At 43.3% G+C, this 144,179-nt stretch overlaps 2 protein-coding genes across 6 annotated transcripts; one reads left to right on the top strand and one right to left on the bottom strand.

Annotated features, from left to right (window-relative positions):
- Positions 1-73,070: 73,070 nt before the first annotated feature.
- Positions 73,071-103,251, top strand: LOC138964010 (striatin-interacting protein 1 homolog). Of its 5 annotated transcripts, none has more exons than XM_070335885.1 (21): positions 73,071-73,228; positions 73,957-74,028; positions 74,334-74,408; positions 75,246-75,377; positions 76,606-76,726; positions 77,289-77,357; positions 77,906-78,012; positions 79,601-79,728; positions 80,038-80,226; positions 81,601-81,624; positions 85,826-85,983; positions 86,357-86,486; positions 87,409-87,480; positions 87,870-87,944; positions 89,493-89,590; positions 89,925-90,051; positions 90,981-91,081; positions 91,504-91,570; positions 92,353-92,457; positions 100,231-100,435; positions 101,715-103,251. In XM_070335885.1, the coding sequence occupies exons 2-21, from the start codon at positions 73,962-73,964 to the stop codon at positions 101,966-101,968; spliced, it is 2,304 nt and encodes a 767-aa protein (XP_070191986.1). In that variant the 5' UTR covers positions 73,071-73,228; positions 73,957-73,961; the 3' UTR covers positions 101,969-103,251. The 5 variants fall into 5 exon arrangements, with proteins under 5 accessions (XP_070191986.1, XP_070191984.1, XP_070191988.1 ...); XM_070335883.1 differs by having other exon boundaries at positions 85,811-85,983; XM_070335884.1 differs by having other exon boundaries at positions 73,081-73,228; positions 73,960-74,028; positions 85,811-85,983.
- A 3,739-nt stretch (positions 103,252-106,990) lies between these two features.
- On the bottom strand, positions 106,991-140,348 carry LOC138964515 (uncharacterized). Its single transcript, XM_070336493.1, has 21 exons — positions 140,344-140,348; positions 138,896-139,006; positions 137,719-138,048; positions 137,136-137,172; positions 136,701-136,874; positions 127,411-135,966; positions 126,697-126,822; positions 126,375-126,454; positions 123,456-123,540; positions 122,795-122,851; positions 122,068-122,187; positions 121,071-121,117; positions 120,613-120,748; positions 119,097-119,170; positions 117,968-118,037; positions 116,661-116,837; positions 113,775-115,614; positions 113,133-113,420; positions 109,320-110,345; positions 107,787-107,930; positions 106,991-107,115 (listed from the first exon to the last, which is right to left on the bottom strand). The coding sequence occupies exons 1-21, from the start codon at positions 140,346-140,348 to the stop codon at positions 106,991-106,993; spliced, it is 13,608 nt and encodes a 4,535-aa protein (XP_070192594.1).
- Positions 140,349-144,179: the final 3,831 nt, after the last annotated feature.

Here is a 144,179-nt window from a genome sequence, read left to right as displayed (position 1 = left end):
ACTAAGGGATTTATAGAGCAAATCGAGAAAATTCATTATTGAACGAAGCGCATAGCGCTGAGTTCAATAATTATTTTCGAGATTTGCTCTATAAATCCCTTAGTGCACTGGGATTGTTTCAATAACGATATTGTCAGTACCGCCATGGAAAAAAGAAGATTCCAAACGCACATTTTGCAATGCGCATTTGAATAGGCATAACCGTGTGTGGTCAGGTCGTGCACAGTAAAGATCTACTTTTGTGTGGGGTGTCTCAAGTGTGTCGTGCTTTCGGCACACGCATTTTAATTTCTGTTGGTAAATTCCAGTGTAGCGTTAATCTGAACAGTGATGATCTTTCAGAGAGACCTCATTTGAACTCGGAGAAAGGCTCTTCATTATTTGCGATTCGAAACCTCCAGTCGAGCTTCGACGGATTGACTATGCGGAGTGACTCCCCTTGAATTGACTCAAAGCGGGACTCGACGGTTCGCACATTTTCAAAACAAATGTGGCATATTTCTCGTGTTCTATCTTGAATCTTCACTCATCGGGGAGTCTGATACTAAATATGAACGGTAAGAATGCTCTGAACCCTACACGTATTATATCCCCATCGTTTTTTCGTTCACATTTGCCCAACATGTTAATTTGCTGAGCGGGGTTAATGTCGTCTGCTAGGCTACCTGCCAACCTGGGCAATGGAACGACTGCAGTCTGCACTGAGTCTGTACGCATGAGGCAGGCTGCTAATAAATCTTATATATGGTAAGAACGTTCTGAACCTTACACGTTTTCGATTACGATTGTTCTTGCTTTGAAATAATAATTCTGAAACCATTCATTTACTGAACTGATGTAGTCGTATTTCTGTGTTGTCTGCTACAGAGTCGATCGAGTCAGTCTTCCAAACTGGTCTAGCTGGTACGTTATCGGAATAACACTTGTGTTTTCTGTTAGCCGCTGGGAATTGTATACTAACTCATCATTTGGTAATGTGGATGATAAGCTACATGCCACTAACACGGCATATGAGAAGAATCTATGCAAGTCGGCGAAAATTAGATGAGTCGCTTCTATTTTTTTTAGATCACTGGCACTGGCACTGGCACTGGCACAGGCACATGCAATCTGTCAGAAAAAAAACCACTTCTGCTTTAATTGAGAAGCAGGGAATTTATGGTCATTTGGTATTGTGGAGAATATAAGCTACATGTCATTAATTAATTCTGAGGATGAGAGCACAGTCTTGCTTAGGCAAAGGGCGCAAGAATACGCTCTGTGGAAAAGTTAGCGCACTCCAAGAGTGCGCTAACAGTTTTAGCGCATCGCCATTAGCCAATCGACTGGTTCACATCAGTCATGTGACACCAGTACTTACTGACAATTATTATTATTATTATTATTATATAGGGTTGCGGAAAGGGGTAAGAAAATACAGTGGGATGTTTAAACGTAGTTTTGTTCAATCATATATATATTAGTACGAAACATAATTGACAATAAGGAATCAACAAGAATTGAAGCTACAAGCCCATAGTGGTAGTGAGAAGTGTAAATGGTGCACAGGAGACCCTCTGACTAATCTAACCATGCCAAACACACATCTCAATTATATTTTTTCTGATCCCTTTCCCAAAGTATTCATGCAAATATCTGACTAAAGAATCCGCGCTGGCTCACTTGCAAAAGGGGCTGTTATTTCGCAGCAGACAAGAAAGTCTGAGTCATTTTCATCGTGGCATATGTGTAGGTGTTATGTACGGTTCAGTAATATCCGCAAGGCCGTCTCAGCTGAAATATTCATAATAGAGTAAAATGGTTTTTCTCCCGTTATACGGTCTAAAAAGGCCGAGGGTGAAACTGTAAATTCAAACAGATGTCAGCTATTGACGGAACTGAGATTAATTGCGTGTTAGTTTTCATCGTTTTCACCAAGTTTTCGCGCGTCCAACGGATATTTTACAGCTGACTTTTTATGTGAAAATATCCGAAGAGAAATCGCAAATGGCCAGCCTTGCCATGCAGTTTTGATGCCTTTTGACTATAAACACTCTTGCTAAATTATGTCCGTTAGTTTGATGCTGCGATTAAGCTATATGGTTTTGTGAATGATAAACTCTTCTTGATTTTGAGGTTATAAAAGTTTGCAAAATACTGAGTTCGATCACTGTATGGCAGTCTCGTGTTTGTTCATATGAAGACACTCGGATTGAATCGATTTTTGTACTTGTGTCTATATCGAAAAAATCGATTTCCCTTCCCTCACATTTTGTATGCCCCAATGCAGACTACCTTGTTTGTGCAACAGTGTCCATTAAAAAGAGCAAGATATTCAGCATCATCGTGTAGTAAATACTCTTGGTTTTATTCAATCATCTATTTGTACGGTACATAATGAACATTAAAGAATCAACAACAAAAATATCCTCCGCTGACCAGTGGATGTCGTGGACAGGTCGGCATAGTATACTGTTCCCACTAATGGAATGTTTGCTGAAATGATTGATTTTCCCCTGCGACATTTGTCCCCTGTCGTCATTTGTTAGTCATGTCCATTTTCAAGGCCCCTGTACAAATACACGTGGCCATGTTTGCAGCGCACACAATTGCTTTCCATATTGTCACGCCATGCAGTGGTGGACACTGAACTCGTGTAATGGGAAGTGAAAGCCTGGGGAGTTTCGGTATATATTTCTGGGTGAAGAAAAAGGTTGGGGTAGGAGAGAAACATATATTTGAAAAAAGACGATTGATATGGTCCAGTCAAGGCCGAAAAATCCCCCGAAACAAAAACGATTGTTTTATGGATAAGATAAACTTGCCAACGATCCAAAATCAAAGATAAATAAAGCGAGATAGATTCATGAATAAAGCGTTTAATCGACTTACTTTACTTCGAAATGTTTCCACTCTGCTGGAACATTGTGCAACAATACGAGACTGGTATATAAAACTATACGTATATAATGATTTATTACCAATTCAGTGCCCCATATGGCTTTTTGACCAATCAGGACGGATTCTAGGTGACCCTCTAAATGTTATAACGTTCAGGCAGGGACCCTTTTTGTTTATCACGCTAAAAATTAACAAGACAAAGTAAAAATGTAATTCAACAATATCAGCGTGATTTATTCTAAAGAATGACACTTCAAATGCTGTCAGGTAATACTCTCTTTATCTAAAAAAAATACCGAAAAGCGAGTTTTGTCGGTGGGCGCGTAACGGAACAGCAAGGCACCGCCCATCGTCTGAGTGTGCATGCCGACCGCTCACTTGAAATTTAAATGATCAAAGTTCGGAAAAATCAAGTGAAATTGCGCCATTCGCTTTACATCAAATGTATCTTTACGTCATTTCCCATCCGTCTGGAGTCGGTTCTAAATCTGTCGCTCTCTGTTCAACGAGAAAAAGCGAAGCAACCGAAACACATGTTCAACATGGTTTGTCTTGTGAGATTGTTGTGTGTCAAAGGCATTTGACCTGTGAATATTCATCACGTCAGGTGTGTTACTCTGATTGGCTGACTCAGGTCACGAGAATTCTTTGACTGACAGGCATAATCAGGTAGAAGCGCTCAAGTTCCCATTGCGGCTGTTCTGTCTAATTCGCGGGGTTGCTTCGAAATTTCTTTTGGTCGAATTAAACGGTAATATAACCGTTATTTCTAATAATTATTCTGGCTGTTAGCAAATGATAACAGACATGTCTCACAAACGATATCAGCATTCGCCTAAAAACCTCATGCTTGATATCTTTTTTCTCGACATGTCTTGTTATCATTTGCTGACAGTCAGCATATTAGAAATAACTCATAATATCTGCGGTCGTCAACATGTTATTGAAAATCAATCTCTCTCTCTCTCTCTCTCTCTCTCTCTCTCTCTCTCTCTCTCTCTCTCTCTCTCTCTCTCTCTCTCTCTCTCTCTCTCTCTCTCTCTCTCTCTCTCTCTCTCATTGCCACTCCCCCCCCTCACCCTCACCCACCCACCGCACCTCTCCGAAATCCAAACCATCTTCCCTTCCTCCTCAACTTTTCTCCGTTTTCTTTCCTTTTCTTTCCTCTGTAAATATGACCCATGTTCGACCTTGGAGCCGCCGACGTGGAACTATACTATAGGGGTCTGATTTGAGTTTGTTCGGCTCGCTAAACTCTCGCTGGGAATTCATTTGTATCTTCCTCCCAAATCTGCTTACACCCAATTAGGCCGAGACACAGCTCACCGGGCCGCAGCCTGATGGCTTGGGCATGTTCTTCGGGGGAACCTTTGCCCAAGCAAAATCGGTCTAAACCCGAGAAGTGTTCTGGGAACATCAGTTTACAAAACTGTGCTGGGGAGGGGCGACTTTCGGAGAAGACTTGATGAAGGAGTGGGAGAGAGAAAGACTGAAAGGGAGCGTGTGTATAGGGTATGAGGGTAGGGTGACTGCGAAAAGTTTGGAGAGAAATCTGAGAATCGCGGGTGGGTGAACTGATGGGAGTGAGGTGTGCGGGAAAGGGTGTCAACACCAACACTAAAATCTCAGACGAAGTTTTGGGGTTTTGAAGTTCTCACTGAGTTTCATGAAATATTAATCGCATGTTTTTTTGTTGGCTCATTCCAGTTTCACAACATTTGAATCAACTCCGCTCATGTTTAGTTTTGCCGCGTGTGTCTTTGCAGTGACTCTGAAGGATGATAGGTCAGAACAAAAACACAGTGTTGAAAACGATCCACAGTTCGATTTGGTAAAAAAATCACATTAAAAAACCTGTGTGTGTGTGTCCATTAGTGCGTGCGTGCGTGCGTGCGTGCGATCGTGCGAGCGTGCGTGTGTTTTGTTTTGTTTTTCCTCTTTTTTGCTGCTGTTTGTTATTGCTTTTCTGGATTGGTGCATGGGTTGCGGAAGGACGGGGGGCAGCAAGGTCTTGTGAGGAGTTGTTGTTACTGAAACAGCAGTTTGAGTAAAGAAGAAGGATCTCCGTTTCCAGAGACTCAAACCGAAGAAAACAGCAACCGAGGAAGCCCACTATAAATGTATATGATCCTTGCACTGCATGAGATCACCGTGTTCATAGTACTTTCTTCTACGTCTTAGAACGATAGCTACAGTTCATTGGTCGATAAACTCAACATTTTCCACAGCTTGATTGACTCAGTGGGTGGTTCAGAAAAAGTGTGAGATACAAATATTCACCATCATCCCCCCACCCCCCCCCCCACCCCACCCCAAAAAAGAGGAAAAACAAAGCTTGAAAGAAATGATGTAGGCTACACTTAGCTTAGAATGATGTAGGCTACACTTAGCTTAGAATGATGTAGGCTACACTCAGCTTAGAATGATGTAGGCTACACTCAGCTTAGAATGATGTAGGCTACACTCAGCTTAGAATGATGTAGGCTACACTCAGCTTAGAATGATGTAGGCTACACTCAGCTTAGAATGATGTAGGCTACACTCAGCTTAGAATGATGTAGGCTACACTCAGCTTAGAATGATGTAGGCTACACTCAGCTTAGAATGATGTAGGCTACACTTAGCTTAGAATGATGTAGGCTACACTCAGCTTAGAATGATGTAGGCTACACTCAGCTTAGAATGATGTAGGCTACACTCAGCTTAGAATGATGTAGGCTACACTCAGCTTAGAATGATGTAGGCTACACTCAGCTTAGAATGATGTAGGCTACACTCAGCTTAGAATGATGTAGGCTACACTTAGCTTAGAATGATGTAGGCTACACTCAGCTTAGAATGATTGTCTGGTGGCTTCCTTCTGTGCGGTGTGATCGGTTTCGCCAGGATGTGCATGATGGCACGTATGTTCTGATCTAGCTAAGAATCATGACTGACGTCCCGGGGAGACGTGTTTTCAAAAAGAGATAGTGTGTTTAATGTTGTTGTGTTGTGTTGTTTGTTTGTATTTTATCATCTTGGCCTCACAGAGGTATCTCTGTGCCTGGACTTTGCCTGTGCTATTTTATCATCTTGGCCTCACAGAGATATCTCTGTGCCTGGACTTTGCCTGTGCTATTTGATCATCTTGGCCTCACAGAGATATCTCTGTGCCTGGACTTTGCCTGTGCTATTTGATCATCTTGGCCTCACAGAGATATCTCTGTGCCTGGACTTTGCCTGTGCTATTTGATCATCTTGGCCTCACAGAGATATCTCTGTGCCTGGACTTTGCCTGTGCTGTTAAACAAGTCGTGTGAAGCGATATCAAAACATAAGTCAATCTGTCGGCTTTGAAAATAAAAGGTAGACACAGAAAACCAAGGATCCTTCATCGCTGAGATTAATGTAATAGTAAGGCTTGGCTAGCCGACACCAGAAGACCGAGACATTTCACGCTGGTCTCGGCGAAGCATGCGAACATACGACCCAATTTAAATTTTAAACTGGTTTTCTTTCATTTTGAGAAGCTCTTTAGAGTAAACATGACATATCTACAGATAGTTTGGGGGATTTAGGAAATGATGAAAAAATACGATGCACTGATTTTTTAAATCTGTTATTACAATTCAAAATATTAGATTTGAATAAACAAAATCGTTGATTAGTTTTTAGCTTCCAAGCTAGCTGAAATGATATCCTTTAGTCCTGACTGAGTCAAGGATTGTTTGACCGAAACTTTAATCGTTTGATTGAAAAATGAGGTCACAACAGAGCAGCCTCAACTCTCACAAAAAGGTGGATATGACGTCATCAAGGATATCAATAGAAAAAAAAACGTGTCTTGGCATTATCTGGAATAATCTGGAAGTCCTACACACACACACACACACACACACACACACACACACACACACACACCTATTTTCCATTCCGACCAGTCTATCTAAAAACAATTAGTAAAAACTGACTAAATGTAAAAATAAAAATTATTTTTAAAAATGCGGGGGGGGGGGGGGGGGATTGAGACACAAAGAGTGAGAGAGACAGAAAGAGAGTCTGAAAGATAGATATATGGTAAAGCACAGAGAGAGAGAGGGGGGGGGGGGGGGGGCGGGAGAATGGTATATATGTGTGTGAGTGGTATGAGTGTGTTCACCCATTCTTTTCGGAAAGGAGGAGCTTGGCTCAAATAGCACCTGTATCCAAATTTAACTTTCTTTTCCTGTTGTGTACATGTGCGTTTCATTTTACCAAACCGAGTGTAGAAATTGTATGTAAGACTATCTTCTCCAGCACCAACAAAATGTCAATAGGGCTATAGGTTCAATTGGTACGAACAATAACGCGACAACAATCGCAAAACTTCCAGAAATCCCACACATTCTCATAGACACCCCTCAAGTAAAGCAAGCCACGCAAAAAAAAAGCATCGCAGCAACGATATTCGAGACAACTGCAACAAAACTCTCGGGCATACTCGTCGCTCAGTCGCCGTGAAATCGACAAGCAAAGCTAAAAGAAACTGACATCGACAGCAGGATTGAAACTGACCAGGCCGAACCGAGAGACACGAGCGAGTCTCGGCTAATAAAATGGAGGGGGCGTGGTTCCCTGAGGCAATGCGGAGAAAAACGAAAGGAGGGGGCGGGAAGCGATGGACGGGGGAGAGGAGGGGGTACAATGGAGGGTTGAACCGGAAAATAGGAGGGAGGAGGATGCTAAAGAGGTATCATTGAGCCCGCGTGTCGGGACTATAGGGTCCCTCCCAGTTTGTGGGAGGGACTGTCATCAACTCTCTAATACTTTATTGCGACATGGCTGTGAGAGTGGTGTTTAACAGGTGCGGCGTATTCAGGAAAAGTTGCTTTGAAGTTTTGGTGCATGATAACAGATAAATGGGGGTGTATTTTTGTTCTTATCTCAGTAAAAACCCTATTGAGTAGGATGCGCACACACACACAGACACACACACACCACACACCACACACACACACAGACACACACACAGACACACAGAGACACACACACACCACACATACACACACATAACACACACACAGACACACACATACCACACATACACACACAACACACACACACAGACACACACACAACACACACACACCACACACACACACATACCACACATACACCCACCACACACACACACACACACATACACACACACACACACATTGCCACCGTTTGAGAGGTTCTGCCTGTCTGTCTGGCTGCCTGGCTGTCTGTCATGAACGGGTCGGAGTTTTTAAAGGTGATATCAGTTAAGCAGCAGCATCTGTAATACTATGCATTTTGTCTGATAAAACCGTGAATTTAGCATACATGTAATATGTGAAATCATATACACGTTTAGCCATCTCGGATCTTAGAAAAGCATTGCTGATGAGTATCAGTATCAATATTGGGTGATTGATTTTGACAATTTAAAGGCATCTTTTTGGCCCAAAAACTGTCTGAAATCACAATAAGAGGTGCACAGATCGGTTCGGAGTTTGGGTCAGAGACACATAATACACCATAATCACCTTTTAAATGAGTGTTTTAACGTTTACTTTCTCAGATTTTAAATTCTGTCTTCAGATGTGGTCGTCATATAAACTTGGATTTGCATGGCACATCCTGTTTTTCTCTTGTAGCGCCCTCCCTTCGCGTTCCAGTCAGCAGTGAACATTGATCGCATTTGCTATAGATTCCCGACTCGATTTAACAAACAAAAAAGACAGCGGGTTTTGTCCGCCAACACTGTCTTAAAACTAATGACGATAAACTGCATCGCGACTTCGCCGCTGAAGTGTAGGTATAGAGGTACCCCAATTCACATACAGGTATAATAGACCCTATCGGTATTCCAGGCATATATATAGCAAAGCATGCGCATGGTACGGCTTAGTCTCGCGAGAGCTGCGAAGGCCGATGATCGAAGTTCTCGCGAGAGTTGTTCAACTTCCCAAAAGGTCTATTGATTTGCGTGGTTACGCGGTATTTTCGAGTGCGCCTCTGTTACACAACAGCAATATTACTAATGTCCCTTAGTCTATATATTTTTAGATTGTATTCACAAGAAAACCTGAAAATGGCTTCGAAGTGAATGTGTATTTTAGGTGTGCATTCTCTGTTTAGGCTTCAGAAGTCTCTGCATGCATGATGGCTTGATGAAAAGTGAAGGAAAGGTTGTGGTGTTCTAGCGTTACAAATAATATGTCGGCTACATGTACCTTTATAACATTCATGCTATCCTCTACAAAATGAATAACCTGACTACGTATAACAACCTCTAAAACGCGAATAGCGCTAGATTCGTGACATCCTCTGCACACGTACAGCAGTGGCATTGTTACATTTTCTAAAAACACGTTGGTCCGGTGTCAGAATAATGTGACTGGGTGAGACATGAAGCCTGTGCTGCGACTTCTGTCTTGTGTGTGGCGCACGTTAAATGTCAAAACAGCACCGCCCTGATATCACCCTTCGTGGTGGACTGGGCGTTAAGCAAACAAACAAACAAACGGGTATAATTCTTATGGAAAAGGTACTAATTGAACTGGTTTCAATCTAATAAGGCTGCTTTTGTACGCGGGATTGAAATTTCCGGATTCTTACATTACTCTTCTGTATACGCACATATGTATAAACAAATGTACAAAATACGGGTACTGATACAATTAATTATGCAAAAAAATATGTACCGATCGACTTTTTTCGACCTTGCCGATAAAGTGCCCCCCCCCCCCCCCCCCCCCACCTCTAACACACACTTACATTGACTGACTACTGAGCTGACATTCGAAGATTGGTAAGGCGTCAAGCCACTAACCACACCAACATACGAACGAATGCAGTCGGAGCAGAATGTCACTACATTTTAATATTCCTTCTTTCGACTGAATTCCAACCAAAAGCGCAAATGACAATTGCACTCCACGTTAAGAAACTTTGAGTATGTCACCACTACCTAAGAAAGTGTCAAAAATGTCATCTGCAATAGAACTTTTCATCTCAACAAAGCCTTACCCCAAAGAAATGTGTCATTTTTTTTCTGGACTATTATGCTAGCAATATTTCTCATGCCAGGTAGCGTATGGGCGAAGGCTACCCGCTTCATCCATTCAACGTCTTTTAGTTTTCTAGTGTCTTGACACGACCAACTTGAGATGGAGCTTTCACTATATAATTGGCAACTGTAACTGAGGGGAATTAGAGGAACATTTTTTCCGTCCAAAAACTTGGTATTGCAGCTGTCGCGGTGTCAGTCATTTACGGTCCTAACGTTCAGAGGGAGAGAAAAAATCAAATACATGTACTTTTTCGATAGGCATTCAAACAAAGACAGTGACCTTGGTCGTAGCCGTGTTAATGTACACTTTTGGCATATCGTATTTATCTGTCTTGGTGCTTCAGTTTTGGACGGACGGACCAGGGACGGAGAGTACACACACACACACCTAAAGTGTGGATGGTTACCTAAGAGGCGGCACTGGGTGTAGTGCCTTTCTAGTGCACTTGCACTACAACAGCACTGGGTGCAGTACTCGCTCCGGCATCGAAGAATTTTGCACTAAAAAATGCACAAAATTTGACCTATTTCGTCGCCTATAGAGGACGGAAAGAATGTCATTTTGAACATTGTTATGACATTCTTTCCGTGAAAAAGGTAAATTAAACGGTGTCAATTTAACCATAAGGCAACCATCCACACGTGTGGACGGAAAGAATGTCATTTTGAACATTGTTATGACATTCTTTCCGTCAAAAAAGTCAATTTAACGGTGTTAAATGAAGCGACCATCCACACAATTAGGTTGCCATCCAGAGTTTAGGTTGCCATCCACGTGTGGATGGTTGCCTTATGGTGATTTAGGCAACCAAACCTGTGGAAATATGGGTACACACACACACACACACACACACACACACACACACACACACACACACACACACACACACACCCACACACAATTTTCAAACGTTTTCGACAATGCGATCTTTGGCATCACATTTCGCCCACGGTGCACAATTTCGGTAATTCTGCAGAACTGATGAAAGCGTGTTGTTTTATGATTTGAAATAAGTTTTAGCGTTTTGTCGACAGAAGAAAGAAGAAGTCGACAGACGACGCCAAACGACATTTCTGCAACTACTATACAAAGCTTTGGCATCTCACCCTTTCTCACTCACTCCCCTGAATACAATACTCAGTTCACAACTTTTTTTAAACTTTTCTCGACAAAGCTCGCGCATGGCAAAATCAGCTCTAAAAGTCTCGGCCCCTTCAGCTGCCGTTACGTCTGTCTGGCATTATTGTGACTTCCTGTGCCGGCATGGCATGTGCGGTTGTGTGGCAGATGCGCGCGTAAGACTCAATGCCTCTGCTCCCCAGAGCTGCCATAGTGACAAAACTACCAAAACTCTCTCTGTCAACTTCGACATGGAGTCGCGAACCTCTTCCGACACCCCCGTGTCTAAGTCTATCAGCAATGGCCACACGTGGGTTTAGGGTGGACAATGGGGTTTTAACGAGCGCGCGCGGGGGTGACGGCGGACAAAGGGACCGAGCTAAGTACTGGACAGTGTCCGCGACAACAGGTGTCAGCCGCACATGACACAATCAAGCACATTGCTGGACTTGGGTTCTTACACGAGTAATAATGCTGCTCTATGTGTTACTGCTGAGGGTGGGAAGTGTTCGTGTGAGGGGCACAGAGGCCGGGTGGGGGGGGGGGGGGGATAGGGGGACAGAGAGAGAGATTGAGGGCAGATAATTATCATGTCAGACAGACAGACAGACTATAATTGTCTAGAACTGCTTTCACTGCATCGACGATAACTGAACTTTGATGGTGTTATTGGTGCAGCATGTTATTTTTTCTTTCTTTTTTTCATTTCTTTTTTTCTTTCTTTTGTTGTGTTTGTTGAGGGGTTGGAAGGGAAGACAGCAGCAGTACGTACTTGAACAAGAATTCTGCATCACGACAAATGTCATTGAGAACAAAGACAAAACCACCTAACCATCTTTTTTTTTTCTCAGGATTTCAGTGACTCATTTCAATTTTATTTATATCTTCCACGCCAAACTCTGAAACCTATCCTCTGAACAGCAGAACTGCGCAACAGCCTCTGTCTGTCGGTTTGTCGGTGTCCCTCTGAGTCGTTAATGCTGTTATTATTGTCATTCTCGTTCACCTAAATTTGTATTTTCTTAGTTTGACGATCGTTGGAACCGTGGTAAGCACATCCAGTATACAAGACGAGGTCGGTTTTCAGGATATCACAGGGCCGGACTAGGCGAAGAGGAGGGGGGGGTTGCCAGTGGTGGCCCAGGGGGATGTTCCCCCTGGCGGCAGGGGCGGATCAGTTCATTTTATGACTGGTTTTTGTCAAAAGTATATTGTGAAGATATGGGTGTGAAGGCGCGAAGCGCCGAGCCGACGGCGCGAAGCGCCTAGCTTATTAGGGGGGTCCGGGGGCATGCCCCCCCGGAAAATTTTGAAAAAAAGGATGCAAAATGGTGCAATCTGGTGCATTCTGAGGATGATCATTACCAGTTTCAGGCAGCAGATTTTGTCACTGATTAATACCCCAAAAATTGAAACTCAATGTAAAATAAAGAAATGCATACCTCATTCAATATTTTTTGGGGGGGCTGGGCGGGGGGTCCGGAAACCCTAGAACCCCCCCCCCCCCCTCGTTGTGGGGGTCAGGGGGCGAAGCCCCCTGAAGCTGACGGGTAGGTCATATTCTGAGATAGGAAAATGGTCGCTCCTTGCATGAGACGGCATAAAATAAGCAATAATAAAAAAAAAATTAAATAAGTAAGGTACATGTTTAGGCTAGGGGGGGGGGGTTGCGCAACCCCCATAACCCCCCCGGTAGTCCGGCCCTGTATCAAGGGTGTGTGTCGCTTTAGGGCCACCCGTGCAGAGTTGAACAAGCTACAGTCATTTATTGATTTTTTTTTGGTTAACAAGGAATGCTAAACACTGGAGGCACAACAGTGTCACAGAAAGCCTGACTATACCCTGTTCCGCGGACACCTTAAGTCGGACACTGGTCAACAGACGATAGACATGTCCAGCAGTGGACAGCGCGACAGCTGAGTGACAACCCTCGCCGATTTGGATCACTGACCACTACCCCACCCTGTGACTAAACCCTTCTTCTAATTCTCGTACTGACTGAGACGGCTTAAACCTACCCCACCCACCACCCCTCTTTCCTCCCGCTTCTCCTCCCCATCTTCGTCCAACCCCGACTGACCTCCGTACTCTCTCTCTCTCTCTCTCTCTCTCTCTCTCTCTCTCTCTCTCTCTCTCTCTCTCTCTCTCTCTCTCTTTCTCTCTCTCTCTCTCTCTGTCTCTCTGTCTCTCTCTCTTTTTTATATTTTTTTTTACTCTGTCTATGTCTCTCCCTCTCTCTCTTTCTCTTTCTCTCTCTCTCTCTCTCTCTCTCTCTCTCTCTCTCTCTCTCTCTCTCATTTGACCAACACACACTACAACCTATAAGACCCTCTTTGCTACAACCAGCATGATAAGTCTACACTCTCCACGACTGTCTCATTGCAACAACCCAAAACATCGTCCAGCATTCCAGAAGAGTAGGTCCAGTGTCCCTGATCAGTTGCTAGCCAGAGGCCAGTATTACTGACGCCATGGTCACTCCACTCGCTTGGTCACTTCCCTGGAACAACCTGTCTCTCTCACTCCATCACGTTCTTCTGGCTTTCAAGTGCCACAATCCTTGCCGCTGCCGTTGTTGATGTTGTCGGTGGTGGCGGTAGTGCTAGTGTTGATGGTGGTTGGTTTTTTATTCTGGTTCCTGAATTAGTCATCGGGGGGGGGGGGGGGGTCGATGCTTTACCACGTGCACCGGGAATGGGCTTTTTGGACGTAACGTGCATGGGAATGGGGAAATTCTCGTAGCGTGCACCGTGCACAGAGGTCCGGCGTGCACCGTGCATGGAGCTTTTTCGTAACGTGCACCGTGGATCACCGTGCATGGCACTTTTAGCCTCAACGTGCACGTGCACAGACACCCCACCCCCACCCCCCCCCACCCCCCCCCCCCCCATGGTGACCCTCCTTGAAATGGATATTTCTTTGTTCACATTTGCTTGTCCTGTCTAGAAACAGAATCACTTTATTCCGATAGACCTAAATGTAAGTAAACACGTGTTGTTCGAAACACGGAGACCACCGTGAAAAAGGGAACAGCATGGAATCGGTCCCGATTAGCCAAGCAGGTTGATGACTCAGTCTGGACGTGAAAAACCAACAACTATCCCACTACAAACAAAACCGTCACTGATCTGGACTGCGTCAAGGGTACTCTTCACAATACTCTAAGAATGTCTCGAGACTGGACCACCAGTCGACGAAGGCACCCTGGCGTAGAAAAGCGATTAAAATGTCCGCTTCGATGGACTCCTTGTCAACAGGGGAAGCCGGGGCAAATTTCAGGGTACGCACCTCGGCGAGTGCTTGTCCCCACCCACCTCTTTATGGTCACCTTGCCCCCACAAAGGAGCTACCCCCCCCCCCCCACACACACACACACACACCCCACAACAAAAAAACATACCCCGCCCCCCACTAAAAACAACAACTGACCTTTTATATCTTTTCTTCAAGGTGAGAACATCTTTTTGTTTTTTTGTACTCATTTTTCTTTCAAAGTCTGGAGGGTTTTTTTTTTAAACAAGATTGTCTTTTTAGTCTTTTGTTGCCTTAACTTTTAACTCTCTGTATTTTTGTATTTAATAACACAGATTTTTTTGATTTTTGCCCAAGTGGTGCAGCGCGAGAACAGTTCCACTTGAGTTACGAAAAGGGTCACTTTGATACATTGGTTGGAATTAAAACTGAAACATGTCGGGTCTGCTACGATTGTTCTATATGTCCCTCTGTCTCAGTGTCTGTCTGTGTCTGTCTCTGTCTCTGTCTGTCTCTCTCTCTCGGAGTCTCGCGAGTGGTCGCTGTGGCAAGACACGAACACATTTGCTGTGACAAAAGTTCAACATTTTCAGCAACAACAGCCACTAAGATGTCAGTTTTAGGCCTACCTAAAACTGTGGAGTCTATTCTGACCACCATTACCGCGGACCACGCTCTTATCTCCTGGAAGGTGACGGGCGAAGGCGACAAACCTGTCGTCGTGCTTCGCTTCAACTCCGCAGATCACAGGCGGAAGGTATCGTCCACTGGACTACTACTATCACAGAAAGACTACAAGGTAGCTACGTCACTCACCTTCGAGTCTTCTGTGTTCTTGGAGTCGCTTCCTGGGGAAAAATATTGTTCAAGACGGTTTGCCTCTTCCTACAGTCTGTGTAAGGTCAAATAAATACAGTTGAATGATTGTTTGAACTGTATGTACCTTTAATTTTCAGCTTCCGTCCCTTGCAGGTTGTTATTAACCATCATTTGGACGAATCTTCGTTTGCGAGCCGCTAACTTCCACTTGGCGTCAAACTCATGCATCCCCACCGAATATGCATACCAGCGCTCATTGGTCTAAAACATATGTAAATATTGTGCAGCAAAGGGAAGCTACCCACGGGAAAATAATCATCGAATATCCTGTTATTAACCAATGAGCGCTGGTATGCATATTCGGTGCGGATGCATGAGTTTGACGCCAAGTGGAAGTTAGCGGCTCGCAAACGAAGATTCGTCCAAATGATGGTTAATAACAACCTGCAAGGGACGGAAGCTGAAAATTAAAGGTACATACAGTTCAAACAATCATTCAACTGTATTTATTTGACCTTACACAGACTGTAGGAAGAGGCAAACCGTCTTGAACAATATTTTTTCCCAGGAAGCGACTCCAAGAACACAGAAGACTCGAAGGTGAGTGACGTACCTTGTAGTCTTTCTGTGATAATAGTAGTCCAGTGGACGATACCTTCCGCCTGTGCACAGATACGCCGCGACAAGAAAAGGGCAGAAGACAGGCGTCCTACTTCACGGACTGACGAAACAAGAACAGAAAACATGACGGTGACACAGTGCTCCACAGAAACAAACAAAAGACAAGAACAAGAAAATAAGGCAAGTGATAACGGCATTGTTGACAGTAGGCATACTTCGCCATGCGGTCTATTTTTAGCCACCCCTGAATTCATGCCTTCGTCACAACATGACAGTACACATTTCTGTGTTGACACGCCACGCTCTGCACGTGAGACAGACCCACCGCCTGCCACTAACACAAGGCGCAGTGGAGAGGAACATGTAAACAACAGAGACGACACCATGTGTTTGGGCGCAAGTGGTTGGCAGACCAAAGACTAGTACTGTTCGCATGACAGTGCGGTAAATCAGAAAGACGACAACAGCGAGAGCCTGGCACACATGGAAAAGATAACGTCTGAAAGAGGTAATGACATCAGACACATCAAGCTGCTGGCTAGTGAACTGAGAGACCGCCGTAAACAAAGACTTCTCCGCGATAGAAGAAATTAATGAATCTTTTGATACTGCTGTACTTGAAAAACATATTGGCACTCAGAGTTCGTACTGCAAAAGTCATGTATGATTTCAACACAGATCGTAAACGCTGGTTCTTCGATCAGTCAGACAGCATGACCAAGGAGGATAAGGGATAAGAGGATAAGATTTTATATAGTCCATGAGGGTAACCTCACAGAAATTCGGGCTGCTTTCTCCCTGGGGAAAGCGAGCTGCCATACAGTATACGGCGCTACCCATTTTTTTTATTTTTTCCTGCATGCGTGTATTCATGTTTCCAAGCCCTGAGACTTAATGCCGTGTGAGATGGAATTTTTTTTTTTTTTACACTTTATTTCAAGTCACAAGCTTCAGAAACATGCCATGTCGTGTCTCCGGACACTGCCCCCGATCAGCAAAGATCGGTACGCTGAGTTGTACAAAGAAGAACTGGAAGAAGATCTGAGAATAGTGTTTCGAGTAGTCCGCTTTTACTTAGGATGAACAGTTTCAAACACCGTGGGGTTTTTTTTTTCATTCTTGGACTGTCTAATGCTGAAAAGGGCCGTCACGCACGTTTTATTGACTTACAATATCTGTCACCACACGGAAGAAAACAACAGACTGAAGGACTGATCAAATCATGATGTTATGATGCATGGTATTGGTGTGCAGTGTGAGTCAAGGTATCCCTGACTGACAAATGCAGTGGACTCTCTATCGGACTTCCAGTACGGCGAGAAATTTGGGCGATCGTGCATGCTTCGGTATATAGAAAGCTTTGTACTTCGACATCCCAACCCCATAACACCCTTTCACTATAAACATGTGTTTTCGTGAATAAATGATCGAGAGAGAGAGAGAGAGAGAGAGAGAGAGAGAGAGAGAGAGAGAGAGAGAGAGAGAGGAGTGTGTGTGTGGATGTGTTTGCAGAGATGGTTATGTTTATTTCTTCTGTAAATTATATCCCTTTGTCTAAGCTGAGGACAATAAACTCCCAAAGCGTCTCTCTCTCTCTCTCTCTCTCTCTCTCTCTCTCTCTCTCTCTCTCTCTCTCTCTCTCATATTCTCTCTCTCTCACACACACACACACACACACACACACACACACACCACACGCACGAACACACACATACACACACATACATACACACACACACATACAAACACACACACACATACACACACACACACACACACACACACACACACACACAAGCACTTTAAGAGTTCATTTAAGCATGTAAAACCTGACGACTCAATTTTCGGGCGATTGCATGCAAGCGACATTTAACCCCTAATAAGCAGAAAAGAACACATCAAACATGTTCTAACATCCTGGTGCTTAGCAATACACACAGACCGCATGAGAAAAACTAATGCCGGTGAGTTCCACAGAAAAGTTCCTAAAAAAAAGAAGAGGGAAAGAAAGAAAAAAAAACTGTAAAGAAGGGATTAACCCCAGCAAAGGAGGGGTGACTCACATAGCTTCGTATTTGACGAGGCAAACAAATACTTAGAGTAAACATCTGGGTGGTAAGGCCGTTCAACAAAACATTGAACTTTCTAGGGGTTCGATTCCCATCAGGACTTCGGGAAATCCCCAGCAAATGTTAACAATACAACAGAAAGAGAACTAAGGCTGTTGACATTGTTTTCCCGTCGCGATATAACCTTCGTGGTTGAAAACGACGTTAAACACCAAATAAAGAAAGAAAGAAAGACATTGTTTTCGAAAAAAGAATGTGCAGGTGGTTTCAGACCTGTGAATATATATATACCACCGGGGAAGGTGGTATGCGTCCCAGCCCCACCACACAAACACACACCTTTGGTTTAAGCGTGTTTATTCAAATTCTCATACACACGTTTCAAACAATAACAACATTGAGAACGTTAACAAGCAGATTGCTTATGGACACGTTCTTGAACTTATAATCAATACACATTCAGATAGCAAAACATGGCGAACAAGTGATAGCTTCAACACTTATCTTGATAATCTTTAATTATATTTTATACAAATAGGGTAAAGAGAGAGAGAGAGAGAGAGAGAGAGAGGGAGAGGGAGAGAGAGAGAGGGAGGGAGAGAATGCCTGGCTACATCAATTGCACAGTTAATATAATATCAGCCGAAGCGATTAGTTAACATAACATAGTCTTGTACAACAGAGAATATTTTCGTGTTCAAAGATATAGTTAAATCAGTATTTCCAAACAAGAGTGTTTTGCAGTCCAGAACGTGTGTTGGCAGACTATTGAATAAAATGGTTCTATGTTCTTTAAATTTTGGACAGTGTAATAAGAAATGTTCAGAATCTTCCGGGCATGCTCCACACGTACATTCTAAATTATCAGAGAGGTGTCGGTTCACTAAGTCTTGTTGCAAATCGCTCATGTTTAATCTCAACCTGCTGTGAAGTACCTGTCCCTGGCGGTTGCCTAAATAATAATACGGTGGAACAACAACATCTCCATCGGTCAAACACACCTTTGAGGATGGCGGCCGGGTGTCAAAAGAAACTAGACATTTGATTGTTGATACCTCCCCCGAAAACGGAGTATGGTTGCCTAAATGACGGGAGAGGGGGGGGGGGTCGGTCATTCACGTAAAACCCCATTCGTGGAGAACACGAGTGTATGTCGGAGTTACAGCCCATAAACGCAGAAAAAAAGAAACATAACATGAGTACGACATTGCAATTTGATTGGTTGGTGGGTTGGTGGGTCTTAATCAGGCACATGTCTAAGAAACAGGTGGTAATACAAAGCTTCAACTATGTATGAGAAGTTGTGCAAGCCAAAGTGATAACATTCCCGTCAAAAAGAGCCAAACTGACACAAGGACATCATAGTGTAGTGAATTTGAACAAGTGACTGCGAGGCCATTCCGCCCTTCTTGTCACCGCTTCACAGAACACTTCGCGAACAACGACCTTTAAATATCCGTTACATTTCTAAACTGTTCTGTGACGAAAGGGCGTTATGAGCACATTCCCCCTCCACTTTAAGTCAATTATTCACATAAAGCTGCAGCGAGTACCAATCAAAGGGCATTCATCAAAAACTGCGACAGAAACCGCGCGTGAGTATGTATCCGCTAGCACTGAATTTCAGCCACGAACAACAAAACCCTGCACATGTATTATTACTAATACCGTTGTTAGCCGACTCCTGTAACCGTTAGTATTGAGGGTGGTGGTGGTGGTGCTGGTGCTGGGTTTTTCCCCCATAGGGAGGGGGCTGATGGAGAGGGAAATATATAATATCTTACTTTTAGCGTTGATCGCTGACTCCAGCAACCGTTAGCATGGGGGGGGGGGCTTTCCCCAGAGGGTGGAAGGGGAAATCTAATGCCACAGCCTCTGGACACCCGTATTGATTGCAAGAAACGGCGCATTACCCAAGGCTTGTTCTGGGTCTGCTGATGCCAGAAAATGGTCTGCAATCAATGGTCCGGCGTAGGGCAGCAAAATGACCACTGCTAGATAATGCATCAGCTCGCGACAAAAGCGCCGCGCTCACGTAACCCCTTCTCTGCATTTCGGGCGTCCTCAGAGACCTGAGAGAGTCAGTAGAGAGAGAGCGGGGGAGAGCATGGGGTAGATGTATAAGCTGGAAGAACTGGTAAGACGGCGAGACAGAGGGACAGAAAGAGAGAGAGAGGTTTTGCTTTTGTCCGGAGACTGATTTTTGTCATTGTTTTTTTGTTGCGGTTTTACTTATGTATTTTGTTGTTTGTTTATCAATTGCCCAAATTGTACTTTGAAAAACACATTTATGCCCGTATCTTACCACCCTGCAAACCAATTCCTACCCCCCCCCCCCCTCCCCAACCCCATAGCCGATGAGTATCAAGCATGTCATCTCTATGTCCCCTTCCCCACTTAACAAATACATGTCTTGCTTAGCAGCTTTTGCTTTATCCTCGTTGCGTTCCTGTGCAAATAAAATTATACATAGGTACTGACAGACAGACAGACAGATAAACAAAAACGTACTCCCGCGCTCCGACCTCTCTCTCTCTCTCTCTCTCTCTCTCTCTCTCTCTCTCTCTCTCTCTCACACACACACACACACAAACACACACACACTGACACACACACACACACATTTAACACTGTACCCTTATATAGCTGTTCTTTTTATGTCTCTCAACAGTGGAGAAGGAAGGTTGTGTAGGTGAGGTTAAGCCGGCAGCTTACTGCCAGTGTCAATATTGGTTCAAGTGCTGTTTTGCCCACATGTGTCCACACACCGTTTGGCCCTCCAGCCTGACCAACTACCAGGTAGTGCATGTCACTGGAGTGGTCACTTGGCTCCCCCACAAAAACAGAGGGAAAGGGAGGGAGGGTTGTCAGGGGTATGTTTGAGCTGGAAGGAGGGTGGTTTCACTCAGTCAGTTTTTAGAGGGGATGGGAAGATTGGGGAGTGAGTGAGAGGTCCACAAATAGATTAAAACATGTTTGTCTTGCATGGCATTGATATTAGGATGTAGGGTAAAACTAATTGGTCGTTGTAGAACTGACAAGTCGACGTTCAACTAAAAATCATGAGATGCGTTTGGGTTAATCAAGACTTTATTCATTTTTTTTATCATGACATAAACAATCTATGGCTTTTAGGATTTCTAACTCAAGCATAATGCTCATTCTAAGCAATCCTAGTAAATACATAACAGTGGTAAGCATGAGATGAGATGCGATTGGGGGAAGGGGATGGGGAGTGGCATTTTGAGGGGGGGGGGGGGGGGGGGGACTGAATTAAGTAGCTTATGTTCTTCCGAGTAAGTCCAGGGTGTATACCAAAAAAGATAATAAAATACTGTTTCACGTCGTTGACGGCTGTTTTCTTCAAAAACTCAAACCTGTAAATAATCACTTGCGCACATTTCGATCTGTTTTGGTATCCCCATACCAGTCTAAAATAAGTTTGTTGTAATTTAAGTATTGTTCGACCCTAGAGATTTTGTGTTTAGTTGCCAGCTCACATACATTATCGCACGACACATACATCATCGCATAACACGTATATTATCGCATGACACATACATGAACGCACTGATGACACATACATCATCGCATAACACGTGTATGATCGCATGACACATACATTATCGCATGACACATGACTCGGTGGCCGAGTGGTAACGCACTTGCGCTCGGAAGCGAGAGGTTGCGAGTTCGACCCTGGGTCAGGGCGTTAACAATTTTCTCCCCCCTTTCCTAACCTAGGTGGTGGGTTCAAGTGCTAGTCTTTCGGATGAGACGAAAAACCGAGGTCCCTTCGTGTACACTACTTTGGGGTGTGCACGTTAAAGATCCCACGGTTGACAAAAGGGTCTTTCCTGGCAAAATTGAATAGGCATAGATAAAAAAATGTCCACCAAAATACCCGTGTGACTTGGAATAATAGGCCGTGAAAAGTAGGATATGCGCCGAAATGGCTGCGATCTGTTGGTCGATGTGAATGCGTGATGTATTGTGTAAAAAAATCCATCTCACACGGCATAAATAGATCCCTGCGCCTTGAGTCCGAGTCTGGAGATACGCGCGCGATATAAGACTTCATATAACATTATCGCAAGACACATACATTATCGCATGACACATACAGTATCGCATGAAACATACATTAACGCATGGCACATACATTATCGCATGACACATACATTATCGCAAGACACATACATTATCGCATGGCACATACATTATTGTTTGAATGCACATACATTAACGCAAAGCACATACATTTGATGGAACATATATTATCGCATGACACATACATTAACGCATGAATCCTTAGAACGCAATAAGTGGAAACTGTGGACACGGAGGTCATTATGTGAATTGATTTGACCTTTGACTTTGACCTTGATGCCAAGGACCACTTCAAAATGTCCAGTATATTTAGTACAGTACAGAACAGTAAGATGATAGCACTTGTGTGAACTTCCGTCGGCTAAACAGCATAGAGACGTGTACTTGTTGTTCGGTGCAGTGTTGTAAGCTATAGTATATTATACAGAAATTTGTTGGTGGATTTTCGTTGAACTCTACAGCAGTCTTGCTTTTAAACAATAGGCTCTGAATATTTATATCGAACTTTCGTTGGTTGAACCGGACAGAACCTTCAACTGGTTGCTTTGCAATTGTAAATTAGCACATGAATGTATAGGTGGACTTTGACCAAAATATTGTAGTTTTTTAACAACAGATTTCAAACGTCGACAAATTAGGCTATACCGTCACTAAAACAACATTCACAGAAATGGCCACAGCTAAAAGAATCTCAACCTGATCTTGAATATAAAGTACACTACAATAAAATCAACATCAATCTAATTATAACATTCTAAAGATATTCTAACAGTAAAAACATCCCCACACCAGATGATCCTCGTCACTAAGATAACGCACGCACAAGGTTCGACATTTAGCCGTATAAACTTCAAGGCCGCGGCCAATGGGGTCACAAATTTGGAGCAAACGGTGTCCTCCCCGTTATCAGTGTCCACTCGAGTGTCCATTTAGCGTCTGACCAGCGCCAGGTATGCACTGTCATTCAGCGAGATCGTGAACAAACATAACCTTGACTGATAAAGTCGCTGATTGTCAAATTTTGTCCACAGAGGGCAAAATGTTTAAATGAGCAGTGGATGGATTGAGTCGTTTATGCATGTATCAGCACGAGCGTGTTTAAAACGGTCGTGAAAAGGTCAAATGTCCGGTGCGGTGTTTTTTTTCGTGGGTTTTTTTTTCAGAGCGAGGACGGTTTTGTGTCTTGGCCGTGTCGTAATGTTTATAATAACGTGTATTCATTTTCTTCCCTGGGTTGTTTCTTCGTCTTCTTCATATCTTTTCCATGTCGGGTCAGAGAGGTCCGACATTGTCTTTGTTCATACTTTATATATATCATACCAATTTTATCGCTCAGTGTTAGTTTTGATTTAATGACTTGTATTTTTGCACGTTCTCTCGTTCCTGTGTTTGTGTGTAGCCTATCATAGTGTAGCTTGGTTTGGTTGGTTTTGCTTGCTTCATGTTTTAACATGTTTTCTTGCAAAAGATAAAGGCGAAAACATCAAGACAAGAGATCGAGTGACACACTAGTCCTGTCATTTAATATATATATTAACTATATCCCATGACCTCCCTTCTTTGTCTCTGTTACTTCAGTATGGGTATATATGTTGTATTTTTATAGCTCAATAAATACATCATGGACTCAAAAAAATATATGATAGTGCAGATTCCGATTTGGGCGAAGAACTACTTTGCTCCCGACCTTTGACCTCGCGCCGAACAATGTGACACATTTGTATGAAGTTCCAAAATCGTATTGCACGGCTCAGAAAACCATATCAGTTGCACGCAAAAATGAATCTCAGAACTGATCTGATGTATGAGATGCAATAAGCAAACGTTTCTTTCATTATGAAAGCAATGCAGGTGGGAAAAAACGAACATTCAACTTACAAGATAACCAGATGCTAGCGAACAAAAACACGAGTACCCTCCCCTTGCTTCGTTAGCAGACGACTTTTGAGAATCTGTCAGACCGTCCTTACCTGGCACGGTTGGGCTTCGCTATCATCAGCTGTTTCACGTGTTTTGCGAGCAAGTCTACTCTTTTGCCTGGCTCTGCAGTAAGTCCACATTGGCGATGAAGGTATCTAAGAACTTAACATGTGTGTATTTTTCCGTAATCCAGTCATATTCTTTCAAAATGCAATCAAGCGGCGGTGACAGACTTGGGTCCTGTTTTCATCGCATCAATACCAGTTTAGGTTCATGCAAACACACTCGCAAAACAGTTTATCATGTAGATACATTTCAAATAGGGAGCAAATGGTTAAATCTACATATGTGTTCCCTAAAATTTGCTTCTCTGTCAATAAGACTAATTGTATAATAATGCGTTCGAAAAAAACAACGTGGAATCGATTCTGAATCGAGTCGAGTAAGCCAAATGGGGGCCAAACCGGTTTCCCCGTTCCGCCGACCTGAAACGCAAAAGAATTGTGCGCTTCAACTAAATGGATTTCTATACGACTTCATTACTTTCTTGCAACTTATGAACCTTTACTTAACGCTTTTAAACGGTCTGAAAGTAGTGTTACCGCGTACTTATAGATGCACTCATTCGTTTTATTTTTTCAGCGACGGTCACTTAGTTTAAGGTTGCAAAAAGGCCATGTCTCGCTGAAAACACTGTTTCACACTCCACAGATCGCAAAAGTGCCGCTAGTAGTCTACACTTTGTGTTTGATGGTAGAATGGGATATACAGATTACAACACTCGTGGTTTTTTATATGGCTTGTATTTCAGTCAAGACCCAGCGGGAATATCAATCGAGAGCCACTCGCCAAAGGCTCGTGTCTCCCGATGATATTCATCCGCTGGGTCTTGACTGAAATACAAGCCATATAAAAAACCACTCGTGTTGTAACCTATACATATATCATGACGGGTATATATTATAAAAATAGATAAATATTATGTATAAATGTATATATTTACATGGAACTGTTGTGCTGGTCAAACAAACCTCCCACACACACTGCTGTACGCCATCTGTTCTCTGACCATTAAAATGGCCAAGGTGCGACTCGCCTACCGGAAGTGGGGAATCCATCCATGCACACAATACCCGCCATGACACATTGAGGATGGCCAACAGAGAATCGGACATTTCGCTCTTCCTGTTCTCACCCTTGCTGTACGATGAAATTGTGGTTTCTGTATTGTACTTCTTCGGGTTTAAATGTTTCTGGAGGTCTGAACCGCGGTCGATTCAGTTATGTTTCAAAACGATTGCGGCACTGTTTCAGACGTTTCGAATATCTAAACAAAAAGTAATAGCAAAACATTTTTTTGTTTGTACATTGAGGTTTGTGCATATACCTCCAAAGTGTGATAAACGAAGCATGTTCTATCAACAGACGGCAGGCTAACAAGACGATGTTTGGAAGGAAGCGGTTTTGACGAGAATAGCCGTGCTGTTTTTAAAGCATCGTTCTTGCAACAAAACGTCGTACCATAGCAGGAAATCGAGTGGCCGGATGCCGGAAATCCAGATATAGGGAGTCGTACAAACTATATCAAACTAAAATCGAAGTCACAGCCAGGCGTCTGATTTTAGTTTGACATTGTAAAATAATGCGTGTATGCTGACCTGATTCCATATATTGGGATGTCCGGTGTTGTACATGATTGCGGGGGGTACAACGTGTAGGTGTACACAAGTACGTTATTTCAAAAATGGCTTTCAGTTCTACTTTCGTCAAAACCGCTTCCTTCCAAACATCGCAACTTGCGTTTAACAATAGTCTTGTTTGCCTGTTAGTTGAAAATTCTTCGTCTATGACACTTTGGGGCTATATGCGGAAACCTCAATGTACAAACAAAAAAATTTTTGCGTTTACTTTTTGCTTTGATCGTGCAGACAGACGGCGCATCACGACAAATTGTTGAACTGATTGCGATGCAGCTCTCCATTTAAGCTCAATGATCGGGAAAACGTTCTGATTTGTGGACAGTAGTTTCCCCCTCCGTCTGTTTGCTGTCCCGACAGCGAACTACTCTGATACCAGAGCCCATTCGAAAAAGGTCAAAACTTCCGTGACAAAATGTGAATCCAAAACTATTTCCGCTTGTTTGTCCCTCGATCAAAGCCTTGATGCAGCCATACGAATCGGTCACAACGACAAATTAGATTAATCTCTCCTCTATTTTAAAATGCACTGAACTAAAATAAAATATTCACGTCCTTTTCGTCATCGGTGAAATGAGACGGCAGCATGGTGTCACCTGTGCAGCAGTGGGAACTTGAATGCTTTAGGTCTACAAAAAACAAACATTATTCTGATACTTCACAGAATGTACCGCCGTTTGAACAGTTGAGTTAACTTGAAAATATTACGATCGTTTACAAAATTCGTTTCATCCGGTCAGCAATGATATCGTGGTACAAACACAGCGCGTGGCACGCTGGAAGAAATGATCACCTCATCTAAACTCAGGGAAGTCGAAAGTACGGCCATCTTTTTGTGACAACGTATCGTGTGCTCGTGACAATGCCACAGGAGTTCCGACAGACGCACCGCGCCGAGCACTGGACACACGTTCTACCCCATTAAACATCGTCATCTCCAAACTGCCCCCAGTGGTGTTCAGGAGAAGAGGACCGTCTGTTTCCAAAAGAAAAGGTTTCAATGCTTTTGTCCTACCTATTCCCACAACCCCCTTCTCCTCTCAACACTCCTTCCTACCGTTAAAAAATGACACCCTTTTGGAATATTTGTTCGAGCACACGCATGCAACTTGCACCTCACTAAAGCGCAGTGCATGGTCGCGAACGTACGAATCGCTGATGCGCAACGAAATATTCTGTTCATCCGTAAAAACACAACAGTTGCCAAAGCACTGATACTCTGCGTCCAGTACAACAAATTGACACGCCAGGCAAAAGTCACCGCCTCTTCAGAACTCATCCAACCTGAAAATATGGCCACCATTTCGATAAATATGTGTATATAATCGACAGCCTTGCTTAGCCACGACAGAGCTGATGCAGTAGACCAAACACAAAACATTTCCTACTGACTAATGGTGTCCGAGTGACAATAAAAAACAACAACACGCGAACACCCCATAATGGACATTATCCGCCTCCTCAAACTTTGACGGACCAGGATCAGCAGCTTGCTCAGTGGTGCATTTTTCCACAAAAAGGGGTCATCTGCTCAACTACGACAACGTCTATACAGTCGTCCCAACAGAAGGACAGTTGAAGTCCATTGTGGGCCAATCCCTACCTCTTTAAAACGCCATGAACTGGGCAGTAGCAGTATCATTGGGCAGTATCAGTATCATTCTGACAAAGTCGTCTGCTCGCCGTTCGGAGCTTTGATGTAGTTATCTTCCCTAACTGCAGTCAAAGGCAAACAACAGGTGTCGGAAGCATGGTAGCCAGTCCATACAAACTTCCATACAGTCCGTCACCGTCCTGTCATGCGTGGTCATTTGATACACATACACGCCGCACGTGGGGTGGATACTTTTCATTCACAAAACGTCCGGACATTTTTTTTGGAGACCACGCCACAAGCAGAAGGGAACTTGAGTCACTACTGAATCGGCGCCAAATATTGGCATTAGTGACTCAGTGAGAAACAAAGGGAAGTAAACATTCGCCTCATTTGTTTAGGATGTGTGATATTAGTTGCGGTGACAACGGCAGAGATATACATTTTCGAAGTAAGTTTTGGAGAAAATTGGGCTTATTTTCATCCAATTTTAACTCAACTGCCATGATTGGACAACGTTTGAATTTTTCCGTTCATCACTGAAAAGCATTGAAACTCAAAAGTACATTGTGACATTTTTGAAGGCAAAATAAAAATTGGAAAAAAGAAAGGAAAGCTAATAAGCTTAAACCAGACAGCCTGAAAAGAGACAAGAAGAAAGGAATAAAGAACTTGATATGTTAAATAAAATAATACAGAAAATCCCATGGTGCTTACCTTTCTGGTCGATCGCCCGAAAAGGTTGCTATACCTGCAGTCGCGTGATTCCGGGATGGGCTCTGTTGCACACAGCCACTGCAAAACTAAAGAATAGGAAACTAAAAACAATGACATAAATACACCATTTATTCGCAGACACGAAAATTAAACCGCAATTCCATAATGGGTGTGGATAGTGTAGATTTCAATGAGGATTTGTCCTGTCTTGGCCCGGCGAGTTACAAACATCCAGTTGTATTCAGCTGGAACAAAGATTCGTGTCAAATCCGACATTCTATACAGAGACATTGTCCAAGTTTTTGTCACCGTGCCTCACTGGCACCCCATCCCCGGCCCATCCACGCATTGCCCTTCCAAACAGTCTCGACTCAACACACACACACACACACACACACACATAGACAGGCATACAGATACACACGCATTCACACACACACACACACACACTTACACACACACACACACACAGACAGGCAGACATAGACACACACACACACACACACACACACACACACACACATAGACAGGCAGAGACACACACTCACACACACACACACACACACACACACACACACACACACACACACACACGCACGCACGCACCTGAACCATTTCAAACGGTAGCAATTTGAAGGTTCTCGTTAGTAAAGCAACCCAAGTTAAGTCTACTCCCGGGGCCTGCTGTGGCAGTTTCAGCGTCCCAAAATTGATTTTTTTCACGGTTAGACCATGGGCATACGCAAAGTGAACACCAGGGCCAAACCCTGCAGCCGGTGAAATTTGGTGGATACATAGTCCTTTGGTCAAGCTGACCCTTGTAAAGTGACCTGACCCTTTCTCGTTGCAAGTGGAAAGTACTCGGGCCTCTCTGTATGTTTGGCCACTACCTTTTCCTTTCCATTTCGCTCTTTCACGTTTTATCGACAGTCTCTCTCTCTCTCTCTCTCTCTCTCTCTCTCTCTCTCTCTCTCTCTCTCTCTCTCTCTCTCTCTCTCTCTCTCTCTCTCTCTGTTTATCAGTCACCGACTTTATTTTCTCTCTCAGTAGTCATTTCAACACACACACACACACACACACTTACACAGCGTACCTAGACTGACCGATGCCCATCCATTGTCGGACAGTGGCTTTTTTCTTTATTTAGTGTTTAACGTCGTTTTCAACCACGAAGGTTATATCGCGACGGGGAAAGGGGGGAGATGGGATAGAGCCACTTGTCAATTGTTTCTTGTTCACAAAAGCACTAATCAAAAATTTGCTCCAGGGGCTTGCAACGTAGTACTTTACTGGGAGAATGCAAGTTTCCAGTACAAAGGACTTAACATTTCTTACATACTGCTTGACTAAAATCTTTACAAAAATTGACTATATTCTATACAAGAAACACTTAACAAGGGTAAAAGCTAGGAGAAACAGAATCCGTTAGTCGCCTCTTACGACATGCTGGGGAGCATCGGGTAAATTCTTTCTCGTCCCAACCAATATGGGACTCCCCCTAACCCGCGGGGGGTCGGACAGTGGCAAGGAGTGGTCAGCTGGAGTCAACTACAGTGTGCTTGCCCTAACGCCCCCTTACTTCCTTCTTATCCTTATCAGAGTCATAACGCACAGGAATCAACGCCCAGTTTGTGTGTGTGTGTGTGTGTGTGTGTGTGTGTGTGTGTGTGTGTGTGTGTGTGCGCATGTGTGTGCGTGTGTGCCGTGTGCTCGAACAAACCAACACGCTCTTAATGTTGTTATTGTTTGATGAAACGTGTATCAAAGAAAAATGAATAAAACACGCTTAAACCAAACAGACCTACATAGACCATAAAAGGTGGCCGAGTGGTAACGCACTTGCGCTCGGAAGCGAGAGGTTGTGAGTTCGACCCTGGGTCAGGGCGTTAACAATTTTCTCCCCCCTTTCCTAACCTAGGTGGTGGGTTCAAGTGCTAATCTTTCGGATGAGACTGACGAAAAACCGAGGTCCCTTCGTGTACACTACATGGGGGTGTGCACGTTAAAGATCCCACGATTGACAAAAAGGTCTTTCCTGGCAAAATTGTATAGGCATAGATAAAAATGTCCACCAAAATACCCGTGTGACTTGGAATAATAGGCCGTGAAAAGTAGGATATGCGCCGACATGGCTGCGATCTGCTGGCCGAATAAAAAAGGAAAAGTCTAAAAACAAATAAAACAAAACAAAAAAGGAATAACAATTTTAAATGAAAAAAGTTCCAAGGTGTTTTTTTTCTCTGAAAGATTGGTAAACGCGTTAAAGAGCCAAAGAAAAAAACTAAGATATACCAATTAAGGCACATGCGCACCTGGCGTTGAAATACGTGCGCTGTTAATATACGTAAAGCAACGTCAATGAAGAACTGATGAGAACTGAATACTATTAAGTAATAATTACATTTACTTCGTGAAATAAAATCTGCTCTTGGATTCTTTTTATACAACGAAAAGCGCTGGCATGCTGTTTTAACTCTTTGAAAACTCCGCAAAGCATGGTGTATTCCCGTTGTTAATGAAGAAGCAAATTAAAATGGTAAAAGGAAAAAATTAATATGAATAAGTTTATTAAAGGGATGGATAATAAACTAAAAAATGTAAAGGCACCAATCAGCGGCAATTACAATAAGCAGTAAAAAGAGGAAACAGTTATATGAAGACGAATAAGAACAATTATAAGGGCAATATGATGACACAATAACGATGGTTCATGCATAATAATGATTATGATGATGCTGATGATGTAGGGAGGAGGAGGGCGACGATGACGAGGTCGAACAGGAAGAAGAACAAGCAAAACATATCAGCATTAGAAGACTACTGCGGAAGGATGGTTGGTAATTGGTTTTTTTTAACGTTCCTTCGACCGATACAGCTGTCCGGGACTGCACTACCAGCAAGGAATCAACAATCGAAGTCAAGGACGATTCGTAAAACACTTCGGATGCATGTAGAGTACGGGAAAAGTATACCAGCGCTCAAAACTATCTGGATGCTTGTCTCAGTGACGAGTTATACGGGTAGCCACAGTAGCAGACAAACATCCAATCGTAAACGCTGACTGACAAACAGACAAACTGAATAGTGTCAGTGCCCTGACGTTGCAATCCCTTGTATCTACGGGGAAAAACCCACCACAAGTAATTGTAATTGTAGGGACTGGGTGGCCGAGTGGTAACGCACTTGCGCTCGGAATCGAGAGGTTGCGTGTTCGACCCTGGGTCAGGCCGCTATTTTCTCCCCCCCTTTCCTAACCTAGGTGGTGGGTTCAAGTGCTAGTCTTTCGGATGAGACGAAAAACCGAGGTCCCTTCGTGTACACTACATTGGGGTGTGCACGTTAAAGATCCCACGATTGACAAAAGGGTCTTTCCTGGCAAAATTGTATAGGCGTAGATAAAAATGTCCACCAAAATACCCGTGTGACCTGGAATAATAGGCCGTGAAAGGTGGATGCAGCGCCTAAAGGCAGTCGATCTACTGGCCGATGTGAATGCGTGATATATTGTGTAAAAAATTCCATCTCACACGGCATCAATAGGTAACATGCGCCTTGAGTCGCCTTGTGTGGTGAGATACGTGCGCGATATAAATCCTCGTAAATAAATAAAATAAAGTATATGCGGGGACATTTAGTCAATCCGTCGCTCAACACTTGACCAAATGTCAAATTGAACAAAGGAGAGAAAGAAAAGAATGTTCTATATGTTGATTGTTTTTTTCTTTTGTACATCTTGGGAATGGCAGCTCAGTTTTGTATACGATGAAACGTTCAAGTAACTATCCTTTATTCATTTATTATTCATAAACTATTTATTAATTTATCTATTTATTCATTTATAAATTATTATTATTTATTCAATTATAATTTATAACTGTTGTTTTCAGTTGTGTTTGTGGTAAACCGTGGCACAACAGAGAGCAACCGCTAGAGAGGACCAATAATTATATATTCTGGCACTTTTCGCCGTGAGAAAAACTGTGTCACTACTGCAGGGATGAAACAAATGACGTCGCAATGCGAGAGACCGTCACAGTGTAGTAGTAATGTCCCGAAATTACCAAGCCTCTCCAGAAGCGTTTCATTCATCCTTCGGCAGGTCACAGTCCCCGCTCATGTAATAGGTTGATTCACACAACAACTGTTTATACCACTATATACTGTACAGTGCTCTACTCTCATTCTTACGAGCCGCCCTCAGTCTTGCGTGACTGTGACATAACACGAAGTGTACACGTAACACGGCGGGCACACGTACGCCGCTTTACACATGTATGCACGTGTGTAATAAGAGGCCGATTACATGGCGAGGTCCAGGCGTTGAGATAAGTCGCGAACCCCATTTTGTGTTCCCTCTTGTGCAATCGCCTTGCATACGGCGACGTAACACCCCCGGTAGTCCGGGACCGGAGGCGAGAAATAAAGTAATGTGGTATACATGTAACTTAAATCGCCATTTCACCGGACGAACCCTGTCCGAGTGGTCAGTGTGTCGCGCTCCTGCATGAGAAAGGGAAATGATACTGGACATTAACATTTTGGATGTTTTATCGGCCTGCACGAGCGGTCAGTTTTTCACTCTAAAGTGTGTCGCGCTTAAAAAAACAAAACAAAGTGAGTGATACTGGACATCGAATTTTGGATGTTTTCACTGACTAGCCCTGACCGAGCGGTCACTGAGTTTTTCACTCTATATAGTGTGTCGCGTTTGTGAGAAAAGGACCTAATACTGGACATAAACATTGTGGATGTTTTGTAAACCAGAACGTCACTTTCCATTCCATGCAGTGTCGCGGTTTTGGAAATAATCTGAGAAGAGATGATACTGAACATCGAATTTTGGACTTGCCCCGTCGAGCGGTCAGTTTTTTAAATTTTTTTTATCCCGGTGTATAGCGCTGCCAAAAGGAAAAGATACGAGAGGCTCAAAAACAAAAGTGTTCTGTTTACAGCCTTTCCATGACACATTTGGGATGTAACTGAAGTACTAAGTGATTCTGTGGTGGAATGTTTGTCACGCTTTTGTTAGGGCTGTAAGTGGCCTTGAGTCAACAAGACTGAAGCAAGGCAATGACTATCTGGATTGTGTCATGTGTCATGTGTCATGTGGCTTGTTGTTGACCCGTTTTCCTTCAAGAGGGCTTAGTGTAGAGTAATCTAGTCGAGTCATGCGGCAGAGAACGTAATGAAGAAAACCATGGACAATGTGTAAAATGCAATGTTCCTGGTCTTATACCTAAAGTAAACGTGAATGCTATATGTGCTCGAAGAGGTTTTTGTTCGTCGTTTTCAACACCAGATGATTAAACTACATAATGATGATGATGATGATGATGATGATGATGATGATGATGATGATGATGATGATGATGATGAGGAGGAGGAGGAGGAGGAGGAGGAGGAGGAAGATCATTGTGATGATGATGAATGATGATGATGCTCACCTTCTTTGAAAGCTGAAGAGCTGTCGAAGTCTAAGAATAAAGGGGTCGATTCTTCTTCTGGTGTCAGTCAGTCGCTGCTTCCTGGATGTTGGTTTTCTTTCAGTCAGTCAGTCTCAGCCGTTCTTTCTTTGGACTGACTCAGCTGGCTAGCACGATCAGACCGAAGCTAATACTTTTCAGGCCAAAGCTGGGCCGAGTTTATCTCAGTATTGTCGCTGGTCACCTCAATAGATAGGCGCCAGTACTACTGGACACTGAGATTGTGACACGAGTGAAACTAGCCACAGGTCACTCGGCGAAAGTATAGGCTGATACTGAAATGTTCTCTCTTGGTTTGACACACTCACTCTCTTTCTCTCTCAGAGACTGAACAGGGGGGAGAGGGCAGAAAAAAGGGCTTGGCACCGAGTACTAAAAAAAAAAGTCTCCTCGCAGTCTTTTGTGCGTTTGACATGCGTGGATGCGTGCGCGCGTGTGTTCAACACCAACAGGGCTTCGGTACGGCCAACTTGTTTCGGCAGTCATGCGAACGCAAATTCGTCCAGGTTGCCCTCTCCTACCCAAAGAACACGGCTAGAACAGCTGGGATCAATCGGCGAGAACATCGCGCTGGAATAGCTCAAGAATACCCCTATCGCGCTCTTCTGCCTGTGAGAAAACCGTCGTACACTCACTGGTCAGTCAGTCAACAAAGCCGCACGGCTCGCCATTGGTCAGGGGGCAGTGGAAAAAGTGGCAAGGGGGCGTGGCCTGAGAGAGGAAACCCCTCTTTAGCGTGTTGGGTCTCTTAGCAGCAGCGTTGGTCAACGATTGGCATCACACATGGCTGATAACGTGCTGAGTCTCTGTGTCCTCGTAGTACAGTCGCAGTAAATGCAAGGATTACTATGATACTCTCGTTAGCATAGTCAGACATGTATAAGCTTGCATACATTCCTATAAATTATTCGGTCGCATGTGGGGACGGTGGTAAAAACGCAAGGCTTTCTGTTCAGCATTGCAAAGGACGAAAACCCCGTAGAATAGCTGACATAAAGTCGGTCTTTTGTATAATGTATGATAGTTCAACTTGGAAATTAACTCATTAATTCCTACATGATATGCTGTAGTTGTAGTTGTTGTTGTTGTTTTGTTCTTGTTGTTATTTCCAAATGATCTGAAGTAAAAGAAATGGTTCAAGAAGAAAGGAATGTTGAAACACATATTTGGTTTTAATGAGTTTAAGAACAAAATGATAATAGAAAGCGTATCATCTCCACGAATCCCTTTAAGAACAACTTCTATCCTGGTCATTCTAAGCCTTACAGTGAATACAAGGTAATTATCATGCATGTTGTGACTCAGTTTAATTAAGAGAATGTATCCCATGCTTCATTTCTGTCAATATGGACTCCACAGCATATGTGTAATAATCTGAATTCTCGACAAAAAGACCGACATCGTTTTCTCCACGTATACATTTGCTTTTGAGCGCGATGTTTTCTTTTATTTTGACAAAGCTCTGACGTAAATATACTCTTGTTTATTTTGTTGGAGAGGGGTCGAGGCAGTTGATTTATTCCTCGTCATTATTGTCGATGCTGTCAACGTAGATGTCTTGTTTAAACTGAGAAAAGCGTGACTGCATGAGCTGGGGAAAAAAGGCAAATGCATGAAGATTGCACAACACGAAACGTACGCTGATTCGGGACAAAATGAAATCGCCAATTCACCGGAAAATAAAAGTTGATTGATAGAACAGTTGTAAAACACTCTTAGAATAGAACCGATTTTTGTCAAACGTGCACAAGCACGATGTCTGCCATTGTATTTTTGCCATACCAGTCCTAGTGAGGTGTCACAATATACTGACATGGGATTTGCCGTTCGAAGTCTAAGCGCCTTTGTGTATTATTCTTGTAGCAGAATGTAGACAACAAACACCTGCAATCAGCCGTTATTGCATTGATCGCACCTACAAATCATATTTTCAGTTGAGACAATATGCTCTGTGTTAGTGTGTATCAAACATAGGACGAACGTCAAATTTAGTTTTGTCTGTTTGTTTGTCTTTTCGTCTGTTTGTTCGTTTGTTTGTTGGCAATATTTGGTTCATGCATGGTGATGGTTGTTGGTTTGTGTTTTCCATGTACGCATTACTCTGTATACATGCAGCGTTTGGCTGGCTGCTGGAGTGTAGGTTTACCTGTGTGTTGTTTTCAGACGGGCGCAGTGGCGTGGTGGTAATTAAGACGTCGGCCTCCTAATCGGAAGGTCGTGAGTTCGACTCCCGGTCGCTGCCGCCTGGTGGGTTAAGAGTGGAGATTTTTCCGATCTCCCAGGTCAACTTATGTACAGACCTGCTAGTGACTTAACCCCCTTCGTGTGTACACGCAAGCACAAGACCATGCAAGTGCGCACGGAAAAGATCCTGTAATCCATGTCAGAGTTCGGTGGGTTATAGAAACACGAAAATACCCAGCATGCCTCCCCCGAAATCGGCGTATGCTGCCTGAATGGCGGGGTAAAAACGGCCATACACGTAAAAATCCACTCGTGCTAAAAACATGAGTGAACGTGGGAGGGAGTCTAAGCCCATGAACGAAGAAGAAGAAGAAGATCATGCATGTTTCATCTCCAGTAGGTATATCAAAAGAACCTTGGTCAGTAAACGTTGATATGCGGTGGGTGCTGCTAGTCAAAGTCGTAACAAGCAATGCTTCATGCATGCTGCAGTCAGATGATAATGCATCGTTGAATTTACTCGTGCATTTACTCACAGCCGGTTTGTATACTTTCAGGTTTGGAGATTCACTCTGCTCGCACTGCGGTTTGTTTGTTGGTTGTTTGTTTGTTTCTAATTTTGTTTATGTACTTTGTTTGTTTGTACGTACTGTTGTTTTACGGCTCGGAAATAAATTCATTTTTACTTTAGATTTCGGGGGTGGGGTTGGGGCAAAGGGGTTGGCAATACAGTTGGGTTTTTTCCTTTGATTCTTCTTCATGCAGTTCTTGTTTCTTCTTTTTCTCACAGTCCACCAGATATGCCTATTATAAGACATGCACAGTCTATATCAACAGTTTAGCAACTACAATATCACATTCCACAGTATACTGTAACAATTAAGAATAAAAATAGTACAATTACCAGAAATCACAGTCCACGAAGTTGTTTTTAAATTATATACAATTGACACAAGATGAATAAAAAAAATTAAAAGCATGACAACTAATACATTCCTCAAATGTTCACAGATGTGATGTTACTCCCAGAGAAACTATTCTGGAGACCCAAAGTAGATAACAACAAATAACCTTGTCACATACATAATACATTTATTATGTAAACAACCTCTCTGGACAATTTCTTATTTCTTCCAAAATCAATTCTTGGACAGCGAATTATTCCTCCCTCTGCTTCTTTACCTCTGTAAACTTGTAGGGCTAGTTATTTTTCGATAAACACCCAGCAACCAAACAAATAACGAGCCAGCAACAGCCTGAATCCTCGATAGCGCAATGGGTTGAGAAGCTGTTCTGTGTCGGTACTACTTTTGCGACTGAAAAGTTCCGAACGCTCTAATGTACGAAGTATACATTTCTGGAGCAAATAATACAAACATACCGCATTCAAATTAATAACAACAGGCTTGAGCACATGAATCTCCATATCAAATCCATTAGTGCGGTTGTTTTCTGAATCTAGATCTGCCGTGCACAAACGTTGAACACAAGCAAATTCCCAAGGCAAGTAACTCTCATACTTTGTCTAGCGACAAGAGTAGTTCCCCTTTCAAATTTCTTTTCACTCAGTTTCTTCGACAACAGATTGCAATCCGACAGTCAGTTTTCAACAATATTTAATTTTATAAACAGATCACACGCAACCAAATGCACTCATCTCATCAATTTAAAGAACATAAAGCGGTTGCATACAGATCTCTGATTTGACGAAAGAACATTATCCTAAGCGATACCAAAACATGAACAGAACACACAATATCTGCCTTTACCGCCACAGCAGCATAACAACATATCTGTGTACTTGATTTTAGTCCAAAACAGGGAAACTGACAAGAAGTGTTAACAGAATGGAATGATTTGCACGGAACTATACAACCGCGCATTAATCGATCGCCTGCGCAGGTTGACTGGTTGAGTGAATATGATTAGATCAAACTTTCGCACAAAAACTCCTCTTTTCTTTGAATAACTGAAGAAAGGAGGAATAAAGAGGTTACACACCTCGTCTCAGTGATTATTAAAAATAATGGTCTCAGTTCGCGCGCGGTCATGAAAAAGCTCGCTAGCTGAAGCTCGCATTTTTCATGATCCGCTAACTTCGACCATTATTTTTAATAATCACTGAGACTCGGCATGTAACCTCTACATACCAAGCATCCATTTTGGGAAAAGGTTCTAATAGTGCAATATCTAAAGTTTTGACAACCGAAATGATCTGCGACATGCAGCCGTCCGCGATTTCGACCGTCCAGTTCCTTCCATGACATTGAAAAAGCACGTTGACACAGAACACGAACCAAAATATGAAAGCACTTAATTCCATACAAACGTATATAATTTTAGCGAATCCCCCCCCCCCCCCCCCATCTGCATGTCCCAAATATAGTTTCATAAACTGGGGACCAAAAAGAACAAATAGACAAGACAAGACAAGACAAGACAAACGTATAGACCCCCAAATGGATACATGTAAAAGAAATGGTACCAAAATGAGATGACTATGGGGAAGGAAGTCAGAAGACGTAGTAGCATGGTAGTTGAGGTCAGATGACTATGGGGAAGGAAGTCAGAAGACGTAGTAGCATGGTAGTTGAGGTCAGATGACTATGGGGAAGGAAGTCAGAAGACGTAGTAGCATGGTAGTTGAGGTCAGATGACTATGGGGAAGGAAGTCAGAAGACGTAGTAGCATGGTAGTTGAGGTCAGATGACTATGGGGAAGGAAGTCAGAAGACGTAGTAGCATGGTAGTTGAGGTCAGATGACTATGGGGAAGGAAGTCAAAAGACGTAGTAGCATGGTAGTTGAGGTCAGATGACTATGGGGAAGGAAGTCAGAAGACGTAGTAGCATGGTAGTTGAGGTCAGATGACTATGGGGAAGGAAGTCAGAAGACGTAGTAGCATGGTAGTTGAGGTCAGATGACTATGGGGAAGGAAGTCAGAAAACGTAGTAGCATGGTAGTTGAGGTCAGATGACTATGGGGAAGGAAGTCAGAAGACATAGTAGCCTGGTAGTTGAGGTCAGATGACTATGGGGAAGGAAGTCAGAAGACGTAGTAGCATGGTAGTTGAGGTCAGATGACTATGGGGAAAGAAGTCAGAAGACGTAGTAGCATGGTAGTTGAGGTCAGATGACTATGGGGAAGGAAGTCAGAAGACGTAGTAGCATGGTAGTTGAGGTCAGATGACTATGGGGAAGGAAGTCAGAAGACGTAGTAGCATGGTAGTTGAGGTCAGATGACTATGGGGAAGGAAGTCAGAAGACGTAGTAGCATGGTAGTTGAGGTCAGATGACTATGGGGAAGGAAATCAGAAGACGTAGTAGCCTGGTATAGTTGAGGTCAGAGACGTGAAAGGAGGACAGTGGTGCTAATCACACACAATACACACACGTTACGTTCTTGTCGGGATTAGCAGACATTCCAGCAGGTAGACTGATAATAAAGATTAGGTCACCTTTGCCACCCATGTAATATTCCCGTCAATGACCAAACGGCCGAGCGGTCAGCAAGCCAGAAAGGGTCGAATTCGATACCTTGATGCGCTGTTCGTGCTGGTGGTTCAAACTGGGTGCATTTCTTCAACGGATGTCCTTAACTGAGCCCGTTGTCGATTTCACAAAGTCTTCGCGAAGTTTTATTTGTACCAACAATCCAGTGCCAATTAAAGCTTTGTGCATGCAGCTTCGCCGTGTGAGGTATACTTCTCGAAGTAGGTTTCGCCCAATTAATGTGATTTTTATGGTACATAATGTACACGGGTCTTTAATTCAGTATCATGTCTTGCACATACCTATAGAAATAAATCAGCCCGGAAATGGGTGTTGTTGGTTTTTTTTGTTGTACAATTGGCGGATTTTCGACATGTTTCAAAGCTGCAGAGATCATGCATTCTTGAGATCCCCCAAATGCACGAGTTTGCCCCATTGTCACCAACAAATGTGACAATGTGATGATTAAATGGCTGCTAACTCGTTTACACCACGACTTAACATACATTTACCTTTGCAATATGGTATCTTTGGTGTATAAATACGTCGATTGTTTGAATCAAAAGCACTCCTTTTGTATCAAATTAGACCCCGTTTGTCTCAGTCAGTCAATGAGTCCTCAGGAAGCCTGAAGCATGAGAGCAGTGTTACAAGATTCAGTCAGTCAATGAGTCCTCAGGAAGCCTGAAGCATGAGAGCAGTGTTACAAGATTCAGTCAGTCACATAACCACCTTGCCTTACGACATTGCCGCATGCACTTTGATTACCTGGTATATGTAGTGGGCGACGGAATAGCGAAGGCGTAATATGGCGTCGTAACCGTTTTACACCTAACCTTGTACACTTCAATCGTAATCGTTGTGTGTTCTGGTGGGGTTTGGTCCGTTAGTTTGGCGTCCATCGACTCAGTTTAAAAAAAGTGTTTGAGTTTGTTTTGGCACGAACGGATTATTGGACTTTTAATGAGTATTAATTCAGTCGAACCTGCCCATGCGACTCCTCTCGAAAGCGACCACCTGCCCACAACGTCCTCTCCCAATGATTCCAGACGAGTTTTATTTTTATTTCATATAATAGCCCTTTCCATAGCGACCACGCACCTTTCAATAACGACCGCTTTTGATCGTGGTGGTCGTGATAGACATGGTGAGACTAAACGAGTTCATTTCGTGTGATACCTATAGCTATACTGTCTGTTTATAGTATCTGGAACCAGCCTCTGAAAAAAAATAGTTTGTCATTCTCATCCTCACCTCTCCTTTGTAAACTCCTTATTGCAGTTTTAACATGGAGCTTGCCATATGAACTGAGATAGGAAACAAACTTTCATCGGTCTGAAATATATATATTATAGCAATACCAGCCGAAGAGACGATAAAATAAATTATAATCAACCAACCTTATTTGCAGGCCAGGATTTGTTTTCTTAAAGGAGAGTTAAGATTAGCCAATTAACGAGAAATTAAGCGAGTACCGTAGTTGCATCGCGGAAATAGGATGTTTCTTGGCGCAGATCTTAAAAAAGTTCTGATTGACGTCAGGATTTACGGTACTCGCTTACTCGTTGGCTTCCTATAGTCTGCATATTTGTGTGTATTCAAGTTTATTTATTTATTTATTTTAACCTTTTATTTGTTAAATTCGAATGTGTTTATTATTTCTTGATTGATTTATTGTTTGAGGCTGTCGGAGATTACTTGACCAAAATTTCAACCAATTTGGTTGAAAAATGAGAGCGTGACAGTGCCGCCTCAACTTTCACGAAAAGCCGGATATGACGTCATCAAAGACATTTATCAAAAAAATGAAAAAAACGTCTGAGGATATCATACCCAGGAACTCTCATGTCAAGTTTCATAAAGATCGGTCCAGTAGTTTAGTCTGAATCGCTCTACAAACACACACACACACACACACAGACAGACAGACAGACAGACAGACAGACATACACCACGACCCTCGTCTCGATTCCCCCCTCTATGTTAAAACATTTAGTCAAAACTTGACTAAATGTAAAAACCGGACGTCAGCGCACTAAATACATACGATATGTGCAATATAAACATATCAACAATAAATACATATAAACAATAGAAACACGTCAACAATTAACAAGTCACGTAAGGCGAAATTACTACATTTAGTCAAGCTGTGGAACTCACAGAATGAAACTGAACGTAGTCCGCCGCTAGTGCAAAAGGCAGTGAAAGTGACGAGCCTGTTTGGCGCGGTAGCGGTAATTGCGCTGTGCTTCATAGACATAGCACGCTTTACTGTACCTCTCTTCGTTTTAACTTTCTGAGCGTGTTTTTAATCCAAACATATCATATCTATATGTTTTTGAAATCAGGAACCGACAAGGAATAAGATGAGTTTTTAAAACGATTTCGGAAATTTAATTTTAATCATAATTTTTATATTTTTAATTTTCAGAGCTTGTTTTTAATCCAAATATAACATATTTATATGTTTTTGGAATCAGAAAATGATGAAGAATAAGATGAACGTAAATTTGGATCGTTTTATAATTTTTTTTATTTTTTTTTTACAATTTTCAGATTTTTAATGACCAAAGTCATAAATTAATTTTTAAGCCACCATGCTGAAATTCAATACCGAAGTCCGGCCTTCGTCGAAGATTGCTTGGCCAAAATTTCAATCAATTTGATTGAAAAATGAGGGTGTGACAGTGCCGCCTCAACTTTTACAAAAAGCCGGATATGACGTCATCAAAGACATTTATCGAAAAAAAGAAAAAAACGTCCGGGGATATCATTCCCAGGAACTCTCATGTCAAATTTCATAAAGATCGGTCCAGTAGTTTAGTCTGAATCGCTCTACACACACACACAGACACACACACACACACACACACACATACACCACGACCCTCGTCTCGATTCCCCCTCTATGTTAAAACATTTAGTCAAAACTTGACTAAATGTAAAAACAAAAGTCTGTAAAAAAACAAAAATCTTTGATAGCTATATATATATCCCCATGGCCTGAGCTGTCGCGTGTTTATTTCGTATATATCCCATGGAGTAACGTCCTTTAACTATGAAACAGGTGTGGGTTTTTTTTTTTTTTTTAATGAATGAAATATAAATGTGCAGATTGCCAGGGTTATAGCTTTACCGACTGATTTTGCTTTACTATAGATAATAACGCACTGCCAACTCCGTTTGGTAGGCCTAGCGTGCAATAGCTTCCTTCAATTTCGGACACTAAAATGTATTTATATTTTCCATAAAAAAATGGCTGTAAAAATAATTTCATTGCAAAATTTGTTACAGGAAAACTGTTGTTAAAGATGTGTATCTTGTGGTAAAGTCTGTCTTGTATGTTACTGCGGCAAGGACACTTTGACTGTCACGTGACAAAAGCAGCTGCAGGCCGCCTGCGCTGTTAACTACGGAACGCGGATCGTATCAACTGATGCATCAAATTGATGCATCCAAAACCAAGATTTGATGCATCATTTTCACAATTTGATGCATCATTTTCACAAAAGGATGCATCATTTTCAAAAAGGATGCATCATTTTCAAAAACTGATGCATCCGATACGAAAATGATGCATCCTTTTAGAAAATGATGCATCATTTTGATGCAACACTTTTGGTTTTGTATGCATGCGAAAGATCATTCATTTCCGGTCTTTTCGTAAGAAATGCCTGAGCACGGAAAAACTTGAAATGACATTTTGACGAATATAAACAGATTGGTTAGATAAAACAAAAATAAACGTACAACATACCATTAAATAGGGAACAAGTCAAAGTCACGGCATTATGCATTTTAAGACATTTTTTGTTTTGTTTGTGGTTTGTTTTCTGTGCACACGAAGTTTTTACGCCCGTGACCTTCGACTCACACTTTCGTTTTCCGACGTTCGTTTCGCTTCGTATTCCGGTTCAAATTTTGCTTTTTGCTTGGCACTTTCCGGGAAAACCCGAAAATTCTGATGCATCCAAACGATGCATTAAATTGTGAAAATGATGCATCAAATTCTTGGTTTTGGATGCATCAATTTGATGCATCAGTTGATACGATCCGCGTTCCGTAGTTAACAACAACGCCGCTTATGTCACCGAAAAGCACACACAGTATGCTTCGCGTCAAGGTAGACAATCGATGGGACACAATTATGTTTCTTTCAACCATTCACTGGCCACGCTACCCACAGTGGTAGTTTTCACACTTTTTTCCCTGACTCTAACGGCAGGGGAGAGATGTGGGGAGGAAAGTAAACGAGGGGGAGCCCCATCGAGTGACATAACTCGTCCAGATCAAAGGATCCAAGCTGTGTGTTTGTCACTCTTTCTTTTCTTTCTCTCCCTCCTGATTTTTTACACCTTTCGTCCGCTCGCCTTTCACCACCATCGGCAAGGGTCTGAAAGGGAAGGCGGTGTTTGAGCAGTGCTTGGACAAACCTGGACACTCGAGAGACTCTTTATTAATGCATTCCCGGCCGTACTGCCTCGGGAGTTCATTACTGAGCTGGCGCGGGACAGGGGGGAATGATTTCTTAAGAGTCTTGATTAATTTACTCTGGCGGAGGAGTTTGATTTCGGCCACTCTTTGCTCAGAAGCGAAGTGGAGACGGAAATTAAGTTGAAACTCTACGAAAAGGTTGAATGAATGGATGCTCTTTTGACTGGAATTATGTATGTAAGTTTCTATTTGTGTCCCCAGAATAAGTATCTATTTGGGACATGAAGTGGTTATACGCTAAGAAACTGGAATTAGCGCTAGGCCCTATATATATATACACGGTCAGTTCGTTCAGCTTTCCTCGAAGTAAATACTAGGAATTTAGTGTCTGCGTACACGTGGACTTGCCAGACTTAGTTATATACCTATCTGATTTATTTCGACGAAAAGTAATCGTTCAAAACATGATCAGCTGTTTACCACTTTCTCTCCAATTAATTGTCTCGCTCCACCTCCACTCCAATCATTATAGCATTTGATTTTGATAAGTTATGCCCTCATTAGTCACACCTCACCCACCCCCTACATACGCCCCTCACTAGCCATCCCTCCTATATAAGATTGATCATGTTTCACAAACCTGAATATCCACGAGATGTCAGATTTAGACTTGGCGTTCTTATCTTATTGGCCAAATCATGCCCTTTATAGGTTTAATTGTATAGTTGACATTCATGCATTCTTCAATAGTCGTAACATTGGAACCAACCCGGCCTCGACAGCTGTCAACACTTCGTGTGCCAAAAGTCACTAAGGGTTTCAACAAAGACACACACTACAGACAAGTCCATTCTCACTGTCTCCTATGACAAATTATTCCTCTATCCGCAGAACGGGTAATGCTGTGAGACAAATCATCCTCTTTGTGTGGTGGGGGATACACGGCTTTATACGGAGGAATCCTGCCGGCCTTTGTCCGCCGAGCACAACTGCTATGCAACGATCGCGGGCTCGGTTGGTTCTTTTTACATTTAGTCAAGTTTTGACTAAATGTTTTAACATAGACTGGGAAACGAGACGAGGGTTGTGGTGTACTTATGTGTGTGCGTGCGTGTGTGGGCGTATGTGCGTGTGTATAGAGCGGTTAAGACAAAACTACTGGACCGATCTTCATGATATTTCACATGAGAGTTCTTGGGTATATTATCTCCAGACTGTTTTTTTGTGTTTTTTTTTGTGGATAAATGTCTTTGATGACGTCATATCCTGCTTTTTGTGAAAGTTGAGCACTGTCACGCTTTGCCCGGTTTTTCAACCAAATTGGTTGACATTTTGGTCAAGTAATCTTCGACAAAGCCCGGACTTTGGTATTGCATTTCAGCTTGGAGGCTTAAGAATTAATTAATGAGTTTGCTCATTAAAGTTGTCATTAAAATCGATTTTTCGTAAACAGATTTAAAATTGATTGCATTGTATTCCTCATCTTCTCCTGAATTCAAAAGTATAATAGATATGTCATGTTTACTCTAAAAATGTGCTCAGAATGAAAGAAAATAGGTTCAGTAAGTACTACGGACAAGTGGTTCACGGCGGCGAACGTGACCCGTCACGGTCTTTGGTATGGTTAGCCGAGACTATCTGAATGTAGTCTCGGCGATGATTGGTTTGTGGTGTTGATCTTGACTAAATGTTTTTATATTAATGCTGCGTCGCCCAAAACAAATAACGGTTTTGGGTGTGACGAAAAAAAGAACAGGGCCGGAGTGCCATGTTAATTATGAGCAGTTCTTCCACACCCATTTAAAAAATATGACACTGCCAGCATGTTCCCGCATATTGAACCAGAGTTTTTTGTTTGGGCAAATCGACGTTGCAGTTCCGGAGCAAATGATCAACATTTCTTTGCGAATTTGCGTTCAAACGTGTTTTTTCCATAATATAACGATGCACAGGTCGAAAATATGTCCAAGAACAAATCTATGGTACTTCGAAGAAAGAAGAATAACACAATTCTTGTCCAATACGACTTGCAATTTACCGTGTGCGCTGTAAAATCTCCCTACCTTCAAAGCAGACAAAAACCAGACATCTTCATTTACTTCCAAGGGAGAAATCGTTGGTCATAAAGTCTTGCAGGACCCAAACATACTTCTGCACGCTTTCTTTTCTTTTCATATTCAGTTGCTTCGCAAAAATGAAGTGTCATTGGTTTTCTCAACTTGTCAAGTCAGTCAAAACGACCGCAGAACACAGAACTGGGAAATGACATTGATTGAAATACAAAAGATCTCCGATGACGAAAGTATAAATGACGTCATCTGGTCACACCTATCTCGGGTTTTTTTTTTTTTTTTTTTTTTTTTAACTGTCGGATAAACCAAGTCATGTCCAATATAGGCAATTTAGACCTGAGGGACAGTAAGCCCCTTAACTTTTCCTTTTCCACCTATCTCGAGAACTAAGCGTCGGTCAGAACCAGCGCCCTTCCATTATATCGCTTCACGCGACTTGTACTGTTTCAAACGTTGTCCTTCGTATGACCAGACACAGGCGTCTCTGGCGAACAGTTTGTTGTTGTTTCTTGTCTCGAGAGCAAATGGGGTCACGTGAAACCGTCGATGCAGCTCTGTTTTGTTCTCGGTCAGGCTACTCCCAGAATATTCTGCAGGGCGTATCACAGTAAAAGTAATAGGTTCCGTGGCTTGACATGACGTCATCCAGCCAGCAGTGGCCCTTCAACATAGATAGACAAACAAACAAATAGAATTTTTTTTAAAATAAAAATAACAGCCCGCCTAATTTCTTTGCAGAGTGACAATTTTTGCTGACCTAATTTCGTAACTGACACCTTGCAAATCTTTGATCGAATTTAGTTCAACAAACCGGCAATTCTCATTCTGCACAAAAACGCATGCTGGCTATATTTGTCACGTGTCCAAGGGAGATTATGGTCTTACCCCACGTAAAAGCTTGTCCAGATCCGTGGTGGTTTACAAGATGGCATATCAACGACAATGACGACATGCTTCAACAAGCAAGCCTTATAGGCCCTTAGATCTATCTGCTGGCTTCAGTTGTTATTAGATCTTAAAGGCACAGTAAGCCTCCCGTAAACCATCACAGACAGATACGGTCAGGCTTTTACACACAGTACAAACACCCTTTCATTTAAACACTCACCGATTGAGAACATCCTAGGTGCCCTCCGTAAAGAGCGAACAATTTTCAAAGAATTTATTTTTGCGTGGTTTATCTTACCCCTGAGCCATCGTGAACCCGTGTGATCCAGTTTCCCTTTTTCACAATGTAGTCGTCAGTTAGTCATTTGAATGCGACTCGATGTGAGCTTATTTACAATAGCACGTTTTTATGCACGAAACAAACGGCTGTGGTTCAAAAGAACTCTAGCGATGGCTTTTGACTGTTGAGAGGAACGGCGATATGCATAAACCGTCGTCTGCTACGACCCTTGCGTGACCCTGCTTCCGGGCTTTTCTTTTTTCAAACTTTCACAACTTCGAATTGTACTGATCTTGTCTTGATGAAAAAAGAATTCTTTTGTGATTAAAGAATGTTTGTGTAACAAGCTGTCAATTTATTATTTAGATTTTAAAAGTTAGGTCTAGCGCAAAAACGCACCACGGTCCAAAAACATTTTGATAATCATCGATCCACGGCTATCGCCAGTTTACATCGATAGAATGAGACCCGAAGGGAAGTAACTCATGTTTGACCTGAGTTCAGGATGGGTCCAAAAAGTGTTCGAAACAATCTGCAAAATTAATTCTTTAAAAATTGCTCGCTCTTTACGTAGGGCACCTAGGATGTTCCCGTTTGGTGAGCGTTCAAATGGAAGGGTGTTTGTACTGTGTGTAAAAGCCTGATAGTATCTGTGATGGTTTAGGGGACTTACTGTCCGGGCGTGAATTCCGGTACAGTCGAGACCGGATGTAAGAAAGTCGTCGGGACCCACTTTTTGTCTTTCATACATCCGGTCTTTACTAAATCCGGTTAACCGGATGTATGAAAATATTGTGGATTGACTTTCATACATCCGGCCACGCGTCTGTTACTTGATAAAAGTAGGGTTTTTTTCATTATCATATCATTTTTGTATTTATTTGTTTTTTTATGTTTAAATGTTTTGATACATATCCTTGTTAGAAGAAAAGGGTTGTGAATAACAAGTGGAAAAGTACATGCACTTACATACACTGACACAGTCAGGACAACCGATAGAAAGAGCAACTGTTTGTGTAAGAAACTGTTCTGCTTTGCATAAGGCCGTGCACTCTCCGCCCCCCCCCCCCCCCCCCCCCCCCCGTCCCTCTGTGTGTGTGTGTGTGCGCGCGTACGTGCGTGCGCTCGCGCGCACGCCGCGTGTGTGTGTGTGTGTGTGTGTGTGTGTGGCTCAACTGTATTGTGTGTATTCCCTCCACAACCCTTTTGCGCTTTTGACAATGTTTTTGGTCGTGGAAGCTTTGTAATGACCGTTGGCGTAGCAAATAACATTTTCTGAGTTCTCTCTCTCCCTCTCCCTCTCTCTCTCTCTCTCTCTCTCTCCAAAACGCACACATTTATAACACACACACACACGCGCGCGCACTGAATACAAAAAAGTGAGTTAAACTTAAAACCAGTTTAATGGATTAAAACAACAACAACATAAAACAAGTCGCGTAAGGCGAAAATACAATATTTAGTCAAGTAGCTGTCGAACTCACAGAATGAAACTGAACGCAATGCCATTTTTCAGCAAGACCGTATACTCGTAGCATCGTCAGTCCACCGCTCATGGCAAAGGCAGTGAAATTGACAAGAAGAGCGGGGTAGTAGTTGCGCTAAGAAGGATAGCACGCTTTTCTGTACCTCTCTTTGTTTTAACTTTCTGAGCGTGTTTTTAATCCAAACATATCATATCTATATGTTTTTGGAATCAGGAACCGACAAGGAATAAGATGAAAGTGTTTTTAAATTGATTTGGACAATTTAATTTTGATAATAATTTTTATATATTTAATTTTCAGAGCTTGTTTTTAATCCAAATATAACATATTTATATGTTTTTGGAATCAGCAAATGATGGAGAATAAGATAAACGTAAATTTGGATCGTTTTATAAATTTTTATTTTTTTTTACAATTTTCCGATTTTTAATGACCAAAGTCATTAATTAATTTTTAAGCCACCAAGCTGAAATGCAATACCGAAGTCCGGGCTTCGTCGAAGATTACTTGACCAAAATTTCAACCAATTTGGTTGAAAAATGAGGGCGTGACAGTGCCGCCTCAACTTTCACGAAAAGCCGGATATGACGTCATCAAAGACATTTATCAAAAAAATGAAAAAAACGTATGGGGATTTCATACCCAGGAACTCTCATGTCAAATTTCATAAAGATCGGTCCAGTAGTTTAGTCTGAATCGCTCTACACACACACACACACAGACACACACACACACGCACATACACCACGACCCTAGTTTCGATTCCCCCTCGATGTTAAAATATTTAGTCAAAACTTGACTAAATATAAAAACAAGTCGCGTAAGGCGAAAATACAATATTTAGTCAAGTAGCTGTCGAACTCACAGAATGAAACTGAACGCAATGCCATTTTTCAGCAAGACCGTATACTCGTAGCATCGTCAGTCCACCGCTCATGGCAAAGGCAGTGAAATTGACAAGAAGAGCGGGGTAGTAGTTGCGCTAAGAAGGATAGCACGCTTTTCTGTACCTTTCTTTGTTTTAACTTTCTGAGCGTGTTTTTAATCCAAACATATCATATCTATATGTTTTTGGAATCAGGAACCGACAAGGAATAAGATGAAAGTGTTTTTAAATTGATTTGGACAATTTAATTTTGATAATAATTTTTATATATTTAATTTTCAGAGCTTGTTTTTAATCCGAATATAACATATTTATATGTTTTTGGAATCAGCAAATGATGGAGAATAAGATAAACGTAAATTTGGATCGTTTTATAAATTTTTATTTTTTTTTACAATTTTCCGATTTTTAATGACCAAAGTCATTAATTAATTTTTAAGCCACCAAGCTGAAATGCAATACCAAACCCCGGGCTTCGTCGAAGATTACTTGACCAAAATTTGAACCAATTTGGTTGAAAAATGAGGGCGTGACAGTGCCACCTCAACTTTCACGAAAAGCCGGATATGACGTCATCAAAGACATTTATCAAAAAAATGAAAAAAAGGTATGGGGATTTCATACCCAGGAACTCTCATGTCAAATTTCATAAAGATCGGTCCAGTAGTTTAGTCTGAATCGCTCTACACACACGCACACACAGACAGACAGACACACACACACACACATACACCACGACCCTCGTTTCGATTCCCCCTCGATGTTAAAATATTTAGTCAAAACTTGACTAAATATAAAAAACTGAGTCACACCCACGACCAATGCCTCTGGTTCTAATTGTACAAAAAATGCCTTCCTGGGCTATTATGGCTCTTCAGTCATGACAAATTTATAACAGGCTAAAATGACTGAATAGACAAACAAAACAGATGAGTTAAACATAAAATCAGTTTAATGGATAAAATCAACAGCAACAACAACAAGAACACAAAAACAACAACAAGAACATAAAAACAACAACATAAAATACAACAAAATAAAATACAACAACATAAAATACAACAACATAAAAAAAACATAAAAAGATAACAACTGATTCACATCCATGACCAATGTCTCTGGTTATAAATGTAACAAAAATGCCTTCTGGGCTTTTATGGGTCTTCGTGACGAATTTGTAACAGGTTAAAAAAAATGATTGAATGGAGAAACAAATTAAACAGAACAACTCCTTGACAGCTATAGAATCTGGATAAAAATCAGTTGGTGGGGAAGTTTTCAGGGCATCCTCCTTTAGACTACCTTTGTGGACACCACCCGCTCAAAATGGCCACAGAGATTTCGGAGGTAAATGTTCTCCTCGGACCTGTCTACCCCATTTATCGGGAAAAGGGGTGGGTGTGGCAGCCATCCCCGCGAGCATTCGGAAGTGGCTGTGTACACCACAATGGTGGTTTGAAGGAGTGTGGCAGCCGCGAATATCTCTACATCCGAACCCCATGAACGGGGTCGGAGGGTACGTGTTGTGAGCGAGATAATCACCTACATCTCCATCCACGTATGCAGAGAAAGCCTGGTGATTCCTGCACATGGTGTCGATTATTTTTTCTCGGACAACCATGTGCTGAGCCTGGCTACCACACAAATCAAGGCTTATGGCACGATACAGGCAGTTAGAAGGGAAATTACTCTTACCACACTTTGGTGACTTGGGTCTACTTTCGTTTTCTTACAACCGGTCTTGCAACAACGCATTTGTGCTGCTCGGGACCAGAGATTTGCTTTCATACAACCGGACTTTTATACATCCGATTTTCATACAACCGGAAAATTCTAAGTAATAACAAAGAGTAGCTTCTGCCGGGACCCTGCCTACCCCTTTCATACATCCAGACTTTCATACATCCGGTGTTTTATACATCCGGTCTATACTGTATTCAATATTCATAACAGCCGTCCAGCACCAAAACGAGGCGCCATTGTTGTAGAGGAGCAAGTTGTTGTAGAGGAGCAAGTCCACGAAAATAAATTCTTTGAAAATTTCTCACGCTCGACAGAAAGCAGCCAGGATGTTCCCGTTCGGTGAGCGTTCAAATGGAAGTATGCTTGTACTGTATGTAGACGCTCGGCGAGCTCTGTGATGGTTTACAGGAGGCTTACTGTGCCTTTAATTTTGGCTAAGAAGAGCTCAGGACGTGCGCTCTTACAAGGTAAAAAAAAAAAAAAAACTTCTCTGACTTTCCACACAAAGGTAACGACTCTCGTTAATGCTCGGTTCACGTCACCCGAAGAAGGAAGGATTTAAAACAGTCCGTGAACGTAACAGAAAGAGGAGCTAAACATTAAAATAAAATAATAAAATGATAAAATTGGGGGTGGAAGGAATAACCATTTGGTCCAGACAATGTTTGTTTGTTTGTTTGCTTAACGCCCAGTCCACCACGAAGGGTGATATCAGGGCGGTGCTGCTTTGACGTTTAACGTGCACCACACACAAGACAGAAGTCGCAGCACAGGCTTCATGTCTCACCCAGTCACATTATTCTGACACCGGACCAACCAGTCCTAGCACTAACCCCATAATGCCAGACGCCAGGCGGAGCAGCCACTTGATTGCCAATTTTTAAGTCTTAGGTTCGAACCCACGACCTCCCGCTCACTGGGCGGACGCCTTACCACTAGGCCACCGTGTGCGCCCAACAGTGGACGCTAGCACTATATATGATATAGTATAATAATATATATATAATAGGAGCTGAGTTCACTACAGCTTATGAAGTAATGTCAGAAACTATTAAAGATACGTAGGCTGTTCCATAATTATTTAGAATCTCAGAAACGGAAACGCATACCAATAATCTAACTGAGCTATTTTCTAGACTTATCCTTTCCCAGCCGACACCCAACTGGCCATCCTCTCAAAAGACCTCATTCAGGCCTGGGACCACGTGACGTCAGCTATACCTAGTATGGCCCTCGTGAAGGCTCGGACCGAGTTTGAAAGGCTCTCAAACCGTATTTCCGCGACTGTTTTTTGACATCCGAGAACAGGCTGAACTAGCATGGGGAGCAGGAGATGTCAATAAAATAGGAAGGATGCGACAACAGCAGTGCTCCGTTTGGTGCCAATACATCTTTTGTCGCAAAGGTAGTATGCACAGGTGCTTTGTCGTGTTGCAGCATGAGCCCTCGAATACCCGTGTCCGGACGGTGTTTGTGCCAAGCCTATAATACGTACTTAAGGCCATTAGTGGTGGACATAGCAGTCAGACGTGACTGTATGCCTGTCCTCAAGAGTCACAGTGTCTAAATTCCCTGATCTAGCGACGAAAGATGCCAGCATTTGTTTTTCAGTACTTCTTGTTCTTTGTACTTTGCAAGGGTTGGGTCACCTTGAATCACCCCCACAGACGACAGTTGTGTGGTTTCATGATAGAACTGATAAACAAAGGTTGCGTCACAACTGACGACATTCCGTATTGATTTAGACTAGCCCTTGCTGATTTTGTTCAAGTATTGTCAGGAACCACTCTGCCCTACCCCTCTTCTTCCCGTCACTGGGTCCATGTGGTACCCAACCGGCACATCGCTTTGGCGCCATTCAATATTTGTGTGCGATCTTTTGGAATGCAGAGCTGTTAATGCCCAGGGCATATTGCATCTCCCTGATTGTAATGCTGGGATCTTCTCGTATTATCTGTTCAGAGCTGTTAATGCCCAGGGCATATTGCATCTCCCTGATTGTAATGCTGGGATCTTCTCGTATTATCTGTTCAGAGCTGTTAATGCCCAGGGCATATTGCATCTCCCTGATTGTAATGCTGGGATCTTCTCGTATTATCTGTTCAGAGCTTTTAATGCCCAGGGCATATTGCATCTCCCTGATCATAATGCTGGGATCTTCTCGTATTATCTGTTCAACAGCGCTAATGTTTTCGAGGATAACGGATAGAATGAGTAGGCAGGATGGGTACCATTCAGTTTCGAGGCTCCATCTACCCGGTTTAGAATTGCTGAACAAGTTTTACACCACGGCTCAACAAAGAGCATTAACCCAAAAACATTTTACCAAACTGTCATGCAAATCGGCCTCTTTTTATAACCCTTATTTTGAGTTACTGTAAGTCATGGCTCGGAAATCGCGATTTTTCATGGTGCAATCTCAAACAGTGTGCGGTCAGTATCTTCCCGAGTAAATTATATGTAAACGACATAACTCCGGAACTTCTTTTTTTGTGTCAAGCCTCACGATAGTCCACTGTTTGACGGCGTGATTTTGTTTTTAACGCCATATTGCCAGGAGCCAGGGATTCTAAAGAATAATGGAACAGCCCTCGTGCAGTCCTTTTGGTGTAAACGTCACACCACCAATGATTTGTCCAGGCTTTTACATACCAGCGGACCAGCTTACCACTTGAACACATACCAAAAATGTACAGCTACTTTCCCAGAAAAATGGATTTTTTGGTTGAATTTTTTTTTGTACGGGACTGTTTTTTCAACATACGTTTGCGTAATTTGCGAAATTATTCTACGAGAGAGAGAGAGAAATCCCACTCTGCACAGAAAACAGCCCGGCTGTTGATTCGGCATGCTTTTATTACATCTTCTTCTTCTCTTCTTCTGCGTTCGTGGGCTGAAACTCCCACGTACACTCGTGTTTTTTGCACGAGTGGAATTTTACGTGTATGACCGTTTTTTACCCCGCCATTTAGGCAGCCATACGCCGTTTTCGGTGGAAGCATGCTGGGTATTTTCGTGTTTCTATACTGACCCACCGAACTCTGACATGGATTACAGGATCTTTTTCGTGCGCACTTGGTCTTGTGCTTGCGTGTACACATGGGGGGTGTTCGGACACCGAGGAGAGTCTGCACACAAAGTTGACTCTGAGAAATAAATCTCTCGCCGAACGTGGGGACGAACTCACGCTGACAGCGGCCAACTGGATACACATCCAGCGCACTACCGACTGAGCTACATCCCCGCCACTTTATTACATCAAAACGGCTGAACAGATGTGCAGTCTTGAACACGATCGCCTTTTCAGGACAACGCCACTTTACCCCCAGTGGACAAAAACGAACATCACAGTAGCAGGTGAGGAAAAATGACCCATCTGGTGAGGGAATCGGACATTATGTGAGGTAACTCGATGGCACGAGACTGGAGCTCGCTCGTGCCTCTCGCTGTAATAGCGAGTTGACCTTTTTCGCATGCGCGGACTCACTCTGCTGGCTGGGAGATGATTTATCACCTTGACCGCCCAGTTGACCACCACCTTTACGCCCCCGTATATTCGAGGGTGTATAGGTTTCACTCTGTTTGTCTGTCTGGTTGTTTGTTTGTTTGTTTGTTTGTCCGATCTGAGATATCTGGTGTTTAAGGGCCGATGAAGCTTGGATTTGGTGTGAAGCTTGGAAGTGGGGTACACATAAATGTATGCAGTATATATATATAGGTTCACACCTGTAGTAAAATATGTGATATGAATTTTACACGCTTTACACGCCTACACATAGCAAAATAAAGTACTGAAAAGACACAGATCATGTACATAATAAGTTTGAATAAATTATCTAAATTAGCATCTCTCGGTCGCCTTTTCGACAATAAAGAAAACAACAGCAATCTGGGTGTGTGGTTTGCAGAGTTCCGTGCGAGCGTGCGGACATTTAAACAAGGTCTGAGTAGCTTCAAGCCGATTTAAACAAAAACTTCTTTTTTTTATGTCTGTGTCTAACTCTGTCTGTGTGCACGTGCGTGCGTGCAGGCGGGTTTTTGTTCGACGGGGTTGCGTGCGAGCTTTGTGTGTGTGTGTGTGTGACTTGATTCTTCGGAACTTTAACCATATCATTTTCAAGCAAACCGAGCTGAGCATGGCATTTTGAAAAGGTGGGTGGTGCTTTGCCGTTCTGTATACACACCCCCACCTCCAGATTTGGCTATTCGGTATTTTAAAATAGTAAATTAATGGTTTTATTGTTAAAAATAAAAAATGTCGCTCATTCAAATAAATCACCCTCATGTTTTTAATTCAAAGTTTCAGTTTGTCTTTAAAATTTGCAGTCATACATTTTTTTTTTTAAAAAGGGTCCCGGCCTGATCGCTATGACATTTAGAGGGTCACCTAGAATCAGTCCTGATTGGTCACAAAGTGATATGCTACTTTAAAATGGCTGTAAAGAGTTTTATCGTGAGAGGTGCTTAACCAGTACAAACATTAATTTAGCATGAAATCGAAATTTTCTTTGATTTTCACAACATTTTAGTAAGGTAAGGCGTGAAACAGTCTTGCGGGGTCACCGAGGCTCATCGAAACTCGGTTTGCTGTCCTCCTTTTTCCTGTTCTTGTTTATGGAAGACTTTCGATGTGAACTTCGAATCTTTATGGTGCGCTAACAAAGTTGACTCTGGGGAAAAATTCCCTCGGCGAACCCGGAATTCGAACCCAAGCTGTTAGCGACAAACTGGTTTCAAATCATTAAAGCCGATCCATCCGCCCCTTTTTCCTTTGATTTCAAAATTCATTGGATTCGACTAACTAGTGAATTAATTCTGAAGCTTCCAAGCTGAAATGCATTTCCATAGTCCGGACCGGTTCAAAAAATCTTCGACTAATATTACAAAGATGTTCATAAAATAAAAACCGCGGTCAACGCTCCCCCAAATGTTCTTTATAATCGGACATAACTTTGTCATAAAAAAAGACATATCATTTATTTTGTTGAAGTAAACTGTTCAGATAGTGATGTCGTCTATTTTACCTCATGTTGGGATATTTTCTTCTGAAGAACAAGCTTAGAAGCTTGGACACCAACAAAGTTTCAGAATAGTCACACACACACACACACACACACACACACAGAGATACTTACACCTTCACGTAGAAAAACACGTGGTTCGGTAGATGCCGAACTGAGTAAACAATTACAGGAATAACTGCTGGTAAAACTGACCTGCTATAGGCTTAGCTGTGTACCTGGGGTATCTACTTGGGGGTAATGTAGACTTGAATAAAAAAAATCAAGAAGTGGTATTAAAACAAATAATATAACCAAGATGGTTATTTATAGAGAAAAAAACTGCAAAAATAATGTGCTAGGCGTAGCTGGGAAACTCGTGCAGATCTACAAGGGGGTAATGGAGACTGGGAATAGAAAATCGATAACTGGTGTGAAAAACAACAACAAAACAAGGATGTTTAGTTATATTTTGAAAATAATAATTAAGTGGACAAACAGGACACGGAACAGACAAAACTAGATACAATTGTGAATTATGTTTGAACAGTTTTTAGCTTCCGAAATAGACAAAGCAAGATTCTTCTTCTTCTGCGTTCGTGGGCTGAAACTCCCACGTACACTCGTGGTTTTTTTTGCACGAGTGGAATTTTACGTGAATGACCGTTTTTTACCCCGCCATTTAGGCAGCCATACGCCGTTTTCGGAGGAAGCATGCTGGGTATTTTCGTGTTTCTAGAACCCACCGAACTCTGACATGGATTACAGGATCTTTTTCGTGCGCACTTGGTCTTGTGCTTGCGTGTACACACGGGGGTGTTCGGACACCGAGGAGAGTCTGCACACAAAGTTGACTCTGAGAAATAAATCTCTCGCCGAACGTGGGGACGAACTCACGCTGACAGCGGCCAACTGGATACAAATCCAGCGCGCTACCGACTGAGCTACATCCCCGCCCCAACAAAGCAAGATGAACAGTAAGGAAGCTTGGACCTCAGCAATGTTTAAATAACACACACACACACACACACACACAAACACACACACACACACACACACACACACATTCTTTTCAGATATACCTGTCAGAACTGGCCACTTTTAATGTAAGGACACGTTTGTCTACAGGTCCCACGGGTGTTTTTCCATCATGCAGGTACCACGTGACGGAGAGAGTTGCTGTTGTCGCTGCTTTTGTTCTTGTTCTTGTTCTTGCTGCTGCTGATGTTGCAACTGCGTGATGTTAATGAATGTGTTTTTGCCAGTGTGTCTTCTATATATATATACGACTAGTGTCTGTCTGTCTGTCTGTCTGTCTGTTCGCGATGCACGGCCAAAGTTCTCGGTGGATCTTTTTCAAATTTGGACACCGTATTCAGCTACACCCCGGACACAACCTCATCGATGAGATATTTCAACACGTGCTCTCGGCGCGCAGCGCTGTGCGCGCTGAACCGATTTTTTTTGTTTTTGTTTTGTTTTTGTTGTTGTCGGGATCAACTACCAGTAACTCTTCCTTATCTTCTCCAGTGTTTTCAGTCGCGATTATCTCCCTTCCTCCGTGTGGCGTCAATCCATATTCCCGTTACTACGTTACTATTTTTAGAAGGTCACTGCACGTTACTATTTTTAGAAGGTCTCCAGTGTTTTGCGCGTTTATCTTCTTTCCTTCGTGCGCCGGCAAAGCCGGCGTACACCCGGCAAAGCCGGGTCCCAGGCGCAGCCTGGTATTCGGCTCTACTTCTTCCCGGCGAAGCCGGTACCCGGCGAAGCGGGTAATCATCTAGTGTTTAATATAGGCTTTGGTTTTTCTTTGATTCCACCGGCTTTGGCTTCCCTTTGCAAAGATCCAAAAAGTATGGGGCCTTACAAGTTTATTTGCATTGTCCTTTGCGCATTTTTTTTCCTGCCGTCTCTCCCTTCATGTTTCTCCGAGTTCGTCGCCGCAAAGGTACAACAACAACAACAACGGCAAAAACGACAACATGCACACCACAAACACACACACACACACACACACACACACACACACACACACACACACACACACACACACACTCACACACACAAAACAACAGCAGCAGCAACAACAACAACAGCGACATCGACAACAACAACAACTATAACTGCAGCAGCAGGGACAACAACAACAGCAGTAGAAACAACAAGAGCAACAGCAACAACAACACTCGCGTCTCTAGTATAAAAAAAAATCACGGATTCCTGTCAAATATTTTGAACACCTTTAGACAGCAGCCAGACAGAAAAGATTGCGGACAGCGCGCAGAATGTCCCGACAAGTGGCGCACAAGCCTCCTTCTGCCTCTTCCTCTTAACATCCTTGACAAATTGCCCCCGATCCTTTGGCGTACATGCTGACACCCCAAGCTCACCCGATCCCGTCCAAGCATCCACCCGAGCAAGAAAGCGGGACTAAAGAGCTACCCGGCACCTCTCGCCTTGATACCCGGATAAAAGAGGGACAAATACCCGTAATTCCTCTCCGCCTTCGCTCTTTTCTACTGCCTGTTGGTATTCCGGGTGGCCTTGCCTGATCCACCCGAAAGGCAGAGTCGCGACACAATACGGGTGGAAAAGGGGTGGTTGTTTCTGCTTTGTGTTGACGGATTCTTACTGAGCGTTCAGTTTTGGAGAGATGTTGGGATAAGTCTGATCTCATGTTCGTCAGTGCAGTGAGTGAAGTTTGTGGAATAAAATGGTTACAAAAAGAGAGAGAGCGCGAAAAACAGAAGAAAAAATCTGGAAAGGAAGAGAGAGAGTGAGAGAGAGAGAGAGAGAGAGAGAGAGAGAGAGAGAGAGAGAGAGAGAGAGAGAGAGAGAGAGAGAGGTCATCTAAGTTCAGTTTTGATATTCGTGAGTCTTCAGTTTATATATAGCTTGACGTGATCTGGGCAATACAAGATGAACGACTGACTGGCTGAATATATGAGCATAGGTGGAATTCAAATGACAGTAATAACGACAATGAGAAGACGAAAACAAGTGTAGACCCCCGCTGATCCGTGCATCCATCACCCATGCGCACACCACCCACACACACACACACACACACACACACACAAGCACGCACGCACGCCCGCACGCACACACACACACACACACACACACACACACACACACTCACACAAATTAACAATCCAATCAATCTATCAGAAGAGGAGGGGAAAACAAGGGACCGAAAGTATGACGGCTTACTAGTGCCAAAACCTGGGGTTACCCATTATCACGTGATAATTACTAATTAACGCTGTCAGTTACTGTTTTCACTCGTTAGTTACTCATTTTCACGGGATAATTAGTAATTTTCACGGGAAAATGACTAATTTTTAGTTTTGGCACTAGCAATCCGTCAGGAAGTGAGCCAAAACTAAAAATTAGTAATTAACAGGTGAAAGTTAGTAATTTTCCCGGAAAAATTAGTAATGAACACGTGAAAATGGTAATTATCAAGGGAAAACTACTAATTTTCCCTTGATAATTACAATTATGAGGTTTTGGCACTAGTAAGCCCTATGATGGCTTACTAGTGCCAAAACCTGGGGTTACCCATTATCACGGGATAATTACTAATTAACGCTGTCAGTTACTGTTTTCACCTGTTAGTTACTCATTTTCACGGGAAAATGACTAATTTTTAATTTTGGCACTAGCAATCCGTCAGGAAGTGAGCCAAAACTAAAAATTAGTAATTAACAGGTGAAATTTAGTAATTATTCCGGAAAATTAGTAATAAACACGTGAAAATGGTAATTATCAAGGGAAAATTACTAATTTTCCCTTGATAATTACAATTATGAGGTTTTAGCACTAGTAAGCCGTCATACGAAAGCAGGTCAGTCGGTGTCTAACCATCCATCCTTCCTTCCAGTCACATTCGGGTTTGTATGGGTGTATGGCTGAGCAGTTAGAGCATCTCTCTGCGTTTGTCTCAGGTGCAAGGTTCGAATTCCAATTTATATGTGGGACTATAAGTTAATTTTCACTTTCTCCTAGTCCATACAAAAAAATGGCAGACTTTTAGGTGTTGGATGTGTGCGCAGCATGTTCACATCGAGATCATGATGTGCGTTAAACGTTATCATAAAATCCCTTTAGAGAAAAACATAACACTTTACAAGTCGAGCAGACTCACTTGATTGACATGACTGATTCTGCATGTCATTCTGCATGTCATTCTGCATGTCATTCTGCATGTCATTCTGCATGTCATTCTGCATGTCATTCTGCATGTCATTCTGCATGTCATTCTTGCGTGACTGCAAGTTTACAAGCCATGCTCGTAAATAGCGCCATGTATTTCAGTCAAGCAAGACATGGACTTCAAGTTTGTAACAAGGAAGCAAAATTCTTTGCTAATGACTGACTTGTGTGGCTCAGTTTATCTAGTCGGTGTCAGCTCGAATGCCTGAGAGGAACATTTGAGTTTCCGCTCAACTAAGACTTCGCCAAACTAAGCCTTCATTATTAACGTATAAGATAAGATCAAATAATGAAACTTTAATGTCTATTTTCATTGTACATAAACATGGACATTTGTCTTTGGGCACTGCACCGCATTACTTGCAACACACAGAGTATTATAACAAGCTGCAGGGTGTTACCAGAAGGAAAGAAAACTGACAAACTGGCAAGAGAATGTATATTGGTGTCAATTTTACACACACACACACACACACACACACACACACATGCACACACACACACACTCACGAGGCTAAGGTATCATCTTGAACACGCGGCCAGTACAACTGACCTTGACACGGAGCGATTCAAGGGGGGCAATCTCAGTCATCTGAAAGAGGGAAATCCAAACGCAATCCGCCTTGTTCGATTTTATGGGCTTGGACAATAGAGAAAAATAAGAAAAGCAAAAGCTGGACGAAACTGCTATCAAGAACGCAGAATTGATTTTTTCTGAGGTTTTTTTTTTAGCCGTAAGCGCCATGTTTATCGGAGCAGGAAACTCTTCCAGAGTGAGGCCCCTTTGTTGGTTTCACTGGGGTGAACAGCAGTTATGAGAAATACGAAATGAGAAATGGCGCTTACGGCTAAAAAAAAAAAAAAACTCAGAAAAAATCAATTCTGCGTTCTTGATAGCAGTTTCGTCCAGACTGGACTCCAGCTTTTGCTTTTCTTATTTTTCTCTATCGTCCAAGCCCATAAAATCGAACAAGGCGGATTGCGTTTGGATTTCCCTCTTTCAGATGACTGAGATTGCCCCCCTTGAATCGCTCCGTGTCAAGGCCAGTTGTACTGGCCGCGTGTTCAAGATGCTAAGGTATTAGCTTTCTATATTATCAATTGCCCTATCAGAAACTTCATCCGGGTCTTGCCAGCCTTGTCGACCGTATCACGCTATGGCCGAAGCGGATGATCCGAGGAACTATGCAGCGGCTTTTGTCCGCCGTGAGTTTTAATTAGCGCTTTCACAGGTGTGGTCAGTTACAGACCGTTGGACGGTGGGCGTTGCTAATTTCACGCGGAAGGTTCGCTTCTGGGGGGTTTGCTATTCAAACACTGAAGCCTTGACACGGCCACACGGCCGCCATGTGATCGATATCTCGTGGATGATATGAGGGTGCCTGTTTTAAGGTGTCAATTGTTGATACAGATATCATAAGCAGATAGATACGATAAATATGATAATCATACTGATGGTTTTGCTGGGTGCGTGGGGTGTAGTAGTATTCAGCGGTAAGCGTTTCGATGCATGACATGAAATGCAGAAGAGTAAGAATAATTATCATTAATTTAATGCGGATTGGTGATACAGATTAGCAGATATAGGTAGAGATAAATACTGCCTTTGTTGTGTACCTGGACGCGTTGGATGTTTTAATTATCCCAGCGAAGCTGGAGGTATCCCACGAAAGTTATACTGTAATCGACTTGAGACATTTTCATACCGATAATACATGATAAAGAAGGATTCGTTATGCCCGATCAGGGGCTACAGTTGGAGATGGAAGTTCACCAAACATTGGGAACATACTAACTAAAATACGGTGAGTGCAATAGGCGCCCCCATTTTTTAAGCAAACGCCACCCAAGGCCGCTTTGGACGGGTAGAAATTCCGTAGTTTCCAAGTCTATGGATAAAGCTCGCGTAAGAAGATTACGTCACGGTCGAAAGTCTTTGACGTCAATTAATGCATCATGACGTCATGCCTCCCTGTAGTCTTTCTCCTTCGCTGGGGGTATGCAGTGCCTTGGCATTGCACTTCTACTTAATTTTAGTAGTGGTACTTTGCGCTCCGATGCATAACATTATTGTAATAGTTATTCAGTAATGATGACTGTGAATCAGTTGCAGTGTTCATACAAACAAGTAGATATGATCTAGAAAATAGACGGGTTTTGCTGTATACCATTGGTGCGTGTGCTCTATTCGTTTGTATTCAATCATACTGCGCGCTCTGATGCATGACATGAAGTGCAGAAGTGTAACAATACTAATTATCATTTGAACTGATTTGCACGTGCTGCTCACGCGTGCGTGTATCTCAGTGATAACCATCGTGATGAAGCTGGTGTAGTTTTGTTAGATGACCCCCGGCACAGAAAGGGTCACTATGTCCATGCTCCTGGTCAAAGTATACTCGTTTACTATTCACTCAGGTCAAAATATACTCGTTTACTATTCGCAGGTCAAAGTCACATCGTTTACTATTCTCAGGTCAAAGTATACTCGTTTACTATTCTCAGGTTTATAGTATACTCGTTTACAACTCTCAGGTTTATAGTATATACTCGTTTACAATTCTCAGGTCAAAGTATACTCGTTTACTATTCTCAGGTTTATAGTATACTCGTTTACTATTCTTAGGTTAATAGTATACTCGTTTACTATTGTCAGGTTTATAGTATACTCGTTTACTTTTCTCAGGTTTATAGTATACCCGTTTACTATTCTCAGGTTTATAGTACACTCGTTTACTATTCTCAGGTTTATAGTATACTCGTTTACTATTCTCAGGTCACAGTATACTCGTTTACTATTCTCAGGTTTATAGTACACTCGTTCTCAGTTTTATAGTACTACTCGTTTACTTTTCTTAGGTTTATAGTAAACTCGTGTTACTATTCTTAGGTTTATAGTTTACTCGTTTATTTTTCTCAGGTTTATAGTATACTTGTTTACTATTCTCAGGTTTATGGTATACTCGTTTACTTTTCTTAGGTTTATAATATACTCGTTTACTATTCTCAGGTTTATAGTATACTCGTTTACTATTCTCAGGTTTATAGTATACTCGTTTACTATTCTCAGGTTTATAGTATACTCGTTTACAATTCTCAGGTTTATAGTATACTCGTTTACTTTTCTCAGGTTAATAATATACTCATTTACTATTCTCAGGTTTATAGTATACTCGTTTACTATTCTCAGGTTTATAGTATACTCGTTTACTATTGTCAGGTTTATAATATACTCGTTTATTTTTCTCAGGTGTATAGTATACTCGTTTACTATTGTCAGGTTTATAGTATACTCGTTTACTATTCTCAGGTTTATAGTATACTCGTTTACTGCTTTCAGGTTTATAGTATACTCGTTTACTATTCTCAGGTTTATAGTATACTCGTTTACTTTTCTCAGGTTAATAGTATACTCATTTACTACTCTCAGGTTTATAGTATACTCGTTTACTATTCTCAGGTTTATAGTATACTCGTTTACTATTCTCAGGTTTATAGTATACTCGTGTGGTTATTTGTAGATCTCTCCTATTGATAAGTTGGGGGAGACGAGGATGGGAGTGGGCAGCGATTTTGATTTACTGTACTTCGTGTCCCCACTTTTCATTTCCTTTACTGTATTATGATTTACTTCATTTGAATACAATCTTGTTTAGTCACGGTTGGCCGGTTTCTGAGACGGTCTTTGAGTCAGTGTGTCAGTCTTTGATAGTGTGAACCCCTGTCTGGCTGTCCGGCTGGCTTGCCGGCTGCTTGTCAGTCTATTGTCAGGTTGTGTGGCCGGCTGTCTTTCTGTCTGTCTGTAATGTAAACGAACAGGGTTTTTTCTTTGTTCTTATTTTTTTTACATTTAGTCAAGTTTTGACTAAATGTTTTAACGTAGAGGGGGGAATCGAGACGAGGGTCGTGGTGTATGTGCGTGTGTGTGTGTGTGTGTGTGTGTGTGTGTGTGTGTGTGTGTGTGTGTGTGTGTGTGTGTGTGTGTGTGTGTGTGTGTGTGTAGAGAGATTCAGACTAAACTACCGGACCGATCTTTATGAAATTTGACATGAGAGTTCCTGGGTATGATATCCTCACACGTTTTTTTCATTTTTTTGATAAATGTCTTTGATGACGTCATATCCGGCTTTTCGTGAAAGTTGAGGCGGCACTGTCACGCCCTCATTTTTCAACCAAATTGGTTGAAATTTTGGTCAAGTAATGTTCGACAAAGCCCGGACTTCGGTATTGCATTTCAGCTTGATGGCTTAAAAATTAATTAATGACTTTGGTCATTAAAAATCGGAAAATTGTAAAAAACATAATTTTTTTATAAAACGATCCAAATTTACGTTCATCTTATTCTCCATCCTTTGCTGATTCCAAAAACATATAAATATGTTATATTTGGATTAACAACAAGCTCTGAAAATTAAATATATAAAAATTATTATCAGATTTTTTTTAACGAAATTTATTTAAAAACACTTTCATCTTATTCCTTGTCGGTTCCTGATTCCAAAAACATATAGATATGATATGTTTGGATTAAAAACACGCTCAGAAAGTTAAAACGAAGAGAGGTACAGAAAAGCGTGCTATCTTCTAAGCGCAACTACTACCCCGCTCTTCTTGTCAATTTCACTGGCACTGCCTTTGCCACGGGCGGTGGAGTGACGATGCTACGAGTATACGGTCTTGCTGCGTTGCGTTGGGCTCAGTTTCGTTCTGTGAGTTCGACAGCTACTTGACTAAATGTTGTATTTTCGCCTTACGCGACTTGTTTAGAAAGTGGGATGATCAAGAACACACTGAGGGAGTGGGTAGGGGATGAACAGACATTCCAGGAATGCGAAAGAAACAAGTCGCGTAAGGCGAAAATACAATATTTAGTCAAGTAGCTGTCGAACTCACAGAACACGTGGAATTGACAAGAAGAGCGGGGTATTCGTTGCGCTGAGAAGGATAGCACGCTTTTCTGTACCTCTCTTTGTTTTAACTTTCTGAGCGTGTTTTTAATCCAAACATATCATATCTATATATTTTTGGAATCAGGAACCGACAAGGAATAAGATGAAAGTGTTTTTAAATTGATTTCGAAAAAAAAATTTGATAATAATTTTTATATATTTAATTTTCAGAGCTTGTTTTTAATCCGAATATAACATATTTATATGTTTTTGGAATCAGCAAATGATGGAGAATAAGATAAACGTAAATTTGGATCGTTTTATAAATTTTTATTTTTTTTTACAATTTTCCGATTTTTAATGACCAAAGTCATTAATTAATTTTTAAGCCACCAAGCTGAAATGCAATACCGAAGTCCGGGCTTCGTTGAAGAGTACTTGACCAAAATTTCAACCAATTTGGTTGAAAAATGAGGGCGTGACAGTGCCGCCTCAACTTTCACGAAAAGCCGGATATGACGTCATCAAAGACATTTATCAAAAAAATGAAAAAAACGTTCGGGGATTTCATACCCAGGAACTCTCATGTCAAATTTCATAAAGATCGGTCCAGTAGTTTAGTCTGAATCGCTCTACACACACACACACACACACACACGCACGCACACACACACATACGCACATACACCACGACCCTCGTTTCGATTCCCCCTCGATGTTAAAATATTTAGTCAAAACTTGACTAAATATAAAAAGATAGCCCGGAATGGAGGTGGGGTGTGTGCTGCAAGGCAGGATGAGTAAGTTGTGTGTTGGGGAAGGGGGAAGGGGGAGGCGTGGTGGGGGAGAAGGATTTTAGACAGAGATAACAACCTCGACCAGACAACACAGGGAAATGAACGTGAGCCACCGATACACGCTACTATTAGAACCCATACTGACAAGCCAAAGGCGCGTGTATAAGGCTTGAAACGTTACCGTCTTGATAGGGTTGTGATAATTAACCTATTCCGAGCGGAGCCTGCTCCCAAGCCTGACTAATGAAGTCAAAATTGTTAATTAACAAAGGAAAACAAGGGCGGGCATGGTAGCAATCAAGGTGTGTGTTGAAGCTAGGGCCGGCCTACTATAGGCTACTCGGCACACCTGATATTTTACCTGTGACTGAGATGAACAGGGTTCGGTTCTGCCCGTGAAATGCCGCATAATAGGCTGGACTGACGTTCAGAATGCCGCATAATAGGCTGGACTGACGTTCAGAATGCTGCATAATAGGCTGGACTGACGTTCAGAGTTAATTACTGTGTTCGCTTCATCATGCTTGCAAAAGGGACCTATTAAGGCCTGAAATTTATATTTATTTTGTTATCATTTTCTGTTACTTTACTTTTTTTTTCTCTCTATTATTTAAATATATTGTAACTTGTTATTTGTACAAGAATTCGTTGCCAGTGTGTCAAAAATCAGTGGAGCCGAGAGGCCGTTCAGCCGAATTGAATTCAGAGTGATGTGTTTGTGTGTGTGTGTGTGTGTGTGTGTGTGTGTGTGTGTGCGTGTGCGTGTGCGTGCGTGCGTGCGTGCGTGCATGCGTGCGTGCGTATGCATGCGTGTCCGAGTGTTTGATTTGTTTTCACACTTAGGTATTTGATATAATAACGACTGGACTTGGCGTAGTATACTTGTTTTCGCGCATGGTTATTGCGTATAACACTTCTGCCGTCTCGCGGCCAGATTCGTGTCGCTCAACGTCAAGTTTGAGGTGTTTCGCTTGTTAATAAAACTAAAACAAACTAACAACGCGAAAGAGCAAAAAAGTTCATCTTTCTGTGGTTTGTTTTTCCATTTTGACTGACCGATAGTCCTTATGGACGTGAAGTAAACACGCACTCGCTCGTCTCAAAGTGGTAAGGCCAAAAAAAATAAGTTGTATGTTTCTGGTAACATGGCTACAAAAAATAGGGTAGGTAGGTAGGGATTTTTTTTTTTTTTTTTTTAATTGTTGTTGGTCAGGGTAAAAAATAACTATACAGTGACGCAAAGAGACTGGACTTACTATACAAAGAGAAAGACAACACATTACAAAACAAATGAGACAAAAGGGATGCGGGGTTATCCCCCTTGTGTCGTCTGCCGTCTGTTACTTTCGTTTTGATGCTTTTTTTTTCTTTTTCTTTTACAAATGCAATAAAAAAAAAGTCTAGGGTCGGCGTGAAAAAACTAGGTAGGGTCGGGTGACCAGAAACATACAACTTTTTTGCCTAACGTACCACTTCCTCATTTCGGAAACTGATTTTGTTGTGTACAAAGGCATACATAGTATATCTATGTCTTAATTGTTCTGTCGGAAAGTAAGTTATAGATTAGGGTAATTCATAATCATCTTTAGAGTTGGCAAGGCGTTGCAAGTAGATTTGCTTGTCTAGGCTCGGATTGTATGAGAGCGAAGGAAAGGCCGTCTGCTCGGAGCCTGAACCGGAACTCCCATGTGTCGTTTGTTGTTGTAAATATAAAGGATATTGAACAACTTCCGATGAAATATGGGCCGATGATCGAAACAGGGCTGTGTGAGACTATCCAATCACAACCCCCGAATTCCCCCACTTGTCTATCAGAATAGCAATATATTACAGTATATATACGTGTGCTTATGCCATAACCATCGAAAATAAAGGTTTAACTCATCTCATTTTATCTCAATTCATATCATCTCATCTCATCTCATCTTATTATCTTATCTTATCCGAGTAAATTACTGACTTGCTGGGTCAGTCTACCACCGCCGTTTCGTCCACCACTGTGACGTGACCACTCACTGAAGTTCCATCACTGAAGAAAAGTCAAGCTGTTACGACCAGTCAGTTGGTTTAAACATAAGTTTATTTTAACAAAGGTTACAATCATGACATGTATACAAAGTTCACAGAAACAGCAACAAGCTAGAAGCTTATAGTGGTGTTCCTGCATGACATTACAACATAAGGCGGTAACGGGTGAAAAATTTGTCTCAATAAACCAAATCTATTAATAACGTAATGAACGTTGCATAATGATTATAAAGAAAGACAGTAAAGGAAGGAAGGAGGGAAAGAAGATGAATAAAAGAAGAGGGATGGGTAGGAGATGTGCAGAAGTTTATGTTGTTGTCCGGCTTGTAGAGCATTTATTCTGACTTACCCAAAGCGGCCTGAACGTTCAATGAACGAGTGTACGGTGGAAAAAATTTTCCTGTTCAAATCTAAAGAATACTGTCTGTCTCCGTTTAAAAGGTGGGGGAGGTGAATTGTGTGATTAGGGAGGGTATGTATAGTTTCTTGACGTGCTTCGCGATAATTTGGACAATCGAATATGAAGTGTTGTACGGATTCGGACGGGAATCCACAGTCACAAGATGCATCTGTAGCAACGTGACGTCTCACTAGATCGTTATTGAGATCACTTATATATAACCTGAGCTTACAGTGAATTATTTGTGACATGCGATCTCCAGAATAAAAATAACACGGCGGACTTAAATCGTTTTTTGACAAAAAGTGCTTAAATTCACTTAGGGAATCACTCAGTTTTATATAGTCTGGTAAAGAATTCCAGAGTTGTGTAGTAGATGGGAGAAATGAGTTTCTATATAATTCAGTTTTAAACGATGGAACTTTCCTGTCTAGAGGTCTGCGCCGGTGATATGGGTTATTAGTTGATATCAATGGTGGCAATATCGCTAATAAGTAGTTTGGCACCTTGCGGTGAACGATCTTGTGAAATAATATCAATTTATGACGTTTTCGCCTCTCTAGTAATGAAATAAAGCCTGACTCATCGTACAATTTTTGATGGCTTGTACCGCGGACTGCTCCAACAATGGTTCGAATTGCATCTAAGTGAATACTTTCGAGCTCGGTGGCTAACTCCTTAGGGCAGTTGTCCCAGAGAACATCAGCATAATCAAAATGTGGCAATATGAAGGATTTATACATTGTTTCTAAAGCTTTTCTGCCTAGTCTATATTTATAAGATCGTAAGCAAGCTACTAGCGTACGGCATTTTGCTATAACAGATTTAATATGTAACTCCCACTTACCGTTATTCTGAATAATAATACCAAGATGTTTATGACTTTCAGTTTCTTGTAAAATTGTGCCACCGAAGTTCAAAGGGATGTAATCTGGATTCCTTTTCCTGCTTATATTCAGAAGTTTTGTTTTACTTTGATTAAATTTAACTTTCCACTGACTAGCCCACTGGTCGATTTTTTCAAGATCTGAGTTAAAAATATCTGTTCGCATCTGAGAATTTTCCAGGCTTAAATACATACTTGTATCGTCGGCAAACAGTTTAATAATGGATTCAACGTTATCAACTATGTCGTTAATGTAAACCAGAAAAAGGAGAGGTCCTAGAATAGAGCCTTGTGGAACGCCTGTTTGCACAGGTAAGTAGCTAGACATACTTCCTTTAAGCACCACTGCTTGTTTTCGATCAGTTAAATAGTTTTGAAACCAATTAAACATCTGACCTCGAATCCCTAGTGCAAATAACTTTCTCAAAAGACCTTTGTGCCAGACTCTGTCAAATGCTTTGGAAATGTCGAAAAAGATTGCCTGGACAGTAATGCTGTCGTCGAGTGACTTGCAAAAGTCGTTATATAGGCATGCTAACTGGTACACAGTGGAGTCACCGGGAATAAAACCAGACTGGGAAGGTGTGATTATGTTATTCGATACAAAATAATCAAACACATGTTTCTGAACACATTTTTCAAGGACTTTACCTACGCAGCTTAAGAGTGAGATGGGACGATAATTTGAACAGTCTCCTTTATCCCCCTTTTTAAATATCGGTGTTATGTGTGCTGTTTTCCATATGCTTGGAAATACGCCCTCATTTAATGATCTTGTAAATAAAATAGATAGAGGTTCTGCTATTATAGGTAAACTTGCAATAAGAATCTTATTATGAATTTTATCAGGCCCGACAGCTTTAGATGTATCAAGACTTTCTATTACACTTTTCACTTCTTCAGAAGTCACGACCATATCGTCGACAAAAAAATCAGCATTATCTATATCGGGAACATTATCGTCTGTGTCGTTTATTTCTGATTGTTTAACAAAAGACATATTAAATAATTCAGCCTTTTCCTGGTCTTCAAAATAGGTTTTACAATCAACTGTTAGTGGCGGGATTTCGTTTTGGTCTGAGCCTTTCTTTGCCATAAACCTGTTAACTAACTTCCACCACTGCTTCTGACCAAATTTCTTTGGATCAGATACGGACCGGTCAAGTTCCTCTAAATATTGTTTCTTTCGCGTTCGAATAGCATCTGTGTATTGGTTCCTTATCTTACGAAAGAGTTCCCAAGCTTGTGGTGTGTCTACATGCACAGCAATAGTATGAATAAATCTTTTTCGGTCTTTTAATTTCAAAATATATGATGTGATCCAGGGTGTGTCTCCCTCCCGAATGGTGACTTCCTTGACAGGCAAGCAGGTTTTCACGATCGAATACAACTGCTCCGAAAAAAGAGAAGCTGCGGTATGAATATCTTCTAAAGTCACTATGTTTGACCAATCAATTTTCTGTAACTCAACTATTAACTTTTGACCGTCTAGTTTGCTATAATCTAAAATCGTTCTTTTTGAGTGTGATCTTTTCTTCAAATGATGCTTTAAATAAACGACTGGTACGGAGTGATCACTACAAATGGGAGGAATAACTTCTACTTTATCAACAATGTCAGTGCTTGGGGTAATAATCAGGTCGATACAGGTGGACGTATCTTCAGTTATCCGTGTGGGACTTGTAAGTTGACCCAGCAAACTCGCTGGTAGCAAAGAGCTTCCCGGTAGTGTGTCAAAAGAACGGATTCACACACTCGTCATGGTGTTCACGCATTTACTTGGCAGGAAGTGTCTTCTCTGCTGATTGCATTGGGTGGGGGTGGGGGTGGGGGTAGGGGGGGGGGGGTGCTGCCTGCCTGGGAAAGGGGATGGGAGAGGTCGAACACGTAGCCCCAGCAGATCAAGAGACATCATCGGAGACATATATACGTGGGTAGTTTACAATTTTGTTAAAGGCCTCCAATTACAGGACGGGTCAGCCACACTTCCTATGTGCAATAGAAACATATTAGGGGGTAGCTCAGTTGGTACAGCACTGGACTTGCGATCGGAAGGTCGCAGGTTCGAATCCGTGCTTTATGTGCAGACCCAGTGACGGAAGCCATGTCCCACCCCCGTGTCACCACAATGGCACGTTAAAGACCTCGGTCATTCTGCCATAAGTGCAGATGGCTGATACCACCTAAACGCGCATACTTGTGTATCTCGTCTAAAGCCATGAGGGCGTAAAACTCGAATCATATAACCCATATTATGGGGGCCAGGAAGGCCCCCATTTATACGGATAGTTTTGATAGTTTTGACCATGGGCAGCGCCATTTTGTTGTGAAATACGTCATCAGTTTGTGTACACAGGAAGTTGTGACATCCCTTGTCTTGTCCTTAGGAATAGGAGGCGAAATATTTAGCCTGTAGGACATAAAGCATTCTCTCTTTCCAGAAACATATTGCAGCTGATACTTTTCGCATTATTTTAAGTACATATTAATAGGGAATTGGGGACATGATGTGAGGGTGGGGTGCTATGGGTCGATCTCCTAGCTCAAACAACTGAAATCAAGAGACATAGACATAATGGGTAGTTTACAGAGGTTTGAACACTTAAAACGCAGGGACTGGCTGAGTTGAGGGTCACGTTGTTTGAAGAATCAAAGTCATGCCATGCACACACAAGATCTTTACTCATTTAAATTTAGTCAGCCACTTCCGAACTCACACTGAGAACATGAGTGAAGTAGCTTTTTACTGATTTTATTTATTATTCATGCATCAGTTATGTTTTGTATACTTCGAGCGGCTCCTTCGTTAGTCCCAGACTCCAACAGTCCAAACGCATACAGAGATTGCAAGTAAATTAATTCTTCCTTTCTTGTTTCTTTCCTTCTGTAGTGCGTTATTTTAAACGAAAAAGATGACCACAGTGAGTAACATACCGGGCCACACACACGTTACTTTGTAACGCACCCCCCCCCCACACACACACACACACACACTGACACACGCACACACACACTTTACCGTGTAACGCACCCCCCCCCCCCCCCCATACCCACACACACACTGACACACACACACACACACGTGACACACACACACTTTACCGTGTAACGCACCCCCCCCCCCCCGCACACACACACACACTGACACACACACTTCAGTTACCGTGCAACTGGCGCACCCCCCCCCCCCCATACACACACACACCAGTGGTGACACACTTCATCGTGTAACAACAGAGGAGGCGGGAAAGGGGTGCGGGGGTCCGTAAAGGCCCGCCGATAACAACAGGTGGGGGCCCTTTTGGGAAGCGGGACCATTGGACAGACAGGTGGGGGTCAAGTATGCAATAAAGAAATACCACTATACGTAAAAACATTGTAGTAGCCTATACAGAAACACTGAACAACGACAGAAGCCGGGAGACGGAAAGGAAAGTCAAAGAAGGAAAAAATTAAAAAGAAGACACCAGAAAGAACAGTAAGAAAGAAGTCACACGGGAAAAAGGAAACAACAATCAGGGGATGGGGTATAGAGTGCAAAGACACTGAAAGCCAAAACAAATTGAATAAGTAACAGGAAAATGAGAAGAATAATTAAACGAAAGAGGAAGAAATAGAAGGAAAGAAAGACAGACAGAGAGAAAATGTATGAAAGAAGATTACAAAAAAAAAAGTACCGCGAGTTTAAGAATAAAAATAGGAATTAAGATAGGAAAGACGGTTGGAACAGGGACCTATAATAATTATAGGTCTATGGTTGGAATAATGAAGAAATTTAAAGTTCAGTTTTCCTAGTCAAGGGAAGCAGCCTCGTTAAATCAAAATGTGCAGAAATAAAAGGTTATCTCCCCTAATGTAAGTATTATTCATCTTGGGACAAAGCCGACTGAGCTCCTCGTTGTAAACAAAGATTGATAGCAAACTCACTGTCAGGGTGAGAAATATTCATATTTCAGTTTTGCTTTGTTGGAAAGTGGTAGGGGCCTAACTGACGAAGGTTGTCTCCCATGACATGTCTGACGCATTCCTTCAAAGCAGTGCAATTACTTCCCTTCTTGTAGTTCTTCAGCTATGGAGGAGATTTTCAAGATGGAGTCCGATCATCATAAATTTATGTGTGTTTTGCGTTTGAACTAATGCTGCCATCCTTGGAACCAACTGTTTTCCTCAGTATTAACCAAGGCTGTTGTGAATTATCAGAGGTATGATACTGAATGATTTTGTTGTTCGCATATATGTGTTCGTATTGTTGTGTAAAGGTCAAGCAATGCTAAATAAGAAAATTGCTAAATAATTGCTAATCAACAATAGTCAATACTTGCACTAATTTGACTAAAGCACGCTGACGTCCTACCTATAGCTGCATGATACACCTATAGTAGGTAGGACGTTAGCCTGCTTTGTTTATCTCACATACACTCCATACTGACTATCCACCCTCCCCTCCAAAGTGCTGCTGATCGAACTTTGGCCCCAAGTACTAAAAATGTCATCTTCACTACTTCACTCTTCAGTCTTGTGTTCCCCATTTCATGAAAATATATTTTATTTTTAACCGAAACATACTGCTCTTCAACGAAAGATGTGATACGCTGTGGTCATTCACAATGCAGGGAAACACTTAGCAGGACAACAAAAGATTAATGGGAGCTTCTTGTGAATGTGATGGTAACTAAACTAATTCAGTAATTGAGTAAAGGAAACCCTTTTTGCTAGACTAGTACTGCAGGATATTTTCAGAGTTGTGTTGGTCTGGCCTACAAGTACAAGTTGCAACAACAAAAATTGTGACCCCAAATGAGAGCAGGTAGGACATGTGGCAGAGCTTTTATGGCCATTTACTATTTAGGAAATACACGTTAGAAAATGAGTTTCAGTTCAATTCTAGCTACATCCCTCAATATGATAATTTGTTATTTCCTCTTTTTAGCAGAAATGAACGACGGCATTGACGTTGACTTCATCTACGATGATGCTGACAGATACTGTGCTGAAATTGCAGGCAAGTACTTAGCTTTGTCCCTTCACTTTCAGTTAGTAAGTTTCCTTTGCGGGCATCTTGCAGGTGCCCTACCAGAAACATGTGTTAACATGAGTTGTCTGGAAAGATTGCTCTACTTTTTAGTTTTTTGATTTGCCTAAAATAAGTGAAAGATTGCTGCTGTGTGTGGGTATAAAAATAGGACTCGAGAAAGACTGATATTTTAAGTTTTACTCTATTTAATAATTTAACCTTATTTTGTGTGGTTAATTAACTTTTAAATGGAATTACAATGCATGTAGTTTGTGACTTTTTTCTGTTCACAGAGCTGTACAGCTACACAGAGGAGTGTGAGTTTGTACATACTCAGTGTAGCTATGAAGAGCTGTCAAAGGCACATGGTAAGAGTGTGAAAGAAAGAACCTTGTGTTAATAAAACCTTAACTTAATAATTATTATTACATTTACTTTCTGGAGTAACTGAGCTTGTTTTCATAACATTAACAGTGAGTTACAGTATAACAGTATGCACAAAAGCTTTTGGATTTCAATGGCTTCTTAAACATTAAGTGGACGGAGTCATCTGAAAGGGAAGTTGCAAATTTGTTATCATCCTGTAGTCTATTACACTTTACAGTAGACCCCCCCTTACTTTTAAGACCTTTCAAAATCTGAGAAAGTCAGGTCTTAAAAATGGAGGTAAATTTACAGAGACTTCGAACAGAAAATCTGGGAAAATTAAGGTCCTGAAAAGGAGGATTGTCTTAAATTGGGGGGTTCCACTGTATTTATGCTTTTGTGGGTGTCTTTGATTGTAGCGGGATATTATTTATGCTATTGTATCTGATTTTGCCAGGACATATTATTTATGCTTTTGTGTGTGTCTTTAATTGTGTCAGGACATATTATTTATGTTTTTGTGTGTGTCTTTGATTGTGCCAGGACATCATATTTATGTTTTTGTAGGTGTCTTTGTTTGTAGCAGGACATATTATTTATGCTATTTTATGTCTGATTGTGCCAGGACATATGATTTATGGTTTTGTGTGTGTCTGTGATTGTGCCAGGACATATTATTTATGTTTTGTGTGTGTCATTGATTGTGCCAGGACATATTTATTTATGTTTTGTGTGTGTCTGTGATTTTGCCAGAACATAATATTTATGCTTTTGCGTGTGTCTTTGATTTTGCCTGGACATATTATTTATGCTTTTGCGTGTGTCTTTGATTGTGCCAGGACTGCCGCGCTGGATCACGGCCAGTGCCGCGGAGCAGAAGCGCTTCCTGGTGACGCTGCAGAACATGCTGGAGGTGGCCGAGAGGGAGAGGCGCATGCTGGCAATGCAAGCCATTCTCTACCTCACACAGGGTAACAATGATAATGATACATAATATTTATAGAGCACATATATCCAGGGTTAAACCCTGCGGTACACAACCATTACCAGGGTTTCATTTACTTGTGCGCCCTGCGCCATTGGCGCATTAAATCTGAAAATGTCCCATCACAATTCCTGTCAATGCGTCAAAGGGCGCATTGAGATTACGTACCACTGCGCCAGCAAATGTACACTTAACATCGGATTACACACACACACACACACACACAACACGATATAGCGGCTAATTCTCAGATGGCATCATATTGTACCATTTTGCATCTTTAGTCAAAACGCGTACAGGCCTCTTTGGCGCTTCTTGCCTTCGACTATGTCCCATCGGAATTTGGTTGAAGGGGACAAATGTCCCATTGCCTTTTTCTCCCAGGTTAAACCCTGCATTACTATACTTACAGTGCATTCAAACACACACACACACACATGTGCAAAGCAATGTACAATGGAATAATGATGATCAGGAACGGACTAGACTTGAGGGTTATAATATAAGTTATCTCACCCTAAAGTGGCGTATGGCTGCTTAAATGGCGGGGTAAAAAAAACGGCGATACACGTAGAAACCCACAAGTGCAAAAATCACGAGTGTACATGGGATTTTCAGTCCATGAACGCCAAAGAAGAAGAAGAAGAATAAAGTTATCAACTGTCTACTTGTTGGTGCTTAGGTTTATTTCCAGTTTCTGTCTTTCTTCCCTCCCTCCTTCTCCCCGCCTGCTGGTTGGGGGTGCATCCTTATTACCTTCTAGCACACCTGAGCCTGTGGGCTTTCTTTGGTGGGGTTGGCTGGGAGGTGGGGGTGGAGAGTTCCAAATCCATCTGTATGTGCCGCCAGCCAGCAGGTTTTATTTAGTATCATGCATTCGGATCTTGCTTGTGTGCGGCGTAGTTCACTCATAAACTCGGTAATTTGATGACATTGATACATTTAGATAAAAAGAAAACACACCAGTAACCAGGTTAGGTACGTTTAAATCCATATTTCGGCATGTGAGTGCCTTCTTCGGGATGGAATGGAAAGAATGGAATGACGGCACACGTGATAGACATTGATACAGTAATAACAGACGGTGGTATTCTGCATGGCTACAACTTTCTAATTCCAGTATGATACTCTCAGTGACTTAATTTTTGTGAAGTTTGAAGAACATTTTATGTGGTAACTATTTGTTAATTTAGGCATATTGACTGACTGTGCAGGTGTGTTTGGTGAGGTGGACTCAGAGGAGGAACACCTGGACCAGGTGCAAAAGAACTGTCGCCTTGTCTACGAGTTTGGCATCTTCAACTCTTTTGTGGAGCTTCTAGGCATGGAGATAGAGTGAGTGTATTCTTATATTATTTAGTCACAATCAAAGGAATATATTTCATTTTCAGAATCAGCGGGTATTGTCAACTGAGAAATGTAATTGGTGACTTTTTCATTCTCCAATTCCATAACTCTATTATCCCATTGCTGGAAAATCCAGGTCGCTTCCTCTCAGTGGAAAGCTAGCAACAACAATAGTTGCACTACCCAGGTGTGTGTGGGTTTAGGTGTAATCAGCTGCCTTCATTTATGTCAGAATGACCAAGGTCTTTTACGTGCCACTGTGGTGACACGGGTGTGGGACATGGATACCGTCTCTGAGTGTGCTCATAAAGTTGACCTGTGTCTGTCCCGGCCTGAATTCAAACCCGTGACCCAAGGATCGCAAGTCCAGTGCTCTACCCACGGAGCTACCAGGCCCCACTTGACCGACGTCCAAGTAGAATGATGGGTCATTTTGAATCTAGATGCCTTACTGACACCTTTCCCGAAGATTCTTTTTACAGCATACAGAAACAGAGAAGGGAGCAAGTGGCACAGAGTTCAGTTTACATGGGATATTTTCTGATTTCAGGAACACGGCTGCAGCAACAGCAGCGCTACGAAAACCTGCAGTGTCTGTGGCCGACAGTAGAGAGTTGAGGTAAGACAGTCTTTGTTTTAGTTCTATATGGAATTACTGCATCAACATGTGAATTAAGATAGCTGTAACTTGATTTTTCTTTTCTTTTATCTTTTCACTGCGATTGAAGATTGGGTTGGATGTGGTAGTTAATGTTCTACAGTCCAAACGTTTTTGATGTTTCTGATTCCCTGGCCGACCCTATCTTTTAATCCCGACCCTGGAACTTGTTTTGAGCCTTCACATTTTTTTTAAACAAAATTGTCAAAATTCGATTTTGCAGATTTCGCAAGGAAAGTTACTTTTAATCCAGGGGACTCAGCTCGTATGATTTCCGGTCAATAAAAAGCCAAATGTGCCTGTGTAAATATAAAAACAAATTTCAATAAAATGTATTTTTAAAATAAAAAAGAAGATAACCAACCTACCGACCTTCATTTTATGTCGTTGTCATCGGAAACAAACGAGTTTTGGTTGTACATGGCTCATTGCGTCATATACAGATACCTAGTACACAGCATATAACCAACCATGAGGCAAGCATTGTGTGGTGATTGCTTACTGTACAGATGCATCCTGAACGTGCTGTACACGGTGGTGGAGACACTGCGCACACCCAAGGAGGAGGAGACAGAGGAGGAGGCACAGGTCAGGGAGGTCTTCAGGCAGGAAGTCGGTCAGTTTCCTTTTCTTCTTTTACTAACTTGACCCATTGGTTACAAGAGTCGCGCTAACCAGGTGTCTTGCTCTATATGGTGGTGTGTTGACGGAGACCATGTTTCTTCTTCTTCTTCCTCTCCTTCTGCGTTCATGAGCTGCAACTCGCACGTACACTCATGTTTAGCACAAGCAGGTTTTTATGTGTATAGCCTTTTTTCCCTGCCCTTTAGGCAGCCATGCTCATTCTCGGGGAATGCACACTTGGTGGTTTTGTGTTTCTATAATCCACCAAACTCTCACATGAATTGCAGGATCTTTATCAGTCTTTGTCATGTGTACACACGAAGGGGGCTAAGGCAGGTCTGCACTTAAGGTGACCTGGGAGATCGGAAAAATCTACACCATCTGGGATTCAAACCCCAATCGTTTCACACAGAAGGCTGATGTCTTGACCACTAAGCCATTGCGCCGGTCAAGAGCATGTTTGAGAAGGAGTGTGCAGGCTCGTTCCTGTATGCTTGTTTTTACTTAGCTGTTGTTCATGGTGGGGTTTTTTTCTCCAATTTTGATATTTTTGAGAGTACATTTTGAGAATGAAACTCTTGGAAATTGACACTTTTGAATAATTTGAATTTCATTTGTTTTTACATTTAGTCAAGTTTTGACTAAATGTTTTAACATAGAGGGGGAATCGAGACGAGGGTCATGGTGTATGTGTGTGTGTGTGTGTGTGTGTGTGTCTGTCTGTGTGTGTGTGTAGAGCGATTCAGACTAAACTACTGGACCGATCTTTATGAAATTTGACATGAGAGTTCCTGGGAATGATATCCCCGGACGTTTTTTTCCTTTTTTCGATAAATACCTTTGATGACGTCATATCCGGCTTTTTGTAAAAGTTGAGGCGGCACTGTCACACCCTCATTTTTCAATCAAATTGATTGAAATTTTGGCAAAGCAATCTTCGACGAAGGCCGGGGTTTGGTATTGCATTTCAGCTTGGTGGCTTAAAAACTAATGAGTGAGTTTGGTCATTAAAAATCGGAAACTTGTAATTAAAATTATTTTTTTATTAAACGATCCAAAAACAATTTCATCTTATTCTTCGTCATTTTCTGATTCCAAAAACATATAAATATGTTATATTTGGATTAAAAACAAGCTCTGAAAATTAAAAATATAAAAATTATGATCAAAATTAAATTTCCGAAATCGATTTAAAAACAATTTCGTCTTATTCCTTGTCGGTTCCTGATTCCAAAAACATATAGATATGATATGTTTGGATTAAAAACACGCTCAGAAAGTTAAAACAAAGAGAGGTACAGAAAAGCGTGCACTACAGCGAAACCACTACAGCGCTGAACAGGCTCGTCAGTTTCACTCCGTTTTGCACAAGCGGCAGACTACGGTCATTGTGAAAAAATGCAGTGCGTTCAGTTTCATTCTGTGAGTTCGACTGAGCTTGACTAAATGTTGTATTTTCGCCTTACGCGACTTGTTTGTTCTCAGCATTTCTTTCTATTGACTGCACAGTGACAATGACAATGCCAATATTTTTGCACAACACAGTAAATGCAACTGTAAATGTAATTTACCCATTGCAGGTCAACCAGTTCTTGGAGAAGACCCTCTTGCCGTTATTCTGTTCTCCATGGTAACCAGATTCTGCAGCGGCAGTGCTCCCCACTTCCCCATGAAGAAAGTGCTCCTGCTGCTCTGGAAAGTCGTTCTGGTCAGAGGATTTTCTGGTTCTGATTTTTCTTGTGCATCTGTATGACTTTTTAATTTTATTCCACAAGTATGTCCACATACTAGGTGACACACAAAGTCAAACATTTGTGTATGTGTGAGGGTGAGCACTGAGAGAGAGAGAGAATTGAATTGAATTGAACTTTATTTTGACAAGGATTAAGATTTGAGGCTATGCCTTTTCTTACAATCTGTCCTTGGGACGCATAGACACACAATGATAAAATACAAAATTAACAAAATTAAAAATTGGTGAATATTCAAACATGGCCCTCACTTCTCTTTTTCGCAGACTTCACTGGGAGGGCTGCGTGAACTCCAGGAGCGGAAGAACACCGTACGTCAGCACCACAACCTGCCTCCGCTGCCGGAAGACACGTACGAAGTTTGCCGCACCATGCGACCCGCATCCCCCCCTGCGTCCGCTGCTGACCTCCTTGACCCACCAGGCCCACGTCGAGGCGCCCGAGGAGGAAAGCGGGTGAGTCAGGGGTTCGAGTCTTTCAGGGTGGGTTTTTTTTTCTGTGTGATGTTCGGGATGGATGTGTGATGGAGGGAAAGATTAAGGTGGAAAGACGGAAGGAAAGGGGAAGACCAGCTTAGTTTGGTTTGTTTGTTTCTTTGGTTAGTGTTTGTTTGTGTGTGTGTTTGGTTAGTGTTTGTTTGTGTGTTTGTTTGGTTAGTGTTTGTTTGTGTGTTTGTTTGGTTAGTGTTTGTTTGTGTGTGTGTTTGGTTAGTGTTTGTTTGTGTGTGTGTTTGGTTAGTGTTTGTTTGTGTGTGTGTTTGGTTAGTGTTTGTTTGTGTGTTTGTTTGGTTAGTGTTTGTTTGTGTGTTTGTTTAAGGCCTTCCTTAATTGGGACCGAACTTTACTTTGCGAAACTTAGCAAAGTCTTTTTACCAAAAATTCACTGCCAAGCTTCGTGCAACCAGCTTTGGGAAGAAGACTTTGTGAAGTCGACTTTGCCCAATTAATTTAAGGCTTTAGACATATAGGAGGAAAGGTTAAACATGAGTTGGGATGTTGTATGAAAAAGGGTGCTGGGCTTGGTTGGTTGGTTCTTTTGTTGACCCTTTTATTTCTATGTGTATTTTTGCTTACCCCTCTTTTTTTCTGTGGCTACTTTGTGGTCAGTAATTACTTTGTGGTCAGTAATTACTTTTGCACAAGAAAAATGAAATGAAATTGTTCTAAAAATCTTGGGCAAAGAGGTTGATTGGTTCGGGAGGGATAAACGGATAAGTGGGTGTGTTGTTTTTTTTTGTTGTTTTTTTTCAAAATTAATTTAGGGGTACAAATAAATTGTAACATATGTTTTATACGTGTTGACGATTATTATAAAGTACACTCATGTTTTGACCAAAAGTTATGTGGCTGAATGCCATTTTAACATAATAGAGAGTCTCAGGAGGTATGTATTTTTGTGTTTGTTAATTTCACATAGCCAATGACGTCACCAAAATAGGGTGTAAGCAAGCCTAGTGGTTTTATTGACAGTCATCTGTTGCTCGATGAAGGCGCAACCTTGTAGAATTTGTTAAAGCAAATCAATGGTATTTGTACATAGTATTTGAAAGTACAAATAACATTATGCTCTTCATTTTATTTTTATAATTTTGGAGGAAGGAAAGAACTTTTCCAAATCAGCCAGTCAAAGACAGAGATTCTCTCTCTCTCTTTTTCTCTGTCACTCTGTCTGTCCGTCTGTCTGTCTGTCTCTCTGTCTGACTGTCTCTCTCTCTCTCTCTAAAACGTGCAGATCATTTGCTGTTTCACGGCAATCTGGAGCAAGCACCGTACTAACTTTTTGTGTATGTTTAAATAAAACCAAATGACATGGCATGCTTTGTTAAACAGGATTATGGCAATGGGGAGAAAAGTGTAATGTATTTTATGAGAGTTTTGTTATATTCCAAGCTTGTTTTTTAACCCTTATTAAAAACACACACTTGTATCAATATATCTATTTTAAAGTGACTACTCGTGTAATCATAGAATATCTTCGTACCTTTTCGCACAGGTTTGTATCCTAACCGATCTTGTATTTTAGTTATTAACTGACTGACATATTTCCCTGCATAATGAGAGTGAAAACATTCTGATATTGCTTCCAAGGTCTGAATTGCTATGATTGACCTAAGGGAGGCGTTTGTGTTAATTTTCTAATCACTCTTATAACAGCTCTTTCATCTCTTTCATGCAAGTATTCTTGTTGCAGTTTTGAATTCACAGGGTTTTATTGCTTTGTGTCACACTAAAATTTTGCAGTACATCACTGTTTCTGTTTTGCTCTATTTTCATTGACAGATGACTTTCAATTTTTGTTGAAAGAATCACTTTAATTTTTCTAACCGTTTGTTTGCATTTCTTCATTTATTACATATTCTTCATTTATACATTTTCTTCTTCTCCTTTTATTTTTTTAATATGTCATTTACACATTTGGTCATAGAAAGTTCCAAATTGCATCGGCAACAGGACCGGCACAGTTGGCCTAGTGGTAAGGCGTCCGCCCCGTGATCGGGAGGTTGTGGGTTCGAACCTCGGCCGGGTCATACCTAAGACTTTAAAATTGGCAATCTAGTGGCTGCTCCACCTGGCGTCTGGCATTATGGGGTTAGTGCTAGGACTGGTTGGTCCGGTGTCAGAATAATGTGACTGGGTGAGACATGAAGCCTGTGAGCACTGCGACTTCTGTCTTGTGTGTGGCGCACGTTATATGTCAAAGCAGCTCCGCCCTGATATGGCCCTTCGTGGTCGGCTGGGCGTTAAGCAAACAAACAAACAAATCGGCAACAGGTATTATAGTAGGTTTTCTCTTAAACTTTAAGTGGTAGTCATGTAAAGTTTGAGACTTGAACCAAAAAACAGATCACAGGAAGAAGAAACATGATGCAGTTGGTGAATGTTTAAGGATGGAATTTGAAGAGCATCAGGTTTTATAACATCTATTTAAATCAGACTGTCACAGATTTAATTTTACACAGGAAATAGTCTTGTAGTTGTTCTGAAGACACATAGTTGATTATATGATACTGCCATCGTATTCGAGAGTCTTAGAAAGCGGGTGGTCACTAGATTTTAGGAGCTTCTCCAGAATCAGCATATCCATCATTCCATGGATATATGTATGTGTCTGGACTTAAAAATTGTACACCTAAAAACTTGTATTCTGATGTTGACTATCCTATTGGCATGCAGTGTAACTTGGCATAACTTAGTTCTGGATTTATCTGTTTGGATGAGCATCCCTTCTTTAACCATTTTCTTCTTTCCTGCTTTGCTTTCTTTGCCATACGTTTCTTGTTGAATCAGTTTGCCGTAGTGGTGGTGAATTTAGTGAAGGTTATAAGTGCCATTTTATGTTTGGTTTGTCGTCATTTGTGGCGTCCTTGTATGAGTTTGTAGTGATCCTTATTCATTGTAACAGAGTTTTGTTGTTGTCTTAAATGTCCTAAATATAATTGGCTTTTATTTTGGATCTGTGTTTGGCTATTGCCAGAGAGGCATTGGTGGCCGTTTAGTTTGTCCGTTTTCCCTGCCATGGAACGATCTGAATCAGGTATTCCTCAAGATATGATCAATAACAACTACAACAACAATGACATCATGAACAGGTCCAAATTCTAGAAGGACCGTGGTGGCATTTATGACTGTAATATATGTTGTTACAGTTGCGAGTATTGATGCTGTTTGAATAAATGAAAGACACAGAAATAGCAAAATGTAAAAAAACAATCTGCCTCTTAAGACTTAACGCATTGATATATATATTGTCTACAAGTGCATGAATTATTAAGAATAATTGTTTTTCGATTATACGTTGTAAGTGCAGTTTTCATTATAACATGCTTCTGTAAATACCTAAATTTATCCTGCATGGTTTGGTATTTTTAACTTTCATTTTGTCAGCTTTTTGACATTTGCTGTGCACATTTTTTTTAAAGTTTTATGCATTTGTTATAAGCATGTTGCAGTTTTCTCTCTCCTTTATTTTGCTTGCGTACAAGTGTACAGGAGTTGCAGCTTACCCAGAGGGTTTGGTCTTTAGTTAAACATACACACCTCCCTTTCCTCTTCCTTCTAGAGTTCCACTTCCAGTGCTTGAAAAGTTGTGGTAAAAGAAAAATGAACACCTGTCTTCACCATCTACCTTTCACCCTTGATGTACAGCACTGTAAGGGGCGTGCTAGTTTTGCAGAGTGAGCTACAAGTGTGTTCAATCTTGGAGCAGAGCCGTCCTGGGCTTGCTCGTTTTGATTTCATGGAGCAATAAGTATCCATTATTTATTAGATCAAAAGAATGTGTCTTTTTTCGTGCTCTACACCGCACAGCAAGCTTAAGTCTCACTCACTTGTTGATGTTTTATGTTTCGACAGTTCTGTGAAAAAGGGTACATCTGTATCAAGAAAAGAAGAAAAATGTGTAATAACATTTGAATTTTGAAAGCTACCCAGACGGGGGAACGCTGGCCTAGTGGATAAGACGCCTTCCCAAGCGGAAGGTCATGGGTTCGAATCCCTGCCGGGCCTGGTGTGTTAAGGGTGGAGATTATTCCGATCTCCCAGGTCAACGTATGTGCAGACCTGCCAGTGGGTTATAGAAACATGAAAATACCAAGCATGCATCCCCCGAAAGCAATGTATGGCTGCCTAAATGGCGCAAAAAACCCTGTAAAACACGTATAAACCAACTCGTGCAAAAAACACGAGTGTACTTGTGAGTTTGTCCATGAACGCAGAAGAAGAAGAAGAAGAAGAAAGCTACCCTAATTTTGATTGAATGATGATAGAGATTGCACATCAAACTAAAGTGAACACACGTTAGTCTTGAAATAGGTTTGCACAGTACAAAACAAATTTGAGGTTGTTTTACTGTGTTATCGTGTGATTGAAGATTTTCCCTTTTCTTACTGTATTTTGCTGCAAAATACAGCATGTTCTTCCCTTTTTTCTTTTTTTTCTGTTCTGCCCTTCTGTGGTTCTATTCCCTTGGGTTTGTGTTGTGGTCGGATTCAGAACTAAGTGAAAGCCAGAATTATGAAAGAGGATGCAAAAGAAAAAAAAGGATGATTTAATTTAAAAGACATCATCCATCAGATCATTTTGTTTTGTTCATTCTGTTTCACTTTTGCCATTTTTAGGATCATGTTTCTTTTGTCTTTCATTTCTTACTTTTTTTTCCTTTTTTTTCTTCCTTTCTTTTGTTTTCTTCTCTCTTTTTTTCTATTTGAAATGCTGATGAGATTTCTTTTTAAATGTCACGCAGCAAAGAATGCAAAATGTCACATTTCCAACTTAGCAGTTAATCTCACTCTTGTTTGTAGTGTTATAATTAGACAAGCGCAGTCAGTTTGCACAGACATCTAGCAGTGTAGAAAACCCAGTTTAACAATTTTTAGTTGATAGGCATTAATAGAAAGCATTAGTGACTTGTAGGTACTAAACTGAATTATTATTTGCCCCACCATTTATAAGATTCAAAACACACGTTAAGAAGTGAACAGGTTTTCGGGAGGTGTACAAACATGTCATTCAAAACGCGGCATTCTAATCAATTTGAAGTTATTTTTACTAAAAGTAGATAAAGATGTTTATGTCCATGTACGTTTTTTTTTATCCTCTCTGAACAAAAGATTACAAACATCACTACAGCAAAGATACAGTCACAAAATTCATCTTATCAATATGACGTTGGAAAAAATGATCGATCGGTTTGACTGTAACTGTTTGCTTTCTCAATGACTGGAATTTAAAATCACCCAAATTAGCCATCATAACAAGTTTCAAAATCAATGTGAAAAAAAGAAAAGTCAAGAGGTTGTGCTTGAAAAGGTGCCTTCAAGCACTGTAAGAAAAACAGGTCCCTTATTAACTCGTAACCCTGAAGACCAAACCCTTTAAGCCACCGCTAGCCACGCTTGCTTTTTCTAACCGTTTCTTTCTTGGGCTTTCTCTGCCTTCTGTTTGGTTGTCTCTCCTTGGCCGCCCTCTGCCTTGGATTGCGCCCCTTGCATCCGCTGCCTGACGCATCCACTGCGCTGCCATGCCTGGCTACAATGTAAAGAGTTTGGTCAAACAGAGCAGCCTTGACGACCCTTTCGATGGTGGCGACGACGACCTCATGCGCGAAATGGAAGGCCTGAAGGGGGGAAGTGACGACGACATGCCACCCACGCCGCCGCGACCTGCCACCCCCTCGGTGGTGCAAAAATCGTTGCCATGGAAACCCAAAGTAAGGTGAGAGTTCTTGTAAGTGGTTGCTGACGGACTGAGTCAGACTCGGAGAGTTTTTTGTTGTTGTGTTTTGTATTTAGTCGTTTTGTGGTTCGTGTTTTGTTAAATTGTTTTGCTGTTAGTTTGTTGTTTGTGATGTAGTCCCAAACGCGGTTGATCATGTGGAATATTTATATTTTTGTGCTCTGATCATGTGATGTGTGTTTTTGTGTTTGTGATACATGTACATGTATATATATGTAGTGTTCTAATCGTGATTCATTGGAAACGATGGCAGCCCCATTCATGGTCAGATAGTTGAGGCAAAACTTCAGCTAAATGTGTGTGTTCATTTTGGATGCATGTATTAACATTTCTTGGTGCTGCTGGACACTAGACAAAAAGACCTTGAACAGTTTCTGGAGCAGACGAGGGCCAAGTTTGTTGGCTTCCAGGTGAAGAACGACCACAGCTCTCTGGCCGGTCTGCCACAACCCATCCATGAAGGTGTCAAGGTGCTGAAACAGGTAACTTTGTCCCACTACAAGGGAACTACTCTGGACCCTTCCGTTGTCAGACCTCCAACAATCACGTCTTAAAATGGAGGTCACACCCCCCCCCGTGGGTTAGGGGGAAGAATTTACCCCATGCTCCCCAGCATGTCGTAAGAGGCGACTAACGGATTCTGTTTCTCCTTTTACCCTTGTTAAGTGTTTCTTGTATAGAATATAGTCAATGTTTGTACAGATTTTAGTCAAGCAGTATGTAAGAAATGTTAAGTCCTTTGTACTGGAAACTTGCATTCTCCCAGTAAGGTAATATATTGTACTACATTGCAAGCCCCTGGTGCATTTTTTGATTAGTGCTTTTGTGAACAAGAAACAATTAACAAGTGGCTCTATCCCATCTCCCCCCCCTTTCCCCGTCGCGATATAACCTTCGTGGTTGAAAACGACGTTAAACACCAAATAAAGAAAGAAAGAATGGAGGTCAATTAGAAGATGTTATGAACAGATTGTCTTGAAAAGTAAGATCTTAAAAGGGAGGAAGTCTTATGGGTGGTGTTAAAAGGGAGGTTCCACTGTACAGTTGAACCTGTTTATAACGACCACCTGAGGTGTGACCAAAAAGCGGTCATTATTGACAGGTGGTCTCTTTTGAAGGGTGAATTGCGTATGAAAAAAAACCCTCGTCGGAGATTCTTTGTGGTTGTCATAATGGGCAGGTGGTCGTTATTGTGAGGTGGTTGCCACAGCAGGTTCAACTGTATCTTAAATGTGTGGATGGAATTGGATCGAGTAGGAGTAAATACTCAAATGGGGACTGACATCTTGGAACTTTGAATAATGGATAATAAGGATAATTTATTATTTATTGGGTGAATACATTTGTGTGTTGATATAGTTATCACCTAAATAAATGTTTTAAACTTTCTCTGTGGTTTAACAGCATCTGTACCAGTCCCTGTCAGAGCTTCAGATCAAAAGAGAAGAGGAGATTGCCAAGAACCCGCTTTCAAGAGTAAGTGAGTGAATGAGTGAGAGGAAACTTGGGCGATACCACACTGCACTTTTAAAAATATCAACATGCTAGTACAGTACATGCATACTTCTGCATCATTCTGCTGACAATCTCTGACTGAAAGCTAACTGTATTAAACAAGATGAACAGAGCCATAACGTAGTATATAAGAGTACTTGAAGCTGCTAATGCATTATCCTTAGTATTAAGCCCATGGGCTTTGTTTTCATGTGGTGGGTTTAATGTCTAATTGGTGGCTTTGGTTGTTTTGTGGCTTTGGTTTGGTTTTGCGAATGTTGCTGGTGCATCAAGTTTTAATTGTAACTGCCAAGAGCCAACAGTGCTAACAGCCGCTAAGCATCTGTCATTTGATTGATTATGTCTTGCAGCCAGAGACGGAGGTGGAGCAGTCCCCTGCAGAGTGTGTTTACCAAGTCATGCTGCCCAACCTGCCACAGTACATGGTGAGACCTGTTCCTCACATAACTTGTTTTTTAAATGAAGAATGAACAATTCATGGCTGTTTTCGATACATAATAATTAGAAGAATAAGAATAAGAATACTTTATTATCTCATAGAGAAATTCAGGCGTGGTACATAACAATAATACAAACAGGACATTGTTTTTACATAAGACATATAGCACTATATAACAGGGCAGGTTATAAACACACCTCCCACATACCTCTCTGGCCATACCTTGCATTGTGCTTACGCATTCAGTCATGAACACATCCATGTCTCACTTACACATCGCACACATGGACATTCTTATACGCTCAACTTACCCATTCACACATGGACATTCGACCACGCTCCACTTACACATTCTTATACGCTCCACTTACACATTCACACATGGGCATTCTTATATGCTCACTTACACATTCCCACATAATGATAATAATAATAATATTAATAATGATAATATTAATAGTACAGTAATAATAATAAATCATTTTTCTATAGCGCAAGTCCCGATAACAGCTCCATGCGCTTAACATGATGAATTTGTGATGCTCTGGCAGTTGTTCCCCTTTTCTTCCGTTTATGTCATAGTTTTAGCAGAAACAGATTTGTAAGACTGGGCCTTAGCCTAAAGTCTTTATTCTTGTGTACATAGAATCTTGATTAAATGAGGCAGAGCGCTATTTTGATCTGAGAAACAAAGCATTCAGAGCGCTATTTTGATCTGAGAAACAAAGCATTCAGAGCGCTATTTTGATCTGAGAAACAAAGCATTCAGAGCGCTATTTTGATCTGAGAAACAAAGCATTCAGAGCGCTATTTTGATCTGAGAAACAAAGCATTCAGAGCGCTATTTTGATCTGAGAAACAAAGCATTCAGAGCGCTATTTTGATCTGAGAAACAAAGCATTCAGAGCGCTATTTTGATCTGAGAAACAAAGCATTCAGAGCGCTATTTTGATCTGAAAAACATAGCATTCAGAGCGCTATTTTGATCTGAGAAACAAAGCATTCAGAGCGCTATTTTGATCTCAGAAACAAAGCATTCAGAGCGCTATTTTGATCTGAGAAACAAAGCATTCAGAGCGCTACTTTGATCTGAGAAACAAAGCATTCAGAGCGCTATTTTGAATTGAGAAACAAAGCATTCAGAGCGCTACTTTGATCTGAGAAACAAAGCATTCAGAGCGCTATTTTGATCTGAGAAACAAAGCATTCAGAGCGCTATTTTGATCTGAGAAACAAAGCATTCAGAGCGCTATTTTGATCTGAGAAACAAAGCATTCAGAGCGCTATTTTGATCTGAGAAACAAAGCATTCAGAGCGCTATTTTGATCTGAGAAACAAAGCATTCAGAGCGCTATTTTGATCTGAGAAACAAAGCATTCAGAGCGCTATTTTGATCTGAGAAACAAAGCATTCAGAGCGCTCACGTCCCTTTGTTTCCCAGACTTTGTGTACATGTAATACAGAGCAATCAATCAGTCAATCTTCATTTTTACAGAACTTGAATTTTGATCAGTGTTCTTTTTTGTGTTTGTAGATTGCATTGTTGAAGTTGCTACTAGCAGCTGCCCCTACATCAAAAGCCAAGACAGAGTCCATCAACATTCTGTCGGATGTTTTACCAGAGGAAATGCCGTAAGTATCAATCATTATGAACTAAAGAAACAAAAGAGGTTTGAGGTTTAATAGATTAGATTGCGAAGTAATATTTTTCATTTAAAACCATCAAATTCATGATTGTTTTAAAAATCACTTGCACAAACCAAATTTTACTTAAAAGCATTTACAACATGGTACAAAAGCCAAAAGTGAACAGTTTGAAAGAAAAGTGGTGCAGGAGTACCCAGCCGGATGTTTGGGCTAAACTTACAGGAAAGGAGATGCTTTATCTGACAGCTGTTTTTCTCTGAGATCACGTCCTTATTTCTTCAGTGTTAAAGTGTAGCATGGCTCTGTTTTGAAACCACAGTACAACAGTGCTGCAGTCGATGAAGCTGGGGATAGACGTGAACCGACACAAGGAGATCATCGTCAAGGCCATCTCGGGTCTGCTCCTTATGCTCCTCAAGCACTTCAAACTCAACCATATATACCAGGTCAGCATTCCCAATGTTTTCTGCCTTGTATAAAGCTTCTTGTTTGTTTATATGTTGGATCACGGTAAGGCCACGGAGCTGGGGCGGCACGGTTGGCCTAGTGGTAAGGCGTCCGCCCCGTGATCGGGAGGTCGTGGGTTCGAACCCCGGCCGGGTCATACCTAATACTTTAAAATTGGCAATCTAGTGGCTGCTCCGCCTGGCGTCTGGCATTATAGGTTTAGTGCTAGGACTGGTTGGTCCGGTGTCAGAATAATGTGACTGGGTGAGACATGAAGCCTGTGCTGCGACTTCTGTCTTGTGTGTGGCGCACGTTAAATGTCAAGGCAGCACCGCCCTGATATGGCCCTTCGTGGTCGGCTGGGCGTTAAGCAAGCAAACAAACAAAAAAACGCGGAGCTGGGTATGATTTGAGGGTAAATGAAGAGTGGTTTTGTTCATTGTTGTTGTTGTTGCGAGAGAGAAAAAGAGAAGAAAAAAGTAAGGACAGAAACAGTTCTTGCTTATTTCAGATTCTTCTTCCACTGGATTGTGCAGTAGGCTTTATTTTCAAACAAGTATTTCATGTACAACACTTGAGTTAACTGAATAAAATGTGCTGCTCTCTAAATGCATTTCATTTCATTTTCATTTTTTCATTTTCATTACTTCATTGTCCCATCGCTGGGAAATTCTGGTCGCTTCCTCCCAGTGGAAAGCTAGCAGCAACATAGTCGCGCTACCCAGGTGAGTGCGTGTTTATGTGTAATCAGCCACCTGCACCAAGTCTGCACATAAAATTGACCGGTGTCCCGGCCCAGATTCGAACTCGTGTCCCTCGGATCACAAGTCCAGTGCTCTACCAACTGAGCTACCGGTCCCCTGTAGCTCAATTTTTTTATTTTTTTTATTTTAGCATTGTACCAAGACTTTCTGTTCTTTGATTTCAGTTTGAGTTCACCAGTCAACACCTGGTGTTTGCTAACTGCATCCCTCTGGTGCTGAAGTTCTTCAACCAGAACATCCAGTCCTATGTCGGTGCCAAGAACGGGTAAGTGGCCACTGTTATCATTTGTCTTTGATTTGCCTCTGTCGATTGCACTCTGAGCCTCAATAGACAGTGTTATGGAACGACTCTGTGAGGGGTTTCATGCACTGTGGAAGAGTTGTCTTTCTTGACTGTGAGGAGTAATGTCAACACGTTCACAGTCACAGTGATCAATGTGCTCTGTCGTGTATATGTTTAAAGAAAAATGTCACTGTGTTGACGCTGCTTTGTTTTTTGTGGTGAAAAGCTTAACTGTAAAATTTTCTCTTTTGATTTCTTGTTTATTTTCTTGTTACATTCTCACATCGTGGAAGATTGGTCTTAGGGGCTTTGATGTTTTCTTCAAATGCTTTGACAAACATGGATCTGGATTTGTGTGTGTTACTTTTACTTTGGATGATGTACATCATACTCCCTGTGTGCAGAGTTCCTGGCTTGGAGTTTCCAAAGAGTGTCATTGGGGACCAGCCCGAGCTGACTGCAGAAAACATTGTGAGTTGGTTTGGCTTTCTTTTTATTTGTCTTTTATTTTTTCAATGTTTTCGTTCTTTCTATGTTTATTTCTTTTCTGAGTATGAGTTCTTTCTCAATGTTTTTCTTTCTTTTCATCACTGCGTGGTTTTTTTCAAAGCAGAAGAATGCATGTTTTCGAGTTATTATTTTTGAGTCACTTGAGAAAAAGTGACTCTATGTAATCGGTCAGTGTTAGTCTGTCCGGCCGGCCGTCCGGCCGGCCGGCCGGCCGTCCGTAGACACCACCTTAACGTTGGACTTTTCTCGCAAACTATCAAAGCGATCGGGCTCATATTTTGTTTAGTCGTGACCTCCAATGACCTCTACACTTTAACGATGGTTTCGTTGACCTTTGACCTTTTTCAAGGTCACAGGTCAGCGTCAAAGGAAAAATTAGACATTTTATATCTTTGACAAAGTTCATCGGATGTGATTGAAACTTTGTAGGATTATTCTTTACATCAAAGTATTTACATCTGTAGCCTTTTACGAACGTTATCAGAAAAACAAGGGAGATAACTAGCCTTTTCTGTTCGGCAACACACAACTTAACGTTGGGCTTTTCTCGGAAGCTATAAAAGTGACCGGGCTCAAATTTTATGTGAACGTGACTCATTGTGTTGTGAATAGCAATTTCTTCCTGTCCATCTGATGCCTCATATAATATTCAGAACTGCGAAAGTGACTCGATCGAGCGTTTGCTCTTCTTGTTTGACAATTTCATGATCTCATGTCTGATACTGAATTGCGTGTGTTGCCAGGAGAACGGTGACGGGGCGACGTACTGCTGGAGGAACATCTTCTCCTGTATCAACCTGCTGAGGATCCTCAACAAGCTCACCAAGTGGAAACACTCTCGCACTATGGTCAGTGCACATACACTTGTGTGTGTGTGTTTGTGTGTGTGTATTTGTGTGTGCGTGTGTCTACTTTTTGTTATTACATTTAGTCAAGTTTTGACTAAGTGTTTTAACGTAGAGGGGGGAATCGAGACGAGGGTCGTGGTGTATGTGTGTGTGTGTGTGTGTATGTGTGTCTGTCTGTCTGTGTGTGTCGCGGACAGTTGTATGTAGTTATAAGGTTCCTTGGTCGGGCGTTGCTGACAGGTACCTGTGTCAAGGTGGGAAGACCGGTAGCTGGGCTTAGCTCAGTGATTCGCGCCTTGCACGCTTTGCACGCATTGCACGGGACGTTCACGGTAAGCTGCGCGCTATTTGTAGGGTTCACCGTTTACCTGGTTGCTGACTGAGAAATTCATAGGCATTCTTTTTTCTGTCTCGGCCGAGACCAGATGTTTGTTCGAACGGCTTCGAAATTCGTGTGTGAATTGTCGTTTGAGTTCGAAGTTATTTTCAGTAGTAATGTACGTCTACTGTGGACTTTGTTAAAGTCGGTTGCGTAAAGTGCGCGATGTTTTTCATTAGCCTGTGTGAGTGTTTACTGTCGAAGACAGACCGGACGGGAAGGTGCGAACCCTAGCTTCACAGCATGGAGGAGGCACCACCACGCTGCTGCTTGAGCAGCCAGTTTGGACTCTCGCATCGTCACCCCCACGCTGCTGTGTGAGCAGCCCCTCTGGATCTTCTCCGAGGCTTCATTACGCTGTTTTGAGCAGCTATCTTGTAACGTCACAGCGGCGCAACCACGCTGCTGTTGGGCAGCAACATCGAACCGGCGCCGTCGCTGCAGAGTGTGTGCCGTGTGACAGCTCTCAACTGGGCTGATTCTCTCACCCCCGCGACAGAGACGCAGGTGTCGACCCGAGGGCGCACCCCCCCCCCCCCCTGAATTCGTCGAACGTGTAGATAAGTACTTTCTTACGATAGATATCATTTATGGAATGAGGAGGGCCTTTGTGACGTACGTGCTTTGTGTTTGACTATCCTGATTGTCTCGTATGTCGTTTGTTGACATTATTTTGACTGTTGTGTACTTTCTCATGTTCATTATGTTCATCTTCATATTGTCGTGTTAACCCTTCCATTGTTCCATCCATCGTCACCCCCATATTTCACCCAACTGGGAACTATTAAATACTTACATTTATTTACATCGGTGTTCTGTGAGTGCTGTGTGGTGTGGCCAAAGTTTTTGTGTGAAAAACTAAACATGCAAACGTGCATGCACGCGACAATGGCGAGCTTGCCAGGATAAATCCTCTTTGAATTCAAGGAATTCACTTCATTTTTGTCGTTGGCCACACTTCCCATACACTGGACACTGATGTACTGTAGTTAATTAGCTTTTGTTGTTGTCTGGTAACTGTGGGTGGTTGGAGGGGCCCGAGGGTTAGCATCAGGCCTTGTGGGTTGCCTGTCCTTGTTGCCAGTCAGCTGTGCCTTGTTTTGATTTTTCATGTTTTGGCTAACCGTTTGCTAGTTGGTTCTTGTTTATGGAACTTCGTTCTGGTCGTGTTCTTGATGATAGTGCTATCATGGCGTCTAGGACGGAAAGTAGTTCGGATAGGATTGCTAGGTGGCGTTCACTTGCTGAGGAGCTAGGTGTTAAATCTGCCAGTATTCCTGAGTTTATTGCCGAGCGGATGACCCGTGAAGATGAGAAACAGGAAAAACTTGAACTAGAAAGGAAAGCTTATCAGGACAAGCTAGAGCTGGAAAGGGAAGCTTATCAGGACAAGCTAGAAGTAGCGCGTCGAGAGACTGATGAGAGAGTTAAGTATGTTCAAGCTCAGCGAGAGACTGATGAGAAAGCCGCGGAAGAAAAACAAAGGCAAGAGAGAGAGGACCATGACCGTAAGCAAAAGCAGGAAAGAGAAGAGCATGACCTTCGCATGCAACTCCTGCAGAGAGAGTCGGAAAGTAAGAGGGTGAAGAGAGGAAGTAGGGATGGAGCTGATAATGAGGGAGATTCCTCAGGTGAAGAAGGGTCTAGTGACCTTCGTGGTTTTCGGCCTTCCATACCGATGTTTGATGAGAGCAAAGAAAACATAGCTACTTGGTTGAAAAGGTTTGAGAGAGTCGCTACCTTGTACAAGTGGAAGAGAAATACGTGGGCAACTAGGGTCTCGACTAGGTTGTCGGGTAGGGCTGTAGAAGTGTACAACACTCTTGATGATGATAGCGCAGACGACTATGACGGTTTGAAGGTCGCGTTGTTAGGCCGCTATCAGCTCACAGCCGAAACCTACCGCCGTCGTCTCAGAACCTGCAAGAGAAAAGAACATGAAACGTTCAGACAGTTCGGTGCTCGCATTGAAGAGAATTTGACTAAGTGGCATGAGCTTTCCGAGATCACAGAACTGAAACAGTTGGTTTTGCTGGAACAGTTCTTGCAGACCCTGAGCGCGGACATGGCCGCGTACGTTAAGGAGAAAAAACCTCAGACGTTAGCCGAAGCAGTTAAGTCCGCTGAGATTCATTTTGAAGCACACCGTGACAGTAAGAAGTTTTTTCAGCATGATCGTGATCAGGGTGGAAAGGCTGGCGTTGGTGAAAAGCAGAAAAATGGAGATAACTCAGTTGGTACATCCGGTAGGAAGTGTTTCATCTGTGAGTCCCCCAAACATTTGGCTAGAGATTGCCCCAAGAAGAGCAAGTCGACGGGAGCGGTGAATAGTGGTCCTGAGAAGTCTTTACCGCCCGTCAGTGTACCCACTTTGTGTACTCCCTGTAGCCAGCAAGACTACGACCCGAGATGCCTGGTTGTAGTGGATGGTGTTGCAGTGGAGGGGTTGCGTGATACTGGATCTCAGGTTTGTGTCGTGAAGAGTTCATTAGTTTCCAGGTCTCAGTTCACAGGACAGGATCTTGAGGTTTCTATGGCTGAGAAAGACATCAAGAGGCGCTATCCAGTGATTAAGGTTCAGGTTGAATGTCCTTTCTACACTGGTGAGGTTGAGGCTATCGTCATGGATACACCTGTTGCTGATTTCATTGTAGGTAATCACGCCCGGCTGGGTGACTCGATTGTTCTTCCAGTGTACGCTGTGTCCAAGGTTGTGTCAGTTGTCACTCGTGCTCAGGCTGCCGCTGAAGGGAAGAAGTCGACTTTGTTACATGTTGCTGCTCCAGGGCTAGAAACAGTCACCCCTGAGCAGTTGCATGACCTTCAGCGGAATGATTCGACTTTGAAGAGTTGTCGTGAGGCGGCAGATCGCCGAGACGTCAGAACGTCTGGTCACTCCGGGGAAGTTGGGTTTGTTTGGAAGAAGAAGATTCTGTACCGTGAGTATCGCGGTGGTGGTAGCGTCTATACTCAGGTTGTTGTTCCCCAGCAGTTGAGGTTAGGTGTTATCAAGTTGGCCCATGAACCGCCTATGGGAGGTCACATGGGTGTCCAGAGGACACGTGATCGAGTTTGGCAGCAGTTTTTTTGGCCAGGTATGTGCGCAGACATACGTCGCTTTGTGTTGTCTTGTGATCAGTGTCAGAAGGTTTCTCATAAGCCACAGAAGGTACCGTTAGGTAAGATGCCTCTCATCGATACGCCGTTCGAGCGGGTGGCGATCGATCTGGTGGGTCCCATCATCCCTGCTTCTGAGTCTGGTAACCGGTACATCTTAGTGTTTGTGGACTACGCTACTCGGTACCCGGAAGCCATTCCATTGAAGTCGATTGAGGCTGTGAAGGTTGCAGAAGCGATGTGGGCAGTCTGGACTCGAGTAGGAATTCCCTCAGAGATTTTGACAGACCGTGGTACTCAGTTCATGTCCGAGGTGATGAAAGAAGTGGAGCGTTTGCTGGCCATCAAGGGTTTAGCGACTACTCCGTACCATGCGCAAGGAAACGGATTGGTGGAACGGTACAACGGAACACTCAAGACCATGCTACGCAAGCTTGCTCAAGAGAAACCGAAGCAGTGGGATCGCTACATTCCTGCACTCCTCTTCGCTTATCGTGAAGTTCCACAGGAAAGTCTGGGATTCTCTCCCTTTGAGCTTCTATACGGCAGGACAGTGCGAGGACCCATGTCTGTTCTTCGCAACCTATGGACGGAGGAGCAAGTCGATGAACAAGTTCGTACGACTTCTGAGTATGTGGTTGACTTGAGGAACCGGATTGAGGAAACCTGCAAACTGGCGCGTCAGAATCTGTCAGCTGCTGCACAGAAACACGCGGAGGTGTTCAACCGGAAGACAGTTCAAAGACAGTTCCAGCCTGGAAACAAGGTCTTGTTGCTGCTGCCGCAGAAGAAGAACAAGCTGCAGTTGTGTTGGCAGGGACCGTTCGACGTTTTGGAGAAGAAAGGCGAGTCAGACTACAGGATTCGGATCTACGGGCGTGAGAAGCTGTACCATGCCAATCTTCTCAAGTTGTACAGAGACCGACAAAACACTGCGGACCCCTCAGATGGGATACCCACCGTAGCGGTGGCGGTGGTTGAAGAAACTGAGGAGATGATTTCGCCTGATCGGGAACTACCCCTGCCCTGCTTGGAGGGCGAAGAAACGGTGAAGGACATCAACCTGTCTGCTACACTGACTGCCGAGCAACGACGTCAGGTGTTGGAGATTGCGGAGAGGCACGAAAGAGTTCTTACTGATGTCCCCCTTCAGACGCCTTTGGCCGTTTTTGACATGACGGTGGAATCCGCGAAACCGGTTCGAGTGAAACAGTACCCTTTACCTTATGCCAAGGTAGAGACCATCAAGGAAGAGGTGCAGGCCATGAAGAAGTTGGGTGTTATCGAAACGGCTGCTTCTCCCTACAACGCCCCTGTTGTGCTCATCCGCAAGAAGGATGGGAAGGTTCGCTTTTGTGTGGATTACAGGCGGCTGAATGATGTGACAGTCTTCGATGCTGAACCACTCCCAGATGTGGAACACCTGTTCGCTGGTTTGGGTCGAGCGACTTACTTCAGCAAGTTTGATCTTTCCAAGGGGTATTGGCAGATACCCATCCGAGACGACGTCCGTCCCATGACTGCGTTCACCACTCCGGTAGGCCAGTTCCAGTTTACAGTCATGCCGTTTGGACTGAAGAACGCCGTGGCTGTGTTTTCCCGTATGATGAGGGCTTTGCTGGAACCGCTGGGGAGGAACGACGTTCATAACTTCATGGACGACATTCTGGTGGCGACCGAAACCTGGAAGGAACATTTGGCTGCGCTGGAGGCTGTGTTGCGGCGCCTTGAGCAGGCCAATCTCTCTGCCAGACCGATGAAGTGCTTCGTTGGGTTCGAGGAGTTGAGTTTCTTGGGTCACGTGGTGAGGAAGGGTGAGATCTTACCTGAGGACAACAAGCTGCAGAAAATTGACGAGGCTCCGGTTCCAGAGACCAAGAAGCAAGTTCGGGCGTTCCTTGGTCTAGCCGGATACTACCGGAAGTTCATCCCAAATTTCTCTGCAATTGCTCTGCCGCTCTCTGATCTGACAAAGAAGAATTCTCCCAACACCGTGGTTTGGACAGCCGAGTGTGAGAAGGCATTCAGGGCTCTGAAAGCCAGGCTGACCTCAAAGCCAGTTTTGCAACTGCCGGATCTGTCGCAGTCATTCACGCTCCGGACGGATGCCTCTGATCATGGACTGGGAGCTGTGCTTATGCAAGAAAAGGATGGCGTGTTCCACCCTGTCGCCTACGCCAGCCGGAAGTTGTCCCCCCCGGAGAGCAAGTACTCCACCATTGAACGTGAGTGTCTGGCCGTTGTATGGGCTACCCAGAAGTTCCAGCCATTTCTGTACGGACAGACGTTTGTGTTGGAGACAGATCACCAACCACTGCGTTACCTGCAGACAGCAAAGGTGGTGAACAGCAGGCTCATGCGCTGGAGTTTGTTGTTGCAAGCCTACAGTTTCACCGTGCGGGTGATTCCCGGTAGTCGCAACGTGGGAGCCGACTACCTCAGTCGGGCATGCGTTGAATAGGGATCTTTTGCCGTGTAGACAGATGTCTATGCTTAACTTGGGGGGCATTGTCGCGGACAGTTGTATGTAGTTATAAGGTTCCTTGGTCGGGCGTTGCTGACAGGTACCTGTGTCAAGGTGGGAAGACCGGTAGCTGGGCTTAGCTCAGTGATTCGCGCCTTGCACGCTTTGCACGCATTGCACGGGACGTTCACGGTAAGCTGCGCGCTATTTGTAGGGTTCACCGTTTACCTGGTTGCTGACTGAGAAATTCATAGGCATTCTTTTTTCTGTCTCGGCCGAGACCAGATGTTTGTTCGAACGGCTTCGAAATTCGTGTGTGAATTGTCGTTTGAGTTCGAAGTTATTTTCAGTAGTAATGTACGTCTACTGTGGACTTTGTTAAAGTCGGTTGCGTAAAGTGCGCGATGTTTTTCATTAGCCTGTGTGAGTGTTTACTGTCGAAGACAGACCGGACGGGAAGGTGCGAACCCTAGCTTCACAGCATGGAGGAGGCACCACCACGCTGCTGCTTGAGCAGCCAGTTTGGACTCTCGCATCGTCACCCCCACGCTGCTGTGTGAGCAGCCCCTCTGGATCTTCTCCGAGGCTTCATTACGCTGTTTTGAGCAGCTATCTTGTAACGTCACAGCGGCGCAACCACGCTGCTGTTGGGCAGCAACATCGAACCGGCGCCGTCGCTGCAGAGTGTGTGCCGTGTGACAGCTCTCAACTGGGCTGATTCTCTCACCCCCGCGACAGAGACGCAGGTGTCGACCCGAGGGCGCACCCCCCCCCCCCCCTGAATTCGTCGAACGTGTAGATAAGTACTTTCTTACGATAGATATCATTTATGGAATGAGGAGGGCCTTTGTGACGTACGTGCTTTGTGTTTGACTATCCTGATTGTCTCGTATGTCGTTTGTTGACATTATTTTGACTGTTGTGTACTTTCTCATGTTCATTATGTTCATCTTCATATTGTCGTGTTAACCCTTCCATTGTTCCATCCATCGTCACCCCCATATTTCACCCAACTGGGAACTATTAAATACTTACATTTATTTACATCGGTGTTCTGTGAGTGCTGTGTGGTGTGGCCAAAGTTTTTGTGTGAAAAACTAAACATGCAAACGTGCATGCACGCGACAGTGTGTGTGTGTGTAGAGCGATTCAGACCAAATTACTGGACCGATCTTTATGAAATTTGACGTGAGAGTTCCTGGGAATGATATCCCCGGACGTCTTTTTCTTTTTTTCGATAAATATCTTTGATGATGTCATATCCGGCTTTTTGTAAAAGTTGTAAAAGTTGAGGCACCCTCATTTTTCAATCAAATTGATTGAATCTTTGGCCCAGCAATCTTCGACGAAGGCCGGACTTCGGTATTGCATTTCAGCTTGGTGGCTTAAAAATTAATTAATGACTTTGGTCATTAAAAATCTGAAAATTGTAAATAAAAAAAATTGTTTTTAAAACGATCCAAAGTTTATCTTATTCTTCATCATTTTCTGATTCCAAAAACATATAAATATGTTATATTTGGATTAAAAACAAGCTCTGAAAATTAAAAATACAAAAAGTATTATTAAAATAAAAATTCCGAAATCGATTTAAAAACAATTTCATCTTATTCCTTGTGGGTTCCTGATTCCAAAAACATATAGATATCTTTCATGTATTTCACTGTCTTTTTTTCTCCTTTTTTAGTGTGTGTGTTTGTTTTGAGGGCTGAGAGCAATGCATCGCATAGTAACCACAGTCACGCTTGCATCTTGACTCACAAATTAAGTTCTCCTTCTCACGGAACCTCACCATCAAATCTCTTCCCTGCAGATGCTGGTGGTGTTCAAGTCTGCGCCGATCCTGAAGCGAGCGCTGAAGGTGCGTCAGGCCATGCTGCAGCTGTACGTGCTCAAGCTGCTCAAGCTGCAGACCAAGTACCTGGGGCGCCAGTGGAGGAAGACCAACATGAAGACCATGTCCGCCATCTACCAGAAAGTCAGGCATCGGCTGGGCGACGACTGGGCCTACGGCAATGGTAAAAACATTTCTACAATTCTAAATTCCTATTATTCTTTTGAAAATTGTAAACAAATGAGGCAAAGCTCTGTTTAGAGATCTAATAAACAAAGGGAAGTAAGCGCTCTGAGTGCATACGACATTTGTAAGTGAGAGTTATTCGGAACCAGTCTTCTGGCACCTGAGAGAATAATAAGCATTGAAATGAACAAGCAAATGTTTTCATGACAAAGAATGTTGTTATTTGCGAATGAGGATGGAAGTCGCTTGTTCATTTCAAATCTTGTTATTCTCTCAGGTGCCAGGAGACTGGTTCCGAATAACTCTCGCTTACTCTATTACACATGTCGTATGCAGTCAGAGCGCTTATTTCCCTTTGATTATTAGATATAATTTGTAGGGTTTGGAAAGAGAATGACAGTTTCTAAATGTGTTTGTAAGATTGGTTCAACTACTTCCTTTACTATGTCATTTATATGTTTCTAGGGGAGATGGGTTAAATTTGCTTTTTTTTCTGGGAAGAGAATATTTGGTGGAAATCATAATGAGCATGATAAATAAAATTCATTTATTTCCAAGAACTTTGTATAAAAAGCAATGTCAGTACAGCTAGCATTTTGTCACTGAGTATGCAAAGAGACCTTGTTGTTGTTTTTTGAGAATATTAGGCTGATACATGGTCTTGCATGTCAACTGACAATTTATTATGGAAATTTTCTATTAAATTACATATTCTTACTCCGAATCACATATAAGCAGATAGCTTAAACAAGGTGGTGGGAACTTATAGAATACCTTAGAACCCACTGTTATGTTCTGGCAAGGACCTGTCCCACTGCCACCAGGGCAGGAAGAGAGCGGGAGCCGTCCTGATTCCGGCAATGTCTCGTAAGTAAAGATTGATGAAAACATCATCGGACTTCCGGTATGCAGTCCGTAGTACTTCGTCCAGCCTTCTTGAGCGAAGAACTGCTAAGGAGGACGCCCAGGCCTTAGACTCGTGAACTCGAGCCATAGCCAGAGGAAGAACTGAATGCCCCCCCCCCCCCCCCCCCCCCCCCCCCCTCTCTTTTGGTGCGACACCACTCATAGGCTTGCTTGATGAGCGAGGAGATCCACCGAGTCAAAGTCAGTTTAGAAATATCTTCTTCTCTTTTGGTGTTCAAAGAGATGAACAGGAGCTTTTGATTCTTGGATTTAATGGGCTGCGTACGCGCCAGGTAAAGGTCAAGAGCTCTTACTGGGCAGTTTATATTATTGAAATGTTCGAAAAGTGACTGTGACAGTGTCCGTGACAGACATGGACGCCAGACCGTGGGACTTCCAGGCAGAGGAGTGTGCACTGAGGGCCTGCGTGGACCGCTTCAACAACCGTCGCTACGGCAACAACGGCATGGACCCCGACTTCAAGCCCGTGGACAACTGCCTGCTGAGCGTGTTAGGGCACAACGTGGAGCTGAGCGACGAGTTCAAGGACAACTACGAGCGCTGGCTGGACCAGGAGGTCTTCGGCAGACAGGTTGACTGGGACCTCATGCTGGATACATGCTGAAAGATGTCATGTTCCATGGACAAGATGATGTGTGCGTGTGTGTGTGTGTGTGTGTGTGTGTGTGTGTGTGTGTGTGTGTGTGTGTGTGTGTGTGTGTTTGTGTGTGTCTGTGACTGAGAGAGATTTGCAGCTTTTCATGAACTGTGTTTTGAATGATTTTTTTTTTAAAGATAGCATCTGTGTGTGAGTGTGTGTGTGTGTGTGTGTGTGTGTGTGTGTGTGTGTGTGTGTGCGTGAGATAGAGGGAGGGAAAGAGATCCACAGCCCATCATGAAGAGTGTTTTGGATGGAATATGTTCTAATGGTATCAAATTGTGTGTGTGCGAGAGTAAGCCCATTTTTGTACATCTGCAGCTTGTGATCAACTATGTTTTGCATGAAGCATTGTTAGTAGCAAGCAACTCATATTTTATCATTATTATCTGTAGTTCTTGATATTTACCTATGGAGCACTTGTACGTGTGAGCCTGTGCCAAAAGTAGCATGCGACTTAAACACTGAATGCGAAACACTGTCGGTGTAAAACTGAATGTAAATCACACTATGATATCAGTAAAGTCCAAAAGAAATACATGTGATAGGTTTGTATGTGGTTGATGACATTTCAAAATACATGCTGCTTTTACAGAAGAAAAACAACAAAACAAAACAAAACATGCAGACAGGTGTTCAAAATTGGATAGAATTAGATTTTAAAACTGATGGACTGCTAACGGTTCAAAATCAAGAATCAAAAAGTAAGAGTGTAAGGTAGTTTAATGTTTTAACTTTTTAAAATGTAATTGGTCTTGTTTTGTTAAAATTAAGACGTTTCGAGTACATTACCATTCTTGTTTTTTATTACACTTACCATAAGCAAAGCCATATGCTCATCAGAGAGGTCACGTTTGGTAGACCGGCACGGTTGGCCTAGTGGTAAGGCGTCCGCCCCGTGATCGGGAGGTCGTGGGTTCGAACCCCGGCCAGGTCATACCTAAGACTTTAAAACTGGCAATCTAGTGGCTGCTCCGCCTGGCGTCTGGCATTATGGGGTTAGTGCTAGGACTGGTTGGTCCGGTGTCAGAATAATGTGACTGGGTGAGACATGAAGCCTGTGCTGCGACTTCTGTCTTGTGTGTGGTGCACGTTATATGTCAAAGCAGCACCGCCCTGATATGGCCCTTCGTGGTCGGCTGGGCGTTAAGCAAACAAACAAACAAACAAACAAACAAACAAACAAACGTTTGGTAGTGATGCTACTTCAAGGTCATGAGTCAGTGTTAGGTACTACATGTATTTATAATCCCGCAGTGGGGCACTGCGGTTATGAAATTAAAGGCCCCTCCTGTTTTTGGAACCGCAGGAGCTTTCTAGTTTGCTGTTAGGTAGATTTTTGGTTCCTCTTTCCTGTCATGCTCTCTTTTTCTTCGTGAATTCTTTTCTTTTTTCTGCCTTCTTGCTCATTCACCTGTATTTTTTCCAAAAATCTCTTCTCTTGCCGCTTGTCTCGCGATTCATGTATAGTTTAATCTGTTAGTGTTCTGATGTAAGTCCAGCAGTAGATAGGTTAAGCCTATTTTAACATACTGGAAACTGGTAATCTTCCAGTAGGTATTAATTTAGTTTTACTAAAGCCTGCTGGGACACAAGTAATGGGTTAGTGCATTTGTAAACAGGAATCGCTTGACAAGTGGCCCCCTTCATCTCCCCCTTCCTCGTCCTGATATGGCTCTGCGTAGTCTGCTGGACGTTAAGCAACAAATAAACAAACAAACAAATGTATTTATAATAAAATAAAAGCATCTATTTTAAAAAGTACTGTCTTGTTGCTCACTTTGTCCAGAGACCAATGTTTATAGCGTAATGATTAGTGACAAAAACAATTCTTGACAATGAAGTCCTGTTGTTTCATGTGGGTGTTTTTCTTTCGCGTGAGGAGAGTAAAACATTGCAAGACCGATGGAAAGTTGTTCTTTTAGTTCAAAACTTGTTGGCTCAGATCTTCATCAAATCACGTTAGGTACTGTACTAGCTATTTACTTTTTGATTTTTGTTTAAAAGAAGAAAGGGATCAATGGTTAGGATACGCTGACTTTGTCCACTCACTGCAGAGCATAACAATGGTACATGTAACCACAGGTGCTGGTATGAACACCGTCATGTTCATTTACGTAAGACCTGATAGTTTGTTGCTCTAATGACTTCACTTATCATCATGTTCTTCCTCTTTTTAAGAGAAAAGCATCCGAATGTAAAAATGTACAAAATATTTGCAAGTAACTTTGCTGTGTTACATCCCTTGGTCAGTATCGCTATGCCACCCTCATGTTTAACACACACAAAAAAGCCATACAAACTGTTTCGAGTCTCTGAAGCACGGAGCAGTAAACAGAAAACACAACAAACGCCGCACGTCAATTTAATGGTGGATTGACAATCGTTGTCTCAATCTTGGCTTCTATTCACAGAGAACGCCAAAGTGTGTGAAGGGGTAGGGGGAGGTGATAGCGAACACGTTAAAAAAAAGAGAAAGGTGCGTGGGTGGGTCTGTGTGTGTGTGGGAATGTGTGTGCGGGTGTGTGTGTGTGCGTGTGTGAGTCTGTGTGTCTGTGTCAAATATCAACAACAGACAGACAGAAAGAGAAAGAGAGAGAACTGCTATGATAAATGGCAGCAAAGGCATACAAATGAAACATGTCTTGCTAACGAATGGACAGGCATTCATGACTGACTTAACCGTATTCTATACTCAAGACATTGTGTAAAATGTGTAACAAAAGTTATGCAACAAAGACTTTCAGTTTTTTGTGTGAATTTACTGTCAAACATTAAACATTTAATCGACCTGGATTTAAAAGTAAAAAGGAAAATTATTTACTGTAAAAAATGCAATGAAAAGGGCTCTTCACATTCGTTGAAAACACCGATCTGTTATGATTATCAATATAACGTGCTCCATACTAAATATTCAGATGGTTTCTCCTATCTATATCTCTCGACCTCCCACCCTTCGCAACTACTTTTAACTTATTTTCTACAAACTATTGAGAAAAATCTCTGGCTCGTGAGTAGTCAACACAAATACACAACATAATAATGATTGATTTTAGCAGGATATGAAAACATTCTGCGACAATTTCACTGACTCTGTCCAAACATTATTGAAAAATGTGCCTCTCACTTGAATGAAACAAAGCTGTTTGTACAATAATGGTGAACAATCGAATCACATCCTATATTGCAGTGATCGCGCTAGTCATTTTCCAAACCAATATTTATACAAATATCTTACAGTTCAAATATTGGCTCTGAAAGAAACCAGTAATTCCGTTGCACCAAACCAGTCTAATATCACAGTGATTGAAATTGAGATCGATTGAGACCTGTCAAACGAAACAAAGCTTTATATGTATTCATATGAACGGTTACCGGTTAAATTTCTGCCCAACACAAGCCCCGTGTTTGAACAAAGGTTACAAAATGCCTAAACAGAAACACACATTTGATTCTAGAATTGTGTCAGTTAATTTTTGTGGGTGAAAATAATCTCCCTTGACTGCAAATCTTTGCAATTTCGGATAATAATTATTACAGATAAGTTTTGAAGCATTGATAGGACTACTATTGCATTCACTCCGATTTCAGAAGCAAGCCAGTCTCAATGAATATTAATCAAGAAAAAAAACGCGAACCTATGTTAACTTCGGTCGGTGTATGTCTCATGATAGTGAGAAAAGAGAAAACAAAACAAAATTATACTCTCGTAAAAATCTAAAAAAAAAAAAATCTTCTTTCATCAGGTCACAAAAACGTATCCGCGACAGATTTAATGCTTGCTGTAAACAAAACCAAAAACAATCTTTAAAAAAGTGTCCTTTTGAACTGTGTTCAACAGAAAAAATTTCACGAGCCATTGGCAAACAAAAAATGTCACACACACATAAAAGGACGTTGGCAGAAACAAACACAACTGAGAGACAATGTTCGCCAGTTCACATAATGAAAGGATCCTCCTGGCTGTTCTCTCTTCTATCAGTACCACTTCTCCCGCTGCTACCTGAGTCTTTATCAACCCCAATGTTCGCTCCCAACCACCTTCTGCGGGAGGGCGGTGACACTGATTTCAGAAAGTCGGGTATCCAGCTGCAAAAACTGCCGTCTTCAGATGTAACTCCTTCTTCTGTGATCTTTTCTCTCTGACGACGTGGAGGACTTCTTGACGTTGCTCTTAGCATAGAACTGCTTACTGCAGCGGTTCTTTGGTCTCTGCTAGGTCCTGGTGTTATGTAATCGCGAGTACCCGAGGTCTTCATGGGGTATGGCCCTGCTGTTGACTTCCCAAACTTGTGGCTGCTTTTGGTCCCTCCTGTGTCTTTCTTGCTCTGCTTTTGTGACTTAGACTTTTCCTTGGAAGGTCGTGAAGAGAAAGAAGGCGGCGGGGGCCACGTGCCGAATGGGACTGGAGACACATAGGCCGGACTGGCACAGGTTGAGGGGGAGGGGGAGCGGAGAGGGCTGGAGCAAGGGTAGGGGGTGAGGACTGGGCTAGGACAGGGTGAGGGGGAACACACAGCGCTCGGGCAAGGCGGAGGTGTACATTTGGACCCTCGGCACGGCGGAGGACTGCAAACAGGACTCGAACACGGCGAGGGCACAAAACCCCTGGCGATTTCACAAGAACCTGCACTTTTGCACACCTCGAAGGGAGTAGCAGCAGATGCTGAGCCCATACCCAAAACGTTGGGTTGATAAGCAGCAAAGGGAGGGTGAGAGAGTGAGCAGAGCTGCCCGGGGCCTGCAAAGCCAACGATACCGGGCCCTCCAGAGCGACAAGACGGGGAAGAGGTGGTCAAAGTGCAAGTGGGCCGAGGGATGTTACTTGGGTGCACATAAGGCCAAGAAGATCCAAGACCACAATCGCCTCCACGAGCAGCTGTACTATAATCCAAACACGAGTAAGGCGGAGAAGCTTGTGCTGTGCAGGGCGAAAGCTGACCGCAATGATGTGCATACTGCGCAGCCACCTCTGGGCCAGCTCCTACATCAAGTGGATGGCAGGGTCGACATGGGCACGGCTGTGGAGTTGATGCAGATCTGGAATGTGCAAACTGCTGTGGCGTGCCATAGTTCACGCCAGAGTTCACCGTGCAAGTTGTGCGAGATGACACCTGAATAGCACCAGGTTGGGGCGGACAAGACTGAACATGCGGTTTTCTGGTTTGATACGAAGAGGTTGATGTGCGCTCATCCACATGAGGACTTGAAGCTCCATTGTGACAGACATGTGATGCCACTTGCTGATATGCGCAAGGACTGTGCTGCATGTCGGATGAAGCTGCTGCAGCATTGGACGTGATGCTATATCCGTCTGGAGTTGGAGACCTATGCCTAGCTTCAATGCACGGTGAAGGTGAAAACTGCTCTGCCGATAACAAGTTTTCAGCTTGGCGATAAGGAGTTTCACGCCGATGTTCTACATATGAAAAGCCCTCTGCATGCGATGGTGGAAACGCTGATGCTGGAGATATCTCAGAAACATCCGTACGGGTAGTAGAGTAGTGATGAAGCGCCGGTGATGATTTCTCTTCTTGGTAGGGGAGTTGTGCAAGACGACCATGCTCCATACAAGGAGACACCGGGCCTGCGTTGACGCTAGCACGAGAGGTTGCGTGAACAGCAGCTGGAGAAGTGTGAGTGTTTGAACGTAGCGAAGGTGTAGGAGGACGAACAGCGGATGGCGAACTTTGCCTGGAATGGAATTCCGGATTATACGGATGACACGGCGCCGACAACATAGTGACAGTTGCACGTGATGTTGTGTGTACAGGGTCTTGCTCACCAGGGTCAACAGGACGAGGAGAAGGCATTGCCGAGACAGGAGGGGACGGCACCTTAGCTTGATAACCATGTGCTTTGAGATAATGATCCTCGTAAGAAGCAGTGGCATGAGAGATCTGCATGGGAACTGGAGATGCGATCATGTCTGGAGAAGACAACGGCACTGAGTTAACAACAGAGGACACTTCAGTTTGATAAGGTGACTGACGTTGATGACCCATACGAGACGAAGCTTCGGGAATACTAACGTGTACCTGTGATGAAATGTGTATAGGGGGTGGTGATGGACCAGCAACAGGACTGGGCGATGATATTGACGAAGCAGCCATTGTTGACGTCTTCCCTTGGTAGGAGTGCGACTGGGGCTGGCGATCTGTATAAACAGACAAGGCTTCTGCTGTGAAGGTGGTCGGGGAGTTAGTGCATATGGCAGCAGAAGACATACCAGACATTCCGTGTGCAGAAGCTTGAGCGATATGAGTGTCGGGATGGTATGAAGGCATCGAAGTATTACAAGATGATGCCATCTCGACGTTGAATGGTTGAGATTGAGGACGAGGGTCAGTATCAGTTGGGACAGTTTCTGCTCTGACAGTGGCATGGGAGGTTGTGTGGAGAGGTGATGCGGGACAGGGTGGAAGTGTTGACTGACCAGCAATTGACCGAGGCGACTGAAGATAGCGGTCAACACGGGAAGAACTGACGGCTTCAGCCTGTGAGGCTTGACAGAATGCTGCCACTTCAGGCCTGGTTGAACGTATTGTCTGAATAACGGATGATGACGCTTGCACTTGCGGAGGAGCACTTTGATTAGAATATAGTGCATCGCCGCGTTGATCATAATATGACACTGCTGTATTTGTGACTGTGGGCTGAGGGGATGTGTAAGCTTGAACTGAAGCCTGTATTTGACCGTATGGTTCACTGGAAGCCAGTGGCCCGTTAGTGGCTGCAGCTTTCGATGTTGTGAGTGCTGGAGGTTGATCCGGCTTTGAGACTGATGCCACACGCGGTGAAGCACTCACGGTGCTACTAGCATTTAAATGCTGCGCTGTATCGAAGGGAGACCTTACATCAACTGCAGCATACGATATGTGATTAGCATCCAAACGTGGAGATGCAGGTGGCTGAAATGTCTGAGGCACGGATTGGTACAAAGGTGAAGGACAGTGTTGATCATTGTAAACGTTGGTTGCTTCAGCGATGACAGTAGTTGGAGATGAAGTGTGTCCGGCAGTGTAGTATACGGAAGCGAAGGCTGCACCAGGACCAGGAGTAGCTGGATGAACTGAAGAGGAGTAAGCTCTGGATATGATGTTTGCGGTAGTTTGTGTACATGGCACCGCAGACGAAGGTAACTCGGGAGAAGCTGGAGGTCTGTTAGGCAACTGTGGTGAAGTAACAGCTGGTTGAAACATTACGGACGACGAATACGCGGCAGAGGACAGGTTGGTAGACCGAAGAGCTCCGAATGGATGTGGACTGACAGTTGACTGTGCACTGCATACAGACTCAATATTTGATGCCCGCAGACCACCTGCCATAGCTTGTGCGTCAGCCTTTAAACGTAACTCTGCCTGTCGCGGTTGTTGTTCAACCGTTGATTGTCTTGTGTTCTTCAGCCGCGTTTCGCTGGACACGGTGACACACAGGGCTTGCCCATCTGCACTGAGTGCAGACTTGCAACTGGCGCTCATCTCCAATGTTCCATCTTGTCCTGTCTGTTGTGGATACCTTGTTCCAGACCGGACTCCGCTCTGTTCTGTGAAAGGAGAACCCAATGCAATTGTAGCCGAGGCATGAGATACTCTTTGCGCATCAGTTAAGTTCATGGGTGAGCGCTCCTCATTGAAGCGAAGCTTTTTGTCTTCCTTAGTAGGCTTTATCACAGATTCTTTCACACCATTGCTGGGCAACGGATCTGTGTAATCACCTTGAGACAACTGTATCGCCGCACTAGCTGCCATGGCCACCCCACGCTCCACAGGAGATGGAGCATATCCTTCAAGATTCCTCAAGTCGTGACCGCGTAAGATTTGCAGATGGGTAGAGGCCTGTGTGGAGATATGCTGCACTTGTTGTTCAATGCTTTCCAGCATTCGCCACAAGCCCGCATGAGACGACAGCTGCTGATGGATCCTGACTGAAGAGGATGCTGTGGCCTTATGGTGCAGTGTGGACGGACGAGAGCTGGGCGAGGCTGGTAAGCGGCCTGAAGGCAAACAGTATGAAGGGGGACTTTGGCGAGAGTCTGACAGCCTGCTGGAGGTTGTACTGATGCCTGAAGAGGTAAACCGCATGCTGACTTGAGTTGTGGTTGAAAATGACAGCTTCAACTCCGACCCTTCAAGCTGCCCTGGCAAAGCTGCTTTGAGGTCTTGTGCCGACACTGTGGTCGGCGTTTCTAGCTGCTTTTTCCTTTCTGCAGAACTTTGCCTTTTCTTCTTCAGCGCGGATTTTGTCTTCTTTCGGGGTTTTCTCTTCTTTGACTTGATGGACGGTGCTTCTCTTTCAATGGAGGAACCAGATGTTACTTTCTGGAGCGAAGTTTGCACAGCAACTGCACAAGGCGGTGACTCCGTGTTACTTTCCTTTGGAGCTTTTGGTTTTGATGTACTACTGACTGAGCTGTCACCGGTGGAGTCTGTTTGATTGGGTTTACTTGTTTCGGTAGACGATATAGTCTGCTGCTCTTTGCTTTGCTTAGCCTGGCCCGGTACGATCCGGCTTTTTTGTCTTGCCTGAACACTTTTACTCTCCTTGTAACGTCCCGCTTTCATTGTTTGAGTAAAAGTGCTAGTTGTAGTTGCTGTTGTAGGATATTCTTGCTCGTCTGTTTGGAAGCAAGCGCTTTTAACTACAGTTACTGAAGGAGCTTGTGTTGTACCAGTTTTTGACAAGGACTGACTAATTTTTACTTCATTTTTGAGTGATACCCGTATTTTGGCAGAATCACTCTGTTCGCTTTCTCGGAATAGATCCAATAAAGAAGGATTTGTCTGTGTTTCCAAAGTGTTGCTCTTTGAGGAAGTAGTTGCTCCGCTGTGTTGCTTATCCTTGGTGTATTGACCGACAGACTTTGATGACAAATTTGTTTGTGTCCCAGCAATGCTTTTCTCGGGTAACTCTGATGATGGTTTAGTCTGTGTTCCTGCAAGTTTTGTGTCGAGTAATTCTGAGGATGATTTCACTTGTAGCCCTTTAAATGTTTGGGTTAGTGACTGCAACGACAGTTTAGTCTTTATTTCCACAATTTCTTGGCTGAGTAATTGCAAGCATAAGTCAGTCCGTGTATCAACAGAGTTCTGCTGTCTTGACATATCCACACTAGATGAAAGTCGCTCGCCACCAGAGGGGGGCTGGGGAGAAAGGCTGGTCTGTTGTTCTTTGGCCTGGATTGGCACAGGCGACTTCTCAAAAGACCGAGCAGACTTACGCCACCCGGGACCATGTGTACCCTCTTCTGAAACTTCGGCGAGTGCAATCCCGGGCCATCCTGTTGGTAGCGTGAACTCTGAGCTATCTTGCGTTGAGGTGCTCTGGCTTAGCTGAAAATGCGACGAGGATAAAGAGAGGCGCCTTTGTTCAGAGAACAGTGTAGGAGGCGCTTCATACTGAACGCCTCTATGCTCCCTAGCTGAAGGTGCTGACTGCCAGGTTGTAGGTGTAGGTAGATGGTCGGGATGGTGCAGTTCGCCATCTACCGCGCTGTGCATACGTACAGGCTTAAAATTAGGCAGTGGCAGTGGCAGTGGCAGTGGTGAAGGCTCTTGTGAAGAGAGTGCATCCTGATTCTGAACGCCTGTATGTTCCCTAGGTGAAGGTGCTGACTGCCAGGTTGTAGGTGTAGGTAGATGGTCGGGATGGTGCAGTTCGCCATCTACCGCGCTGTGCATACGTACAGGCTTAAAATTAAACAGTGGCAGTGGCAGTGGCAGTGGTGAAGGCTCTTGTGAAGAGAGTGCATCCTGATTCTGAACGCCTGTATGTTCCCTAGGTGAAGGTGCTGACTGCCAGGTTGTAGGTGTAGGTAGATGGTCGGGATGGTGCAGTTCGCCATCTACCGCGCTGTGCATACGTACAGGCTTAAAATTAAACAGTGGCAGTGGCAGTGGCAGTGGTGAAGGCTCTTGTGAAGAGAGTGCATCCTGTTGTTCAGTGGAATGTGATGAAAGCATACTAGGCAAAACAGTCGGCTGCTGGTGTTGTGCTGATTGAGTATTGGAGAACGATTCTGAAACTTTGCGGTACGCAGGTCCTGACAAATTTGTAGTGTGAACTTGATGGCTGTCTCTTTGGTGTGTGGGAGATAGTTCTCGAATTTCAGGTGGTAGAGATACCGGGGCTGAGTCATCTACACTTGTTGATCGCATTTTATGCATTTCAGGGCGGTGACTGGGAGAGTTTGTGAATGAATCATCTACGCCGGTTGAGTGTTTTCTAAACACATCACTGCGTTGACCAGAAGGCTGTGCAGATAAAATATCTACATTTGTTGAGAGCCTTCTACCCACGTCGGTGTGGTAACTTAAAGGCTGTGTAGATGAATCATCTACGCCTGTTGAATGCCTTCTATGCAGCTCGGTCGGGTGATTTGAAGACTGTGTATATGAATCATCTACACCTGTTGAGTGCCCTCTATGCAGCTCGGTCGGGTAACTGAAAGGCTGTGTAGATGAATCATCTACCACGCTGTGCATACGTACAGGCTTAAAATTAGACAGTGGCAGTGGCAGTGGCAGTGGTGGAGGCTCTGAATCATCTACACCTGTTGAGTGCCTTCTATGCAGCTCGGTCGGGTGATTTGAAGACTGTGTATATGAATCATCTACACCTGTTGAGTCCCCTCTATGCAGCTCGGTCGGGTAACTGAAAGGCTGTGTAGATGAATCATCTACCACGCTGTGCATACGTACAGGCTTAAAATTAGGCAGTGGCAGTGGCAGTGGCAGTGGCAGTGGCAATGGTGGAGGCTCTGAATCATCTACACCTGTTGAGTGCCTTCTATGCAGCTCGGTCGGGTGACTGAAAGGCTGTGTAGATGAATCATCTACGTCTGTTGAGTGCCTTCTATGCAGCTCGGTCGGGTGACTGGAAGGTCGTGTCAATGAATCTTCTACGCTTGTTGAACGCATTCTATGCAAAGCAGCTTGAAGACTTGGAGTTGAACCATCGATGCCCGGGGAATACCTTCTGTTGATACCAGTGTTGTGGCTTGAAAGTGTTGTTGATGAATAATTTTCGCTTGTTGAATGCCCCCTAATCTTATTAGTTTGTTGAACTGTGGGTTTGACGGATGAATCAAAAATGTTTGTTGGATACCTTTTATTGGTATCGGTGTAGTTACTAAAAGGCGTGTTCGGTGAATCATCTTCAGAGCGTATGTCCATGTCACTGGTCTGGATTGCCACAGTTTCCTGGAAGTCTGAAAACCACACCTCATGACCTGTTTGTGTGGTGGCGACTGACTGCGTACCTCTTGCCTTGCCCTGTGGTTTAGGAGGACCGTTGGTTGACGACATCGCTGGAGCATTGGGAGCACCGTGAAACGTCGTTCCTGTTGACCTCATGCTGGAAATCTGTGTTGACGCCGACGATTTTGCTGTCAATTGGTATGCAAGTTCCCTTTCGTCCTCTTGAACACAAAAATCTAACGGGTTGACTTCATTCTGGGAATCTGCCGTTTTCTTGTATACACTTCTGCTGGCATTTTTTGGGAGGTCCAGTTCATGCGAAACTCCAGGACCTGTTTGACTTTCTCTAGTCGTTTTACGCAGGTCGTCTGTCTTTTCTTTTGACTGCTGATTTTGCTGAAGAGATGTGCTATATTCAATTGCGCCCTTAAAGGTGTTTACAAAAACCAAAGATTCCCCAGTCTGGATACTAACACAAGACTTAAAACTTTCTTGCCAAGGTGAAGCACGAAAACCGGTTGAAGAGTCCAGGCTTCCCGACACTTGAGTGGACTGTGTTTTGAAGCTTGATTTACTTTGGAATGAGGTAGACTTCAGGTCTTTTTGTGTTCCAGAATCATCTTTCGGGGTCTGAAGTACGAGCATGCCAGATTGCTGTGAGGCGCCATTCCCCTGAAGAACCCCGGGAGCGACTGGTGTGGGCTTGACGTTCCTATCATCCGGTTCAAGATCTGACGAAGACCTGAAGTCATCTTGCAGCGGTGCTAGATTCAAGTCACTTGATACATACTCGAAGCTGCCCGAATGGAAGCTGCCAGAAGTTTGAGTTTGATCAGACATAGCTCTAAACTTCGCCCTTCTATCTGAGGCCGAGGGTTCAGGTGTCGTCTGCTTTCCAAGCTCCACTCCAGCTTTAAAGGGGTCGCCATCAACACTGCTGCCACGCTGAGATTTTTCTGTCCAAGGGTGTTTGGGTGATTTTTTCCCAGGGCTTCCTTTTCTACTTTCTTTTTGTTTAGGGCCTCCTCCACTTTCTTTTTGTGAACTGACAGCTTCTTCAGCGCTTCTTTGTGCTACATTTTCATCCTGGTCGACGGTTTGCTGTGGGAAAGCGGAATTAGCCGGTATGGTGTAGGTGCCCCTTCTCTCAGGAGGTATAGAGGACTGTTCTTCTATAGCAACTCGTCCTGCGCTGGACAGACCCTGGTCAGACTGGGCTGGGTGCATTTCTGGCCCTTGCGGGTCTGGTTCGCTGACTTTGTAGGTATCTCCTTCCGTTGCCCGTCTCCGCTGGTAGGCTCTTTTCGCTTCTGGTGTCATCATTGGCGAGGAAAAGTTCTGGTCGGAGTGGAGTCTGTGTAACTGTCCTCTGGGAGCTGAAACAGTGGCTATTTCTGGTTCGTGACTCGTATTGAATGACACAGTCCCTCTATTTGCAGCGGAATCTTGCCCCGATGAAGAACCTTTTCTTCGGTTACGCGAATCTTTATCATTTCTCGCCTTCTTCTTCTTGCGATTTTCGGACGTTGGCATGTCAGTCAGCGTTCGGGCTGGTGACGGAGCATTGGAAACTTGTCTCTCCTGCGAGGGAACCTCGCTGACATTCTCCGAAGTGGTGCTTTCTTCTCGGGATGTTTCTGATGTTCCACTACTGCTTTCCCCAGATCCGTTAGTATTGGATGCGCCATGTGTTGGATTGTAAACGCCGGACGCCACCAGAACAGTGTAAGGTTTCGTGGGAGGTGTTGCAAAGCATGTGGGACCGAGATACGGTTCTGTGTTTAAAGGAAATTGGTCAGGGTATGAGGCCAGTGGTTGGAAAGAGGCGATGTGTGAAACATGCCACTGATCAGACTGAGGAAGTAAATCCACAGGAGTACCAGGAGTGATAATCTGATACGGTGCTTTTGGAATATCTCTTGAATTGGCTGTGGGTACGGCAGTGAATTGAGGAGGAGTGTATGGCCTTATGGTTGCAAGGTAAGACCTGGACTCAGATTTAGCTACGTGGTAACCATAGCGCGTGGGAGGCATTGCCACCTTCATTTTGAGAGCCCTGAGTCTAATCTCCAAGTTGTCCCTTTCAGCGGTGTTTCCTCCTGCGGTTGGTTCTCTTTGTTGAGCTGCGCTTGGAGAAACTCGGCCTTTGTCAAACCCTGCAGTAGCTTTTGGGTGAGACAAAAGGTGGGAGTGCTCCGTTGTATCTCTGGTCGGTACTTGCACCTTTGCTGAGTATCTGCTGGGCAGAATGGTCTCGGGAAAGGTGAAATTTGGTGTGTTTGAGACGCATGTGAAGTCATTGTTGCCCTGTTCAGCAAAAATGGTCTGCGCCGTGGAAATGTCGTGATGTAGACGTGCCTCTGAGGAAGCTGCTTTTTGCAACGCTATTAGTTGTTGGTTCCTCTGAAGCAACATCTGAAAACAGAAGAGACACCTGCCATTTTAAAAACCCTCGAACTACAATGAGTCCATCGCTCGAGTCACCGGCACGGTTGGCCTAGTGGTAAGGCGTCCGCCCCGTGATTGGGAGGTCGTGGGTTCGAACCCCGGCCGGGTCATACCTAAGACTTTAAAATTGGCAATCTAGTGGCTGCTCCGCCTGGCGTCTGGCATTATGGGGTTAGTGCTAGGACTGGTTGGTCCGGTGTCAGAATAATGTGACTGGGTGAGACATGAAGCCTGTGCTGCGACTTCTGTCTTGTGTGTGGCGCACGTTATATGTCAAAGCAGCACCGCCCTGATATGGCCCTTCGTGGTCGGCTGGGCGTTAAGCAAACAAACAAACAAATCGCTCGAGTCCTGTTAAATTTAAAGTGCTGTTCACATGGCATACTTACGTACGACCAACTTTTTAACAACTTCAAAGCGATTTGTTTTCAGAACCAAGTCATTTGAAAATTGCTGCCCATGTAAACGGCACTAACATAAAGACTAGTTTTAAGTAACAATTCTCAGCTGACTTGCACACTCAGGCTAGTCCGGTCGCATTCGTTATTTTCCGTCTAGACCTAACCCAATCAGGAAACACAATAATAAAAGTCTGCAGAAAATTGCTTGTATATTGTTGAGGAGTCTAGCAGCACTCAACTGAGTTTTCAAGTCTCTGCTAAATCTGAACGAAATGGAAACTAAATCGTCGGGACCGACAATACACATTTTTCCCAGACTTGGAAAAAGCGGGCTGCGTGTCATGCTATAACATCATGGAACACAGGTCACTGGTGTTACAGGTAATGAAGAGAAAAAATATGCTTTTAAATTTATTATCTGACCAAAAATGGGCACTAAATGACAAAAGACAACACTTTTTTTGTTTTGTTACAGTTGCATTCTCTTCTCAATTCATACTCTTTTAAAGAAAACGCAGAAGCACTTGCACATCTTCAGTTTATCATCGAAAGCTTCAACGAGTCTTCCGTAACTCTATTTTTAACGCAACTCTGAATCTACGGAAGACGTACCTGTACATTAGACTCATGCGCACGTTGCCGGAAGTCCATCTCCTGTTGCGTCATTTCCGCTGCCTCTACAACGGCAGATCGGTGGTCGAGGATGTCTCCGACCTGTCTGAGCACCAGGTCGACCTTAGCGCGGTAGCGGATCTCAAACTGCTGCTTCAGACGATTCGGGTCCAGCGACTGCAGAAAATACAAGCACTCTAAACAAAATAGTTCCACTTTTGAACACATTTCTGTAACAAGTTTGAACATTTTGTGACATAGTACGCAGTTATACTGGCAAAAGTAGCACACATAGTGTTCATTAAATGAGCACTTGTGAACACTGTGCGTTTATTATGTGTGCCTCTTTTGCTGGTACAACTATGTCAAAAAGTGTAAACATTACAGATATGAGTTCAAAAGTGAAGCTCTTCTGTTTGGAGTGAGCGTGTGCAGCGCTATGAACGAAAAGTGTAGAGACAGCAGAGTAGCGTAAGGCATATATATACACCAAATAACAACTAAACATGACAGTGTAATTGTTTGTTCAATATAGTTATATCTACAGGGACATATTAAAACTATTATACATTTTAATATGATGAAAATCCGATGAGAATATCTTTTCACTGCCCCAGGACACCAAATACTCCCAAGACTAGCGCATATAATCAATATATGTTGAAACTAGATGATTACCCGCTTCGCCGGGAAGAAGTAGAGCCGAATACCAGGCTGTGCCTGGGACCCGGCTCTGCCGGGTGTACGCCGGCGCACGAAGGAAAGGAGATAAACGCGCAAAACACTGGAGACCTTCTAAAAATAGTAACGTGCAGTGACCTTCTAAAAATAGTAACGTAGTAACGGGAATATGGATTGACGCCACACGGAGGAAAGGAGATAATCGCGGCTGAAAACACTGGAGAAGATAAGGAAGAGTTACTGGTAGTGGATCCCGACAACAAAAAAACCAAAAAACAAAAAATCGGTTCAGCGCGCACAGCGCTGCGCGCTGAGAGCACGTGTTGAAATATCTCATCGATGAGGTTGTGTCCGGGGTGTAGCTGAATACGGTGTCCAAATTTGAAAAAGATCCACCGAGAACTTTGGCCGTGCATCGCGAACAGACAGACAGACAGACAGACACTAGTCGTATATATATATAGATGATAACTGAAAATAACATGCTTCACAAACAAAGGGGAAGGGGGTGTTACATTGTATAACTGTACCCCCTATATCAAATCAACCTAGCACATGGTAAGCATATTGGGGTGTTTTACTGTCAATGATATAAAGCCTCACAGAAACAACAGTGGCCAGCTCACCTCAACTCTTGAGCGAATGCTCACCAGTCTTTTGTTTTGTGTCTTCACCTGTGACAGAAGAGAGCTGTACCTGCCAGAGAAAAAAAACAGGAAAATATAAAGATTTGTTCTGTTCATAGCCGCCTTTCTCAAGCTTCTATCAATCACGCACACGAACACACCATAAGAAGGATATGAGTTTAGTTTCTAAATTCTAGTATATCTGGTCAGATTCAGATATACAAAAAAGCTAAACTCATATCTCTCTCACCGTCCACCACTTCCTCCGCTCATTATATTCTTCTTTTGCTCTCTCTGAGGGCCCCAAAGGGTTTAAAATCGTGATCGTGATTGGCGTTTTTTGACCTTTCTGTGACCGTGATTGACGAAATTTCCATTTCTGTGATCGTGATGGGACTTTGCCCGTGATCCGTGATGACAAAAAAATCAAGTCTCGTGATCGTGATGATCGTCATTTGTTTTCGTGATCGTGATGGGCATTATTGCAAAGCATTTATTTTCAACGTACATTTTTCACAGCTGTATCACTCTATGATCCTCTATTCGTCAAGGTGTTTGTGATCGTGAAAACAAAAATCAAGGTAACTGTGATCGTGAAAGCTAAAATTTCCCTTCCCGTGATCGTGATGATACCCCCCCTTTGGGGCCCTCCTCTCTGTGTATGTTTGTCGGTCGGTCTATCTCTCGGTCTATCTCTCGGTCTCGGTCTGCCTGTTTGCTTATCTCTCTGTGTCTCTTTCTCGCTCTCTGTCTATCTGTTTCTCTCTCTAGATCTCTCCCCCTCTCTCTGTGCCTCTGTCTCTTTCTGTCTGCCTGTCTCTTTTTCGGTCTGTCTGTCTGTATGTCTATCTGTCTGTCTCTCTCTCTCTCTCTGTCTGTATCTCTCTCTGTCTCTGTCTCTCTCTCTCTCTCTCTCTCTCTCTTTCTCTCTCTCTCTCTCTCTTTTTTTTAATGATATAATTGTGTGTCTATGCGTCCCAATGACAGATTGTAAGAAAAGGCGTAGCCTTAAATCTTAATCCTTGTTAAATAAAGTTCAATTCAATTCAATTCTCTCCCTTTCTCTTGGTGTGCACCATTCAGGATGCCAACATACTAGTACAGAAAAGAATATGGAGTTTAACCTTACCTTGAAGTTTCCAGATGTAATTTGTCCTCAACCGCTTTCTTTTCCTTTATTGCCAGATCCGAAAGATTCTGTTCCTGTAAGAATATAGAGAAAACACACGTCGAGGCCTACAATCGTCACTTTCAAATGCATAGGCGCCACAAGCCTTTCGAAAAAAAACCCACCATTCCCACTTTAACAATCGTAGGCCCCAAAACGCCCCGTTTTCACATAAAACAAGAAATTCCTCCGAGGTAGGAAAAACACCCCCGAAGTCAAAAGTCAAAAGTCAAAAGTCAGAAGTCAGAAGTCAGAATGTAAACACAGGGTCCATTGCGAAAGGGTACGTCGAGGTAGGAAAAACACCCCCGTTGGTCAAAGGGAAATAACCATTCTCACTGCCACCAACTGAGAAGGTTATTTCCCTTTGACCATTAATATGTCACTCTTAATCTTAATCCACCAATAACTCCCTAACCGTGTGTTTGACTGGTCCCAATTTTTGTAAGGACCGTCTCAGGAATGTATAGAACCTGTTCACCAAGTTTGGTGACGATCGGTCCGTTCATTCTTGAGATCTATATGCGAACACAAACACACAAAGAAACAAACACATCCAGTGAAACCTATACACACCCCTATACCGGGGGTGTAAAAAGGGGGGGGGGGGGGGCAGAAGGCAATAAAATAGAGTTGTATAAAGACCCATTGAACACTACGACTATGGGATCCAACTCCTTGTAAGGTAAGGACATGAAAACTTGACAACTAACTGTGATGGAAACGAGATATCTGCAGAGAGCCTCCCATCGCAAGTGAATATCTGTGCAACTTGACAACTACCTGTGATGGAAACGAGATATCTGTAGAGAGCCTCCCATCGCAAGTGAATCTCTGTGCAACACTGATCGTGCCCGAGATACTGGATGCTGCATCTTCTAACACAACCACCTTGTTGCAAATTTATAATACTGGCCCACAGAGTCAAAGATCTCAAACAAGAGAGACTTTTCTTCAATGAGATTGTACGTGATGGGTTTCAATGTTACCTTAGAAAGTCCATAAAATGAGCTTACAAGATATTTTCTTCTTCTACTCTTCCTTTTTCGTTTTCTTCTTTTACCGTTTCTGTATGTCAACACTGTCAAACTGTGTCATCATACTGATAGTCTCAGAACATGTCCTCTTATTCTACCACGAGACATCGCTTCAAAGCGACTAATTAAGAGTATGAACTTTTCCCAGATCATGCGTGATTATTCGTATCTGCTTCAAGCCTCAGAGGGTTTTGCCTTCTCTCATCAAGAACCATTTCTTCTAAAAGACTAATTCAGAGTTTATTGGAACCTCCCTTTAAAAGCCCCCCCCCCCCCCTCCCCTTTTAAGATCTTACTGTTTCAGATTGTCTGTTCATAACCTCTGTACCTCCACCTCCGTTTAAAACTTCCTCCGTTTTAAAGACCTGGTTTCTCAGATTTGTGTAGGTGTTAAAATGGGGGTTCCACTGAATGGCCCTCTCCTATCATACTTGACTGACCTGTTGGTACTGTTGTCGGAGCTCTATCTGCATCATCTTCAACTGCTGCAGCTGACGCCGCCGTTTGGTGATAACAGTTTTGGCCGTGTCCAGTTGTGTCCTCAGCGTGTCTGATTCCTGGTCACGCTCCTCCAGTCTGACCAACAGTGTAATGGTTGTTTTTGTGTGAATGCTTGCGAGTGTGTGTGTGTGTGTGTGTGTGTGTGTGTGTGTGTGTGTGTGTGTGTGTGTATCAGTGTGTCTGTGTGTTTGGCTGTGTGTGTGGCTGTTATGGTGCGGTATGTGTTTGTGTGAGAGAGAGTGAGATAATGTGTGTGTGTGTGTGAAAGAGAGACTGCATGACAGACAGACAGAGTAGGAATGTGCTATAGAGAGAGAGAGAGGGACAGATAGCGTGATTATGTGCCTAATTGTGTGTTTCAGACAAATATAGAACTAAAAGAGAAACCTCATCTCACTTTATAGTTATATGATCAAGCTGCGACTGAAGCCTTGAAGCTGTATCCTGAAATAAGAATAAAAACAAACATCTGATTTAAGATGTATCTGCTAATTTTGACAGAGGGAATGGGTGTTAAGGACGATGAAGGGGGATAATAAAAGATTTTCGACAATTCACATCATTATAGCTTGCAAAGGGAATATGAAATTAACTCTTTCCAGGAGTAATACATTGTCCAATGGATTGTGGTACTGCGTCAGCAAAAGGGAGGAATGAGAACGAAAACTACTTGCACGAAAAATCTGGTAAACAGAAAATGCACTGTAATATTGACAGATACATTTTACAACTATACCCACGCTCTTCAACTTAAACTATGCACGAGAGAGAGACAGACAGACAGACAGACAGACAGTTAGACAGAGATAGACAGACAGATAGACCGAGACAGAGAGATAGACAGACAGACTCAGAGACAGACACAGACAGACAAAGAGAGAAAGAGAGAGAGAGAGCACGCAATTGACGAAATCGCGTCAAATTAACTCATGTAAGTGAAAGTCGTGAGTTCATTTCGAGGCTTCTTAGTTTCGGTTGCCAGTAGACTGGTTCCGCACAACTCCCAATAACCGCTGTTATGCTTATGTTCATTGCTTTGTTTCTTATATCCTGGCATTTTTATGATTATACTGAACGAGAAATATCCTTGACGGTAATAATGGCATTTTAATTGCACACTTAATAAAACTACGTTTCACACTAGCCAAGACCCAGACTGGCCCAACATCCGTGATTCCAAAATAATGTTGTTGTGAAACATGATAAGTATGCTTTGTCATGACTAGTTTGAAGGACTTCCTTAATTGAGTCCGAAGTTCAACTTCGCGAAGTCTTTTTTTTTTTACCGAAAATTCAGTGTCAAAGTTTCGTGAAGTAGACTTAGCGAAGACGATTTCTTCCAAATAATATCAGACTTTAAAAACAGAATCTCAGGTTTGGAAAAACAATGTTACCCTTTGCTCCTGGTACTTTTCGTGACAGAGTTCCACGAGGTTCTTGTAGTTGGTGATGGCAATGGCCTGCTGGCCGCTCAGCACTTCTTTCTCCTTGCCGCTGAACTTGGCTTCGTTCAACTGCACGCGTGTGCACGTGCATCACATATAGTACGAAAGAGAGATTTACCACTTAAGCCGCACGCGTGTGCAGCACGTGTGCGCACACACGCTCGTACAGACAAACAGACGTGAACAGACAGACAGACAGACAGACAGACAGACAGACAGACAGACAGACAAGACAGGCACATTTACATATACACAAATACATTCAAACACACTCAGACACACAGATATATGTAAACAGATATAGACACAAGCACACAGACATTCACAAACACACATAGACTCTGTCTCTGTCTGTCTGTCTGTCTGTCTGTCTGTCTGTCTGTCTGTCTGTCTGTCTGTCTGTCTCTCTCTCTCTCTCTCTCTCTCTCTCTCTCTCTCTCTCTCTCTCTCTCTAAAGGAACGAGTAAACATGCGACATCCTACACTCGTATCCTTAAATCTAAACGTCTCAATGATACAATGTTGTCTACATCCTGTCATCCACACCCTGAATTCACAGAAAGACAGACAAAATGAAATCACTGAAGAGATGTTGAAAATGTTGCACAACAACGATTCTATCCTTTCACAGACTTGAAAAGAATTTTAACATGCAGTTAATTGGTCACCAACTCACTTGCGTTTCAAGCTCTGATTTGCGGGCTTGTGCCGCCTCAAGCTTTGCTGCCAGATCCTGCATTATTTTAATAAAGACACGATTGAAAATGGATGGAAAGACCATGGAAAGAAGAAAGACTAGACACAATTGAGAACAGGCTGTCACGCAGTTGATACAAGGCAACTCTTTAATGCTGGATTCTCATTGAATACTGTAACTTTCAGAGTAACGCACGACCGCAGCGCATAAAAGCCGTATTGCAGTTTAACATACAACAATGTATCGTAGCATAATATAAAATAACATGAAATGATACGACACAACACGACATAATTCAAAATGCTATGACGCATGACACGACACAACAGAACTCAACACCATCCGAACCTACATGACACATCGCAGCACAACTTAACACAAAAGAACATGACACCATTCGCACAACACACACACACACACACACACACACACACACACACACACACACACACACACACACAAATATATAATACCACACGATGCGACACAACGTTACACAATAGGACACAACACGACAGAAAACACCTAAGCGTGACATCACATGACATAACACCACACAACACTAAATATCGAATATACAGCACATGACACGACACGACCAAATTTAACGGTCCTATATGGATATCGACATATCTCTCACCTCCTTTTCAGCTCTCATCATCCCCGCCTCCGTCTGCACATTCCCAAGCTGGTTTTCTAGGTTCAGCTTTTCTCCGGCAACGTGTCTGTGTGTTGGCACAAAACATAATGACGCACTCCCCTGATTAACGGGCGACATTACTGATACCTTCATTTCCATTAAAAGACACTCAACACCTCAGATATGTCTATCAAGGCTTTTGCATTATATAAGGCCAACAAAAAAAATAGTCTGTTTACGGTAACCCGACCGACCCTATTTTTTTCGCGCGACCCTAGACTTTTTTTTGGCATTTGGGGGAAAAAAAAAAATCAGGTTTTTTTGCAAAATAACGTAAAAATATGGTTTTTTGGGAGAAAAAAAAAATCCTGACCTACCGACCCTATTTTTTTGGCCTATGTTACCGTAAACAGACCTTTTTTTTTTTGGCCTAACACCATCCTTCCACTTTAACACATACCATATATCAACATACTGGCTGCTTTCTCTGCACAGTAAGAATGTCTTGCTCAATTGATGTAGTCACTGACTTCTTTATTAATCTTTGAATTAACTCAGCAAAATAATTCACAGTTTTCATCGGAAGCAGCGACACTGTAGATTTGTGGTACACTGAGCCCCAAAAGCTAAGGATATTTTTTCAGTGGTATACCCCAGATGTTAAACAGCAGTTTTTGGGTCAGAAATTAACGTGTATTTTAATATCAGTCTTTCTTCTGCTCAAAAATGCCTTTTAGGAATCTGAGCAATATTTGGGCATGACGTCACATGTTCGTGACCATGCCTACCCTCAAAAATGGCGTTTTTTGACAGCATGATTCACCATCAACAGTCAAAACGGCGACTTAAACTGAACGATATTTTGCATTTTTTACACCAAAATGTTTATTTGGTGTCTTACCTAACAAGTCATACAAAGTTCGTTCAAATCCGTCGCGCAGTCAGGCTAATCTAGCGTGTAAAGGAAAGCGACCACTATCCTGAAAAACAGCAAAAAATCCAGGGTTTTTGTGGTGCTTTTGCTGGGTAGCTGCAGTTGATATGCAATACATATAAAACTACAAATAGCAGCCTCTCCAAATTACACAGAACGATGACAAAGACCCTCATCTGGATTCGCGCTAGTACTTGGAGCAAACAGAACCCGAGAATGGACGTTGTAACGGTTTTCCGTTAAAAATTTGCAAACGTTCGTAACGTCCTAGAAACAAATGTGACATGCATGCAATTCTGTGTACTTTGCAAAGAATAGTGCCATTACATGTGTGCCGAGTTTCAGAAACATTCTTTCGTGGGCTCAAAAGATATAGCCTCATGACTTTGAAGAAATAAAAAGTAAAATCTCACTCCGCTCTGCTGTTCTATTTTTAGACGATGACGTCTGCAAAACTCATATCAAGGTGGCTGAGTGATCAGGACACACACTTTCCACTATCGAGACAATGCTCTTACAGACTCTTAAAAACCTGGCGATGTCCATCTCCACAGCTCCATTTCGTAGCATTCAAACTGTCTGATTTGTCACAGCAAATGCCAGATTGTGTCTCACCGCTATCAAGACGACGATGAGAAAAACCCAGTGTTGCCTCCATCTGACGTCATATTTTTGGAATTATATGACGTCATGTCTGCATTCTTCTGTTATTTGATTCTTTGTATTCTTTACTTCTTTCTTATATGGTACAGCTGTGTTCAAAACACGCGAAAAGTTCTTCTCTGAAACTTCTACCGAGCAAGTGATTCGCATCATCCGTGAAAGGCTATACGCATCCTATCGGAGAACGAGAATCAAAATTATAGAAAAAGTCCTAAAAAAAAAGTTGCGCGAAAGACACCAGGGACAGTATTTTTCACCTCTTTTCAAACGATCATACCTTTTGAGCCCGTGAAAGAATGTTTTTGAAACTTGGCACACATGTAAGGGCACCATTCTTTGCAAAGTATACAAAGTTGCGTGCATGTTACATTTGTTTCTTAGACGTTACAAACGTTTCCAAATTTGTAACGGAAAACCGTTACAACGTCCATTCTTGGGTTCTGTTTGACCTAAGTACTGGAACATATCCAGATGAGGGTTTGTGTCATCGCTCTGTGAAATTTGGAGAGGCTGCTATTTGTAGTTTTAGATTTATTGCATATCAACTGCGGCTACCCAGCAAAAACACCATAAAAACCCTGGATTTGTTGCTGTTTTTTCAGGATTGTTGTCGCTTTCCTTTACACGTTGGATCAGCCTAACTGCGCGGCGGATTTGAACGAAATTTGTATGACTTGTTAGGTAAGACACCAAATAAACATTTTGGTGTAAAAAATGCAAAATATTATTCAGTTTATGTCACCGTTTCGACGGTTGAAGGAGAATCATGCCGTCAAAAAACGCCATTTTTTAGGGTAGGCGTGGTCACGGACATGTGACGTCATACCCAAATATTGCTCAGATTCAAGAAAGGCATTTTTGAGCAGAAGAAAGACTGATCTTCAAATCCACGTATATTTCTGACCCAAAAATTGTTGTTTAACATCTGGGGAATACCACTGAAAAAATATCCTTAACTTTTTTGGCTCAGTGTATTTCTACACGCGGCGGGATGTCCTAAAAAAAAAAGCTTAGATCTGTGGCAGGTTGTGATATGGTTCACGCGGGAATGAATGTATCATTAAAGGAAAAGCATACAAAGCAAGAATTTGGTTTGAATTTGTCGATCTTTCAACGTATTTCCTTGTGGAGTCGAGTCAAGAGCAACAGTGGAAGGAGCTGGCTGGTACTGATTACCACGTAGGTTCCGTTTCATGAAAACAGAGCTACACTATATGCCAGAATAACCTTCGCGCTAAATTCCAGTCATAAATGCATTCTTCTAAGTTTTATGTCCGCATTGAAATCTTTCCAAATGACAACCGTATGAATATAGTACTGACTGTTGTGCGGTTCCGGCTGACAAGGTCGCTTTCCATGACTCCCTTTCCATGTCCGTCAACTGTTTCTGCAGTGACACGATCTGTGAGACAGAGAAAATCACACACATCAAATGAATATATCTCACATTAAAAAGTGCTGGTCCGGTAGACTACCCATCCACCACCAACAATTGCCGCACGAAGCTTTAGCACTACGTTTTCTGTAAAAAAAAAAATTTTTAAAAAAGACTTGCGAAGTCGACTTCGGGCTCAATCAAGGACCACCATAAACGGTATAAACATACGTATCAACAGATAAGTATAATATTGTGCAAGAACTGACCGCCTCTTTAAGCCTGGCCTTGGCGATGCGTTCCTCCTGGAGCTGAGCGTCTTTGCTTTTCACCTCCTGGTCAACCATGTCGAGACAGTCTGTCCTCACGCGCCCTATCAGGTCCCGCTGCTGTTCCTGTCACATGTCATGGAAAATGACAGTATCCATTTTCTTCATATAAACACATAATGTGGTCTTCGCAATTATGATTATTTATAAAATGGCACGAAATATTGTCTTTGCTCGTCCCGTTTCATTTTCATCCCACGGCGTGTCCCTTTTTAGTACACTTTTTCAAGTTTTGACTAAATGTTTTAACAAAGACCAGGAATTGAGACGGTGGTGGTGGTGGTGGTGGTGGTGTGTGTGTGTGTGTGAGCGTGTGTGTGTATGTGTGTGTGTGTGTGCGAGCGTGCGTGCGTGCGTGCGTGCGTGTGTATGTACGTGTGTGAGTGTGTATGTAGAGCGATTCAGAGAAAACTACTAGATCGATCTTCATGAAACTTAACAAATTCTCAAGGTGATACCCCCAGATGTATTTTTTACTCGTTTTTTTTTATTAATGACTTTGATGACGTCATATCCAGCTTTTCTTGAAAGTTGGGGAGGCACTGTCAAGACCTCATTTTTTAAACCAAATTGGTCAAGCAATCTTTGACAATATTCTTCTATGGTTTGGCACAAAAATGAGTCGGACAGTATAAAAAAAAACCTGCAACTTACTTTGAGGTTTTGAATCTTTTGTTTCAGCTTCTCTGTCTTTTTCATATGGTGAAACTGCAACCACTGCGCGTCAACCGTATTCCTTGAAGACAGCTGATGAAAAGGTTCAGCAGAATAACCTGTCTCACTTCGCCCTCCCGGAGAAACACCGCTGGAGGCAGTAACACTGACGGACTGGGCAATCCCAGCGTTAGAGATCAGGTGTTGTGTTGCAGTATTTGTTGGTTGCTGGCTGGCCTCACTTGCCGCAAGTCGACGAAGGAGTTCAGGAATGCAACACGTTGGTCCTTGAGCGACGCTGGTGGGCGTGTTTTCATTTGTGGCACTGCTGGTGTACGCTCTTTCATGTGTGGCATTGCTGATGGGCGCTCTTTCATTTGTGGCACTGCTGGTGTACGCTCTTTCATTTGTGGCATTGCTGATGGGCGCTCTTTCATTTGTGGCACTGCTGATGGGCGCGCTTTCATTTGTGGCACTGCTGGTGTACGCTCTTTCATTTGTGGCACTGCTGATGTACGCTCTTTCATTTGTGGCACTGCTGGGGGGCGCTCTTTCATTTGTGGCATTGCTGATGTACGCTCTTTCATTTGTGGCACTGCTGATGTACGCTCTTTCATTTGTGGCATTGCTGATGTACGCTCTTTCATTTGTGGCATTGCTGATGGGCGCGCTTTCATTTGTGGCACTGCTGGTGTACGCTCTTTCATTTGTGGCACTGCTGATGGGCGGTCTTTCATTTGTGGCACTGCTGATGTATGCTCTTTCATTTGTGGCATTGCTGATGTACGCTCTTTCATTTGTGGCACTGCTGGGGGGCGCTCTTTCATTTGTGGCACTGCTGATGTACGCTCTTTCATTTGTGGCATTGCTGATGGGCGGTCTTTCATTTGTGGCACTGCTGATGTACGCTCTTTCATTTGTGGCACTGCTGGGGGGCGCTCTTTCATTTGTGGCACTGCTGATGTACGCTCTTTCATTTGTGGCATTGCTGATGGGCGGTCTTTCATTTGTGGCACTGCTGATGGGCGCTCTTTCATTTGTGGCATTGCTGATGTACGCTCTTTCATTTGTGGCATTGCTGATGTACGCTCTTTCATTTGTGGCATTGCTGATGGGCGGTCTTTCATTTGTGGCACTGCTGATGGGCGGTCTTTCATTTGTGGCACTGCTGATGTACGCTCTTTCATTTGTGGCATTGCTGATGTACGCTCTTTCATTTGTGGCACTGCTGGGGGGCGCTTTTTCATTTGTGGCACTGCTGGTGGGCACTCTTTCATTTGTAGCACTGATGGTGGGTGCTTTTTCATTTGTGGCACTGCAGGTGAATTCGGCGTTGTAAGCACTAACGGCAGTATTATCCTCAGCAGCTCTGCAGGCTAGGCTTATTTCCTCCATGTCGACCAGTTGACGAATCAGTTCGGGCGCCTGATCCTTTTCATTCTGTGTTTCCTGGGCGACATCTGTGGATACTCGATCTTTGGCTGGACTAATTGGCTGCGTTGACGATACTTCGGCAGGTACTTGACGAAGAAGTTCAGGAATCTGACATGCATCTTTCTGGGTTTTTTCATCAACGTGTTTGCATGAGTCCTGATTAATTTCCTCAGCCCATTGCTGACGAAGAGGCTCAGGAAGGAAACAGTTCTCTCGCTTTTCTTTCTGAATCATTGAAGATGCGGCTTCTCTGTGTTGCTCAGACACTTTGCTCGCTAGCTGATCACGGGGAAGCTCTGGAATGTCACTCAGTTCAAATTGCGTTCCCTGGGTAACAGTAGGGATCTCTTCCTTGCCTCGATGAGAGTTCACCAATTTGTTTTCAGAAGCAGGCTTCATGGAGATCGTGACTCTGTGCTTGCGCACAACTCTCTTTTCGTAAGGGCCATCATTGTACTGCGAGCTGCCTGTGCTCTCTGAGTCTGATGAAGGAGGCTGTTTTACTCCACCTCCTTGGCTAACAGGGAAGCTTTGTTCGGTGTTCGGCACACTATACTGTGAAAACGGCACCCAGCCTACAATATCTGGCAGAACATTGTGCTGAATGCTGTCTATTTGAGGGCCGCTTGGGGAAGGGTCGTAAAACCTTGGATCCTCACAAGCTACTGGAACATTCTGTTGGCCTTGGCTCTGGTTTGCTGTAGAATGTTGCCCGAAAGGTTTGTTATTGCAGGAGAAGTTCTCGGCCAGTTCCAGTTCTTCGCCCTGTTCAGCAGGATTGCTCTGTTCATGAGGCTGAGGAGACATGCGCCCGAACGACATTTTGCGATTGGGGCTTGATGAATGTGAACATGTATACCCTCCTCCTTCCCACTTGCTACAGAAAGGACTCTGCGGGTCATGATGATGTTGACATTGATCCCAAGCGTGCGATCTGTCCGTAGGAGGCGCATTGCGTTTCTTTTTACGACCTCTGTCTCCTCCCTCCCCTTCCAGTACACCGTTATGCACGTACCTCGAAGGTGCTTCCCAGCCTGAGTCCTCTGCGCATTGAAGCTTGTTGACGTAACTCTTGGTGAAGACGCCGTCACCTGGAGGGGGAGTGATATAGACGTGGTTGGACACGGTCAGCGTGGTGTTTGGATTAAAAATCTGCTTGGAGACTGGGTTGTGAGTGAGAACGTTATTTGCAGGCTGAGGAGGGGAGCTACTGCTGGTGGCCAGGTTGGGAGGGAAGGTGCTGAAACCTGCCTGCGTCTGTCCTTGCTGGCCAGTTCTAGCCTGAAACGACACTGAATGATGAGGAGGGGGAGAATAGGACTGGTCAGTCTGGCTAGGACTGGTGTCCGAGAAAGAGCCCGGAGAGAAACGATTGCGTCGCCTCTGTCCTCTCGCAGTGTGCGTGGAAGGAGCATCATTGTAATGCGGTGGTCCAGCTTCTCCCATCGGATGGAACGGGGGTCCTGGCATTAACGGCTGGTTGTATCCGTAGGGCGAAAACAAAGAAGCAAATGAGGGATAGGATCGACCATGGTTGAAAGATTCTGGGAAAAAGAGAGAAGAAAATGAAGGAAAATGTTGGCCACAAGGGAATGATCCGGAAGATAATTGACCTGAGGAAAACTGCTGTTCTTGCCAAGGATCTCCTACGGGAAGATTTGGAGAACCCCCAGCCGAGGCAAACTGCTGTTGTGGTTGTGTTGGCCCTGGTGGTGAAAATGCTAGACCCTGTTGTTGCTGTGGTTGAAAGTTACCTGATGAATAGTTTGGCATACTCTGTGGCGATCCATCCCCTAATGCAACGACCCTTGGACGTGCAGATTGTCCAGGAGGAGCGGTGTGTTCTCTTGCATTTGGAGACGTACTTGTTTCGTGCACGTCCGTTGTCGCCGGAGACGGCTGAGCAAATTGTGAAACAGGATACGGTGTGAAAATCACAATGTTTGAAAAAGTTTTCCTAGGCACTTCGTCTTCTGCATCTCTCGTTATTTCGTCTACGTCCGTATCCTCTGTTTCAATGCCGTGCACTTTGTCCGGATCGTACGAGACGAGAGGTTCGGGCTCATGCGAGTGGACGGAATCTTGTTTCTTTATCTTACGCCTCGTGTTCTGCTCTCTGGGCCTAGAAGCATCGGTTGTCGTGGAGCGCGATCTGCGTTGACAACTGCTGCATTCCGGATCATCTGCATCCTGCCTTGACCGTGTCGGTGACTGGATTCTCTCTCTGGTTAGAATTTGCTTAACCTCCTTAGTCGCAGAGCACACTGGCTCGTTTACTGACGGTCGCATCGCAAGCCTTGTGATTTGTTCTGACTTTTCGGAGCCTTGGGAAGAACAAAGGGATTTCGCTCTACCCCTCGGAATTTGTTCAGACTTTGTAGCCCCGAAGGAAGAAGAAATGGAATGGCTTCTACCCCTCGGACGATCGGGAGATTCTTGATTTGGCTGCCTCATGGATTCTGGTGCGGTAGCAGAATGTGCCAATGTCCGTACTCTCCCGTTGGCACGGAAATCTACTGTGTCTTCGTGTATATGGTTAGGGCAAGCATGTTTGTCACGCTCAGTCGACTTTTGACTGTGTCTGTCTGAACCCTTCTCGTATTTCTTCGCATGCGAGGTAGTTGGCAAAGAATGCGCTCTGACCCTGGTAGGCATTTGCTCTGCTTTCTCAGAGCTGGGACTATCGTCAGAATCTTCTCCCTCTTCCGGTATGGAACTGTCCATGTCATATTCTTCGTCCTCTGGTGCTTGTCTTGATAGGCTCTCTAGTCTTCTTGCGAGTAAAGAAGGTCGCACGGAAAGTATCGTCTGCCTGTCAAGACTCCTTTCAGCCTCTTCTCCTTCGTCAACTGCAGAGCTGTTTAAAATATGCTCCTCCTCCTCTGAGGTTTGACTGATATTTCTCAAATCAGCTGGCAAAGACTGAATTCTTCTCCTCTTGGGAGTAGTGTGTGCAGCGTCTTTGAAAACACTTCTGCAAGACGAGCAAGTCTTCTCCTCTGAGGTTCCAAGCTCTTGCAGTTTCATTGCTGGTTCGGAATACCTTCTATCACCAGATGAACTCTTGGACATAGGTTTGCTTGTAGAACTATCTACCTGTTCTTCCGGAAAGGACTTTAACTTTAAAGCATCATCATCAGTTTGTCGAGTTGGTATCTGCGGTGGCGATCGGCATTTCGGGCAACTGGTCGTGTCCCTTGCAGGGGCAGCTGGGATGCCTTTGCTTGTAGAACCATCTTCCTGTTCTTCAAGAAAGGACTTTAAATTTAAAGCCTCATCATCAGCGTGTCGAGTTGGTATCTGCGGTGGCGATCGGCATTTCGGGCAACTGGTCGTGTCCCTTGCAGGGGCAGCTGGGATGCCTTTGCTTGTAGAACCATCTTCCTGTTCTTCAAGAAAGGACTTTAAATTTAAAGCCTCATCATCAGCTTGTCGAGTTGGTATCTGCGGTGGCGATCGGCATTTCGGGCAACTGGTCGTGTCCCTTGCAGGGGCAGCTGGGATGCCTTTGCTTGTAGAACCATCTTCTTGTTCTTCAAGAAAGGACTTTAAATTTAAAGCCTCATCATCAGTTTGTTGAGTTGGTATCAGCGGTGGCGATTGGCATTTCGGGCAACAGACCTTGTCCCCCGCTGGAGCACCTGGGGCGCTTTTTCTCCCGTTTGGGTCCGTAGACAGGGGATCACCATCAATCTTCACACGCTTCTTTTCCTGCAGAGACCGGCGTCTTGTGCCTAAAGGTGAAATGCACGGCTTGACGCCAAAGCAAGGATCTGTTTCTGTGCCTACGTCCACCGTTTTCCTCCCCAAAGGTTTTTTCTTGACCATAAACGTCTTGCGTGGTGGGCTATCCGGTTTAAAATCGTCCGACAATACTTCTTCACAGAGATCTACCACATTTTGTTCACACAATCTGGGTCTACCACGCCCCTCGGTATCTCTTGTTGGAGGAGAATAGCGATGTACTGTGGCACCTTGTGTTGTCTCTTTGCCTGGATCTAGATCTGACGGTACCATCTCCACGTGGTAGCCTGGCTCGTAGTTGGGGTAGTTTCCGTTGCTTTCTGATGTTGTTCTTCCAGTAACGTCAAAACTCTCCTTCATGTCGCTACTCCTCCTGCTCCCGCTGACTTGTTCTTGCCCAAGATAATTACCCCCCATCATACACGTACTGTCTTCAATGGGTCCTCCTCTTTCTGTCACCAAAGTTTCACTTTCAATAGTCATCACGAACGGTTGCTGTGAGAAATCAAAGTTAGGAATGCTTTCCATTACGGCAGCTGCCAAATCCTGGATGTCGTGTCCATGTTGCCTGTCAGTTCCCACGCAAGCATCACGCATCATGCAACACTTGTTCGCACCATCCTCTGCAGTTTTCTCCTCGCGGTTTTGAGGATGACAGCAGTTCGTTTCCTTCCTTCTGATCATTACTCCGACGAAAATTCCGGGCTCTTGCTGTTCTCCGCCTGACATAAACTGTGAGAATGGAAAGTCTTCACTTGGACAGTATTGGACTTGCTCCTCATGCTGTTGGTATTGTGCGTTGTTTCTCGTCACACCCTGCATATTACCATCATCCGCATCCAATACTTGCACTGATAAGGGGTTTCTTCTAGCAGGCTGAACGGATATAACGTTAGCAGGCCCAAATTTGGCCACCTGGCGGGTCCCAGAAATGCTGTCTAACACCTCCACCGACACAGGGGATGCTCTGTCTTTGAAATCTGTGTTCGCTGCTGTCACACACGTGGCTGAAGGACTGGGGGAAACTCGTCTCGGATGAGGTGTGGCATTCGTAAACGGTGGCGGGCTATTGATTGCTATCCTAATTTCTACCTGAGGCAAACCAGCATTGTGCATTTGGGGAGCATCGTTACGACCGTGAGTTTCAGCTCTAGAACTTTTCGGGGACTTTGGAGCAGCTTGGTTGTTTTGGTATGGCACAACTTGCAGTTCCTGCATGGGATCTTCATCAACAAAGTCAGGCTCCTCATCTAAATAAGAAGACTCTTCAGGCGAGCACCGTGACACGGTCAGTGAACGATGGGATCTCTCGATGCGAGACTGCAGTAGCCGTCTTGTACTGTCGTCAGGCGCTTCAGATCTTGACCGTATCCTTGACAATGAAATGCCCCTCTCATCAGTGTGCCACACAGGGGAGGCGCTGGATGCTCTCCTGTTGTTGGGAGTGCGCTCCTTTCTGATCAGCTCAGGAGGGGAAGCCCACCTTGAGAAATGCGTCGAGTTGACTTCACTGCATGGGGTTGAAGACTTCCGTTTTTTAGTACGTGGTTTTGTTTGGGGCACAGGGGTCCAGCTCTTCCTGGCAATCCCACAGTCGTGCTTTTTGGGGTACATGAAGGACCCGTGTCTCTGTGCCTTTCGGATGGCCGCCTGCAGCGAAGGTTCATCGGGTTCACATAAAGACTCCCTCGCCTGTTTCTTCTTGCGGTTCTTTAAGGCCATCAGTTCTTCTGGAGTGACAGGCGGAGGGAGTCTTTTCCCTGAAGCAGTGAATTCCTCCCACGAACCTTCGTTTGGAACATTCTGGATCACCTCTCTGGGGCTCCTTAAAGTGGCTGACGGTGCTGAAGACAAGCGGTTACAGTCACTGCGCTGCTCAAAAGAAGCATCTCGAACGTCCTCTGGGAAACGATCACTTACTCTGTCTTCATTCTGCCACCTATCTCTGACGCTACTTCGCCGACTGTTCACTTGATGCGGCGATAGCCTATCTGAAGACTCCGGCGAGTCCCCAGTCGGCATCTCCCTACAGTGTGTGGTTTGGCTCTTCATGGCGGCGGCCTGGTCGCGGCGACACATGGTGTCTCTGGTGCTAGAGTGGCTCCCCCAAGGTCTGCATGTTCCTTGTCTGGCAGAACTTGGATGGAAATCCTTATTCCGCGACTCCTTCTCTGCTCCTGGTTCCAGGTTCTGTGTTGTTGCGCTCTCGCAGACAATGCAATATGGACGCGTGCTGTCTTTGCCAAAGCTGTGGGCCGACCTTGAGTTACACACGCATCCTTGAGGCCCCTCGCTATTGTAGCCGCAGTAGTGGTGAGAATTGCGACGAAGCGGGGCCCTATTGAGGCAAGGAGGAGACCAGCTAATGCGAGCACAAGCATGAGACGGTCTGGGACACGCAGAGCCTGGAGGAGCGACTCGGCTGCGCTTCCTGGGCGGAGAGTCACTGCCCTCAAGCACCGGTTCTTCTTCTTCATAGTCTGAAGTACTTGGATGTTCGACGAGACTTTGTTCCAAATAATAGATCTCTGGCTCAGGTTCTAGCACAACGCCGCAAGGTTCCTCACGCTGAGTGAACTTAACCTCTCTGGATTTAATCTTCCTGGACGTTGGACACTCGAGGACTTCTTCGTCAATATAAGACTGCGAGGTCGTAGAACCGTCCCATTCTTTCTTCGTGGTATAAGACACAGCGTGCACTCGCTCAGCGTTACGAGGCTTTCTGCAAACTCGCTGGGGTGAAGGCTGAGGCTCGGGAATATGAGCTACGGGAATTTCCACTCTGTTGGAACCATCCCATTCTTTCACAACGCGCACTTCTTCAGCATCACGAGGATTCCTGTCAACTCGCTGGGGGGATGGCTGAGACTCGGGAATATGATCCACGGGAATGTCTACGCTTGTCGGCTGAGTGCGGGGGTGGTGTACGCCGTCAGACTGAAGCGATGGCAACGTTTCGAACTCCTCGTCATATTCCGTACGAGTGTTCATCGTCCCTCTTCGCTTCTCCCTGTTACTTGTAGGGAACGTCTCCACCTCATCCTCGTAGAAGGACTCCGATTTGTGGACACCCTTCACGCGTTTAACTTGGACGGGCTCATTGACGTATCTCTGAATGTCATCTTCAAACATCAGGCGTTGTCTCAAGGGGTTCCTACCGTTTGAAGTGAAGCCTGCGTTATGTCTTGAGTGATCTTCGTAGTCCTGAGCTTGAAATCTACTCCGCTGGCTTCTTCCTGAGGGAGAGGAACTTTCATAATCTATAGGATGTTCTCGTGGGTTTAGTGTGTAGGGCTGTCTGCTAGCACCGGCATGCCAGTCGTTGGCGGGCCTCTGGTGAAAGAGTGCCTGCCCGTTTCTGGGTGATTCTGGTAGCCCCTGAAAAAAAAACAGCAACAAAAAGGAGTCGAAGAAGAACAATTGACGGAAGCATCCACGATCAGCCTAATGAAGTGTCTGTATGTGAGCGTGTGCGAGAGGGGGAGGGGGGCTGCGTGCGTGTGTGCGTGCGATTCCTTAATGTGTGTGTGTGTGTGTGTGTATCTCTCTCTCTCTCTCTCTCTCTCTCTCTCTCTCTCTCTCTCTCTCTCTCTCTCTCTCTCTCTCTCTCTCTCTCTCTCTCTCTTGCAAGAACTGGATACACAAAGTTTCACACACACAAATTGAGCTTACTTTTCACGCAATTCCTTGTTTTCCTTTCGTGCAAGAACTGAATGTAGGGATATTCCGTTTCACGAGAATAATAATATTGAACTTACTTTCTTGTATTCACGCAGTACCGGGCCACCGTTTCATTTCGTGCAAGAACTGAATACACCAAGTTTTACACACAAGAATTAAACTTACTTTTTTGTATTTACGCACTACATTCTTTCCTTTCGTGCAAGAACTGGATACACAAAAAAATTGAGCTTACTTTTTTGCATATATGCAACTCCTTCTTTTCATTTCGTGCAAGAACTGAATGTAGGGAAATACCGTTTCACAAGAAGAATTGAACTTACTTTCTTGTATTAACGCAATACCTACTTTTCCCTTCGTGCAAGAACTGGATTCATTAAGTTTCACACATTGGTCAATCCGAGGGAAACCATCTAACCTAACGGCCATACCTCATCGTCCGGCCAGCGGTCACTGTTGTTGTTCTCGGACCTCAACATGCAGGAACACTCGGCCAGTGGACGCTGGCACGTGCTACACGCATCGAAACCCTGGCTGTTCACTGCCGATGGGGTGCATGGTTGTTCTGGAGTGTCCTGGTTCGGAACGGTCTGGGAGGCTGACGCCTGCGACATGAGTTGTAAATTGCAATTATGCTTATTGGATTTATTTTTCAAATCATGACATCTAAAGCGAGAGAACGGGACATAAACTTAAAAACATTACGTAGTAAAATGCACGTTAACGGTTACTCTGATTTTTCTTTTAGACAAATACGTCATCTTTGGCATTCTGTTGATTCGCTCCATCAGTCGTAAAAATCACACAAAAGTATCGAGCTACAAGGCAAGACAATGTGACATTTCGGAAAAATACCGTGGACTTACCTCCCTCTGCAAACCTTGACCCCAGGCCTCAGCAAGGCTGAAAATAAAATAATTTTTGTTGAGGTCAAAGACCACATTCATAAGAAATCAACTACATTAAGATAGAGGATCTACTGCAATAGCAATATATCCTAATTATGTAAGTATATTGTTGGCTAATGAGATGGTGCGCGCGCGCGCACACACACACACACACATGCACGCACACACGCACGCACACACGCACGCACACACACACACATGCACACAGTCTGGGAGGCTGACGCCTGCGACATGAGTTGTAAATTGCAATTATGCTTATTGGATATTATGCTACATTAAGATAGAGGATCTACTGCAATAGCAATATAGGAGTGCATAAGGAAAAGGAGTGCACAATGTCGGCCTATACGAACAAAAGAGTGCACAAGGTCGCCTTTGTACAGGCACACGTACACACACACATACACGCACACATACATAAACACACACACACACACACACACACACACACACACACACACACCGTGCACACATACACACACACACTATCACCCAAACACACCGAGCACCTTCGCAGGCTCCAAAAAGACCAGCAACATACCTAGCCTGTTTCTGCATTCTCGGCGAAGGAGTGGGCGAATAAGGCTTCTCTGCGCTCTCCCGTATTGCACTGCTCTTGTTGCCTTCCTCCGCAACACCCCGTGGAGTTGTACCCGGGTCTGCGCTGGCCCTGGAAGGGGTGCTCTTACTCCTGCTTCCTCGGGTCAACACTGTGTTGGTGAAAGCATCCCTGCTCGCCGTCGGCTTGCTGTCGGAGATGAGAACCCTTTTAGGACCGAAGCTGCTGTCTCGCATGATGCCTTTTCTTTCTTCCGTGGGGCCCACACTGGAGCCAGGGCTGATGTTTCTGCTTCCTCTCGCCCCGGAATCACTGACCGCAGGTACGAAGCTGATTTGCCGGGAAGGCGTACTGTCCTCGTTGGTGTCGGTACTCCTGGTGGGGGGGTTGTACACACACACACACACACACACACACACACACACACACACACACACACAAACACAAGCACACGCACACACACACAAATAAACGAACAAAATCAAACAAACAAACAAACAATTCAACAACCGAGTTAAAATGAAACGCGCGTCCTCATGCGAAATCTGTACCACCCGCTTTACAGGGAATTTTTTTTCCTGGCCGGGTGCCAAAAAAGTGAAAAACGTTTGCCTACCGTTAGGAACGTAATTTTTTGCACAAACCTTTGGCCTCACAATTCCAAGCTACTCGCCATATTTGAGCTCAAGTGACCCCAGAGTACCAGAGATACAGTCCCCAGTCCCCAGTCGACAACGTGACTTTCAAACAATCACAAGAGCGAAACCTAAGTAGCCCGGCGGCTACAATCATAGTACAAAGGAAGCCACCGCATAACCGTCAAAACGTGTGCACGAAGTGTGAAAAGGAAATGTGACCCTCCACCACGGAATGAGTCGCATGTCACCTTTGCATGATGATCATGTTTTTACATTTTCCTAGAGTTTGTTATGCTCTATCCAGTGGTGAAAACCGTTTTAGAAAAGAGCGAAAACTTTGAGTTATAAGCGTGTAACTAAGGTGACCCTCACACTGTTACCAGACACTCCCCGGACTTATATTAAGCCTAGCGCAGAACCGCGCGAGGTGACATGCGACTCATTTCGTGGTGGAGGGTCACAAATGCCCCATTCCCATACAACCACCATTTTGAACTAAAAGCAAATATTCCAACGCTTACCTCTGGGCTTTGATTTCATCTCTCAGCTCGTCGATGTGATTCTGCAGCGAGCACTTGGACTGAAGGAGCGACTCCACGTTCCCCTTGAACTGCAGGAGTTCGGCCAGGGACCTGCAATGTTATGTAAACATACCACAACAATATGCTTTTCCCATTTTTACCCAAGAGACCGACTGTATATTGTGTTATTGTATTTGTCAGACTTGATTGTACCAAGTCCCTACACATGTTGTAATGCGCTTAGAGCCAAATATTTTTGTTTTTTGTAAGGGATAGGCGCAATATAAATACACTTTATTATTATTGAGTCACTTGAGAAAAAGTGACTCTATGTAATCGGTCAGTGTTAGTCTGTCCGGCCGGCCGGCCGGCCGTCCGTAGACACCACCTTAACGTTGGACTTTTCTCGGAAACTATCAAAGCGATCGGGCTCATATTTTGTTTAGTCGTGACCTCCAATGACCTCTACACTTTAACGATGGTTTCGTTGACCTTTGACCTTTTTCAAGGTCACAGGTCAGCGTCAAAGGAAAAATTAGACATTTTATATTTTCTCGGAAACTATCAAAGCGATCGGGCTCATATTTTGTTTAGTCGTGACCTCCAATGACCTCTACACTTTAACGATGGTTTCGTTGACCTTTGACCTTTTCCAAGGTCACAGGTCAGCGTCAAAGGAAAAATTAGACATTTTATATCTTTGACAAAGTTCATCGGATGTGATTGAAACTTTGTAGGATTATTCTTTACATCAAAGTATTTACATCTGTAGCCTTTTACGAACGTTATCAGAAAAACAAGGGAGATAACTAGCCTTTTCTGTTCGGCAACACACAACTTAACGTTGGGCTTTTCTCGGAAACTATAAAAGTGACCGGGCTCAAATTTTATGTGAACGTGACTCATTGTGTTGTGAATAGCAATTTCTTCCTGTCCATCTGATGCCTCATATAATATTCAGAACTGCGAAAGTGACTCGATCGAGCGTTTGCTCTTCTTGTTATTATTATTATTATTATTATTATTATTATTAACAATAACTGTTTATGCGTGAATTAAGCTGCCTGAGGTCAGATCTACAGTATTACCCTCTTTTCAAGACCACAAAGAAAATGTGAATTAGAGTAGGCCGAGAACAACAGAGAGAATAAGGTGAATGCTGAATCCGTCGGCTGCGCGTAACACCCCTGTATTCCAGAGGCAAGAAATAGCTTACCAACAGAAACTCTGAGAAACCAGGGTCTCATGAAGGGGATGGGGGGGGGGGGGTCCACTGCATCCTGTCTTTACAATCAGTTACTGAGACTGAAGTTACATGGCTGCATGCATCCACTCAATAACATAATCGCTTCACACCTGGGGAAATTCTTCACGGAAATGAATCTGAAATGGTGCTGAACCCGGCAACAACCTTCAAAACTGTTCACTTGAATAGAAATAACGCTTACCACATGCCAAAATAGGCGTACTATTGTTACTTCTTCTCCAATGCTTGAATTAAGTACAGTTCATCCGATATTCATTTCCCTGTGACTTCATTTCATTTATCTCTCTCTGTCTCTGTCTCTGTCTCTCTTATAAGCAACTAACATGCTACGACCTTTCTGTACACATCGTTTCCATCTCCCCTTCCCCAAACCCTAACCTGTTGTACGGCTGTCAGCTTCACAGTAATCTCTCTCTCTCTCTCTCTCTCTCTCTCTCTCTCTCTCTCTCTCTCTCTCTCTCTCTCTCTCTCTTAATCCTTGTTAAATAAAGTTCAATTCAATTCAATTCAATTCAATTCTCTCTCTCTCTCCCCCCCTGACCCCGCATCCTTCTCTCCATCATTCCATCCATCCACCCATCCACCTCCTGTACCCAAAGATAAACACCCCCACACTCTCCGTCCACCACTTACTGTTGCAGACGAGACATTTCCGCCAGAAGCTCAGAAGCTTTAGCCTCAGTTTGCCTCTGGTCCGGTGCCTGTGCGACAGGCGTAGAAGACAGGACAGGAAGGCTAGTTGCCAGTGGAGGCGTGGAGTCAGGTGACGACATTGCATACGGAGTGGTGGAGTCATGTCGCGATGACTGCCTGTTCGTGTATTCTGGTCTGCAACGCTGGTGGCGCGTTGACTTTTGCTGCAGGCGTTTTTTCATCTCTATGAGCCTCTCTACTGCCGCTCTGATTTGCTCTGTGCAATGAAAAAACAGGTCGCTTAAAGTATGATTAAAACATTCGGCCACACAACCAATCAATCTCCATCGAGACAAATAAGTGGCTGGCCGAAACCCGTCGATCGACCTAGTGCTGAAAGTATACCAATAGTGAACCTGATTTCCTTATAATTTTCAGCATATTTCACATCTCTTTTTTCTAGGAGCCCGAAAATAATTAAGAATACAGTGACACTTCTTTTTAAGAAAACAAAGAGTCTAGCAGCCTAGTCCACACCTTCAAAAAGCCTCTCATCGCTGGAATCGTTGCATGCGTCACAGGTAGTGGTGCCTACGTCATCAGTGGGTGTTTCGTCACTGGTGCTCGTGTTTTGATGACGTGTCGGTGCAGGAATGGCGGGGCGGTGCGGGGGTGTACGTGTTGCCATCCTTCCTTTTCGCTTTCGCGATCTTCTAGGCACGCTTGCCGCACGTCGGTCACCCTGTTGATAGAGTGACAGTCAACTGATTGACTCAACAGGAAGCAAAACCTCTAGCTCTCCTAGAAAAGCACACATTTTATCGTCTGCCAAATGCCTAGAGGTGTCACTTGCTAACAAAACTTCTAGCTCTCCTAGAAAAGCACACATTTTATCGTCTGCCAAATGCCCAGAGGCTGCCGGGGCCCGGTAGCTCAGTTGGTAGAGCACTGGACTTGTGATCGAAAGGTCGCAGGTTCGAATTCGGTCCGGGACGGACACGGGTCAACTTTATGTGCAGACCCAGAGACGGAAGCCATGTCCCACCCCCCTGTCATCACAATGGCACCTAAAAGACCTTGGTCATTCTGCCATAAGTGCAGGTGGCTGAATACACCTAAAACACGCAGACACCTGGGTAGCGCGACTCCGTTGCTGCTAGCTTTCCACTGGGAGGAAGCGACCCGAATTTCCCAGCGATGGGACAATAAAGTAATGAAAATGAAAATGAACAAGAAGAGCAAACGCTCGATCGAGTCACTTTCGCAGTTCTGAATATTATATGAGGCATCAGATGGACAGGAAGAAATTGCTATTCACAACACAATGAGTCACGTTCACATAAAATTTGAGCCCGAGAAAAGCCCAACGTTAAGTTGTGTGTTGCCGAACAGAAAAGGCTAGTTATCTCCCTTGTTTTTCTGATAACGTTCGTAAAAGGCTACAGATGTAAATACTTTGATGTAAAGAATAATCCTACAAAGTTTCAATCACATCCGATGAACTTTGTCAAAGATATAAAATGTCTAATTTTTCCTTTGACGCTGACCTGTGACCTTGAAAAAGGTCAAAGGTCAACGAAACCATCGTTAAAGTGTAGAGGTCATTGGAGGTCACGACTAAACAAAATATGAGCCCGATCGCTTTGATAGTTTCCGAGATACTTTGTCAAAGATATAAAATGTCTAATTTTTCCTTTGACGCTGACCTGTGACCTTGAAAAAGGTCAAAGGTCAACGAAACCATCGTTAAAGTGTAGAGGTCATTGGAGGTCACGACTAAACAAAATATGAGCCCGATCGCTTTGATAGTTTCCGAGAAAAGTCCAACGTTAAGGTGGTGTCTACGGACGGCCGGCCGGCCGGACAGACTAACACTGACCGATTACATAGAGTCACCTTTTCTCAAGTGACTCAAAAATGAAATGAATGAAAAAGCACACATTTTATCGTCTGCCAAATGCCTAGAGGTGTCACATGCTAACAAAACCTCTAGATCTCCTACAAAAGCACACATTTTATCGTCTGCCAAATGCCCAGAGATGTCACTTGCTAAGAAAACCTCTAGCTCTCCTAGAAAAGCACACATTTTATCGTCTGCCAAATGCCCAGAGATGTCACTTGCTAACAAAACCTCTAGCTCTCCTAGAAAAGCATACATTTGTATCGCCTGCCAAATGCTTAGAGATGTCACATGCTAACAAAAGATCCAAGCTTGTTACAAAAAAACCGCGTTCATTTTAACGGCGACACGCTATTACTCTAGAGTTTGTCGCATTTTATGTCTCAGTCTGAATCCTTCTGGTATTTTCTAATGGTCTTCTTTGTTTTACGTATGGGCTTTTAAAATGCCAATTATCATGTTTTACATATATAAGAATAATTAGCGGCAGCTGAATACTCCTCATGTTTAATTGTCCTTGTTGAACACTTCCGTTTATCCATCATCCAGAGTGTAGCATGCCAAAGAAGACAAATTTAAATTTATTCCAGAAATTGACCATTACGTCTGGGATGCCCTACCAGAATCTAAAATATTCCTTACGCTTTAAATAATGTCAACATCTAGACGATCATGAATAAGATATCCTCACCCTTGTTCAAAACAAAAAAAAGTAGATGAAGAAGAAAAGAAATGAATAAGGAAAGAATGAAAGAAAGAAAGACAGAAAAAAGTAACAAAGAAAGAAAGAAAAAACCAAAGAAAGATGAAGACGATGATGATGGAACTTTATTTTACAAGGATAGAGGTTTAAGGCCACGCCTTTTCTTACACCCGTCCTTACGTCTTATACAAAATTCAAATACATCCATGATGGACAAGTAGAACTAACGACAAATTAAGCAAACAATCGAAAAATCAAGCAATTAAACTAAGAAAGAAAGAAAGATCAATCAATCAATCAATGAGGCTTATATCGCGCATATTCCGTGGGTACAGTTCTAGGCGCTCTGCAGTGATGCCGTGTGAGATGAAATTTTATACGGCCAGTAGATTGCAGCCATGTCGGCGCATATTTACCTTTCACGGCCTTATTCCAAGTCACACGGGTATGGTAGACAATTATTAACTGTGCCTAAGCAATTTTGCCAGGAAAGACCCTTTTGTCAATCGTGGGATCTTTAACGTGCACACCCAATGTAGTATACACGGGGGGTGGTTCGGACACCGAAGAGAGTCTGCACACAAAGTTGACTCTGTGAAATAAATTTCCGCCGAACCTGGGATCGAACTCGCGCTGACAGCGGCCAACTGAATACAAATCCAGCGCGCTACCAACTGAGCTATATCCCCGCCCAGAGAGAGAGAGAGAGAGAGAGAGAGAGAGAGAGAGAGAGAAAGGAGAAACAAAAGACAGACACGAAAAAAAATAAGAAAGAAATATG

The sequence above is a fragment of the Littorina saxatilis genome, linkage group LG4 (assembly GCF_037325665.1).
Source record: "Littorina saxatilis isolate snail1 linkage group LG4, US_GU_Lsax_2.0, whole genome shotgun sequence".
NCBI classification, from domain to species: domain Eukaryota; kingdom Metazoa; phylum Mollusca; class Gastropoda; order Littorinimorpha; family Littorinidae; genus Littorina; species Littorina saxatilis.
Note: the sequence above shows the minus strand (reverse complement) of the source record. Positions and strands in the feature narration are given on the sequence as shown.

Coding starts and splice junctions, on each gene's coding strand:
- LOC138964010 (XM_070335883.1), top strand. CDS start 73,962: ATGAACGACGGCATTGACGTTGACTTCATCTACGATGATGCTGACAGA. Junction 86,487..87,408: donor GTGTCAAGGTGCTGAAACAG/GTAACTTTGTCC, acceptor GTGGTTTAACAG/CATCTGTACCAGTCCCTGTC. Junction 91,571..92,352: donor AGCTGACTGCAGAAAACATT/GTGAGTTGGTTT, acceptor GTGTGTTGCCAG/GAGAACGGTGACGGGGCGAC.
- LOC138964515 (XM_070336493.1), bottom strand. Junction 122,188..122,794: donor AATCAGAGCTTGAAACGCAA/GTGAGTTGGTGA, acceptor ACACGCGTGCAG/TTGAACGAAGCCAAGTTCAG. Junction 110,346..113,132: donor TTCACCGAACACGCCTTTTA/GTAACTACACCG, acceptor CGCCTTGTGCAG/TTGCTGTGCAAACTTCGCTC.